The following is a 142,301-nucleotide window of genomic DNA, read 5'->3' as shown; positions in this document are numbered from 1 at the left end:
GTTGGATGGAAGGTACCACATGAACTCCGTCTCGATTTTTGCGTGCGTATAAAAGTGTGATCAAAGGTTATTTGTATGGTTTTCATTCTGTCAAACGCCCCAGTAAGTTTATCAGGAAGTAGAAAGATAAACATAACAATGGACAGCCGTGAAAGTCAAATGTAACACTATACCGTAGTTTTGAGATTTTATTTTACTTTGTTACATTTAATGTTAACGTCAACCCCGACATCATTACCCCCCCCCCCCCCCTTTTTTTTTTGTAGGAATCGGGAACCTTGCCAAGGACAACTGATGCCACTGCGCGGAGCGATTACACTCTAGTGTTTTTCGATTTGGAGACCACAGGACTAGGTATTGTAAAAAGAATAAGCACACATTTATTTGATGTTATGGAAACTGTCGAAGTAAATTGTTTCAAAGTGGTTTCGTGTGTGTTTTACAATTACCTCTGTGAATTGAACTGGTGTAGGCCAACTGAGAAATACGATCATCTGGCGAGTAGAACAGCAGTCTGTTGGTCAGATTCAATCTGATCTGAGTGCGCTTTGCTGTTGAGTAATGAGTTTATCTTAGTATTAACATTTTTAGTTCTAATTAGAGGTGTCCCTCCAAGGTAAGAACAAAACGCACTGTGGTTTGCCGTCCCATTGTAAAAATGTATGTTTCATTACAGAAGATAGACATTTTTCTGTCAGCATAGAGTTGACTTTTAACAGGGGTACTGGACTGATTAAATTCCTTGATTTTGGAACAAGTTTTATGATGCTGAATAGGTCTATTCACCTTAGCAGCACAACAGACAATCACTGGGACTTCCAACAATCCGCACCTCTCACTACTGCATTGCGGAGCTAATCGGGGCTTTCCAGTGCTCTCCAAAGTATTAAAAGCACAATTAATCTCTTCTGCAGATGTTGCGACGTGTGATATCATCCAGCTGTCAGCCATCTCCAAAGAGAGGACCTTCAACGTGCATGTGCTACCGCGCTGCTGCATGACGGATGAAGCCTCTAGGGTGACCGGCTTCACCGTGCGGGACCAGACGCTGCTCCTGCGCGGGAGGCCGGTGGAGACGGTCCCTCTCCGGCAGGCTCTGACCTCCTTTATTGCCTTCCTGTGCTCCGTGCACCGGCCCCTGTTGGCGGCGCACAATGCCAAGCGCTTCGACTGCCCCGTGCTGGCCAGGGTGCTGCGAGAGTTCTCCCTCGAGGAAGAGTTCCAGCAGGCTGTCGACGGCTTCCTGGACACTTTCCTGCTCAGCAAAGATCTCCTGGCTAAGACCACGGTAAGGAGGTACTCTCAGCAGTACCTGGTCAGCCTCTTCCTCAACAAGTCCTACCAGGCACACAATGCGCTCGAGGACGTCAGAGCTCTACAGGATCTGTACCACGCGTGGGCTCCCGACAGGCACCTGGTGCAGAGACACCGATTCACCTTGCAGCAGCTCCACGACCCTCTGGTGGATCTTTTACAAAGCCTGAGAGCATCTCGGAGGGTTTATTTCTGAGTTTTGTCTTATACTCTCCCATACATTTGTACAGCCTTGTCCAAATGCAGGAGGAACATCTTGCACATTTTCATGAAAACTTGTGTAGCTTTTATATACACCGTTTCCCATTTTATGTATATAGGCCTATATACAAGTACAGATAATTAGTATATTTTGTAGGTATGAAATAGTGATTGAAAGATTTTAACAGTTATATTTCCATCAAGCTTGTCTGCTGCAACTAGTTTAATCATATCATTACATTGCTACATCATTTACAATGCCTGCATTTTTACTCATTTCCATGTTTATAGGCATGAACATATTCGATTATGTGTATAGCCAATTATGTTGGCATTTTACCCAATTATAAACCCATTCCCTGAATTTACAAACTATATTTCTGTGTGATGTAATAAAACATATGGTTTTTGTATGAGTGATTGGCTTGAATATTGTGTCCTCAAAGAACCTTTACAAACATGGGCAGTGCTGGTCCAAGGCCTCACAGGGGAGTAGCTTTACTGAATACGAATTGATAAAATAGCTACACGAACATGTCCTTGACTACTATCCTTGGGCACTCCGCTGTCTCATCTATATATTAAAGCGACCTGGTGGCGACGTAATGGTTTGTATTAATGTTGCTGTTATTGTTCAGTAAACGACACCAGATCCAAACCAGTATTTCAATGAAAGCCATTCTCTCCGGCCCCTATTTTGTTATGGGTTAACCGCAGTACATGGTTGTGCGCAATAAGGCCACGTTGCAGTTGTGTTCAGTATTGGTCTGCACGCCCAAACGCGATCACCTGTCTTCACAAGTTTCCGTGGCACGCCCCCTCACACTCACCCGAGATTACTCGAAGGTGACGTCTTGTCCCAAACGCTTGCGTATGAGGCTTGTCTCGAGGAAGTGGGAAGAAAGCCGCAGTTGTAAAAGGGTCGCTACTGTGTACCATTGGGAAGAGAGGACCTCTCGCTGAAAATGTCGGGATTTGACAACAACCCCTTCGCAGACCCCGTGGAGGTTAATCCTTTCCAGGTAAGAGGTTTGCGAGCAAATCTGAACAATTTTCAACACAAAAGGCTTGTCTGCCTTGAACGTTTTGCGTAAAACCTGTTGGGTCGGTTGCTGGGTTGGGCAAACTTAACGTTGTTCCGGAGACGTGCATTATCGACATACTAAGCAGCCATTCATTTGTGACAAGCCGCTTTTTACCCCCAATGGGAAGACAACAGGGGTGGGACTTTATATAAGTCTCAGGTGAGGTGGAGGTGATGGGTTTGTTTATTAGTTCTTGTCTTATTAGATGTAACTTTCTTAATTTACCCTCTGAAACTTTTGTCTTGTTCATGGTGGTAATTGTGTGGCTAGATGGCTAATTATAAAGCTGTTATTTTCTGCACATGCTAATGTATGTAACGCAACAATCATTTCACATTATCTCCCCAACCCTGATGAACTATCTGGGTTATGCGCTGCTAAGACTGAGGGACAACAGCTCTGCTAATGTACTTCTTATCCGCAGCAGTCGCTAAAGAACTCTTCCCTGTCTGTCGACAGAAGCTTTGCTACATGCTTTGGCAAAACAAAACGTAATTAGCAATATTATGGTTAATTAGGCTAAATATTTTCCAGTAAGATAATTCTTTACCGACGTATCACACCAACAGTTAGTATATTAAAGTTGATATCCATCTCCTGACCAATGCATTAATGTTGTAATAATTCTACACATAGAATGTGATTTCTGTGTGTAGAAATGTTTTCTTGTGTGTATGTTTTAATCGTACCCTGCATGTGTATTTTGGTGACAAACTCATTTTCGCCGTTGCAGATCAATAAAGTAGATATCATATATTTTCTTCTGATATGTCATTAAAGCTGTGGTCGCGGCTGTTATAATTCGCTTGTCTGATACTTTATCTAGAATATATTTATCAGAACTGTCTTTGTGGGTCATTTCAACTTGAAACAGTTTCTTTTATTTGTATGGTAGGCCTACTCATATTACTAGAATTGTATGAAAGCTCCCACATGAAAAGTTGTGGGAGAAGCAAGCCGTTGATCATAAGTAGTGCAGAAATCGTTTCCTTTTTCAAAGCGCTGGTGCTCCGTAATCACAAGCAGGCTGCCATTGTCTGGCCAAGCAGATCTTTTATTGTACAAAGATCTGGACTTCAGAACAGATGAAGGCTGTGATTTCAGTTAGCAATATGTATTTTCCCGAAGCACTGCATGAAACTCTAACAGAAGGAGTCCTGTTTCTTTGTGAATAATGACTCAATGCGAGGAGCTCTACTTTCACTCAATCTTTAAGACAGGTAAATTGATAATAATGTTCCCTTATTCTGCACAGGGTTATAAGGCTCTCCAGATTTCCATACTTGTTTTCTTTATGAGAAAGTGTGGTGATACTGGCCCAATAATTAGTGTCATTAAGGGTGTCATATATTTACCTCCCCCTTTTTGTTTACAATAATATTGATTATGACCCTGTCCTGGTGGTAACGGTCATTGTTCGGTCCCTCTTCACCAGGACCCCTCAGTCACACAGGTGACTGCCTCTGGTGTTGAACGAATGGATGACTACAACCCTTTCTCTGAGAGCACCACAGTGGTAAGACTGACCATATGGCACCACTGACATGAAGAGGGGAGACACACCTGCAGAGAAACAACAGTTAACCTTTTGTTGGTTTGTCTTATATAGTTTGATGCTTGTGCACATGCAGAAGTCCTGCTAATAGTCTACATGGAACTATTGATGGAAGTATTTATGCATGAACTGCTGTGTTCAGTATTTATAGTCTTGCTTTTTGGGTGTATGTGCAGGGATCTGTCTGAAGTGAAAGTCAGGTTTAAGTCATGCTGCTCCCCTCAGCGCTGTGTTTAATCACCCTTTACACTTTTTACTCAGTGCAGCCCCTGTCTATCTCAATTAGTCAATTAGTGTGCCAATTAGTGTGAAGCGTGTACATATCTCTGCCAGTCAGAGTAAAGCATGACTCTGTTATAAAAGTGTTGCCTTGTGTCCGACCTTATGTTTTCAGACCACCACCATCCCTGTCCCCACCTCACCCTCCCAGCCAGCTGTGCTGCAAGCCTCAGTGGAACCCAGTCCCCAGGTCAGTACATCAGACATTTCTCCCACAGCATGTTGCTCCCACAGCGTGTGACTCTCACAGGTAGTAACTCCCACAGCATGTGACTCCCACACTGTGTAATTTCCACAGCATATCTCTCCCACCTCGAGTAATTCCCAGTGTGTGCAGAGGTGGTTGTGCGTGGCAGAGGCGTGACCTGCCCCTCTCTGTCCCCAGGTCACAGCGGCTGCAGGTCAGGCAGACCTGATCAGACAGCAGGAAGAACTGGAGAGGAAGGCAGCCGAGCTGGAGCGCAAAGAGAGAGACCTGCAGAACAGAGGGGCCCCTGCAGGTACTGATCTATATTTATATATATATATATATATATATATATATATATATATATATATATATATATATATATATATATATATATGTATGTTTGTGTGTGTGTATATATATGCACGCGCACACACACACCCCTACCCCAACCCCGTTTTGAGTTGACAGAGGTTGAATGTACTTCAGAGTCATGTTTCTTTGGAGACGTAATCACTAAAGAAGGAGGAGTGAGGTAACAGGATCCTGAGCAGAAAGACACAGTCAAGCAGGGCATTGCTGCTCAGTTACAAGCCTTTTACTGACGGACACGTGACACAGCAGTGAGAGAGACTTCCTGCCTGCTCTGTCATTCAAACAGTGCAGTAAGAGCTGCTCTGTCATTCAAACAGTTTAGTAAGAACTGCTTTATCATTCACGCACTTGCAAGCTAACTAATAAACGGTTACACAAAGAACTTCAGTCTGGACCATGGTTGCAGAAGAGGCAAAAGATGTTTATTGATGATGTTCAGTACAGCAAGGCTTCGCAGAGTCTCAGATGTTACACGCACTTTAAGTTTCACACTTAGAGTCTTACGCCAAAACGTTTAATATAAGAAGCAAAGATCTGAGATATCTTGGTTGTGATATATGCATTGATATATCTGATCCACCCAAATGGTTAAATATGAAGTGACTGACCTAGTACTGAACTACAGTTATATGCTCGAAATCATAGGCCTCTCCGTTAGGACGGCCTTGTGCCACGTACACACTTTCAGTGTGCCTGCGTGCATGATTAATTCAACATAGCAGCATCACTTGGAATGTAGGTCACAGGTTGTAAGTCTGTGATCAACCTAAAAACTACACAGAATACAATCATCATTGTCCCGGTGTATACTGATTCTACTAAACTAATCAGTCTATTGATATAATGATCAGTAAATAATCACCACTATTCCTCAGGGGGAAGTAATTGAAAAGCCAGTTTGTCTCGGGCTGATAAAACTGGTTGTTTCTTTCATAGGCAGAGAAAACAATTGGCCACCCCTTCCCAAGATCTGTCCCGTAAAGCCATGCTTCTATCAGGACTTCAATGAAGATATTCCCCTGGAGTACCAGAGAGTGTGCAAGATGATGTATTACCTGTGGATGTGTGAGTACATTTTGTGTGCACACCCATCTGTGTGTGTGTGTTAACAGTGCAATGACCTCACTTGTCTTCTTACACGCTACGTTATTGAATACTGTTTCTTATAGTTTTTGTCTGTCAGCTTCAGTCCTCCCTGTTCTCATGCAGACCTTTGCATAAGGTCCTGCATGGTGCTGAATGATTTTCTGTGGGGGCCAGGCGCCCGTGCTGCTCATCATGCTGTTCACTCACTAGGGTCATTGCAGATGTGCTCACCAACGGTATTATCAGTGGTATGGGGGTCTTTACAAAGGGGGGGGGGCTACTGTGTTCCTCTCTGCAGTTCACTGTGTGACCCTCTTCCTGAACGTGCTGGCATGTCTGGCCTACTTCACTGCGGACTCCAGCTACGGGGTGGACTTTGGTCTGGCCATCCTGTGGTTCATCCTTTTCACCCCCTGCTCTTTCCTCTGCTGGTACCGGCCGATCTACAAAGCCTTCAAGTGAGACCTCTGCTCTTCAAGTTACATTACCATGGTGTGCTTTATGCACGGCCCTAGATGAAAGTAGCTGTTTAGAGTCATAAGTAAACATTGACATGTTTTAAAAATGTTTTTAGCAGGGCAGTCCATATACCTGCTTTGGCTTGTAACCCTTGAGTAAAAATGAAATCAGTCTATACATTTTTTTTCCTCAATTCTTGCACATTGTTTTGATTGTAAGTTAATTTGGTTATCATTCAATATCACAACTCTTGCTTAAATGTGTTACTGAAGGATCAGTCCAAAGTGCTGTAATGATATGACCCCTGGTTTGGCATGTATTCTCACAATAAATGTAGAATTTATGAATTCTAAAATTAATTTAGATTAATAACTTGGATTTTATATTAATTTATTTTTATTCATTTAGTATACATTTAAAATGAGTGTGTGCAAACAGCTAATTTGATTTTGGAGGAATATTTCTATGCAGCTGCCCCAACAGCTTTGCATTACATGGAAAGATTGATCATTTCTTATTGTGTGCAGGTTGATGTGAGTGTGAGCATGGGTCTTTTTCCTCTCTTCCAGGTCTGACAGCTCCTTCAGTTTCTTCTTCTTCTTCTTTGTATTTTTCTTCCAAGTGGCTGTGTATATCATCCAGAGCGTGGGCATCCCCAAATGGGGAAACAGGTGAGTGTGTGTGTGTGTGTGTGTGTGTCTGCATGTCTGTGAGGGCATCTAATGTGTGTGTTTGCTGGTGTGTACATATGTGCATGTGTTTGTGCGCTGACCTGTGGGCTGTCTCCTTTATCCTCTCCCCTGTCTCTCTGACAGGTTTCTCCTTCCTGATTTGCTGGTTTTCTCTGGTTTTACTTCCGGTTCTACTGGTGTCCTCTGATTCTACTTGCTAATTAGTTGGATTTGTTGGTGTCCTCTCATTCTTACTTCCTGATCTGATGGTGATCTCTGGTTGCATTTCTCCTTTTGTAAGTGTATGGCACTCCTTTGCGCTAGAGTCTTCTCTCTGTGTGAATCCCCTCATATGTATGCTGTCCTTCACTTCAGAATCACCTGCCGCATTCACTCTCAACATACCAGCAGTTCTTTTATGCTTTGTGTGTGACTGAGAGCTTCATATATCTGCATTATGAATTTTGATTTGCTGTTTGTTTGAAGATTGTGTGAATCACAATGTGGCAAATGTAAAGCCATCATGTCGTCATTCTGCTGCAGTGGCTGGATTTCATCCATCTCCATGATTGGTAGTAACCTGGCTGTCGCCGTAGTGATGATGGTGGTTGCTGGCTTCTTCACCGTTTGTGCTGTGCTGTCCATCATCTTGCTGAAAATGGTATGGGCTTTACCTTTTTATGTCACAAAATGTATAACACAAAATAGCACATTATTCAGGATGGATGGTATATCCCTTAATCTGCATACTGAATGGTTTTTCTACCAGTTCTGTAAGGTTGTTAAAATACTGCCAGATAAAAGACCTTTTTTCTGGATATTCTTGGACCCCAGTAAGTGTGCTATGGTGTGAGGGTACCCGTGTGTGGTATTGACTGTTAATACAATTAGAGGGCAGATCGAACACTGAGTCCTAATGAAGACAGATATGAACAGTAAGTCTTGCTGTTGAATAACAAGTGCTTTATTCAGCAAATACTCCCACCCCGCAGGTTCACTCGAAGTATCGGCGAACAGGTGCCAGCTTTCAGAAAGCACAGCAGGAGTTCTCTCAGGGTGTCCTCTCCAATGGTACCTTCCAGAACACGGCCGCCAGCGTGGCCTCTACTGCAGCTCGGGGAGCCTTCCAGAGAAGCTAGACCCCCCCCCCATCCTCAAACCACAACGTTCTCTGGGTGTGCTGTTTGGGCTCAGGTTGGGAAAAAGGGGCTGTGCTTAATGAAGGGAATTCTGCACATTGCACAAGTGGACACTGCGGTTGCCATAAGGCATGACACATGAGAGTACCCACAAATCCAAGTGTAACCATCTGTGAAGTTTTCCCCTTTTGTTTGTTTCATTGTGACATTTGGAGAGTGTGAAGGTTTTCTCTTTACTTTTATGTGTTTTTACTTTTTTACTGTTTTTCTGAGGGCCACTTTGGAAGCTGTGCAAGTAGGAGGGAGTCTTTCCTGTTTGTGGAGCTGCTCTGATGCAGAAGACACAAATTGTCATTTAGGAAGTGATACGAGCAATGTGTAGAGAACATTACCTCCTCATTTTCCTGCTGGCTTGTCCTGTAAATCATCAAGCCTCCTCTCAGATGTTTTGTTTGGTTTGGATTTCCTATTTAACAGAAGTATTCATGAGGTAGTATGTAGTTTTAGAGACCATGTGAGACTAATGCACAGCTAATCGACAGGGTGCACGCCTGGTGACCTCTTAACTCTGACCTCAAGTTTCATCATGGAAGAGGAAAACTAAACCAGAACTTAAGCATCTTATGAAGGTTAGGGGAAGTCTGCTCAGAATATTTGCCTCTGTGTAATAGACATGTTAATAAGTTAAAATTATTCCTCAGACCTAACTGTTCAGTTGGCTCCACTTCCCATCGTAAGAGGGGCCTGTTGTAGGGATCTGTTGCATTTTTCTTTCTGTAAGATACCCTGCATTCTATAACTGCCACACCGTGTTGCTGAATGCGGTGTGAGAGGACCACAAATGTGTGGAACATGCCTGCTAGTACTGCATATGCCATTGTTTCATGTTTTCTTCTGTTACAGGGAGTGGATGTCGTTACAGATGATTATATACCATTACAATTTTGTTTAATCCAAATGTGATCATTTTGAACGTAAAAGTATCAGATTACAATCAAAATAATTGTCTGAAGGGAGTATTCTTCTTTGAGGGTTTGCATAAGTATGAACTGTAAATATCCTTAATTAGGTCGAGCATTTAACTGTTTCTTTTTTCAAAGCTCAAGAGAGCAAATTAAATGTTAATAAAACTGGTTTATTATTATTTTGTAGTAATTGCTTATCAATAAGGCAGGTGAACATTCCACAATATGGTTGTGATAGGGCATCCAGGGTTGTGGAACTGAATGGCACTATGTCATGTTGTTTTTCATAGCCATCCTATAGTTCCCCAGTTAGATGAAGCAGTCTTCCTGAAGCTTTGAGAACACATAACTATTATTGTTTAGCAGTGATGAATGAAGCTTTCTGAACCCCATATTTAGTATAATTATCATGTTCCCACAATCACTGTTTTGTTTGGACTAATCAAAATAGTTTGCTTTCCACACCAAAACACTGACATTGGAGTGTCACTGATGTGTCATTTAGGGGTTCATGAAGCCTCATGCTCACATCACTATCACTTTTGCTCTTTATTTATTGTTTCAGTCAACATATTGACTGTTGAATTTTTAGAGGCTCTTTTATAGGCTCCTGATCTGTCCCATACAAGCAAATGACATTTGAAAGAGGGACAGATCATAGATGACAGTCTTAAGATTGTGTCTGGGTTAGGTTTCTATTAGATCAAACGTTTTAGCTGATTTCATATTTAGGCATTGATCCAAAATGAAATTGATCAGACTACTTAGAAGTATCTTTTTGCCATATCTGATTAACTCTGTGGGTCAGGTGGGTCAACTGCAGCATTCAAGAGATTATATCAGACCTAAAATGTTATATTTGATTCCCTTTCAATCTATTTTTGCGTCTTCTTCATTGTTCTGACCACTGAGTTGAAGGTCCATAAAAGTCATTCAATGGGAAATGGAAAGCTATATGTTAAATTGGAGATTGCACACTGCTGGGTCCTCAGAAGGAGAATATTATTAATGAATATTTTCATGATCAAATTTTTATACAATCATATTTTCAGGTATTTTGAGTGATTAAATGGTCTGATAACATGTCGTTGGTGACACTCTGATGTGAGTTTATGATTCTTTTCCCTTCATTCTTTTCTGAACACAGAATATTGTCCCTTGAGACTGATACCGTCCCTTTATTAATACTGTAATCTAGTAGGTCTACTGTAAAGCATTCTCGTTGGAATTGTCTCTGCAGAAATCTTGTACTGGTTTTGCATACATTATTGGGGGGGGGGGGGGGGTCTCATGCTGTCTGACATATTTTACAACACTGTCTGATCTTACTCATATTCATGTGTAAAATGATAAAAAATTCATTTCTATGAAAAACATTTGTGCTGCTAGAAGATCATAAACTGATTCTTGTAATAATGTGTGACAATTTCTCTTATTTTGTGGAATTATGAACAGCTGCTCTCTGGTGTTTTGTATTCACATTCATCAAGTCAGCACCTTAAGAGAATCATCTGCAGTATAACACTTGTACTTTTCTCTCAGGGCCAAACCATCTGTTACCCAGACAATAGAAATAATGTTCCTATCTCTGCAAGTCATCTGGTAGCCATTTAATATAGCACCTTTGCCTTTTCAGTGACTGGGTTTTTTAGCCATTTTGCAGGGAGACATAAATCTTAAAAAGCTTAAGAAACAGACAAATGAACAGCTCTGAATAAAAAATATAAATTGACCTAAATTTACAGAATATGTTCTTTGAATGAGGGATTTAAAGAGGTTACAGAAGCTACCCCCACTCATATCTGAGATAAGCATACAACCTCTCTCACCTTTCCTATGGATGCCAGCTTCATGCAGTTGTACTAAACATTAAACACATGCAGTACATATGTGTGTGACTTCCACATGGGGATGTGATGACAGAAGCTACAGAGTGCCTCTATGTCCAGCAGGTGGCACTGTTTGAGAGGGTTACTTCTGTAAAGCTAGTGGGAGGGAAGAGGATTAGAAGTAGAAATAGACCCACATTAAATGGTGATTCTGTGGAAGGCAAACAGACAGGATGCAGTTCCACACTTTTGCAGTTAGGATGATTTCTTTGTATGGAGGCTCATGGGATTTTGGAGAGAAGGAGCTCAGCCTCGCCCCCTGCTGTGAGAGAGAGGCGCTGCGGCTCAGCAGGGGTGGCAGCAGACAATGCTTTGAGAATAGAGACGCTGCATTTTAAAACTCCTGCAGTGAAAGAGTAGAACATCCTGCCCTCATTTTCACATCCTACAGACACACAGCACAGCTCTACATTCACATGCATTGTACGGCTGGCAAGTTCTATTCAGACCACAGAGCTAAAGCCTTGGTCTGTGAATGTTTATCCCTCAGCCAGCCTCACAGGGTGATTCAGGCTTTCAATGGTTTTTCAGTCTCAGCCAATGGCATTTGCCTTATCTTCAGGTTTGTTTAATTTTCTTTTTTTTTTTTTGTTATTTTATGTTTTTCCCGCAATTACTGACAAATTGATTAATATTTCCATTTCTGGGTCTAGGAGATGATTTAAAGTTCCTCACCTTTCTGTTAAGCAGAAACATGCCACATTATCAACACTAAACGTCCTGTTACATCATCTGAATTTTGAAAAATGTTAAATGACTGCAGCCACGAGAGTCAAAGCTTTTAATGACACCTATAAAAGGTTAAGACTGTAGGCTTTCAGCCAGAGTCACACTAGTGAACTATAATGATAGGTGTAAAAAAATAATGAGAGTTTTAAATCGTTTTATTACGGCCATGTCAAAAAGCTTTTTATGGTTCATCACAGCTGTCACTCAGCTCCTGCGAGATCCACACCACTGTGTAACAAAACTGGCTAGTGAGCTTGCTACATAGCAGCAATAACTGTCTAAATAGCTTACTATGTAGCAGGGACTGTACAGATAAGAAGAGAACCCAGAAGCACACACATACATGCAGCTTTGTGTGTCCCTGGAAGTGTTGCTTTTGGTATATTTTTGCTCTCTCTCATTCCCTCTCTCACCTCCTCTCTCTCTTGCCCCTTCCACACTGATCTTCATTGTAAGCTTCTATTTTTCCATGGGGGAACTCACATTATTTAGTTTGCAGGTCAAGTTCCGCTCTGTCACACAGTCTGTCTGTTGTTTTGCTATAAACACCTCCTTTTTCAGGGTGAAAATATTCGGGGCTAGGCTTAAAATATTCAGGGCTACAGCCCTGAATGATTGGACCTAACGATGCCACTGAGCTTGACCATGCAGGACAACGGCTTGGCAGAGTGAAAGTTGTGTGTGCTGCAATATTATACATACTTATTATTGCCAGTCATAAATGTAACAGTAATGAGCACAGGCAAAGGAAAGGGGAACAAACAAACATAATATAACAGGAGAACACCCACTAGGCATCAGAAAACATGATAAGGAGACTCAGTGGGATTGGACAGGTTGCTCGAAAAGGTCACAAACACAGCATTTATTTTGTAATGTTCTGCCTCTGAAAAATGAATTTCTTGTAACAGACTAAACTCTGCCTTTGCCCTGTTTAAGTAACTGAAGATCTTAGTGCTTTTAGAAGGGCAGTGGATGCTCTGTATATTACAGGAAATTAAATGAATGTACAGTGACATAACCGGGAACCAGGATTTAGCAAGGATAAAACAGAGGGTTGGTATCTGTGTGTTTGCAATGTGGGATACTGTATGTGATTCGCTGTGTGATTGATACTGTATATGATTTAGCTTGTGTTTGATGGATACTGTATGCGACCCGGTCTGTGTGTCACCTACTATCAGCAAAATGCTGTCCACAGGAACTCCAGCAACTGTTGAAGGAAATGAAAAAAATGTTGTTATTTAAAGAAGTCACCAAAGTGTTGCTATGCTTCAGCGTTGCCTCTTTCCTGTGTGCACCTGGGTGGAACTCTCAGGCAAAGGGACAAAACTTAGCAACACACTTTGCCTCACACACTGTAACAATCACAGCACAGCACAGCACAGCACAACAACACACTATGCCTCCCACACTACCAGATATAGCACAGAATGGCACATCAGTGAGTGTGTCAGGGGAAAGCTGATGAACACAATTGAAAGGAGAACATTTTTATTGCACGTTGCTTTCCATTTCTTTTGACTGTGTAGTTTGATGATGGGGGAAGAGACAGGAAGTGACTTCCTCATTTTGCACATGATTAGATCTCATCTGAAGTGTTCAGGCTTTCATTTCCTGCTGCCTTTAACACACTCACTCACGGGCCAGCAAAATTATTCATGACTGCAGGGACGAAGTAAGCATGTGTTTTAACTATGCTGAAGCATTTGTGTTTATTCAAGTCTGTTCCATAATTCATTGCAATGTCTCGTGAAAAGTCTCTGTGTAGATTGTCTGAGTCTGCATCTTTGAGAGTCAGGCACTTGTGCTGCACTCTCTTATGTGATAATGTGATAACAGGAGATCCGAAAGTGTCAGGTAAGCAGTAATCCAAATTAAGACACATTTTTCCCCTGAATCTGCTGCATGCAGATGACCCTGGGGAGTTTCTTCAGTCGCCCGTGCAGATAGAGGCAGTGGGTGGGCCCTGCCTGGAAGAAAGTGGCCCCCAGCTGTGCAGACAGGGCAGCTATGGCCCTGCTGGGCCTACCTGTGGGTAGGTGCTAGGCACTGCTGTGCCACTTTACAGGTGTGAAGAGAAGCGGACTGATTCTGCTCACACACGCATGCTGATAAGGTTTCACATCATTTCTCCTCAGGTGAGAGGGCGTTTTGTGGTCATACCTTCTAGTCCATCACTCTGGGGAAGCAGTGGGCAGCCAGCTTTGATAAAAGGTGTGTTACTGCTGGTAAAAGTGTGTCACTGCTATAAAAGTGCGCTGCTGTTAGAAAGGTTTGTTACTGTTCATGTTTGTTACAGCGATAAATTATAAGTACCATTTCCACAGCCAGGAAGAACATTTTAAGCCGGAATGTCGTTTCATCATGTGCCTTCCAGAGCAACAGTCTGAAATGCTGAGAATGTTAAATAATAAATGTCCTTTTTCTTCATTATTTCCCCACAATAACAGCCCTGGACAGATATAGTCCTGATAAATTTTCAGCACAGGCCAAAGAAACTGTGAGATGGGTCCTGAGTGAGATAGAAATGTATGGAGCCCTTTTATTCAGGCATGGGGCAGGGTGCTGTCATGGCTTTGATTCCCACATGGAGCACTGTGGGTTTTACTTACACAAGGCACTGAGCCTGAATAGCCTCAGTCTGTAGCTGCCACAGCCTCTCCTCCCACTACAGGCTACGCTGTCCTTCCAGTCTGTGCTGAATGGCCCCCCAGGTCCAGCTATAATGGAGTGAGAGAGAATGCCATGGTTTGAGGTGTTTATGTGGAACCTCACTTCTCTCCTGAAGGACAGCGAGACACAGAAGTGAGTCATGCAGGTGAGTCATACAGCACAATTACATCACATTAGCGCATTAGGTACAGTAAGTGTTTGTGGGCTCTGCCTCTGGGCTTGGGTTATAGGACATAAGAGAATTTAAGGGAATTTGATTTGGGAATTGTATTTTTTTTAATTGACTTAAAATCGGAATTGAGAGGAATTGAATTGACTGAATTAAAATAACTGGTCAGGAATTAGAATGTAATTGATGGAATTTACAGGGAGAGGGACCTGCTCCCATATCTTAGGAGCACACCTGCTGCCATATTGAATCTGTCCCAGGTCCGTAGGCACATTTGAGCGAGGGGAGGGGATTCTCACAGCCTAAACTACCGCCTCCAAGTGAGTCAGAGAAATTGTTGGCTTCTCAACACAGGGGTGAAGCTTATGCCCCATACCTCTGTGTGTTATAGGCGGAGACAGCTCGACTGCCTATCTGCAGCCAGGGGCTTAAAAATGCAGAGTAGGCTGAGTACTCGAACACACCTTGCTGAAGCGTGGGCCAGGTGTCTTTATCTTACCTAAAGTTTTGGCTGATCACACTCTGTGCCATGGCAGGCCCTTTGAGTTCCTCTGTTCATTTATACTGTCATGCCAAATACTGTATGTGCTTGTATATGTGTATGTGTGTGCGCATGAGAGCATGCATGTGTGTGTATGGCATGTGTGCTGGTACATGAGTGTGTGAGTGTGTACGCGTGCAGGCATAAGAGTGTGAGTGGATACGTGTGGGTGTGTTTTTGTCACTTTCAGTGAATCAGCACCGAGTAAACGCAGTGCTTTGGGGTGTTGCACTGCCACAGCAAATTTTCTTGTTAATTCTTGATTCCAATTGATTGCCCCTGTTAAAAATGATTCATTGCACAAACCCCTTTTTTATACATTTTCTGGGCTTGGGGCCAGTTCTGTCCGTGTTTACTGCACTTGTAATTCGGTGCAAATTAAAACTGAAATCCTAGAAACAGGCTGCAAAGAGCAGGGAGATATCAGATCCACGCACTGACTGAGCGCCAGACTCGTAACGAGATCGACGACCTCGCCCAAAAAGCACTCTTTCTGCCCTGGTCCAAGAAATAAAGCTGAGCTGATAAGAACACCATCACACCTCTGTTTTCCCCTCAGCGTTTTCTCTCTCTTAATGACCTGATGCTCCGGGAGCAAACAACAGCACTGATGCAAGCAGAATTCATTTAGTCTGGTGAACCGGTGTCTCGTTTATACTTCAGAAGAAATGACTTTGCAGCTCTTAGAGAAACATGAGATCACAGAGAGTGAGTAAACATTATTGATAAAAAAAGAAAGCATTGAGCCCTGTGTATGCTTAGTCACAGTGAGTACTGAGAAAAGAGGGGAAAGAGTCAAATGGAGTGGAAGATTCTGGGAAATTATTCCCCAGCCCCGCCCCACAAAAATCACCACAGGAATAATATCACAACTGTAACAACTCCACTTCCCCATAACCCCCCCCCCCCACTCTCTACCCACCCCAATGCTTGCGTCAGACACGCTAAGACTGCATATCAATCCACAGCTCTGTGTCTCAAAGTGTTTAAATATAGCAGCATAAAACTTTCATTGTGCCTGAGGACCGTTGTGCTATCAGTGACCTGCAGGAGTAGGACTCTACACAGTGCACAGCTCAGCATAACTGTGCAGCAATATCATTTCATAAAGACCTTCAGTGGTTCTTTCTGCACCTCACGCAGTATGGATCTCCTCTGACTCACCAGAATAGGGGAGTCACGGCGCTCATGAATAATGAACCTCTTGTCATGGATGCAGCACAACACTGTATTTGGTTCAAAAAGAACGCCACTAGTACGCAGCTTTGTTCTGTCTAAGCAGATTATCTCAGTGCTGTGGAGGCTGACATGCTCTCTGCACATCTAAGATCCTAAACGTATGCTTCAGGCTTCTCTGGGACTTACTGGTTCAACTGAATGGCATATGTATATTGCTGAACAGTGCCAGGATTAGACTTCTGTTTGTTCAGTGCATCTGTACTGCATCTGACTTTACTGGCAATGACAGAGATGAGGCATGATCCAAAGTCAGGAATTGAGGTTATATTCTTCAGTCCTGTGAAGCACTTTCCTCCTGGTGCCATTCCATATAATGAATAGTTTTATTGTGACTTCAGGTAATTGCATCACATCACAAGTTGCGTTGTCCTAGCAGATGTATAATTTATTGCTTAGGATGTGTAATGATGTACATAAAAATTTGCTGTTCAACATAAAATACACTCTACATACAATAAGTGTCCAGCTCCCCATCAGAGAAGAGAAACACTCAGAGTATATGGCTGTTTCAGATGCAGGTCATCTCTGTATCTGACAGCTCTCAGCTCTCTCCAAAATTCCCTTCCTCAGAGACCCCCTGCTAGCTTCACGTCACAACTCTGCCTTGCATTCCCCTCCCCACACGCACCCCTCCCTCCCCTCTCTCTTCCACACACACACACACACACACACAGTCCTTTTTCCCTTACACTCCATGTTCTGCCTCCCCAGCAGTGAGAAATGCAAACCACACCACATCGCTGACATGAAGAATGCAGCCATCAGGGCTCTCCTGTCAGCTCAGCTCAGCCTCCAGCTGCAGCATCTCCTGCTTTATTCATGTGTCTGTGTGCACGTCCACACAATGAGCCGTGTATGACTTTCCTCAGGGTCACTGCTACAGCACAAACACCACACCTCACACAGGTAGAGATGAGGGCATTCTGTGCCAATTATCTTTGTGAGCTTCACCTGAAATTTTTAATGGTAACATAGGATCAGGATGAAGTAAAGCCAGATCTCTAACCATATCACCAAAATCATTTAATTCAACTCAATACTTCCTTTATAATTAAAGGTAAATGCTGCCATATTAGATAGAATCATATTGAATGAGAGGCATATGCTTATGGATGATGCTCATTTTAGGTCTGTAGAGTTAATGCGTGATGCACTGGGGTATCCAGGACAACAACATCTCAAGAGGCTGGCTGATACTCCTCCTGTAAAAAATGAAGAGAAAGAGCAAACATTATTTTTAGAGGAACATTTCTTTAAGAAATCAACAAAGAACCAAGGAAACCAGCCTGAGCTAAGCCATAAACAGACTACAATAAACTGCCTCTAAAACCACATACCTGTATTTAATGACCTACTTAGACTTCCTGCTTAGACAAGTGAGATGATTTAACCAATGAGTGGTCTACTTCTATTAATCAGACAGACAATGACTCAAGTATAAACACACAATAACAATTAAACAATTACCTGGTTTGCATACATTTGATTGAAAGGAGCTCAGTTATGGACAAAATAACAACTGGAAAGACATATCCATATACACACACTTAACAAATAAACAATGACACATGACAATCATCGTGTAATAGATTTCCATCCATTACTGGCCCCTGGAGGGGACATGTGGTATAGCTCTTGAAGTAGACAGCAATTGCATTGTCATCGTTCCTAACGCTTGACAAGGAAGTATCCATGTTGTGATACTTCCTTATCCTCTCTTATGGTCTCAGATGCAACTGAATATACCAATTTATGTTCTTTTTCATGATGTTTTTAGCATTATCTTTAGATTTCAGCTTTAGTTGGATCACTATAATGCCGCAGCATGATGGCTTAACAGTGGCAGTGTTTTTGGCAGGAATGCCCCTTTTTTTGGGGGGGGGGGGGGGGGGGCAGGTCCTCTTCAGAGTGGACTGTAATTAACTAACCTCACTCTAATGCATAATCTGATACTGAGGCGGCCCAGCCTGACTGGGAGAGGAGATGCATGTTCTTAGATGACGGTCTGAGAGATGTGAACGTGAGAGGATTCCCTGATAGTTGAACTAATACGACATCACAGGGACATCAAAGAGCTGGCAAATCCCCATTGAAACGATTAAGAAGAAAGCCAGGGAGGACACGGAGAGCTTTAATCCATGCCATGTACTCGTGTTAAAAATGGTGTAAAGACTGAAGCATAAGCACTCAATGGAATGTCGTAAAATGCAGAGGGTGCACACTGCACTTCCGCAGTCACATGTTCTGAAGTCACATCACTCTCTCCGGGTCTCTTCCTGGGGAAACAACACTCCTCTGTCCCTGCTGGAGTCCACAGAGAAAGGTTTCCTCCCTTAGTGGTAGTTAATTTCTCAACAATGGTGAAAACTGACAGAGTTTTATCGCCTGTACAGAGGATAAAAATGTGTAAGGACATCAAAATGTAATGAATTTAAAATGTAATCAGGGGTCTCTGTAATGTCATTGGTAAGCAGACTTTTATCTGATAATAATCAAATGATAATAATCATTTCACAATATTATAACATCTTCTCTTCATTAGTTTGGTTACACACTCTCCCTCAGGCTATGGCATATTTAACTGCCAGACACAGTTTTTCCAGCCTCCTCTAAAAGGATGGGGATCTTTTGAGCACTAGTAAGGGCCTAACAACATTACAGTTTCAGTTTTTAGTATATTTGTTTTTCAAATCTAGTTTCATTATTCCAGTTTTTGTTTGTCTGTGGTTTGATTCTGAGGCTCAATAATTTCAGTGTGGATGTTCGGTGGGCCTCAGAGCCAGCTGGCCCAGGGGGTCCTTGTCTTGGGAAAGCTGGTTGTTGAGTAGGGCTTTTGTGTTTTAGTGAGTTCTGGTCTGCCTGGTTTGGCACCAGAACTTGGCTGCTCTTTTTCAATTTTATGCAGAGGGAAGTTCTGCTCTGCAGGCATTATTTGGTGCATTTCTGTGAACCTGCAGGATGTTTTTTTTTGGAGAAAAAAAAAATCTAATGGAAAGATTTTTGTTCGGCTTTTGTTTCAGTGTTTGCAGTTGGGGATGGAAAGGGGGGCTTGTATAATAAAACAAGTGTTATGATTGAGTTATACATTTTGAGCCAATTTTGGGGGTATGTTTATTATTTCATTGCATAGACAAATTCCCCTGACTTTTTCTTTCAATGTGTTTATTGCCTGCTGTGCTGAACAGGAGCCAAAGGCAGGTATAATGACTACAGTGTTCTAGGGTTTTAATAGATTTTTCAAGACTCTGATCATTACTCTGTGGACACAAATCAAGAAAATTTATATGAATCATTTTCCATCATCTCTAACACCTGAAAAAATCATCATGGCAGCCAGTATGCTGCTGTACAGGGAAGAGATATGGCATGGTCCTATGATACATGTTACAGGGTAAGACACATTGATCCAAGATGATTTGGGATGACATCATTGGCTGGGTCCAGATGCACATGTTGATCCATGGTTTAGGCACAGGCTGTGGAAACTGATTTTGATGTGCAGCTGATTCACATGCGTGCCTTCAGCAATCAGCTGCACGGCTGCCAGAATCTAGCAGCCTGTAAAATTAGTATATTACCACCGCTGAGCCTCAAGGACAATTTATGACGGCTGACATCTCTATCTGAGGCCTGACCCGACACATCTATGCTAATTTTCTGCAAATAACTGCTAGAGTGACAGACAACAGCATTATGGGATGTTGGAGCTCCTGCCTGAACCAGACGAACTGTGTTGATGATGCAGAGGTCAGGGCTGTGTGGGTGGATGATGAAGTTGGGGGTTTTTGATAGCATAATTGGGAGGTTGATAAAGTCGGGTTATTTCATGTGCAATTCTGAGAGAGATCCCGCTCTCTGAAAATAAGTGTCTGTGGCCGCAGTGCGTCTCTGCCTGTCACAGATAAGGCTTCCGCCGCGCTTTCATGCTGGCTTTAGTTAAAGAAAATGTCGAGGAGATGGAGGAGGCTTGGGGAGGGTAATAGTGCATCTCACAGTGTGAATTTGAAATGTCAGAAGTGAGAAAAGTGGCACTGCAATTTTTTATAAATGCTTCTCCCCTTTATGCAACCCTATTTCCCTATTTCTACTTGCCAGGTGAACATCAGGCTTACTGAGACAATCTCTGGACTCAATTGTGCAGGAGCACAAATACAGTCCTCCAATATACGTGCATGTAGCCAACAGCTATTTTTTACACTGCAAGTCACACAGGGCACCACAGTGAAGTGGGTACCATCTGTGGACACTAGCCCATGGTGACAGTTGCCTGGGAGAGGGAGAACATGCTGAGATTAGGAGCTTCACCTCCTGGAGATTCCTCCATTAATTGGTTGAGCTGCTTCCCACTTGCAGTCTGATTTGTCAGGTGTGAGAACAAGTGTAGTGTGTTTCAAAGCAACTGGAGGCAGTATTGCATGGAAATAAACTCGCTGTAGCCTGGATTGTCTGTCTGACATGTGGTAATTATGATTATGTGTGATTAATTAATACAATGATATGAAATTAGGTCTGGGGGTTTCACTCTTATCTCTGTTTGATTGAAACACTGGCTCTTATCTCTGATAGGATCAGACATTTGCATGGTGTCATCTCATGGCTCACCAGAAATTGTGCAAACCCTCTGTTAAAACCAGCCACTTCCAACAACCCATATCTGTAACAAAGACTCAACACTAGATAAATTTGAAATGATGTCAAAACTAGGTCAGTATTCAATTAAGAGCTCAGCCAAACCAAACTCATTTCAAGCTCAGCTGGAGTGAAAACCAGCACCATTCCTCTGAAATTCTGTGTGCAGTGTGTATGTGTGTGTGTGTGTGTGTATGTGTGTGCGCATGCATGCGTGCGCGTGCGTGTGTGTGTATGTGTGTGTGTGCGTGTGTGTGCGCGTGTGTGTGTGTGTGTGTGTGTGCGTGTGTGTGTGTGCGTGTGTGTGTGTGTGTGCGTGTGTGTGTTTGTGTGTGTGTGTATGTGTGTATGTTGAAGGTGGGGTAGAGGGGCAGATGTTAAGGGGATTGTTAGTTGACTACACTTCACCTGTCCTTGTGTCAGGCACACAGCCTTACACTGACTGACGTGAGATCCAATTTACCATTAAAATTAATTGTAAAGTTTATATTTAATCCTATTAATTAATTAATAGAATTAAAAACAATTTTCCATTTGGGTTTTGGACCAAACTGAATTATGACTAGCACCTTCACATCCCTTCAATCCATTCTGAAACATCCCCAAGTGGACTGCTGTGTATCTGAACATAGGGCTAAATGGCCAATAGGCTTAGTTTGTCTGGGGCTTTATATCCCTTTGACCTAGTAAACAAAATTCAGCCAAATATTCTCTCAAGACATGCTTCCTTATATTCTAGGCCTGTCGTGTCTGTCATCCAGAGGTAATGGACTTCAAATTGACTGGCTATAGTAATCAATGGCTCACTGTCCATCAAATGATTAACAGACACCTCTGTAAAATGAACCCATGATAGCTGCCCACTCTGAGAAGAGGGAATGAAACTGAATGCTAATGTTGCTTTAACCATCTTTCATACTTATTATGGGGATGTTTAATTATAATCATTAGCAAGCTTGTTAGATGTGTGTATGTGCCTGTGTGTAGTAATGTGTACATAGTGTGTACGTGTGTATACACAGTGTGTGAGTGTGTATTGTGTGTTTGTGTGCGTGTGTGTGTGTTGCTTCTGCCTCTCACTGCTCATGACAAGATGTTTCAGGACTTGGCTCCTCCATTAGCAGTGATGAGGTCGGCTTCACTCTGATGGTAAATAACCTGATTATGAACCATTAAGCACCACCTCAGGTCTCTCTGCACTCACTCAGCAGATCAAAGGTTTAATGTTTTCTGAGAAGTACTCATAGTGGGATTTAAACACATCAGGCTGTTGAAGCTGGCACACAAGGAACTTTGTTTACCTCTAGAGCTGTTATTGCCATGATTGAATTGTGAGTGAGACTCACAGTTTAAAAACATTATGCCATCGTGTTGAACACACTGAGATCACACAGAGAATTGCGCTGAATACTGATGTGCTATCAGTTCTCTGTGTGATCTGATTTTTCTGTGATTCCTGTCCTGGATTTCTCACTGTCATCTATTTTCCTCCTTGATTTCTTTCTGTGATCTCATTCAAGGCCCTGAAGATGAGCCGTGTGATCATTGCATACCTGTTTCTGTGTACATTGGGGTGCAGGACTGAGGAAGTTTCTCCAGGTGTAACAGGATGCGTGTGCTGGGAGAAGTAAGCACATACTCCCACGCTCCTGTACGCTGCCCACACTCCCATAGGCATGTGGCCGGTGAGGAGGCACTCAGCTCTGTGAACCTCCATGCCCTCAGCTGTCAACTCTCTGGTTTAAGCTGCTGCTACCATCATATTTGGCTGGAGGAGATTGTGGACTAAAGGATAAATACGATGAAATGTACATATAGTATGTACATCAAAAGTTGTATGTAGCTGTTGGATCTAGCTGTGCCTTCCACACACCACTCTTACTGCTGAGGCTGCTGGTATATGAAAGATCAGAGGTAAACAGGGATGGCTCATTGTTCCAGACCAAACTGCATTGTTCCTTGGATGGGTTTATAAGAGTTGTTTTTCACATTGGAGTAGAGCATTGTATCCCTGTTGAAAGCTCTCACATGCCATTGATTGAATTTGTCTTTATTTATTTATTTATTTTCAGGCTCCCTTGCCCATGTTACCCATTTATACAGCTTTCTATTTACAGCAGCTGCTCATCTCAAGCACCCTGCTCAAGGGCACAGCAGCAGTGCTCTTCTCTGAATTTGAACCTGTAGCCCTCTGGTGACAAGTGCAGCATCTGAACCACAGTGCGCACAGCCCTGTGGACCCTGTGTTTGTGTATTCATATGTACAGCAGCAGCTCCATCCAAACCTCCAAACCTCCAAACCTCCACATGTCATGTTAAGCAGGAGAGGTGAGAGTCCCAGAGTCCCAAAAGATGTACACATAAGATGCACACATTCACATCAACATACCTCTCAAAATTCAATGAGATAAAATATTTCCCAAGTGCATAGCAAGAGTAAAACCTTCGTCAGTGATTTATCATTTTTTAGAAATGTAGAACTGGAGTAAGTGTTTGTGATGATTAAGTAATTAAGAGCAAAGCTCACATCCAAAGCTAGCACAGGCACTGCCCTGAGTATGGCACCCTCTGCTAAGGCCTGAACTACTCTGGAGGTCTGATCACTCCAGCCATGAGCAAAGTGTAACACTCATGTCCTTGCTTGTGTTTGCATTTAGTGTTAAAAGGGGACAAAGAAGGCACTGGGTAAGGGTAGAGACCAGGGATACCAGTGATTATTCAAATGGGATTCTTAAAATGAATTTAGCATTTCAATAATTCATTCAGGAAGGTCAAAGTAAAAGTTCTTTAACAGTGATAAGGAAACGTTGGGGTTGTGTTGCCAAGCAGATGCAGGAGGGTGATTAGGTAGCTAGATTTGGAGAGCCAGTGTGGAAATTGGGAAGAATGTCAGGGTTAACCTGCTCTACTCTTCTGCGGTGTGCCATGGGATTTCTCCTGGCCACAGTGAATCATGACCTCAGTGTAATGTTACACTGAGAAGATGCCACCGTTTTCTCTTGCACAGTATCCTTATCATTGCTCTTGGGCATTGGATTTTTTTGGTGCAGAGGAAAGGGTTCCCTTCACTGACCCTCCAACACCATCTCCAGCAGCTTCCTGCTTTCCCAGAAGATCTCCTATACAATCAATTGCACTCCTGCTTAGCTTCAGCTGTACCAGGAGAGAGTAGGCTGGCATGTAATGAGTTTCAGAAATATTTCCCTTCATAATTATTTCTTCAAAGTAACCAAATTTTATGGGAATATCAATATTGCAGCAAAAATGCTTTCAAGCCAAAAATCATTTATCCTAAAAAAATGTCTTTGAAAATTGATTGAACATAAATCTGATTGGAGTGGTAGGACTGTGCTAGTGCCTGCCCACCAGCTCTCTGAGGAACCTCTCTGTTAAAATCATCTGAATAAAAACCTGCCCCCTGTGGCAGATAGAAATGTTCCACTTGACCGCCCCATCATACCTGAACTGCGAATGCTCCCTCACCTCTGCTCAGCTTTCTTCTACTCTAATTTACCATCCATCAGCCAGAGAGGATTGTGGGTAATGAGCTGTTGCCATGATTAAAGGCGGGTGCAGCCCAGAGGATGTCAGTGGCGGTCAGATGCTCCTCTCATGTTTGTGCCCCTCTCTGATGGCCGCTGTGTGCTCTGATGAGAGAGGGTGAAAGTGAGAGAGATAGCACAAGAGAGGGAGAGAGAGATCGCTCTGACCTGCGTCCAGCTGCAACCAACAGCTCAAACACAGCAGGCTCCGTGGACCTGGCCCACAGAGAACAGAAACAATGTGTGAGAGCAGAGAGTGAATGAGGGCTGTGTGATTAGCCAGGAAGAACCTCCATGTAATGAGGCATCTATACAAAGTGAGGCAATCAGCACTGAGTGCCCGCAATCCCACATCAAACATCCATATCTGAAGAGTTCAAACTCCGAGATCAAACATCTACATTTGGAGGGTTCAAACTCTCAGATCAAACGTCCATATTTGGAAGGTTCAAACTCAGAGATCAAACAGGCATTTCTGGGTGTTAGAGTGGCACACAGCCTGTAAATAAGCCTTCAGACTATCAATAAGGGCCAAACCCTTTACAGAGATGTTTTTTAACAGTCCAAATTGGTACAGGATTAGACCTCTTTCCTATAGTGATAAGCTTGCTTTCTCCATGGGTATAGTATCCCTCAATAGGATTTCCAGCAGCCACACATTTTGCTAAGGGGTAAGAGTTTTAGAAAATGTTGCATAGTAAACCTTCCATTGCAAGATTAATAAGTGAGCCCAGCTGAGATTCATTATTTATTTACTTATAAATATTTTGCATAAGATATATTTTTCCATTCACATTTATTCATATATTTATTACATTTTTGTGGAGACAGTGGAGCAAATCTGGCCTCAAAGTGCAGAAAGGAAAAGCAGTCGATGTTCACATTATGTGTTTATACTGTTACTGGTACCAGAGTCTCATTCCACTAAATGATTTGAGGAAAGGTCTGCAGATTAGAATTGACTTTTAATACAGAAACTGAACAAAACTGCATGGTTGCATAGCGGTGGGAGGGGCTGGTGAAAACCAGCACTGACAATAGTGGATTTCATTTTTTTACCCAGTGTCAAACCACCTGTTGGGGTGGAAGCCCTGCTAGGGCAGGCCACAGTTAAAGGTCACAGAAGGGTCATTACTCAGGATTAAAGCTGAGGGGTTACACTGCCTCGTAGATTCCTGCTCAGCCCTGTTTCACTGGGAATGAGGCTGCTTTTCAGAGTCAATTGTGGTATTAAATAGATTTTTGAATCATGTTGCATGACATGCTGGCAAGCTGCTCTGAATTCAAAGGGCTTTTCTCTGCATGTCTTTGAATTGAGAGACATTTGCTTATGCCTGTGACTCCACTGCACCCCAGCAGGAGAAAACAGTTGGTCATGATTTCTGTCTCTGCGATACAGACTTATGACCAACATCACATATCTACTTCCTTTGAGTTAAAGCAAACATTTAGAGGTCAGTAGAATGCAGAGGCAGAGGTTAGAATATAGTCTTTCCGTCACTTCAGCACTAGTCTCAGTAAATCCATCACCAGATACCTGACTGAGAGATCCCGTGGGTTGAGCTCACATCAGCACACTGTCTATATTCTGTGAAAAGTAATCAACAGATTGTTGCTCAGAGAATTTTTTTTATTCTTGATACAGTGTCACCATCAGGAACCTCAGGCTCTTGTTTAGAGAAATTCTAAAGTGTTTATTGGCCTCCATACTAGACGTGGCCAGCAAGAACTGTGTAAGCAATAGAGTATAGCTAGCTGTGCTAATTACCTGCTTACACCCATTTAGCCAAATATTTTGGTTGAAAACTTGTAACAATGGTATCATTAGTAGCTTAGCTGTCCAGTTAATTAGACTAATATTGACTATAGACAGATGTGGTGTGCTGTCAGTGAGAGCCAGCACTCCACAAGCACTGGTGCCCCTGGAAAAACTGAGCACCCTCCACCAGAGGCAAGTCAAATACACCACAGATGTTGATAATCCCAACTCATCATCAGTCTATGCCACCGTTCCACTCAGGCAAGATTAAGGACATACTTGGAGGGCTGCCAGCGCAGCCCTCTGATTGGTGGAGAGGAGCATCTTACTCATGTCACGTTTGCATTACCCCTGCTAATGGAGACTAAAACTATAACATCAATCTGGAAATAAAACTCTGGGACATGAAGCATCAGCCTGGCCATCTCAGCCTCTCTCAAAACGGAAAAAGAGCCTTTCATCTATTTTCTATTGATTTCTGTGCTGCCAATATGTATTCCACCCAACACAAATGTATACAACCAAAAGGACAGAAGAGATTAACCTGTACCTCAAAGACTGTATATAGATGCTGAATATGAATATGGGATGTGCTGGCTGTAGCTCATTCATTCTCTCCCCGGTGGGCTGAAATGACAGAGTTAAAAAGGGAAATATCTATTTAAAAAAAGTATTGTGTTACTTCAGTGGCATCTGATTTATGTAGGAAGAGCAAAACTCCACTATTAAATGTTGCTCTGACTGGCATTCATCCAGCGATAGGTTTTCTTTTTCAGAGTCACCCATCTCTGGCATTGACACACGTTCTTTATTTATCTGCAGGGTTATCAAGCCAGGTATTAGAAATATAAAGCTGTTTGTGTCAAAGCTGCTGTTGTAACAGTGATAGAAATGCACTTTCAGGGCGGTTTCCCCCAAGGGTTTCTTGCGAGAGGAAAATGGATCCTGCTGGTGCACATATTGCTGTGCTTTGTGTCATTGTGTGACATCTGCCATATCGTGTGACTGAGTGTCTGAAATCATCAGACTGCAGATGTAACTCATTCACTCCCTTTTTCCTTTGGCTAAGATTCAGCAGCCAATCAGGACAGCGAAGGGTGTGGTGAGGTTATTTATCCCACAGTGCATTGGGCTGCCAGCTCTTGACTTTGTTTTCCAGCCCCAGATTGAGGAAGTCTTTAGCCACAACATCATTCAGATATATTTTTATGGAGGTTGACAAGCTTTGCAGAGGTCCACTAATGCTAACAGCTTAACAGTCCTGCCATGATTCTTTGGCTAGATTGCTGCAGTAAAACATACTCAGCTCAACAAACACATCAGCTGGGCCACTAGCTGCCAATGCAAAGCCACTTTTCACATCATGAATCCTGTGATGGGGCTGCAGTGTTCAGTAATCTGTCTCTGCTTCCTGAGAACCTGGGGTTATAAATCTGAGGCCCCATTGATTGACCCAGTTATCTATACTGTAATTAAAGGTAGCAGTATGTGGCCTAGCAGAGTCCCATTGCTTCATAATGGCACCAGCTGCAAATGTGCCCTTTGACTCCTGACCCCATCTGACCCCATCAGTCTGCTGTTCGCAGCTTCAAAGATCGCTGGAAACTCTCAGCAGCAGCACTGAACTGCAGCAGGACAGAATTGACGTGACTCTGTGACTCGATTCTGTGACATGCACAGTGAGGGCTCAGGGCGGAGTGGCTCACTGTGACATTCTGTCACCAAACGCTCTGAAATGCCTTATTACCACATTAAGCTTCCTCAAAAACATCTTCCACCATACTGTTTTTCTCCTGTCTGAGGAGGAGTTTCTTGTCTCTTTGTTCTTCAGGTGATTTGTTGAGAAGCTTTGAGGCTGCTTTAATGCTCATATTCTTTGTTTGATGGTCGTTTATTTGATGTGCAGTGCTGTCGCTGGAGAGAGGAATGCCAAAGAGTGAGTGTGTTTCCAGTATTATTATTTTTATCAGCTTAACCCAACAGTGTTGCTTTCCAGACAGTGCACAGGGTTGCATATTACATATATATCAATACAAAGTCTTATACATGCATACTTATACATACATGAAAATATAAGACAGCTATGATAAACAAGGTCCTTTCACATTACATTACATGGAGCAGACGCTCTTATCCAGAGTAAGTTCCATCAGCATAGAACATAAGTGTATCCATTCAATTTAAATGCGCAATAGCACCAGACCAGGCTAATAACACTCCCAGACCAGTGAGTGTGAGCATAACACTATTCAACCCCTACCACAAGTTAACTTGTGCAATCTAACAGAAACCGAACAGAAAGTATACTACAACACAACAGTCCCTGGAGCACCGAATAAAAAATACATCACAATACCACACATAAAATAAACATCAAATACTAGAGGTAGCAGGTGGGACCGAGATACAGTCTGAAGAGGCGGGTCTTCAGTCTGCGTCAGAAGATGGCCAGTGATTCTGCTGTCCTAACCTCCGTGGCTAGTTAATCCCACCACTGAGGGACCAACACAGACAGGGATCATGTCTGAAAAGAGCGACCCTGTCAGGTCGAGAAAGCCCTGTAGATGCAGAGCGCAGTGATCTTGAGGGAACCTGAGGGTTTGAAGAGCGGTTGTAGGTATCATGGGGCTGTCCCATTCACTGTCCTGTATGCCAGTACCAAGGTTTTAAACTTGATGCGAGTGATGACGGGAAGACAGCGAAGTGAGGTGAGGAGAGGAGTAACTTGACTGTGTTTAGGGAGATTGTAGCCAAGTTGTGCAGCTGTATTCTGAATTGGTTGTGGAGGTTTGATTGCACAGGCAAGAAGACAAGCAAGGAAGGAGTTACAGTAGTCCAGGTGTGAGAGGACCAGGGCCTGAAGCAGGAGCTGTGGAGAATACGTAGTGAAATAGGGGTGGGTCCTTCAGATGTCATACAAGAAGAAACTGCATGCGCGACTCACGGCTGCCACCTGAGAGGAGAAGGATAGTTGGTTATCAAGCATCACACCAAGGCTTTTGACAGTGCTATTGGAGGTAAGGCTTGTAGAATCTAGGACAGCGTTTCTCAATCCTACTCCTGGAGGCCCACTGTCCTGCATATCTTCTATCTATCCTTGCTCCAAACACACCTGATTAGTGTGATTAACATGATCTTGATTAAATCAGGTGTGCTCAGCTAATCAAAAGTGCCACTGATGAGTTCAGTCAGGTAGGTAGAGTGGGGAGATGGAAAACTTGTGGAGCAGGGGGCCTCCTGGAGCAGGATTAAGAATCAGTGGTCTAGAATGAACTACTTTTTTTACACAGGGTCTCCTGATCACTAAACCAGCATCCATATTTGGTGATATGCTCTGGTCAAGTGGACATTGTGTCAATAGTTTGTGTCTGCTGGTACAATAAAGATGTTAGACACATATGGGCCTGTGTCAGTTTGATTGAAATTTGTAATGCAGCATTGTCGCCATGGGAACACAGAGATAAACTAAGCAAATTATTACTCGTACCCTGAGAATTAATGAGTTTGCATGCAGCCCTAATTACAAACAGAAAACAAACATGTTTTAGACAGTGTATTAGAGTGGCAGACTTGATGGATGAGTGAAGTGCGCTCTGATTTACAGTGTCGAGAGGCGAGGCAGAGCAGCCGAGGAGCGGCCCCTCCTTTCAGTCTGTAAGCCATGGCTGATTGCTCTGGAAACTTTCACTCCTGAAATGTTTGTTCAGTCTTTAGAATCCCTGGAGAATGAACAAGAAAAACAAAGAGATGAGAAACACTCCCTATGAAAACAGTTGTTCCAAGGACCTGCGTGTTTTTCTCACCCGAGAATGCAGTAAAAAAAAAGGATATGTCTCGACTTCCTGAGGCAACAAAATACACAAAATTCCATTGGATCATGCCGATGTCCTCAAGCCCCAAATGGACTCACCCATAAGGCTTTACGCTATCTGATGGGATACATTTTGTTCAGAAATATTATGTATATCAACCTATCAAATACACCTGCCATCCTTGCATAATAGTGACCCTATCTAGCAGTGTTCTGGTATTCTCTAGAAGAGCGAATCCTTGGGGTCCCTGGTGAAAGGGGATATTCAATGAGACCATCTTTGAGACAGGAAGGGAGGAACTTGCTGAGCATGCTGGGAGGTTTGCCCTGGTCACATGTCACGGGCAGTGTTTGTCAGAGAGCCGTGTGCTTTATCACTGGGCACCTGAGGTGAATCTGCTAGGATATCAGTCCTGTTGACTCATCGCTACATTGCAGAGCCAGTAATCCAGGAGAGATTTAGAACTGACCCCACCCTGCAGGAATGGAAATCAAAAGGCTTCCTTCTCTTTGTTGGTGCTAAATTACTATAACATTCTGCCAGGTCCTTGGATAATCTGCACAGGGCTCTCCCTTTCTTGGTGAATGGAGGAAAGGATAGAGTCCTTTGTTGTAGTGGCTGTTGTTCAATTGAAGGAGGATAATTGTCTTATTATTTATTTGCAGACAGGCTCTTTTAGGGCTTCTTAAATTTGACAGATGATCCATTTATACAGCTGGATATTTAGTGGAACAATCTTGTTAATTACTTATTCAAGAATACAACCACAATCTCCAACCTGGGATTCAAATATACAACTGTCTTGTTGCAGCTCAGGTTTCGTAACTGCTACGCTACACTGAACGCCTTCTTTACAGCTTTCAAATGTAAATAGAGATGACACCTGCCCAGCTCATCATTATCTGTGACAGTTGTTGGGTTTAAAGCTCTTTGTGCCTGAGCAGACTCCAGACTCAGCCATACAGTATGATGGCTCCCTCTTCTTAACAGCGCATCCTCTGAATATTCATCCTTGAAACTGGCCTGTGTAATATTTTCTGGTGCCTATTTCAAAGGCATGAGGGTCTTTAGATGTGCTGAGCACTGCCTGTGTGTTCTGAAGATTCTGTGTTTACTCTGCTCGAGCGCCCCGCTGTGAGGTGGGACAGAGCTCCCTGAGATGGGTGGAGGGGGGCAGGCACATGCAGCAGCAGAGACAGGATTACCCCCTGCTCCCCTCCAGAACAACTCTTTGAAATTTTGTTGTGACAAATTATTTGTCTCTTTTCTCTAATTTTCAGTTTTTAATATTCTCTCTGTCCTGTGAATACTGCAGAGTCAAATAAAACCATGTTGTTGAATCAATGGGATCATGTGGGTTCTGAGAAGCAGCAGAAATCAAACACTTTGGGTGTTTTCATTCTCTCACTCACTCACTCACACACACATACACACACACACACAACATGCATAAACCTGTGTATATTCTCCATTTTGAATTTGTGGCTTGGGATTTGTGCAAAAGATTGTGAGAATGTTTGCTTGGGTGCTTTCTTTTTTATCTTATAGAGTGAGTCACTGATTGAGAACAGCATCCCATCCTCTCTGCAGAACCGGTACCATCCTAATTCAAATGCTCCTGCATTGTTGTTATAGTTACATATCCTATATTATGCACTTTCTTTTTATGCTTACTTCTTTTATGCTCCTTTCTTTTTACTTTTTTATAACCGCAAGACAAATACATGTATTCATAATTTATGTAAAATAAAGTCAGAGTGAAATACCAACTGCAGTGAGTCGTGTTGAATCCTGACAGAGTTGCCACTCCCTCTCCCCTGGATGGCACTCTTTAGAAATTGTATAATTATGCAAGGGAGAGAGAGCACATGACATTGCCAGCAAATACAATGTGTGCTGTCTCAGGAGAAAATATAAATTGTCCAGGTCATCTGTAATTTGTCTGAGAGAAAGGAGACTATGGTGTCTCCCACTGATTGCCATACCAGCACCACCCACTAGGTGGCAACATAAACTGAGTGCAAATGGCCAGCAGGGGGCCAGAAGAAACTGAGGGAGTGCTCACCTGGAGACCTGGCTCTTTACCTGGAACAAAACCAAAGACTGTATTTATGGGACTTTATAGAAATTTTTCAGTTATCTTCCATTTCATATCAGCACACTAGTTCAACAGAACTGAACAGATACCAAGCTGGTAGGAAACTCTCAACCGCATGAAGTCATGGACTTTGTTCATCTTTGTTATTTCCTGATATTGATATTAATATTGTATTAACTGTGAAAACTGAGGTGTCACTGGCTCCTACCTGATACTGTGCAATTTAGCTAGCAACTATGTGTCCGTGGTACCAAACACTGCTGTACGTAACCAAAGCCAAAACAAAATGAAAGATATCTTTAATCTATTGAAATTCAATGCCTGCAAAAAACTGCAAATGGAATCAAAGAAGATTTCCATGCATTCTGAGGGGAATTTATGGCCATGTTTTCCAGTGGGCAGATGGGTGATATCACCTGTTTCTCCCCCCTTGTAGGTAGAACAGGGGACAGGGGGAGCCTCTGGGTGAGCCCTGTGCTGAATGGCTCATCAGAGGACATCTTTGCCACGTTCCCAGCAACAGGGGAAAAAACAAGGTCGATCTGACATATGATGAAATAATCCTCCTGCCACTTAATCTTTCTTGAAGTAATAGGTTTTGTTGCTTACTGCGATCATATTAATACCACTAGTGTTTCCCCTGCAGCCATAATCCCTGTAATCCCTGCATTTGGCATCTGAGAGCTTTAATCCTTCAGTCACCGGTGAGAGAGGAGGGGCTGCAAGTTACAGCCCACTGCTCCTTTCTACAGAATAACTTATCTGCATCCAGTCCCGTGATCTACTCTGCACTTAATACCTATCTAAAGCTGAGGCTCTATAATGAGCTGAATCTGAGGCTTTGTAGCAGTCTGAAGAGTCTGAGATAGGCTCCTCAGACTGATGGATAAACAGGAAGGACGGAGATTCAGTGACAAAGCCAATAAATGACCTTTAACCTTCACATGTGGGGCTAAGCATTATAGACTTTCCTGCATTTAACATGCTGTGGGCGGAAACACACAAACAGCAAAAGACGGAGTTTGCCACATCTTCCAAACAGCAGAATTTACTGCAAAATAATAAATAAATAAATATTCAGGAAATAATTACTGGGTTTGACAATTCTTCCCAATAAGAATTAAGAGGACAATTTCTAAAATAAATAAATAAAATTATTGAAAAAAATTACACTTTGACATTGTATTAGACCATATCACCCTTTTAAGTCTGAACACAGTGTAAAACACTTGTCTGTGTGTCTCCGGAGAATGCAGTATTCAGAAACACCTAAAATTTATTCTGAGCCAAACCAGGGCCTGCAGGAAACTGTCAGTTCTGCAGCTTCGTGAAAATGCTTCAGCCAGTGGCTCCCTGGAGTTGCAGCCCATGGCAACACTCAGTTATCCCAGAGCAAAAGGCAGAGAGGGGCAGCAGCGCCACACGCTGCCGCTGCTGTAACACCGTTTAGCGCCATTTTATGCTCACGCTTCGCTCTCCAACATGGACACGGCAAACACTCTGGCTGCATCTCAGGGAGTTTACCGGAGGCAAAAACCCCAAAATCTGTGACTTCATTCAGACACATGAATGGGTAGTTCCTTCTGAATCTTCAATAATAATGTTTTTCTCCCACATGATGTTTAAAGTCAGTTCAGCTAAAGCAGGTTTTAGCCTAGAAGGTTGCTGGTTCAAATCCCAGGAAGAACACTACTATTGTACCTTTGGAAAAAGTGCTTTACTGAAAAAAACATGATCATTCAAAAAATGTAAACTGTGTAAATAACCCTGCATAACAGAGTACATTGGGCCAAAAGACAGTGTAAAACTATACCTGATATTTCACTTTGAAACTGTTTCCCCCTGCACACTCAGCAGTCTGCAGTACATATCGATGGCCCCACAGTGAAGCCACTTTCATTCTGTCTAAACAAATAGACTGTGCTGTAAAGATGACACTGCTTCCTCTTATCCAGGAACACAATAGAGAGGTCCCAATTCAGCAGGAGACTCTTTTTGTGTGCTCTCTGGATGCTGTGTGCCTTCTACCTGCAGGCAGGTAGGCTCACAGTGTTGCTGGCCGTGCCCTCCCTTCTCTGTGACACACACGTGGAGAGGCATACGGGGTCACCGGGGTTCTCACACACACCTGTAAATCGGTGAAATCCTCCCTGCTGGAGCTGGCTAGAGTTGCCTTGCAAAGCTAAAGCAGCTCCTCTGTGCTGATTGGTTGGTGTCATTTTGTCTGTGTGCGTGTGTGTGTGCGTGTGTTTGGGGATAAAGATAATATATATACTGCAACAATATAGCTGCAGTCTCATATTTTGGTCGCGTATGAACTCACATCAAAGTGAGGACCTCCCTTTAAAATAATAAGTTGGTCTCTGATGCTTGAATACATGTTCAGGCAAGTCATTCCCTAACTGAGGGGGTTTCTGAGCTAAAAGATTGCATTTAATATCGAAATCCTGGGGACATTGTGTAATCATGTGGCTGTGAGGGCACAGCAGGGTTATTGGGACTAATGAACTTGTGACTTGCAGGTAAGGAGGAACAGTGACTTGCAGGTAAGGAGGAAGTTAGCTATGGGTTTAAGTGGGCTCAAACAGGTGATACAGTTGTCACATACACAAAGGTTGGTATGTAAAGTTTAACTTTGCTCTTTTAATTCCCGGTATCACACAGAACAATTGTTATCACTTACATCATTCCAGTTGTCATTCAACCCCATAGCTCAAAGCGCAACAGTCCTTAAAGGTATAACACTAAATAAGCATTTACCTGTGAGTGTAATGACTCTGCATGTAAGAATGAATGCAACAACAGTATATGTGCATTTGTGGTTAAAAAAAAAAAAGAAAGACACTGTGTTCTCCCATGTTTGTGTGATCTTTAACCTCTTGCTGTCACCCACGAAAAACCTTTCAAAGATAAAAAGAATAATCTCAGGCTGTGATTTGACTTTTATGTTTACTTATGTATTTTGATTATATGTCAACATAAATGATGAATAATGTTTTCAAATCTTGCGATATTGTCAGTTAATTCAAATAATTTGCTTTCGTGTGTGGGCTCGTTGCATTCAAATATGTACCTTTTTGGATGAAGTGAGCACAAGTTGTAGGTTATTTTAAAGAAGTGAATGGACTACGTTTTTCAGACAATGGGGACGGTTTGTGTCAGAACAACTGCAATTACATTTTTGGAACCAGTTAAGTAGAACCGCGGTATATATGCATGTGGCACAGATGACAAAGGAGTTTTAACTTTAAGTGACGTCACTCATTTGAGGCACCAGTAAAAGTACTGCACTCTAAAGAAATTTGACATCATCGCGGACTAAATGCAACTGGTTCCTCTGTGCTGAAGAGCTGGGCGGTTGGCTCCACAGGGACCCACCTGGAGCTGTGTGTGTGTGTAATTTCTTTCTCACCACAAAGTGACCGTGCCAATTTATTATCAACAATAAATTATCGAAAGAGATGAAAGCACTCCCATGAGTAGCGAATTCCTCCTCCCAACATGAGTGGTTTTCCTAAACCTAGACTCTCCAGACCGTGGTTTTTGGCTCTCCTGCCGCTGCGTCCGCAATCCAGGCTTCGCCGTGACTCCAGGCCTTGTTTTGCACGGATCCGCACCGCATTCCTGTCCCTCCACGCTGCAGGCTCACGCAGTCGGTGCAGCCAGGAACGGCGGTGGTGCTCCGTACGGCGGGTCGGATTTAGTCAACCAATATCACCTCTCCTTGTCCAGGATTCTCTTTTTTCATTACATTTGGGATTATTTCTGCTCTGGTATTTAATCGCCACACGGCATCCAGTCATTGATATAGGCTAATCAGTGTTAGACCACGGCTTCCCCGCGGCTATGGATTGACTTCAAGCCTCCCTCAGCCCTCTAAGTTCATGACAACAATCAGCCGTGGTCTCCGCTTCTCCACACCTCTACAGGCTGACTAGCCTACATGTTCCACAGATCAGTTGCAAAGCCAGCTGTGCCCTAATGTTTATTTAACATTATCATTGTGGAACACTGAACTTTTTTTTACGAGCCCCTGGGTCGGTGGGGGATTACAAACACTGATTTTCCCGGAGGTTTTTTGAAGCTGTAAACATTTATCTTGTGAAAAGTGATGGCGGAGCGGGGACTACGGCTGCTCATCTCTTTCTTCTGTCTCACCTGTCTTTGCTCCACCGCCGTGGCTCGACAAGCCGACAAAGGTAAAGCAGATCTTCTGCGATGGTTATGATACTTTCGGAATGTAGCGAAGGAGGCGTGTGAATCAGCGCTGTGCAGCAAGTTATGGAATGCAGCGGCTAACGAGTGTCCACTTAATAGTTGTATTTATAGAGATGCCCGCATTTGTGTATCTTAGCACGCCCAGTGCGTTTCACTTTAAACGCTAAATGAATAACACCCCGGGTCTTTGTAGCTTACGGTATTGCGAGGTTTTGGAGAGAAGTTTTTGTTCCTAAAGAATGCAACAAGCATAGAAGCCATGGTTAAAAATGTTACTCCTTGATACGAATTTGCCTGGGCAGATCACAGCTATGATCCCATAAAAACTGACGCTGCATTGTAGAAAATGCAGACTAACATGTAGGCTTCAGTTTTGTCGACGTTTTGCTAGCCGTCTATAAGGGAGGTTCATTCTAATTCCAATCTGTTCTGGGGTTTATATTTGAACAAGCGAGTGAAAATTAGGGGGGTTGGGGGCGACGTTCGTATATATAGTCAACGTGTAGCCTAGTCGCCAACGTGGGCTTGGGCTGGGTTCTGATATTATGAACGCGAATCCGTTTTGTTTATTACACTTTTTATTAAACTAAAAGGTATGTTATTTTATGTTTCAAGCTAATAGTTCTTTGAAAGCGAGGGGACAGTAACCAAGAGGACAGACTTCGGGCGGACAGCCAGATTGCTCCACACTGATTAATTTGATTTATTTTGTTAATTATGCAGTAACTTCTACCGCTGACGGCCGCAGCACCCTCTGTATGCTTGTGGTTTGTGATAAAAGTGAGATCGTGAGTCTATGGAAAGTTGTCTTACTTCGAAAACAAACAAATGTCATCAGACAACTTCGGACGAATATCACAGTGGTAAATTCCAATTGGGAATATGATTAGTGCCGGATATTGTTTACATGTTTGAACAAACGAGGGACACGAACGCAAATGATCACCATGGAAAATCGCGTCTTTTTTCCATATCACTCAGAAGCGGCCTTTAGGACTGATCTCTCCCCTGGCAACGATTGTTCCTCGCAAGCAATTGACTGGATGTATTACACATTTCCTCGAGTTAATTAATTTGGATGAATTTAACGTAAAACTATTCTTAAAAATATGTCTATAGACCACAGTCTTGTGTCCAGACCATTTACTTGGAAAGAATGGGACGTGGTAACAAAAGGTACAACCTTATTCTAGAAACCAGACTTCCTACTCGCACCCTCACATCGATCCTCATTCCCTTGTTCAGCTGTTTAATGATGGCCAACTCAAAAACACACATACAATAGTACATAAACAGAAGTATGCAATTATTAAGTAGTACTAAGATGCAGGGTGGAAAGTTGCTGGTTTGATTCCCAGGTGGGCCACTTCTCTTGTACCCCTGGGCAAGGTAGGCCTACTTAAACTGGATTGCCCAGTAAATGTCTAGCTTCATAAATGTATGACATATAAAAAGTGTAGGCCGTATAAGAGTTCTGGATGAGAGTATATAATGTGAAGTGATGTTTACCCTACTGTAAGTTTTAATAGACATACAACTAAAATGTGTAACGTGTTTTAGTCAAAATAAAGTTACTTAGTCGAGTATAACAATAACAGAAACCAAACTACACCATAACTTTACAGCAAAGAGTCGTAAAAAAGGTTTTTCAGAGTCCAGTTTGAATTCCTGCTTGTAAGCGGATTTCAACCTGGCAAGTTTTTCTGCAAAAGATGTTGCTTTAGTGGAAGAATTCTAACAGAGACTTCAGAATTCAGAGAGACTGCCAGTGCTGATAAAGCTCATGCATGCATTTTAAATATTGGTGAACTTGGAATTCTCACTGGCAGTATGTTTGTAGTTAACGCTGGGGTCCTGCCGCAGGGTTTGTGTGAAGTCTTTAACGAAAAACAGCGACGCAAATGTTTCAAATGGTGTTCTGCCAGTGACTGTTTGCTTTGTAATGAAGACGTACACAAACTTAATTCACACTACTGAATCCAGTGTGGAGTTTTTTGTTTCGGTAATTGGCAACTGTTTGAAATCGGTTTCATGCTGACTCGCTCCGCTGGGAGAGTGTGAACTGGTCCTGACAGAATCTTGGTGAGCTCACAGACTCCTGTGTGAGCGCACCGATGAGAGCCTGTCTCCGGCATGAAAGCTGCGAGATACCAAGGGCTTCGCTATGGATCAGTACAAAGGAACGGGTGGGGGCAGGGTGGAATGGGCAGACTGTCGGGAAAGTAATAAAACCAGGAGATTAAGGGGAGCGGAGAGTCCCGGTGGGGTTTGTGAAAGATTTCAGGGTTGGAACGGGCCCTTCACGCCAAGAGCTGGTGTCAGATTACTGATTGTGGGGTCGCGTTCTGAAAATAATGTCTGTTCATTGGAAACACATTTTCTGAGGCATTGAAACTACGCAAATATAACCCAGGCCACTTCCTCTCTCCCAAACGCTGTGTGGAGCCTTGTTTTAACCCCATTGGTGAAGCTCAACCCATGAATTAGGTTCATTTTTGGAAAATGTTTGAGATGCTAATTCTCATGTCATTCATAATGGAAGGTTATGGAATCGTGTCCCTCTCTCTTTATGGCATGTTTGTGCATGCATGTTTGTGTAAGTGGGATATTGTGTGTGTGTGTGTGTGTGTGTGTGTGTGTGTGTGTGTGTGTGTGTGTTTGTGCATGTGTGTTTGTATTGACGTGTATGTGCTTGCACAAATATATGTTTGGACATGTTCATGTGTGTGCATGCATATTTGTGTGTATGCATATACACACAAATTCATATACATACGTGCTTGTGTGTGTGTGTGTGAGAGAGAGAAGCAGGCTCATCTGCTTGTTCTCTTGTGCCTGCACACACACGCTGTGTGATTGGTGCTTCTCTGTGGCAGTTGTTAAGATAGCCAGCATGAAGGCCACTCTCCCCTCCTGCTGGCTATGCTCTGTCATGCTGTTAAAAATGATTTATTTATGTTTTTCACTCACTCATCATTTCGCAGTGAGCTGCTCCAGTCAGAGGGGATGACCGTGTCCCCTCTGCCGTAGCATTTATTCACCAGCTTACCCAATTAGAATGGCCTCGGTAAGAGACACATGTTGCATCCTATAGACTAGGTAGGGGGGCTGGCTGTAGTTATGAGTGAGGTCAGAGGTCAGAGGTGAAAGGTCAGTGAGAGCTGTAGACCACTCCCTGAGCAGCTCTGTTTTTTCTCTACAGCTTCACCAGTGTGTGAGTGTATGACAATCCATATTGTTGCTGTGATTATCATAATTTATCACAGCTGTTATGGTGATTTATAACTCTTCTTAGGGAACTAAAGGAATATTTACATTACATTGTTAGCATTTAGCAGACACTCTTATCCAGAGTTGCCCAATGGTACACCAGCAGTACCCCAGTGGGGAATTGAACCGGCTGTCTTTTGGTTACAAGTCCTACTCTTTACCACTGTGTTACACAGCTACCCCACATTTACCTTTAAACAGATCCTTGCTTTCTTCCTTTGGCTGGTGGGAAATATAGCTCTCTTGCTGTTAACACTGGCTTTGGTGTTGGTTTATTAATTCTAGTATTTTATATATTTTTAATTTTTTTTATCCAGGGCTTTCAGCCTAATGTGGCGTTAGGGCTTTTGGCCTAATGGCCTTATGTACAAATCAAGCCCTATTCATGGAATCTGAACACACCCCTGGATTACAGGATTATTGTTTGGAGCGGTGGAGGTATTTAAACGATCTGCTCCTCAGTGAACAGCATCCCTGCTGAACTGTGATTACATACTTTAACATGCTGTCTGGAATTCCCCTCCTGCAGGTGGCAGGCCAGGGTTTCTCTTCAGCTTCAGGTGGATGTTCTCCAGGTGAGAAAGGTTGCTTAAGGTGGTGAACACCTGCTCTTTACCTTTAGAGTTTAACCTGACAATGAAAGAAAAAAATCTTATATTGAGCTGGAAAAAGCAAATCTATTTTTCTTGCTGGTCAGGGGGTATTACTGACTTCCATCTGGGATTGGGTTTATTTCCCCGTTTCTGAATATGTGTCTGTGATCCACCTGTCTAAGGCAGCGAATGGCAGCTGGCTGTGACAAGTGGGGCCTGTCACCTCCTGTACCCTGTGCTTATACATGGCCATGTCATTGCTTCATGTGCACAAGAGTGTGAGGAGTGATGGGGCAGTGACAGAGAGAGTACTAGGGGGGCTGATTTGCCTCTCTAGTCAGCTGGTATATAGCTTGACCAGCCCTTGACCACACACACACACACACACACACACACACACACACACACACACACACACACACACAGATTTGTCTGGAGTGACCAGTGAGGGCCTTACCTGAACACCTTACCTAGCCTAAGGGGGCCGCTGTAGGCAGGCCTATTTGCAGAGTGAGTAGGGAACTGGACTGGTACCCAAAAGGTCACTGGTTTCACACTGGATCAAAAGTAGAACTGAGATTTTTAGCTCAACTTGGCTGGGACATGGGTACTAAAGCACATAAATAATGTACATAAATAATGTAAATGACTTTTTGGCTATATGATATTATTTCTATATGAAGTGTTTAATGCATGTTGAGGGGGAAGCCAGTAGTTATTGGATCATTGTTTTTATGTGTAGTGAACAAGATTTTCCCTTAATTTAGAAAAAAAAAACAGTAGAACTCACAGCTCCAGATCCCTGTGTTGTAGTTATGTATCAGTCGCAGATCTCTGTGTTGTGATTGTGTATCAGTGACAGATCTCTGTGGTGTTATTATTCTCTGGAATTCCCTTCCACTTGGAATGAGGTGCAGAAAGATATGAAATTGCAGGAGCTTGTCTCTCTGAAGAGCAGAGAAAGAGTGCAAGAAGGTCCACTGCGTCCTCCGCAATATGGCGATGAAACGAGGCTTTTGGTGGCCACCAGATGAATGGCAGTGAGAGGACCCTATGTCCCAATTGCTCCGGAGGACAGGGTTACGATTCAGACTCCCGTAGAATTGATGAGCGTCTTTAAATCAAGGTATGAATTACATGCAGCCATGCACCTTTTACCCCCAGCCCAATTCCACATGATTTCTATGTGACCGATATGAATTTCACTGTTAGGCATGACAGAAGGCCAACATTTTTTCATCTAAAAATTCATTTAGAAAATGGAGTCCTTTCAAAGCCGTGCTTATTCTGATCAGTGATTTACTGATGTTCTGGGCACTCCACTGCTCACACTACAAAATATATGTATATTTTTCTTGCATCCATCTCTGACAGGATTGTTTACATTTCTGAATCAGAGAGAATGCCTTCTTTATTCCTTTTCATCAGTTAGACCTGTGACTCAGAGGTCAGAATGCCTTTATGTGGGCTTTTTTGGGGTGTTTACTTCTGCTAATTACAGATAAAATGCACAAGCATCTAACTTAAGAACAATTGGTATTCATCATCATATGAATGAAGGTAAGAATAAAATTGGGTCTTTATGCTTGTCTCATGAATCTGGCATTTTTTGTACATACTTTTTCCAGGAACAAAACCCGATAGTTTCTACAAACATTTTGATGAATGAGGCCCAGTGAGACTCACCTTGTAAAATGAAGGTTGAAGAAGTAAAATAAAAATAGACCTGTGGTGTAATTGTTTACACTGTTTCAGACTTGTCATGTTTTTTACAGTATACTCTACCATTTAGTACATTTTAACCTGAGTGAGCACAGTTTATTGTTACGCCTATTACCAGTGTGAATATGTCTGTATATGTGGACGTGCATGTGTGTGCGTGTGTGAGCATGCGTGTTCATCTGCGCATGCATATATGTGCCTCTCCCAGCAGGCTGTTGAGTTGTGTGCAGATTGTGACTTCCTGTTGCTCTGGTGGAGAGGGGCTGGTCTTACAAGTAGAAGAGAGAGGGTTAATCAGCTTTACCCTCTGATTGGTCAAGTTTTTATCCTCAAAGGTCACATATATCATTTCTCTGAAGCTGGGGAGTCATTGTGCTAGTATGGCTGTCGATGCAAAAATAGCAGAGAGAGAGACGGCTAATGTAAACGTGTTTCAGGGAAGCCTTTTTTTCATGAACTAATTTCAGGAACTAAGCTGTCGTTTGCTGTGCTGTGTTTTATCCTGTTAATGTGAAGGGCTTCTGCTGTGCTTGCTTGCCTGTGTCCTGCTCCCTTAGAGTCTGTCTGTGTTTAACGTACTGGACTGCTGGTTCCACTGCATCCAGCCTCTGTGCCTCAGAGCAGCTGGGAGGTGGCCTCATGCGCCATGCGGGAGAAGTGCTGTGTGTAAAAACACAACCATCATCAGTCCAACATCTGAGCACTCCCAAACAGGCTCACAGTCAAGGAGAAAAGTCTCCAGTGTGAGAGTGTCCCTGTGTGTGTGTGTGTAGGCATGTGATTGTGAGTGTGACTATATGTGTGTGTGTGTGTGTGTGTGCCTGCCCTGCACCTGCCCCACTCCTGCCCCCACACCTGCGAGAGATGAGAGCGATGTTGCTCTTCATTTGCTGTGGATCAGGAGGGGGGTTTACGCCGGTTTGTCGACTCGCTCATTCCGCTTCTGAGTGAATGAGAAACACAGCACTCTGCTGTACAAAGTGTCAGACTTGGCTGTAAAAAAATCAAGTGAGATTAAAGTTTCAAACCCTGGAGCAGCTCCCTGAGTGGGTACAAAGCAAAGGTTTCCCTTCAAAACCTTCCAGCTTTTTTATCTTAAGAGGATGTGGGTTTGAATAGTAATCCAGGCCCAGGCAGGATTCGCAGCTGGAGAAGTGCTATCTTCGGCACCAGGTCCTGCCTGCACTCTACCTCCAGGGTTACCGGTGCCTCTGTCAAACTCATTATGGACTCTTCCGGCCCTTTCTGTGTTTTTTGGTGAGCACTGCAACAGCCCGTGGTGAGAGGGTTTCCTGTGGGGAAGAGATTGAGTGAAATACAGGAAACCATTAGGAAGCCTGGCCCCCCAGGCCTCTCCTGGCTGAGTAAATATTGCCCATCCCTCATTCAGCGAGTATGAATGAGCAGAGTGATGCTGCTAATACAGTCTGAACTCTGTGCACTGAGAGGAGAAGCGTGTGATGACTGCAGCAGAAGTGGAGGTGGACTTCAGTAACAGGAAGGACTGCCACACTCCTGCTGTCCCCTACACCTGGCCCATAGCTCTCGCATTTTTAGAAATTAGACCCTTCCCTTTGGTTCAGGTTCCATGATTGATTCATTCCTGGTGCTGAGGAGTAACCTTTATGTGGAGTTGCATTCCTTGGAGAGTGGAGCCTGCAAGGAATGGAGCCTATTCATCTGGGTCTTCTGACTGCTGTAGCTCGTACTTGTCTGCACTGTCCTGGCCCTGTGTCTGTGGGATGCCCCCCCCCCCCCGTCTGCAGAAGAGGCTTTGTTGCATCTGCAGACCACACCCACAGTGAACAATGCAAGTCATCAAGTAGGACAAGCTGTGTAACTGGAGATCATTTCTGCGGGTTAGATTAATTTAAATGTCTCAGAGCATTGATTGGTCTATATTCCAGTAAAAGCGTGAAATAGAGAACTGCTGAGACAAATGGATGTCAAGGGATGCTCCACTCAGTGTCCAGGGACTTCCGGTGGGTCCTATTTGCCTAGTTCTGCGTGACCGATGGGTGGCAAGCAGACCCCTGAGACCAGTTTGTGCCCCAGTTGGCACATGTCATTATGTCTTTAATTGCTATCCACCTGCCCTACTCCATACACTCGTCTGTCTGAGATGCATTCATATTTCATCACGAGTTCCTTTGCCAGGGACTCCCAAGTAGCACAGTGGTTAAAGCGCTTGCTTTGAATGCAAGCTGAGCTCTACAGTCTGGGTTCTCTCCAAGCCATGTCATCAGCCAATGTCCAAGTGATTCGTTGGGTGCTTCTGAGTTTTTCAGATGACATCAGCGGAGTAGCAGCGTTCCTCCAATGAGTGCCTACGTAGTGGCACGTAGTGTACCGTCTGACTGAAAAAATAGCTTTTGAGCATGTTAAATCCAGTCACATTAGACCGTTTCTGGGACTCGGGAGTGGAGGAGAGGAGAAAGGGAGGAGAGGGAGGAGAGGGAGGAGAGGAAGGAGAGGAGCTGAATGAGTGCAGCTGACTGGCCATGTGGGAGACTGTGTGACTGAGGTCACAGAAGAAAGCCCGGTTAGTGTTGCCATAGCGAGGAGGCCGCCACTATGGAGGCATTAATAATGGATACTGCTCTCCCCCATCACGGCCCCTTCTTCCCAGCACTAAGACTAATCTCCATACTCTGCTGCAGGATCTGTCCTGTATGCTGTAATGGAGAACGGCTCTCACGCTGGGACTAGCACACACTGACATTCAGGCCACTGTCATGTTCATAGACTAACCGCCATATTTACTGCGAGGGAGAGACTGTGGTGTCTGGAGTATATCACTGATTTCTGGATGTTCTCCACTCAGAATGTTACTGCCCAACAATAAAGGGAGATGTCATAGAGATGACCGATGCAGAGACTGTGAGATGAGTAGGTTTCCTGCATCAGCCCACAGCTTGTGATGGTGAAGAAGCTATTTCAGGGACTTGGCATGGAGGTGTAGATCGATATTCACCATTGACCTATATTTGGTTCTCAAAGAGACCAACCTAGTACCATACCTTACTTAACCTTCATTTTTAATGATAACAGTTTTGCATAAAAGTGAAAGTAACTATTTTTTCCATTAATAAATAGAGTCCCCTAGTGGGCTGCAAACATATTGAATATACTCTGTGCTAATTATTTTTGTGTGCTGTTATTTTGAAAAATCTCCACATTGTTAACAAGGTCCTCAAAGAATAGATTAAAGCACATTTTAGTAAAATAATGAAGAAATAAAACTTCGTGAAATCCCAGATGGAGTATACCTTGTTTCAGCTTATTTATTCTATGGAATGATAATGGGCAAAAAGATTTTGCCTTTCTTTCAGTGTTAGTGAGTTAGTGAGAATAGGGATTTAAGTGTTGACTCAGGCTTTAATAGACTCATATTAACAGACTCTGCTCCATATTAAACTGTCCTCATGTCCCTGTGTGGTTCTGATGGTTCAGTACGTCTCTCTGCCCAGATGAACCTCCGGGTACAACAGGCATAGGACGATAGTAGGTGTGAGAAAAAATATCATAATATCGCATTCTGTGAAATCAGGAAAAAAACAAAATGTTTCATTGCCCAGAGAAATCAAATTACCTTGTAACTTATATAAAAATGGCTAGAGTGCAATATGCATTTTCCCCAAAAAATCATGTCAGTGGAATTTTTACTTGATTTGTTCTGTCCATTACTCCTCTTAAATGCTGTTTGCATTTTTGTAGCTTTATGCCACTGCTTCTTAATAATAACACCACCATGTAATATCATTGTCAAGAAAGACAGCAGAAAGCAAGCCATTCTGACAAGACTTGAGGCAGAAAATTTGTTTTACCAAGCACTGTATTTTGAATACGATTGAATTTGTGCTGCTACTCTTTGTTTAATTTGATATATAAACAAAGGGGAAAAATAAAGAAAATGTGTTCAATCTTCAGTCAGCATTAGTACTTGGGGGAATATCGTTTTGTGATAATTTTGTATTGTGAACTCTCTTTTGTGGAATATGTTATATTGTGAGCTGAGGGTATTGTCTCATGCCTAGAAGGTAGCAGTGCATCGGGGAAGCTGGAAGAGGGGGATGAAGGTTAGAGGATTGAGGCTGGAGGTTTGACAATTAAAGCTGGAGGTTAGAGAATAGAGGTTGGAGGTTAGTGGAAGCAGTGCAGCAGAGAATTGGCCACTTGAGTTTTTTTTCTCCAGCCAGGCAGTTTCCTTGTGTTGTGGAACCTGGGTGCTAACAGTGATGGTAATCTAAATGTCTGACTTGCTCAGTTGCTTATATATTTACATGTGTTCATTTGGCAAGTTGGCAGATCAAGGTGACTTACTTTCCGTGGAACTTTTCTTTTTCTAGTTAGTGCAGCAGTAAGGATGACACCATTTTTTTTTAAAAAAAAAAAGCAACATCAAGCATTTTGTGGGGAGAAGCCATAAATATATTTTTTGTTGTTGTGTTCTTCGACTTTGTGTTTATATTAGGTGTGGGTTTGCACTCTTTGACTGTCTCTCTGCAAGATGAAGTGCTTCCATTTGTTCATGTATTGTCCTTAATGCGCTACAGTATATTCAGTGATGTTGTGACAGTGGCCCAGTTTTTCCACAGAGAGAACATTACCGCTTTAAATTTACCCAGAGACAGTACCCCTGTGCCTTCAGTACTGCTTTAAATTTACCCAGAGACAGTACTCCTGTGCCTTCAGACGGACAGAGAGCAAGCTGGCCCGTAGTCTTCATCTTCTCTGCCTGGCTGGGTCATACTGTCACAGTCTGTCTCAGGAGATAATAAAATCACTGAGGAAAGAGACACCAGGCACACATACAAACATGGATGGACTGCAGACAGAGATAAAGAGAAAAGAAAGCCCAGTTTGTTGATTATATATGTATTTATGTATTTAGTCATTTAATTATTACCGCATTTCTGCCTGAATTAAATGTACGTGTCAGTTGTTCAGATTGTTGTTATTGACCCCTTAGACCTTTAACCCCAGCATTGTGTTGGCCCCCTCCCAGCTCCCGGTCAGGGAGGGAAGGCTCTATCAGGCCTGCAGGGTGGCGATGTTTGCATCTGCCCCAGCAGCCTCGGGGAGGGGGAAGGCTGTTATGAGACGTAGCACTGGGGCACATCGTTAGCGGCTCCCAGCAGAGAATGCTTTCATTTGCAATCCTCTGGAAAGGTGATAGACCATGAAATACTGCTGAGCTTTCTACACCAAGGCCTGGAGAATGCAATGTGTGTGTGTGTCTGTGTGTGTGTCTGTGTCTGTGTCTGTGTGTGTGTCTGTGTCTGTGTGTCTTTGTCTGTGTCTGTGTATGTATGCGTGTGTGTGTGTGTCTGTGTGTGTTGATGTGTGTTGATGTGAGTGTGTGTGTATGTGTTGCTGTGTGTGTATGTACGTGTGTGTTTTAGCGTTATCCTTGATTCCCCTGACTTGCAGAGACAGCCAGCAGCACTCTCCAAAGGATGAAACAGACTCTGACCGTGACAGTTTGCGCCATAACACCCTACTGGAAGGCCATAGTCCATCCAGGGTTGGATGGAGAGGGGTTCCCATGCTGACCACACGGTCAGGGTGTGGTCTGGTGCTCTGTGGGTCTGTGCCACTGATGCCGTGGAAAAGGCTCTCTGACGAGTCCAAACTGGGCAGAACAATTTGGGGGGGGGGGGATTACGAGGGCTTGTGCTTCAAGGTGTTTTGCTTTTTGCTGGTAAGGATGTGGTCAGGGGTGAAACGAGGATGGTGCCCAGGAGAGTGTTTCATCTCAGCAAGACTGCTCTTGTACCTGAAGGTTTCCCTCTTGTAACATGTTTCATTTAGATGTTACGTATCTTAAATTACAGTACATTCTTATTGGGTGCCCTGTTTTCTGACACATGCTGCCTGGTGTAGGGTGATAGGGGCTGTGTTTTGGAGTAGCCGAACTGTGCATCGTGTGTTTGAATTTCATATGAACGCTGCTAACTGAATACGGAGTCATTTCATCCAAAGACTCACTGTGCAGACCTGCTGGCCTTTTCCAGCTCGGTGTTCTGATGGTCAGTAATGACAGAAGGATCTCTGATTGATGAAGACTGTCATAAACTGCAGGAAACTGTTGCGCAGCAGGTCCTGAGCTGGGTTTGGTCTTTAATAGTGTGTATGAAGTGTGTAGAGGAGGATGTATTACCCTGTTGTGATATACAGTGCTGCAGGCTGATTAGAGATGTTATTCACACCTTGCCTCTGCTCAGGGCGTGGTCAGTGGGATTCTGGGTCAGTGGGGTCAGGGTGTGGTCACCTGTAGGAGCAGACCACTGAAAGGAGAGGATTGTTTCTGAGAATCATTAGCACCCCCGCCCCCCTGCTCCCCTCACTTCCTGCATGACTCGCCAGTGAGTCTCCTGTTGCTATGGAAACCCCCACTGATGGAGAGGAGGCAGACATAAACTGCCATCAACAGCTGTTTCTGCTGTAATTAATAACAATCTCGCTGCCGGCTAATGAGGTCGACCCATTACCATTCTCCTGATGAAATTCCTATATGCTGCCTCTGCTTGATTAAGTACAGCTGAAAAATGAACCTGCAGATGAAAAGGTCCCGCTAAAATTGCCATTACTTGCCATAATACATTGGGGTTACGCAGGTTATTTGTCGGGTATCTGCATTAACAAGCTATCAGTCATTCTGTGCGTTGTTACTGTACTCTGATGGATAGGTTTACTAAAGGTGTGCGCTGTGGGTGGTAAGACTCATGAATGTGGAATTTACTAATTCTGTTCGAAATGGGTGAAGTTCACAAGGAAGAGTTCTCTTGTAATGACCTTTGAAAGCAGGCATTTTATATGATTGTTTGAACTGATCATGAAGACACTCAGCAAAGCTTCTTTTTGCAAGAGTAATATTGCGTTCTCGTCCTCTCATTCAACCTTATGTGATCCACCAGATCATATGACAGATCAGCTTATGTGTTACCCATTAGGAAAGGACAGATAACTCTGTCACACTGATTGAAAATATTTCACCTGCATGTGTGTGTATTTGGAGCATCTTTAGGTTTGCTCTGGACAGGACAGTGAAACAGTCTTATTTACAGTATGATGCAGTGTTGTCACTTGAGTCTTAGGCTACAGTAAATTGTGTAACAGAATGAAATTCATTATAACCCATTCCCTCAGATGCTTTGGCAGGTTTCAGGTCACTAATAGGGAAATATATAGCACTTCCTATTTGCTGTGCATGTATCTGTCAGCCTGCTCAAAATATGAGTGCCGTTTCTCCAGGTGCACAGCAGATCAGTACATTTACAGCCTGCAACCATTATGCCAGCTCCATGCCATCTCTGGCATTTCAGCTTTGTCTTGCCTCTGCAAGCTAGCTTGGGTTCCTCTTAAGAAATGTAACCTCTGTCCCTTAGGACAGCTGTAGTTTAGAGCAATGCTGCTACCATAAAAAAAAAAAAAACTACAGCAGGACTGAGTGCAGAGCAGATATACACATTCCACTTGTGTCTGTGTATATTGACATGCTTGTGTGTGTGTGTGTGTGTGTGTGTACGTGCGCATGCGAGTGCATGCACGGTGAAGGCGAAGGAGTCAGGGAGGAGTTGTCCCTCCAATGCCTCCAACTGCCTTACACACACATACACAGACAGACACACACACGCACACATCCCGCAGGGTTTGTTTCTGACTGCTCTGAATAATAATTACATGGCTAATGAAGTTATAAACGGCAGCTGCTTAATAAATGATGAATGTGTCAGAGACGTTATTGGATCTGAGGCCTGCCTTCCCCAGTGGCTTCCCACAATCACTGTGTGCTTGTGAAGAGCTGGAGTGCCAATGATTATCAGTGAGCGCCTCCCCCATCAACCAGCCACACTCTTCCTTCTGTGACCACACCCCCCATCAGTCAGCCACACCCTTCTCTCAGCGATTATCCACCTCACGGTCAGCAAGCCTTGCCTGTCCATACACAAGCCCCTGGGTGGATGTCTTTTTAATGTCAGGTGGTGTCAAATTCAAGGCATGTTCTTCTGTATTTTAACTATAATTACAGACCTATTGCTAGTAACATCAGTTATATTTGGCAGTGCAAGGAGCTAACCAATGCAAAAGCATCTCAGTTGTAAGTTTTCAGAGCAAGTTGCTGTGAGCTTTATCAAGCCGAATGCAGCTTGCACAGATGCTCTGCAGCAGCCACAGAAGAGTGTTGCTCAAATAACACAAACCAAAGAGAGCACATTGTGTTCTTGGCTGCACCTGAAGTCCAGTCGTCCAGTCGAACTACTGCAAGCCGATTTAGTGAGTTAAACCCACTGCTTGTCCTTCATGCACACACTGTCTCAGGTTTGAGCTCAGGTATCTCCAGTTTTGTCAAACCTTACAAGGCAGGTAAGAGGCTATCTGTGGGTTATGCTTGCATAAGGGTGAGAACACGCTGCTGGTTATATGCGGACTGGTTTTGAGACAATGTCTTTCTCCAGGTATGTAATAGGGACAGTAACAGGGAGCTGAGTTCAGCCCTGCCCTAGCAAACCTTCATACATGCAGGAAAGTGGAAAGCTATTGGAGTACAATGAAAATTAAACAAAATGAAACAAACAGTGCCCCGGGCTTTGCCTGATATACAGAGCATTCAACCAGATGTTGTGACTGTGGGGTGTGACTGTCGGCTTTTGGCCTCCGTGTTTCATGTTTTTGTGTGTATTTTAATGTGTTATTATGAGAGCAGCTAGCCATTCTGTGTCCGGTACTCCAGTGCTGGTGCTCACCATCTTTGTGCTGCAGTGTTGAGTTAGAGAGCTAGACTTGGGTGTGAGAGGTTCCTGTCTGCTGTTTATGGAGTGCTGCTCTGTGGTGCTGGCAGATTCTCTGTCCTCGTGGGCTTGGCCTGGCATGGCACAGCACGGTGCAGCACAGCATGGCTCGGATTGGAAGCGGGTGACAGGCTGGCGGCACTGCCGCTCCTTCTGAGTCTGTCACTCCATAAGAATCATTCGCTGACCTGCTGGTCTGGGGGAATTTTTATGAAGGAGATGTTTATAACTAATTTTTGCTGTCCTTTATTTGAGCCCTCGCCAAGTCTACATGGAATCAGAAGCTTCCTTTGTCATTACAGCGCAATACATCATTATTTGTATTGAACACACTACACCTATTACTCTGTGTAGAACACATATCACTCAGTGCAGTTTTGGTAGTATTAAATTTGACATTTTCATTTATTGGAGCAAAATAAATCTGATTTTGCGTGTTTCCCTTATAAATCATCTTAATATTGCGATTTTTGGTCTGAGTATGGACACGTTTGGTGGCCTGTTTGCGCCCTCCTCTCTTTCAAGATGGAACGTCACATCCCTGCCGGCCGGCAGCCCTGTCTGTCACCACAGCCCAGGTTACACCTGTGTTTGCATAAGCCTTTAGCTCCAGGAAGTAATCAGAGGGGACAGTTTCCGCCCCCGCTCTCGGCCTGGGTGATTTTCTGGGATTTACTGATGGCAGCTGGTATTATTAAGGTCACATTAGTGACCTCTCAACGCCTCCAGAGATGAAGTAATAATCACGCGTGTCTGGAAGTGAACTGCTCCAGTGGAAAGTGCTAAATGGCTATCTGGTCCTCAGACACAGAATGTGTCAGAGTGCTAAGCTATCATGCTCTCCCAGTGGAACATGGCTCCTTAACCAAAGCTCGCCTCTGACAACTCATTGCTGATAGCTGTGAATCCTCCCCCCTAACAAAGTGGACCATTTCTGCCCTGGAGATTTGAGCTGGGTCTGTGCTCAGGGACAGATTCATTCTCCGCTCTTTACTGTGGTCAAACAGTTCTGCTCATTTTTTCCCCACTCTGCTCCTAGTTTAAAGAAGCCTGCTCTCGCTGTGAAGCACAATGCGTAGAAATGGTAATCCTGATACTCGCTTCTCCCAGTGCTGCTACACCCCCTTGTGTGCTCTGGCGCCTCAAGCTTACTGTAAGCTCTGCACCATCACTGTAAGCTCTGTCACTGTAAGCTCTGCACCATCACTGTAAGCTCTTCACCATCACTGTGAGCTCTGTCACTGTAAGCTCTGCACCATCACTGTAAGCTCTGCACCATCACTGTAAGCTCTTCACCATCACTGTAGGCTCTGTCACTGTAAGCTCTGCACCATCACTGTAGGCTCTTCACCATCACTGTAAGCTCTGTCACTGTAAGCTCTGCACCATCACTGTAAGCTCTGTCACTGTAAGCTCTGCACCATCACTGTGAGCTCTGTCACTGTAAGCTCTGAACCATCACTGTAAGCTCTGTCACTGTAAGCTCTGCACCATCACTGTGAGCTCTGTCACTGTAAGCTCTGCACCATCACTGTAAGCTCTGTCACTGTAAGCTCTGCACTGTCACTGTAAGCTCTGTCACTGTAAGCTCTTCACTGGTCACTGTAAGCACTGTCTCTGCAAGCTGTGTACTTTCAATATAAACTCTGTCTCTGCACTCTGTGCTGTGACTTTAACATCGGCACTGTAAATGTAAAGTTATGTCACTGTAAACACCATCACTAACATCATCATCTAAGCTTTTTTGACCACAAGCTTTACACTGTCAGGGTAAACTCTGTTACTGTAAGTTTTGTCACTGTGGTAGTTTTAACAACTGAATATTTCAGTGGGAGGAGTGCTGGTATCTTCTTTGCTATCTGTCTTTGCTGAGTGCCAAGGGGAGTCCAGCTTTAAATCTGAATGGTGCTGTGCTAAATGCCATTTATGAAAGTTTCAATCTTTCAGCCACATTCTCAAAGAGCTGGTGTTGATGAGTTTTTTTTTCAGAATGAGTGTTGATTTGAGTCCAGGAATACTGGGCCACTAAGTCAAGTCCCAGTCATTGTTTACTGATCATGTGTTTAACATAACCAAATCTGGCTTCACGCAGCACTCATTAATACATTAGCTGTCCTTGTGGTTGTAGAGTAAATATAGGACATGCTCTGTGCTAGTGAGGTGACCCTGTTTCTATTTTAGACAAAGAAGATTTCACTGGTGTCAGCTCTATCTGATTAAATCTGCTATTATCCTTTCTGCAAGGGAAAGAAAGAAATCAATAAGGGCTTATCTCTGGGGTTCCTGTTAAATCCTCTTTTCATACGAGACAGTGATGTCATCACCACACCCTTCCACAAAGGGCCTCTGATATACAGCACAAGCCAAGGTGCGACTCCTGGTCATTGATATCCCTTGTGTACGTTTCTATGGATACTGCAGGAATGGCAGAAAAATGGAGAAGCTTCAGTTTGATTCTCTGTGCTGGGCTGTGCTGCTCAGATATTGACTTATTTCCCAGGTTTGGAGACATTTTACAAATGCACAGACATGTACACGTACACACACACACAATAACACACACACACGGACATACACACATACTCCCATACACATGCACATTCCTACACACTCTCACACACGCACTCACACTCTCACACACAGAGCTCAAGGGTTGACTCTGGGGTCCAGATTAACTGTGTTGCCTTCTGTTTCAGTCCAGAGCCAACAGGATTGTTCTAAGCCATGGTGAGATAATGTGGCTAGAATGGATTGGATTTGGGCACAATGAAGAGGCGTTATGTGACCCCTGTAAATCTGGGCATTTAAAGGTTTATTGTATTAGAGCTATTAGCCAGGTTGCTTTTGATAGACCGAAGGCTTGATTGGTCTGTGAGTACCGAGTACTCCTTAGTATGGTTCCCATGTATGGAAGCGCTGAGTGACACTGAAGCAGTGGACAATTTGGGCTGTAAATGGATTTCTAAGAAATGACGCATGGCCTTTGATCTGTGTGTTGTTTGACTGTGTTGGTAAACAAGACTCACTAGACTATGAGTGCCAGAACTATAGTTTAGTATTATATATAAATGTACTTAAATGTCTGGCCAGTGGATCTCATTATTTTTAATTTTCTGTGTGACATGTCTTTTTTGTCACTGTAATATTTTTTCCAATCTTTCCTACAGTTGTTAATGTTGTGTATTTGTCATAATTATTTATTTTCGTACTGTAATGTGGTCTCTGAAGCACTCTGTGGCAGTTTCTTTGTTAAAAGCGCTCTACTAAGCAAAATGTGATTGGCTGTCAGCTCACGGCATCTCGTTTATATATACAGGCCAGGATTCTGACACGTGTGTCGTTTATTATAAGTAATTGGTCTCCATGTGTTGGAGCGGAGCTTGTGTTACCTTCCAAGGAGGAGGAACTGGTGTAATAAACAGGAAATATACATGTTTTCAGATGGGATTGGTGGTTAGTTAACGTAGCTAATTGGCTCCTGTGAGCTCAGTGTTTTCCTGTTTCCTGTTCCTTGCGGTGGCTAAGAAGTGTCCCTTGATGCCTTGGGGCACCTTGATTAGGAGCAGAACGTGCCCCTCTCCTGTCTCAAGGGTTTGTTCCCTGCCTGACTGCTGCTAAAATGCCTGACCTTTTCACCTGTGCTGGTAAATGTAAAAAAAAAACAATGAAAGGTGAAAGATAAAATTAAGATAACAATGGTGACGAATTCAAAGGTTAGTGTGAATTTCACTCATGATGCAGCGTTGGGGATTCATCTGGACTTCCTTAGTGGTGTGGGATGAGGATTTGGTGTTGCGCTTTTGAGAGGAAAACTGGCAGCTTTTTAGCTTCACTGCTGCACAAAAGATTGAGGTCCAGTGTTCGGTGCGTGCGTTCTGGGGAGAAGAAATTACAGCAATTCCCTGAATTTTATTCCACTGTTGAGAGCAATAGAATATTGAAACAATTACGTTCACCTTAAAGCGTGTCATATTGGGCTGCATGATTCTCTGTCTCAAACACTTAATAGATGATAAATAGATGGTCAATCATTGCTCCTTCTAGCTCGTCCAGACTGAATCTCTTCCTGTTTACCTTCTGGACTTCACAGATGTTCCTGTGCTACATACAGATCATAAATTTATTTGAAACTTTGTACACATGTGAACTCTGTATAAAACTGATGTGTACTTTTAAACTGCATATAAAGCATTCTATATTTAGATTTTCTCTTCGATGGTTTACCTTTGTGCTGTCGTTGACCCCAGCACTTGTTAGAGCCAGACTGAGACTCCACCACCACAGTTTCTCTCTCATTCTGTCTGAGGCCTCTGAGCAGGTCATTGTATCTCAGTGTTTAATATCCTGTCCCTGTCCCTTTCTCCCTAAATGTCTGTCTCTTTGTCCCTGTCTCTCTATTTTTCTCTCTTTGTGTGTCTGTCCTTCAATGCATGTCTCTCTGTCTGTCTGTCTGTCTGTCTGTCTGTCTGTCTTTCTGTGTGGCTCTGTCTCTGTCCCAGGGTATAAGATTAGCCTTTGTCTCTAAGCGTGTGCCCCACCCAATACACCATGCCCCACTCCAAACAATGCACCCCAAACCAACCTGTCCCTCATATTTCTCAGGAATATTAACTAAGGTTTATTATCAGTTGTAACATGTTTTTCTGTTTAAGGCTTTTGCATTTCATTCCAAAACATAAAAGATTAAAACCAAAAAAAACATAAAAGATTAAACAAATCAAACAGCATAATAGGTGCCTCCTATTTACGAGCACTGTTTTTAAGGAGGTGAATAACAGTGTTTAGATTGCAGCATGCTTTTAGGGAGGATCATAATAGTATTGAGATGGCAGCATGTTTTTAGGGAGGATCATCATAGTATTGAGATGGCAGCATGTTTTCAGGGAGGCACATACCAGTGTTGGAATGGCAGCATATTTTTTGCCTTGATCATGTTACCCAGCTGTTTTATTCACACAGTTAACCACATGTTGCTGTGCCACTCAGCATCAGTGATCTGGGGGGGGGGGGGTTTATTAGTCACTAAGTGTATGTGTAAACCTCCCACCTGCAGAGCTACATTCGCTTGCCTGGAGATTGCTCACAGACCTTTGCAGCAAACGTGGCCCAGCTGTTCCTCTCATTGCCTGGATTTGTGCTCTCTTTGGGATTGGGATCTTATCTCTCTCATATTGATAAAGGGGATAAAATCACAATGCTCTGTGTAAACAGAAGTGAAACGCTGCCTTTGTTAAGGATGCGTGAGCCTATCCTGTTCATTGTTGTATACCCCCCAATCACCCACTGTTCCACCTGGCCTTCCAGGGTCCCTCTTTACCGCGCACAGTCACTCTGGTCTCCCCATGGTCCTCCTGACCACCACGCGGAAGTCTCTCACGCCCCCGGAGCTTGGCCCGATAGCATCGCTGTAAACCATTGGCAGTAATGACGCTCAGCTGTGCTCGGATTCAGGCTCTTATCTCTGCAGCAGAGCTTGACTTCTGTACACTGATCTCCGTGGTTCAGAATTTACTGGAGGGGGGATGGGGGGGGTTCTAAATCTCTGCGAAAACTGTTTGTTGAAAAGGGCATTTGGACATGATTGGTGCCGCCTTAAGTCTGCACGGCTGGCAGTGTGTCATGGGGGGTTGGCCTAACAAAGCAGTTTTGCACTGTACCCAGATCAGTACCAGCGTGGCACTATACTCTGACTCTGCTGTGTAACACATTTTTCTGAAGTACCCAGATCAGCATCAGCCCTTCACTCTACACTGCAACCCTACAGTACAATATCTGCCTTGTTTTAATTTGTGCCTGTGTGCCTGTAAAGTTAGTTTGTTTTTCAGTGATAGAGATCTTTGTACTGAAGGCAGTGTCTTATTTAACTCTGACTTTTAATGGCAATCTTATTAGGATGTTATTAAGAGACGTCTGTTTATGAGCACTGAGTTCGAGTTTTTTTTTCTGATCAAGACTGATGGCACTTCCACTCCATGCTCAACCCTCAAACCCTGGTGTTTATGTGTGTGTATACTGTCACAATATATGTGAGTGGGTGTCTGTGTATGCTGTGTGTGTGTGTGTGTTTGTGTGTGTGTGTACGTGCGCACTTTCATTTAAAGTGGAACATGAACAACAACCATTCAGAGCTGGTACAGCTTGATGTGGTATTAATGGAAATGGTGGTGTTTTGTTTGGTGCAATTATTGGAATTAATACTCTGATATTTATCTGAACAAGTAAAGCAATTAAGGTCATATGGCACATGACTGGTAATTATCATCTCATTCATCAGCTGAATGGAGAGTAATTGCTGTGAAATACTGCAGTATAGACCAGTGCACACATACAGCATTATGCACACACACCCGCAGTCCACATACAGATGTACACACACTTAGCATGTACACATACATGGGAAATGCACACGCAGACTGCTTAAATGCACATGCACACAAACATACGGGCAGACAGCTAAACTAATCCTCCAGTGTGCAGTAAAAGGCTATTGAAGAATCATTTCAGTATATGGATGTTTTAATGAACCTCATGCTTGTACTCTCCATCCCAGGTGGGGGTACAACAGGTGGACCCACCCACCCATGTGGTCAGTGTGGACTCACGGGAGGATAAGACTTCATGAACCCCATAATAGGGTGGAGCTTCCATAGGCTGTCAATAAAAACTTGTTTGAATCAATAAAGAGCTTGATCTGAATGCTATGATGGGTTCCAGTCAGTGAGTCACTCAGAACATGAACCCATTTTGGAGTTCATGAAGCCTCACTTCTCCCATCAGTGCTGATGTCACGCAGCAATATTCCACAGAGGGGGCTGACAGCATCACCTGATCAGTTCCTGTCTGACTGGCAGATTGATCTCAGTCTCTCACTGTGTTTAAAGGGACAGATGGAATATAGAGATTAAGCACTGGGAGACAAGAGCGTGAGCGTGGAGGAAGAGAGAGATGGCAGGTGAGCACTTGAAAGTCAGAGACAGGATCAGACACAGAGAGAGAGGGAGAGAGGAAAGAAATGTCTAATGTTTATCTGGGAAACGAAGTTCCGTGTGACAGTGGTATTTCACATCTGTATTGTGCAGCCAGAGTGTTTGAAGTGGTTTCTCTCAGAGGACATGAATCGGGCAGAAGCGCCTCTGTGCTGGTATGAAGAAACGCCTCGGGGCGCTTCCTCCTCAGACCCAAAAAATTAATTTGTGATCTTGACAAAGCGCCGCAGGCTAGCTTAGCGTTTTCACGCTTGAAGCGCGGCGTGGGCAAAACAGACGGAAGGCGTTGAGCGGTCTCGTCTCCTTCCGCTCCGTGTCTGATCGTCGAGGTGCCATATTTAGGCCAGGAGTGACCGCGAGTGTGCCGCTGAGGCATGTCGAGGCAGGAGGATTCAGCAGAGGCCCGTCTGAGAGAGGTGCCTGATGGGTAAGGGCCTGCACAGCGTGGCTCAGCCCGGCTCAGAATGGCCCAGTCTGTGCGGCCCACCCAGGTCTCCCAGTCAGCTCGTTCTTTGGTGTCAAAACTGGCTTGATACTTTGAGGAGGATGAACTCAGTGCTGCTGGAAATGAACTTAATCAGTTTGAATGCAGAGAAAGACATAGTTACTTCATCCTAAACTTTTTACTGTTCAGATGCTGCACATCTTAATTGCTCACTTAGGAAGCGTGGTGGTACCTTTCGGGCTGTGGCAGTTCATCAGTATGCTAGAGTTTTCTGTGTGACTTTTTAAATGTGAACAATGGACAGCAAAAGACCCCTCATTCAAAGGGCCACTTTAGTCTGGTTGTCCTGTTTCTGTGGAATAGAATGAAACAGAAAATTCTGCTTGCTGTTTCCTGCATTAGTGAGACTTGTAAAGTGTAATTGTTTTTGTTCCTTCCCAGCAGTGCAGATAATTGGCATGATTTTTTCAGATTTGAATGTGGAGAAAGAACTGAATCATGCATGAGCACCAGTGCAGAGCAGTGAGACCTATCTTTCTATTATTAAGTAATAAGATTGAACATCATGCATAGTGTAGTTCCAATCAATCATTCCATCTTAATTCTGCTTTCCTATTTGGAGAATCTAGGCTTCACTCTGTTTTTGTTTTTTTTTTCCCACTTTAAATAAATAGTAGAGGTTCTGCTTCCTTGTCTTCCAGTGTCTGTAGAGTGGCTGATGGGAAGTGTAGTTCTGGTGTTTTTGTGGGCAGAACAGAGAGTGGGGTAGCCCAGCATCAGTTACAGGAAACGGGAAACCAAGGATGCACTGGTGCAGGCTTTTTCACTCGCCAGAGGGAAAGCCAGTCTGTGCTACAAAACTAAAACCCTGTTAGGCATCCTAGCAGAGAAAGTTAAGAGGAGTTCTTGTGGTTCCTAATGATAATCTGTGAATGGTGTCAGGTGTTGCGATACTGAAGCACAGCTTGAAACACCAAATGCAGATGTCTGTGTGGGTGTGTATGACAGTTCAGCGTGGCTTGTCGGACAGTGTGTGATGCGCCTCCTTCATGCTGAAGGTGACCCTCTCCCTCTCGACCTCTCGTAGGCTCCGCCCTCAGGCGCTTTACACCCTTTGGGTTCTGGACAGAGCCAGCCGACACGCTGGCCGTGCGCGGAGCTCCCGCCCTGCTGAACTGCTCGGTGCAGGCCGACGCCCCCGTCCGGCTGCAGTGGAGGAAAGACGGCACCTTCCTCAACCTGGCGTCTGCCGAGCGCCGGCAGCTCCTGCCCGACGGCTCCCTGCTCATCGGCAGCGTGCTCCACTCCAAGCACAACAAGCCGGATGAAGGCCTGTACCAGTGCGTGGCCACCATCGACAGCCTGGGGACCATCGGCAGCCGCTATGCACGCCTCACTGTCGCAAGTAAGGGTGTGTGTGTGTGTGTGTGTGTGTGTGTGTGTGTGCGTTTGTGTGTGAAATGTTGAAATGCTGAGTCATGTCAAGATCTTTAAATCCTAAGCCCTTTAAGTTGTGGTGGGATCTTAAAATAATTTATCTTGATATTCAGCACAATGCAGGGCACTCAATTGATGTTTCATATTACAGTTAAACGATACAGTTCAGATTTTGGCTCGTGAGGGGAAAGTAACATTAGATTTCATGGACAGATGTAGTAAATCTATGTTGTCAATCAGATGTAGTCTGATGTTAACTGCTCAGACAGTGAGAGATTAGTGGTCTGATGTTAACCGCTTAGACAGTGAGAGATTAGTGGGTTGATGTTAACTGCTCAGACAGTGAGAGATTAGCAGCACTGAGAAATGGGAGCGTTGTAGTCACAGCCACTGTGAGGTTGAGTGATTTTAAACCCATTTCTGTCAGCAGCTCCACCCTCCTGATAGTGATTTATGGGATGTGAGTTGCCAGATTGGTCCCAAGTACAAAAGTAGAATGTATCTTGAGGGCTAATGTAATCTGTAACATCAGGTTAATTCATTTGCAGATTTCAAATGAATTCAGGAAAATACAGGTTTTACTGAACTACACTAGGACAAGCACTGAGTAAGGCCTAGTTTAGCACTTTCTGAATTAGCTAGTTAGTTGAATCTTACCTAATAAAGGTACAATAGTGTGAATGTCAAATTGTGACAAGATTGTAAGGCAGGTGAGACATACTGTTAGTTCACTGTGATCACAGATACCCCACACTGCAGGCAAAGATGTGCTGTTAGTTCACTGGAAGTCCTGTCTCATGCTTCCATTTGTTTGATCTCACTGCTGTATTTTTGTCTGAAGTGGATGGGTGATCAGGTGATCAGGTAATGTCTGCATTACCAGGGTTTCTTTCAGAGAGACACATGTAGAATGGCTTCAGTCACTCAGTGCAGAGGACCAGGGGACTAGTTTGATATTTAGAATCTGAAACGAGACGCCCCCACCGCCTCTCGCTGTAGGGATTGGCACAGTAAAGCTGTGCAGACTAGCAGGGGGCCATCCTGAGAGCCCCAGGGGGGGTATGGGAAGGGGGTAGACATGTTTACTGCTTACGGACAGCTGCCTGCCCTCAGGTAGAGTGAGGCGGCGGCTGGCGCAGTGGGGGGGAGACTGTACCGTAAGCGCCGTTTCCACCCACCAGGGAGAGGACAGTCAGGAGGGAGGGGGCTCCACTTTTATTCCAGAAGTTCTGCTTTTCAAAGTCCCAAATGGGCTCTGAAGAGCCTTTTAACTCCAGCTGCTGTGCACGGGTTTGAACTGCGCATCCACCACGGTTTGAAGTTTCCGGGTCCATGAGAAATCCGGCTTCAAACGCAGCGGCGGCGGCGGTTCCCGCGAGGCAGAGTGGATTGGGCTTCGGGGCCCTGAGCGAAATGCTCCTCTTCCTGAGGAACTCACTCCAGCACAAACACTCTGATGTGATTGTTGGGTCAGTGCTTGATATTTGTTCACTGATCCTCCCACAGTAGAGACCGCTCTATTTTTCTGTCTCTTCTCTTCTCTCTTTGTCACCTTCTTATCATAAAAAGACTCTTTGTGCTTCATTGAGCTTTAATTCCCAGAGTGGGTGGTGTTTTTCTGAAGTTGTGTATGTGTTCATGCGAATGTGCAGTTTGGAAAATGAACTTGCTTGTGTCATTAACAATGTCAACTGTCGTTTGAATGGGTTGAAACATGTTTGGGTGTGAATGTGTAAGGTGATACCTGCACTCATTCAAAAGAGCAGTCAGTGATCCCACTAATGTGCAGTAATTCCATTTCTTATCAGATTCTTTGAGAATATGCACTTTATTTCTCAAAGCAGCTTTTACATGTTGTGCTTGATGATTGATTATTAATATCAGTTGTGAATCTGAGCCACTTCTGCACTTCTACAAGTTCTGGAAATCCATGTTTTAAAGGTTCAGGAGGTCTAGGTTCTGAAGGTTCTGGAGGTGCAGGTTTTTAAGGTTCTGCAAGTCAGGGTCCCGAAGGTTCCGGAGGTTTGGGTTCTAAGAGAGATAGAGTATGCCTGACTGTCTCAGCACAGTCCTGTGTAATTTTAGTCTATATATATTGCAGTTTTTTTGTCGATGTGTGTGACATATCTGGTATCACTTGCCCTGTTCATTTTTACATTTACGTTGTGTCTTCTAGCTGATACTCTGATCTAGAGCAACTCACAAATAGCGAGTACAAACCGCATGATGTTCATATGCCAGGATCCTGCAACATTCCCTGCAGTACCCTTTGTTCCTGGTCAGTGAGTTTTAGGCTGAACTGAGTGACAGGCTCTGTCAGCGTGTGGATTCCTGAGTAATGATTGGTCCTCTATTACTATGGGGAAAATCTCTTCACTTTGCTATGTATGGAATGGGCTCCAGAGCAGCGTATTAAGCTTTGGATTAGATGCTGATGGGCTGTGTGGCGGTCGGGTCTGATGTGTCTGTTAGTGAGATTCACTGCCTCTCCCCAGTGGCTCATTGATGCTGGGCTTTTCCTCAGGGAATGAAATTAGCCTCTCTCTTCACGCTGAGAGAGGGAGCTGTCTTTTGGCAGCACAAGAATCGTCTCATGGCTGCTTCTGTGATTAAGTTTCTTTTCCTGTCAGCCCTAAAAAAGATTTTCCCTGCCAGCGTAAGTGTTCCTGCAGACTCCTCCCTGCTCTTGGAGCTGCCTGAGTAGCATGAATGCCCCAGCTCTTCTTACTGCCACTGTGCTTCTGTAAGTGTGTTTCTGTCAATGTGTTACCTTCTATCAGTGCTTTTTTTATTGTGTCTTCCACACATCGCATCAGTATATCAAACTTTGAGACCCTTGTCTACCTGCCCTCCCCCTGTCCCTTACCTGCCCCTCTGATCTTGCTTTCTCAGTTCTAAACTGAGATGCAGCTGCTTGCCGTATCTTATATTGCTGTTACTGGGATTCCGCCTCCACTGCTGAAACCAGGCTGAGGCTGGGTGTGTTTGTCTGGATTTGGTGTATTTGTATTTTGTATGTTTGAATTTTGTGCATTTGTATTTTGTTTGTTTGTATTTGGTAGTTTGTATCCAGTGTTGGTTTGGTTTTTGTGTATTTGTACTATGTACATTTGAGTTTGGTGTGTTTGTATTCTGTGTATTTGTTTTTGGTTCATATCCGGCAATGTTTGTATTGGGTGTGTTTTTTTGTTTTGGTGCATTTGTATTTTGGTTGTTTATATTTAGTGTGTGTGTTTGGTTTTTATGTGTTTGTATTGGGTGAGTGGTGTTGAGTGAGTTCAGTTTAGGTCTCCGATTCAGTTATCTATTAAGAATGAGGAGGGTGACATTAATAGGATTCTGTCTCTTCTCTTAGGCAACAGCAGAAAACGGCAATGGGAATAACACCAGAGGCAGATGTTTCCATATAAACTAAATCCTGTTAAAGAGCTGCTGGAACTTGCGTGGGCTGCTTTACACAGCAGAGACAGAGAGGAGTTACAGGAGGAGTCAAACGTGTGCCCTCGTGTGACTGGGCCGACCTGAACTCTCACTGCAAGGGCCTCTGGGAGGGCTGCCACTGTCTTTGCTAGGATGTTGTTGTGGGTTGCTCTGCCCAGTGCACTGTGGTGAGAGTTTGGGGGTGGCCATGCGTGGTAATTAGAGCAGAAGGGGTCTCAGGTGAAATAAGCGGCTGCAGTAAGAGTCAGGTGAAAAGCCCCCCCCCCCCGCACTCAGGTTATCAGAACAGGGGGGGAGGGTGTTCTTTAATAGGAGTCATTCTGCCCTCTTCTATGCTGACCATTTCCCCCTATCGTTCTGACTGTGAAGTGGTTTACATCTCACATGAGGGTTCAGTGTAGATCTTTCTGACAGGAGAAAGCAATACAAAACAGGCATGTCTGTCTGAGAAATCTTTCACAGTACTTTCTGCATATAGTGAGAAGTGGGTAGAGATGACAGAGTGGATGGAGGAGACTGAGGGCATGGTCCTACTGTCAGAGGAAGTGGTGCGTGTACGTCTGTGGATTTACACTGCAGTGAAATCTGCCGCTTACCTATTGGAACATTGTTTTGTGTCACATACCTCATACCCACTCATCAGAGATGCACTCCATGCATTCTGTTTCTCTGGAGCTGCCAGCATGTTTAAAGCAACAGAGGAACAATGGAAATATTTCTAAATAACTAAGACTAAGGCGTGCTTGTATAAACCGTGATCTCAGGGCCGCGGGCAAAATTACAGTGAACTGCAGTTACTGAGAAGGAAAATGCTGCTGGAGGGGGTGGGGTGGGGGGGTCAGACAGGAGTCAAGGAGACATGGGGGACAGGGGGGACAAGTCATGTGGGCCACTCCATCCTCTGTCAGCCGTACATGACACAAGCTCAGAGAGAGGCCGTTACCTGCTGTGTGCTGCCGTGCCCCTCTCCCTAGAGGGCAAGGTAAATCATGATTAATGGCTCCTCCTGTCTCGTTCCAGAGAAGCACAGCTGCAGCTGCATCTGTGCTGCTGACACTCACACTCGATCCGCTGTCTGCTCTGAAAGTGCACAGATGCAGAAAAGCACACCTTTCTTCAATGGAATTTAAAAACAAACAGTAACGTGAGCAATCAAACATGCACAGAGGGCTACAGAAACAGGTGCATGCTGATAACCAGGCCTGTGTGCACACCACTGATTTGCATGCTGCGTAAAGCATAAGCACCAAGGTTTCTTCCTCTGGAATAGTTTCACCTGGGAGACTGGCTGAGTGGGATTGGCTGATCCGGTCTAGTTGATTCAGGCAGTTAAAATGCAAGCATCCATACTGGGCCTCATTCAAAGGGTACACCTGCTGAGGCGGGTCAGTGGAAACTGGGCTCCTGACCCAAAGAGATGTGCAGCCCCCCATCCGTAACAGTTTCGACAGGACAGCACTTTGGCACAGGCTTTTTTCCACAACCTCCCCATAGAGCCTTTAAACTGTTCCTTACAGTCCGCTACAGTGCCTGTGAAAATGCAGAGATTAAGGTGCTCAATGTGAGAAAGATTTTCATAATCTCATTCAGCACTGATGTCATGGTTATGAATTAGACGTTCATCTTAAAGAAAAGGCAGAGATGGTGATGTATGGAAGCATTTTTCTGGCAGCAGACAGGGCTCTGCATGTGTGCTTTGTGTGAATGTGCAGCAGATTGGCAGCGGTGGCCTGTGGGACGTCAGCTAAAGCGAGGCAGCTGTCATCTTCTCGCTGCTACAAACTTTTTTCATAAAGATTCATGCAGTGTTTGCCTCTGAGGGAGTAGCAGTGAGTACAAACTTTCTCACCCCATCACAGTATATTGTGTATTTAGTTCACAGGGAGTGTAACGTCTTACGGGGAAGAAGGGACATCCAACAATATGAAAAGAGCTCTTCTCCAAGCTGCTGCAGAACATCTCCTTTTTCAGCTCTCACTGTTTAGACCTTATGGGCTGGTGACCCAGCAGTACTATTGACTGCCACCCTGTGGGCTGCCAGTGGTGTCCAGGTAATTATCCATCAGTGAGAAGGCCAATCCAGTCCTGTGCCCTGCTAATGCTGCCTGTCTCTGATCTGGACAAGATCAGATTTAATTATGTTGTCTGAGTGGTGCAGCACCCATCAATATTCTGTATACTTAACAGATATTAATTACTGTGTGCTCAGAAAATTATGAAGATGAAGGAGTCATTATTGGCTGACTGCTTATGGATATTCATAAGGGGTTGAGGTTGCAAACAGGGCATCCACAGAAACACAGAGATGTGGACAGGACCAGTACCAAGGCTTGCTCTAATGGGTTAAGGCAAGGGATCTCTGTAAAGCTACTTTGATGACTGCTGTCTTTTGCAAAACAAATAAAAATGAATTGAACCTCCTTTTACCAACTGGAACCTAGGGATGGGGCATGAAGAATGGAAAGAACAGAGTTCTGTGGGATAAGATCCATTCAGACACAGCTATGTCGTTGTAAAAATCCAGCTATATTAGGTTACATATTGTTATAGTATTATGTTACATGTAAGAATACACAAGTTGTGTAAATTTTATGTATTTAAATATAAAATCAAAATCAACAGTGAGTTGTAAGTAGTAGTTGTTGATGTATTTTCTACATCAGCGTTTCCCAAACCTCTCCTGGAGGACCCCTTGTCCTGCATGTTTTAGATCACTCCCTGCTCCAACACAGCTGATTTAAATGATCAGTTTGTTATTAAGCAGCTTCAGGAGTTCATAATGAGTTGATCATTTGAATCAGCTGTGTTAGAGCAGGGAGAGATCTAAAACATGCAGGACAAGGGGTCCTCCAGGAGAGGTTTGGGAAACGCTGCTCTACATGACAGAGTGCAGTGCCCAGTTGCACCAACAGAGGGTGATGCTACAGCCCCTAAAGATTGATCAGAAGAACAGGTGTTTTGCATTCAGAGCAGTTCACTCCCTGTCATATGACTGTTATTTCAGAGGGATTTTCAGGCCTTTGTACTGAGCTGAGAGTTGGGTGTGTCCTTCCCAGGGCCTCTGCATCACCACAGTAAATAAAATAATCAGCACTCTGAATTCTGTCTGAAACACCCTGAAAACACTAATGCGGTAGAGTGCTCGGAGAGATATGGGGCACTCCCATCCTTCTGCTGTGCTGAAGCTTCATGTGTCTAAAATGCAGCAATGGATTCTGGGAACCCATCCACATGGGCTGCTGGTCTGTAAGGGAGTGGTTCCCTTTCATCTGCTCCTCGTGTCAGTTTGGCTATGGGGCACAGTGTGAGACACATGCAGTCAGAAAGCCTCTCACTGCTCTGTTGAACATTTCTCCCCAACATGTGAAGAGATCCGCGACTGGAATGTTGCACGGAGATGTTTCTAGATGAGATGGAGAGATAATTCTCACCCCTGGTGTACTTTGCAAGGTCAGCTGCTTGTAAGGAAATCTCATATCACCTTTGAACTGTGAAGTTGCCGCCAGGGTGTGAATTCTCCTATTCTTCTGTTCAGAAACACACTGGTTGTTGGACTGGAGCTTGTTGGGTGTTAGGCGTGAGAGTAGAGAGGGTTAAGGGACTGCTCGCATGATAGCTCACTAATCCTACACAAAGACTCTGTGTCCTTGCTAGTATTTTCTGATACTGGGCACAAATGATCAGATTTATGCACCTTTATAACATAAAGTCTCAATGCAGCTCCATCTGTGCACCTATGTCAATGAATGAGCAGGGAGACTATTGATCTCATAGCCTATTATGCTCTGTGTGTACAGCTCAGAGTCAGAATGGAAAACCATCTTTGGAACCAAGGCATGTATCTACTGTGCTAAGTGCATTAAAAATACACATGGGAGCACACTCCTAAGACGTGTCTTGTCCCTAGGTTATATATACATGTATATAGATGGTATGAGCCCTTCCTGTTTCCTCTTGTAGCCCCTCTATGGAAATCCTATGGGAAAGAGCTCTCAACCAATCAAATCCTGTCCTGTTTTGCATCTTGTGAAAGAGAGCTCTCAGCCAATCACATCTTGTCTTGTCTAAGACACTGTGGGTGCTGACAGTGTGTGGTCCTTTGAATGTGCACGCGCATGCAGGCAGACACATACACACACACATACTGCCACAAGTGCACATATACAGTATATATTAGCAAGAAATGCTTATGTTATAAAAAATCCATTCTACATGCAAGATCACAGTTCGGTTACAAGAGCAAACACCATACTTATGAGAAAACCATACCCTCTCATAATGTAGGTAACCTATAGTGCCATGGTTGCGATTGTATAAGTATTATGTAAAGGCCATGTGCTTGGTGCTTATACATGGTATCTATGTACTGCTCTATTTACCATCCAGAGCCTGTGGTATTGCTCATAACAGGGAGTTTAATGATCAGCGCTGTATTAGATTATATTATATTAGATTAGATTAGGTTAGATTAGATTAGAAGGATTTTACTGCCAGAGTGAGCATGCAGTGTGTTCCTACAGCAACCCCAGAGCAGGAATAAACTCCAATCAGGATCTCCTAATCATCCTTGTTAATCAGTCCTACAATGCCTACCTCCTCCTCACATCTCCCCCTTGTGCTGTATTTAATGGCCCCCTGTGGCCCTGGGTAATCTTGCAGTCCTCTGATTGGCAGCAGGATTACTGTTGGCTGGTGGCATGTAGGACCCTCTCAGCGTGAAGCATCACATCTGCACACAGGCTGGCAGGTCAGATGCATAGTGTTTACCAGAGCCCATGCAAGCAGCCGGGGCTCATGCACGTACAGTTACACGCTAACCCTGTCATAACACGCTAACCCTGCTGCTGCTGCCCTGCCGATTCACGCTGCTTTTTGAGTGTCCTCTGACAGGTACATATGCAGAGGGCTTGCTCATTATCCAGGCGTTGTCTGCTGTGGTCCCATGCTGATAGAGTTCTCAGAGGCAGTTGCTTGCCTCCTCTCATTTCTTGTGCAAGCTGGTACAACTCCAGCCCTCAAATCAAGGTGGAAACAAGATGTCCAGTGAAAAGATTGAGAAATCAGGATGGTGTTCTTGTGCTGTCAAATACTCTTGTGCTTTTGAAGTGCTGTTTGTAAATAGCACTTGGTTGTCCTTTTCTAATTGGAGTCACTGTGGATTCATTGTCTTCAAAGCAACTCGCAAACACCAAAAACAATTACTCTGAAAGGAAAGAACATGACCCACTTAGCCTGTGGTTTTAGTTGTAATTAGTGGTCTGCATTTACAGCACAGGCTCACGGTTCAGGGCAAATTGGCCTCAAAGGAGTGGAAGCGCATTCAGTCTCGCCCAGTTAGTGGAGTTCAGGCCCCCTGCATTTAAGCTGTTCCTCACAGGAGCCTGAGGGAAGTGGTGTGGGCTGTGGGTGGGTCTAAGGGTGGGGCTCCTGGGCTCACTTCCTTCCTCTCTGCGTGCCTTCTGCAGGTCTTCCCAGGTTCTCCAGCCAGCCGGAGGCGGCGTCTGTTCGGCAGGGGGACAGCGAGGTCATGAACTGCGAGGTGACCCCTGACCTCGTGACCTTCACCCATTGGGAGCGTAACGGACAGCCTGTGGAGTTGGACGACAGGATCGTGCAGCTGCCCAGCGCCGCCCTGGTGATCAGCAATGCCTCGGAGGCAGACGCAGGCCTGTACCGCTGTGTGGTAGAGAACATGGGACCAGGGAAAACCAGTGACGAGGCCGAACTCAAGGTCCTTCCAGGTACTGAGTGAGGGAGGGAATAAATACAGTATTATTACAGTATGGGTTTTCAGTATTATTATTTACTGAACAGATGTCAGCATTATTTTTGTACATTTATATTATCCTGTTGTACAACTGGATATTTACTGAAGCCACACAGGGTAAGGTCCTTGCTGAAGGGTACACCTGGAATGGAACACTAGGGATATAAAACTGCAGCCCCCCAGTCTCCTTCCTGCTACAGTGGAGCATGCTCCCATGTCACCAATCAGTGTACAGAGAGCAGAGTGGGGGCAGAGCAGAGATGCTGCGAGAAGAGGCAGAGATATGTATACTCTATAAAATGTATGTGACAGAAATGGATAGTAATGTGAAATGTGTACTTAAAAATGTATATAAAATTTGTATGTGTATAGCATATACCCTTGAGAGACCCTTGACCAATTCTGACAGTTCCTGAATTACAAATGATACATGAAATACATATGAGATACATGAAATTTCGTTCTGTGTGATATTTTATTTAGAAACACTGAAACTGAAAATGAATTTTTTGTAGGCGTTTTGTTAGAAAAATGTTTTTAAGAAAAATAAAGCACTACAGTATCTGGTTTGTATATGTATTCACACCCCGCATATGTACTATGTACATATATATAAAATGCACAGAGACTGTATATATGTACTGTATGTGTGTCTGTTCATATGCTGGATATATGATGGTGTTTGGGTTGCCATTGTGACATGCCTTCACTAAGTTGTGTTGTGGTTTTTGACAGAAACGGAAGTGGATAGGAAGCTGGAGTTCCTACGGAAACCGGTTCCCGTGACAAAAGTAGCAGGTGACAATATACTGATTCCCTGCGTGGTAACAGGGTTTCCCGTGCCCAGCGTGCGGTGGATCCTGGGAGACGAGCGCGTTGACGAAAGGTGAGCTAACCCTACCTCCCGCCAGCAGAACATCACACTCACCATAACACTGCCGGTGCAGCCATATGAACTGCTACACTGTGAACTCACAGCATGCACAGTGCACTCATTAGTGAGAGAGCTGAGAATCTGTCGCACACATGCTGGGAGAAGCATCCGTGTCATTCTGTCCATGCAAGGCAAGAGTGTGAGAAAGTCAATGACAGAAAAATCACAGGAAACAAAGGGCTAGCTGTTTGTCCTTTTCCCACAACAGCCCCACCCCCTGTCTCCACAGCCCTGCCTGTCCCTGCCCACAGCCCCACCCCTCCCCATACCCCTGCCTTTCCCTGGTTTTGAGATATTTATATATATGTAAATTATGGTTTTGGCAGGACAGATAATAAAGTAGGTAAATATACTGTATTAAGTATATTACATTAATTACAATATCTACTCTCCATTTCCCCAAAGCCCTGGGGGCTTCAGGAATTATTATTGACTCTCTTCTTTAATTTCTCAGCGTTCTGAAAATACGGGAGGTCTTGCCTTGATGGAGGTTATTTAAACAGAGAATATTCACCACCCTCATTAGAATTCATGATAAAGGAAGTTCCTCTGACAAAGACAGCTAAACCTGCCAGAGTGAACGATAGTCCCTCATTTTAGCATGTTGGCATGTCACCCGGCTCTCCCGCCTAGGCGCGCCTCCGCGGATCGTGGGGGTGAAGACAGCAGTGAAAGCAGGCCTATGGGAGCGCAGTTGCCGTTTATGGGAATTTGTTCAGATCATTTGCGTTCAATATGTAATGAAGAGATTCCACCCTCCCAGCAGGCTTTGCAAAGAGCTGCTGTGTAATTAAAGATGGGTACCCGCAGTCACAAGAGCAGTTCAGGAGGGAACAGACAAAGAAGACTTGAGTGAGAGAGTGGAGAGTGCATTGAGGGGATGCTGCTTCCCATAGAGTTATCCATACGATGAAGATGGCTCTGGAACAGGCTATATTTAACAGAAAGACATTCAATAGACATTCAGCCTAATTATTTCTGCATTGAAGAAGGAGATGTGGGTCTATGTATTGGCTGTTTTGCCTGGTGCTGTTAGCTGTTGGTCTATGCCCCTACACTCTCCATGGCTAGCAGTGGGGGGGGGGGGGGGGGGGGGTAGATGATAAGACTGCTGTAGGGACCACCCCCACTACGCTGCAGGTCTTTATTTTAAATCCAATTTCAGGTCTGACACTTCATTTTACCCTCTGTATGCTTAACAAATGCAATTTAAACAGGCTTGAAAATGGCCTATTTGAATAAAGTCTGGTGGGAGACAGCAATTTTGTGGAATTATTCAGAGAATTCCACCCTGGCCCCTTATCAATGCTAATGGCCTGTGATTTGACTGCTCTTTGTGCAGAGTCAGTATTAACATGAGCACAGAGTTTCTGCTTCGACTGCTCTCCGGTCCCCATGTAAAATTTATCACTGGTGTTGGAGTTCTGCTTAAAGGGACGCCTCAGAGCTCTCTGTAGGAGGTGGTGAAGCGATCTCATCATTTGTTATTTTATGATGAATTATGATTTATTCTAAATCATGCATTCCAAAGCACAGGTTGCGTTTATGTGTAACTAGGACAAGCACGACAATCTCATTCTTTCTCCGGTCGTGAAGCACATGAGTGGCTTTTTCTTCCCCCATAATCTGCTGCCCCCACGGAAGAGAGCTCAACATTCAGGCCTCATACTGAGTTCAAATGGTTACGAGAATGAAATGCTTTGCGCCATGAGGTTTTCCATTCTACAGTGAGTGAGTGGAGCCAGGGCTTGATAACAGTTAAGCTGGAGGTTTCCCGTGTCAGTGTTTGGAGCAGAGACCTCCTCTATGATTCAGTGCACTGAGTCACTGAGGAACTGCCACTGAGCCGCTGTTCTGCGCTGTACGGGGTGGAAGTTCGGAAAGTTCAGAGACCTTCCCTGAGTTTGCAGTGCTGTGTTAATGGCTGAGCTGACCCTTGCAGAGATCATGAGAGGCAGAGTCACCATGCAGGATTCTGGTAAGAGAGAGTGGCCCTGCAGGGCACAGGTGAGGGAGAGCCACCAGGACAATGGTAAGGTAGAGTCACCCTGCAGGTCTCACCGCCCCTCACTGTTTTTGTAGGGGTCAGATGTGCCTGTAAATCACTCCTTCATCTGTTTCTCAGTCTTGCTGGTGAGTGCTTTCACTGCCTCGTTAATGACTGGTCTAATTGTGTCTCCATGTTCTCCTCCGGAGCTGGCCGTGATTCTCATTCATACAGAAAGACTGGGGTCTCACCTCTGATATGACCTTTTTGAAAAACACTTTTGTAGGCGGCTAAAGCATGTGGGTTTGAATTGCCAGCAGCTTAAATATGTTTTGATTTCCTGTGAATAAGGTTTTTCCTGTTTGAGCAAATTCTGCACTAATATTAAAGTTAACTCTTCCTGGCCCTCCTGGCCCTTCTGGGCCTCCTGGCCCTTTTCAGAATATTTTTCTGATGTTTTATGCTCATTTAATTGCATCATCATCTCTCTTCCCCTCTTTTTCTCTCTGTCAAATTCAAATTCAAGTCTGCTTTATTGGCATGAAATAGAATTTTTACTTATTGCTAAAGCTCGTTACATAATACAAAATTAAGAAAAAACAAACAAAACATAAATACCAGCTATAAATGTAAACCAATGATTGTGGATAGCAATTAAATACTTACTCTAAATGATAGACAACAACAATACTCATCAGTTCTATATTCTGTAAGAATACACTATATGTCTAATCTTTTATGTGTTACTTATGTGGTAGCTTGCTGTGCCTCGGGCTATGACAGGCTGAAATGTATTGTGCCGCTAGTGAAGCTGTTGGCCTTCCCTTAACAGGATTTGCAGTTTTTCATTGCTTGACATGAAATTTAAATTATTGCTACTTTGGGAGCGTTTTTTGAAGTATAATTTCCTTATTTTTTAATGTTTTTCACAATGCAGCAGGGGGTGCATCTCTGTCTCTGCTCCTCCTGTCTCACTGAGACTTTAAAAGCCATCTTCTGTTGGTAACAATGACTTTTTATATCTGCCTTTTTCAGTTGCCAGAGTGTGGTCACAGAGCTTATACTTGGCCTATCTCCCTTTCTTTTTCTCTCTCTCTCTTTCTCTCTAAGTGTGGGGCGGTTCAAGGTGGTGGGTGGTGGCAGTCTTCAGATCCTCAATCTGACCGCAGAGGATGCTGGGATATACAGCTGCATGGCGGAGAATGGAAACGAGACCATCGAGGCCCAGGCAGAGTTGACTGTTCAAGGTTTGTATCTCAACCTGACATTTTCACCATCATTCATGACCAGCTGGACCAGGCAGCCAGTGGCCCTCAGCAAAAGCCTGCATTCAGGTCACGTGCTGTACGTGACTGGGTGGGTGGATCGCTGTTGTGTTTGTCTGAAGCCCTGGAGGCTGAGAGATAGCACTCTGCTGCTGCCCAGCTCTGCTCACTGCAGTGGTCCCTCAATGAAATGATCACTGCCAAATATGGCCCTGTCATATATTTCTGCTCATTGAAATGCTTTCTTATTAGGTGATGAGGGATTTATGGGTTGACAAATGGTTGTTTGAGAGAACTGGCTGTAGCGTGTATTTAATCACTGATATTTGCTGCTTCGTGTTGACTGGCCCTACCTGGTCGAGAGCAGAGTGATATATCTGCCCCTGCTGTTAGAAGGATTATCGTCATGGGAACATGTATAATCACTGGCAGTAATTAATGCTGTGCTGGAGCAGAGGTGGCAGCTGGCTCATCTGGCACACCCCCATAACATGTCATGGAAAAGCAGGAGAGATCTGAGAGGCGGGGCTAACTGTGGTCCTCTTGCAAACTGTTGGCTCATACGATGGGACATCAGGACATCAGGAGCATGCGAGAAAGTGCACGGTGCCCTGCGGTGTGTGAAAAGTGAAAACTGAATCTGAAGATGTGGGTATGATAATAGGGAGGGAGGTGGTTTTGTCACCATGGGTGGCCATCCTGGTTCACAGTACAATCTCTATAGTACTGTCCCACAGCCTCTGCACCTACAGCCCAAAGGCCAGTGTTATGAGCCATAGTGATTTCTGTCTGATATTGATTTTATTGTTTAACAAAACACTTTTATTGTGACAGCTTCATTTTTACAGCACACAGGTGTGTAGGTGCGGGACTCACCCCGCACAGTGAACTCCACTCTGCAGCCAGTATAAAGGGCTTGCAGTGGGTGGTCTCAGTGTTTTTACAGTCATTGAGCCGGAGTATGGCACTGACTGTGACATTAACGCACAGTAATGCCATGATTTTATTCTGTCACTTAATGGAATGGAGATGTCATGGCCCATTTAGACCAACTGAAAGGTATTTAATGCGTTTTGGATTTCTGTTTTTTAAAGTGTTGTTAAAAGGCCAGAAATTAGAGTTTTGAGGTGGTGACCATTTTAATTTGGGTGAATTAGAGCAATTGTGTTCTTTGCCAGGAGTTTACGCTCACTTATGTTCTGCTAATTAAAGTGCTTCTGCTTAAGGAAGCGTTCCAGCTGGACCACTACATACCCCTGTGGCAGGGTACCCTGAATAAGACATCACAGCCATTCTGAAGCTTCTGTTCTGCCTCTTCCTGTCATATTTTCAGCCAAGTACAGAGACGAATGGACTCTTCCTATGTTTTTGTTCCAAGCACTTTGGCTCCTGACTGCGAGCTGTCGGTGTGACACAGATTATGATCCCCCTGGCCATTCTGCCTGCTGTCTTTCAGTTCCCCCCCGCTTCCTGAAGAGACCCGCCAACATGTACGCGCACGAGTCCATGGACGTCGTCTTTGAGTGCGAGGTGACGGGCACCCCTCCTCCCACCATTCAGTGGGTGAAGAACGGAGACGCGGTCATCCCCAGTGATTACTTCAGGATCATTGTGAGTCTGGGGAGGGGGGTGGGTGTTCTCTGGTCCTCTTGATGGCATCTGAATGTAAGCTCAGAGCTGAACAACAATGAGCTGCCACCCCTTCATTTGTGAGGGCTGATTCAGATGTGAGGGTGCAGTCAGGTGTGAGGGGCATGTAAGGTATGAAGGCTAAAGAAAGTGAACGCTGCTAGTCACAGAGTGGAACTTATGTTTTGAATTCCAGCTGTACACATGTACTGGAGGCTGCACGTTGTCCTGTAAGTCACAGACAGTTTGGCTGCACCATGCTCCTGGGCTCCATGGATTCTGTGAAGGGCTTTATTATGCAGTTCATCTGTGATCAGCTTGTTTGGTCTTGGATGCAGTCATTGGTATTTCATGTAAGTCTGTATTCTGATCCTGTGTGTGCTGTGTGCTCTGCCTCACAGAGAGAGCAGTACCTGCAGGTCCAAGGTTTGGTAAAGTCGGACGAGGGGTTTTACCAGTGCGTGGCCCAGAATGAGGCGGGCAATGTGCAGGCCAGTGCCCAACTCATCGTCCTGGACCATGGTGAGTCTCATCCTCCCTTGTCCTGGACCCCCAATGTGCCAGCCTGGTTCTAGCACTGTATTATATTATATGACCCTTTTTTGCAGTAATGTTCTGTGTATCCATCTGTGCTTTGAAAGGTTTTTTGGGGGCAAAGGCATGCATATTAAGATTTATTTAGATTCAGTTAAAACCAAGATCTGAATGTAGAATGTCACGCACAGTTGAAAATGGTGGAACTTCTGCTGAAGTCCTATTCAGTGCGGTCACTCTGTATTTGGCAGTATGTTATTACTTGGAGCTTCACTAACAGATTGCACAGGGTAATTGTGTTCCTCAGTCCTTGAAGCAGAGAAATTAAAAGGCTGCACAGCCCTGTGGTGAAATTGGTGTGTGTGCAGTGTGTGCGCAGTTTGTGTGTGTGTGTCTGTGTGTGGGTGGGTGTGTCTGTGAGTATGGGTGTATGTGCATTTGAGCATGGTCTGTTAAAGTAATGTAATAGAGAACGCTGCAGTTCATTGGCCAGATTGTCAGAGAATATCTAATGATTAAGTGTATGAGTGATATCACTAAAGGAGGTTAATAGAGAGACACAGGGTTGATGAAAGATGAAATATTAAAAGCCATCCTTGAGTGATTTGCCCTCATTTGGCTGAAATGTGCTCCTGTTTCCAGGCAGTGCCGTCTGCCTTTATTGGATGTTGGAATCAGAGTGGTTAACCCCTACCCCCAATTACACTGAATGTCAGCTAAGAGACACTCATGGATGGGTTTATCATCTAGTTCCTACTCTTTTCTGCTTCTTTTACTTCTGCATCTTCCTGCCTGTGATATTCACAGCATTTCCAGTCCATCTGCATATTTTCGTGTCTCATACCCAACACAGCTGCCAGGGTTCCTGATTACAGAAAGACCCTGTCTGGACTGTTGCCATGTTTGTTGTGTGGATTGACTGTGGCGATCTTAAATCCATCTCCAGGGAAAGCCTGCATGTTTTTACCGCTGTTAGTGACCAAAAGGAGGCTAATACCAGTCATTTTATTTCTCACCAATTCTGTCCAAGAGCCATTCAAGATGTATCATGCTACCAGCTTTTTGCTCAAGGTCTGTGTTAACTCCAGCAGAGTCAACTCCCTCCCCCTGAATGTGTATAAAATTAGGATACAGTGATATAGTCATGTGTTGGCAGTGCGGAAGGTGTGGGAATGCTCTTGAAGTCATGTTACTTGGTCTGGAAGGCGTATGATTGGTCTAGAAGGCTTGTGAATAGTCTGGAAGGCTTGTGATTGGTCTGGAGGGTATGTGATTTGTCTGGAAGGCATTTATTTATTCTGGACGTTCCCATAGCTCCCTGTCTTACTCTTGATGTAAACACTGTGAAGACCGCTGCTCCTCAGAATATACAAAATCCATCTTTAAACTGAGCCGATTCTGTCTTCTCGCTCTTGTGTTGCTAGTTTGCTTTCCTCTGTTTTTTTTAGACAACATTTTTCTCTCCCCATGTGGTTCAGCCAGTGGAAATCTGATGTTATTTGTGGTTTTGTGGTTTTTGTTTGTCATGATGCCATTTTGTTACGCTGTTTTTCTGTGTTTTGGTGTTCTTTTTTCTTTGTTTTGGACCCCCCCCCCATGGCTCCCCCTTCCTTTTTTTTACCCCTCTGCCCCCCAAACCCCCCCCCCCCCCCACGCACCCAAGATGTTGCCCTCCCTGTTCCCCCTCCCACATCACTGATTGGTGCCACTCCTGACCATGTAATGCCAGGCTCCCATGGCAACGCTGGCCCCACCCCCTCTGCCCCGCGGGATGTTGTGGCCTCACTGGTCTCCACCCGTTTTGTCAAACTGACCTGGCGCCCACCAGCTGAACCCCATGGGGATAACATCACCTACACTGTGTACTACAGCCAGGAGGACACCAACAGGTAAGCCACATCCACATCTATCCTTTCTGTTGTCTCCTTCTTCTATCCTTCGCTTCCTCTCCCTCCCATCTGGGAAGGGAGGTTTGTATCTCATTTCGGTTCATAGCTGTACGAATTTGAAAATAGCTTAGATCTGCCTTGGGAAGAACTTGGGAATGAACCTGAGAAAAAGAGTAACACACAAGATTCAGGGAATGCACACCGTCTTATACACCGCCTGTCTCCTTCTTCTCTCTCTGTCTCCCCCCCCGCCCTTGTCTGGTGACACAGAGAGAGAGTCATGAACACCAGTCGCCCGGGGGAGCTACAGGTTACCATCCAGAACCTGCAACCTGACACCAAGTATTTGTTCCGAGTGGTGGCACTGAACTGGAATGGCCCAGGAGAGAGCTCCGTCACCCTGCCTGTGTCAACCCAAGCTGAGGGTAAGAGCTGTCCCCATGCCTGCACCTTCCAATACCCACACCCTGGGGGGCCCCTGACCCACACCCACGTTGTCTAATACTTATCCGCTGTGGGTTCTGCTTGGAGTGCATTTGACTTTGGATGATGTAATAATACCCCATGTAGATATTTATTAACAGCATATGGGAGCAGTTACTCAGTCTTTGTTGTTGGCAGGCATGTATGTCACAGTTTCTTTCAGCAGTTCAGAACACTGTGAGGACCAGAGAAAGTAGTATGCATAAAGAGGTTGACCCATGTGGCACTAACAGCCGGTTGAAAGTGTCCTCTCTCCTGTTGGTGTTGCAGTTCAGGTACCAGGCCCTGCCCCTCACCTGCAGGCTGTTTCCTCGTCCCCCACCTCCGTTAGCCTGAGCTGGGAAACCCCCCTGACGGGGAACGGAGATATCCTGTCCTACAAGTTGTACTACATGGAGAAAGGCCTGGGCAATGAGCAGGTGAGAGAGCAAGCAGAGCAGAAGGAGATTGGGTATGGCAGAGGGGTGTGGCCTGATGGTATTTGTAGTAGCAGAGGATGGTGTGTTTCTGCAGGCTTAAACACAGGTGTAATGGTCACAGGTTACTGTACACTGCTGGAAGCTTAAACACTGTTCCTCGGATGCCTCTCTCTCCCTCTCAGGATCTGGATGTGGCAGGCCTGTCCTACACACTGACCGGGCTAAAGAAGTTCACAGAATACAGCTTTCGGGTCGTGGCATACAACAAGCACGGCCCTGGGGTGTCCACCGAAGATGTGGGGGTGCGGACGCTGTCCGATGGTGAGGAACCCCACAGGCCTGTTTGGTGCAGCTCTGTTCCGCGTGACTGACAGGGCCTCTGTGTGTTCAGCGGGGGTGGAGACCCTGTGCCACTCTTTTCAATCCACTGATCTAAATATTGTTTCTCAGAACCAGGCTTGTTGCTCATGCTCTTGTGTCTCTGAACCTACAGTTCCAAGTGCAGCCCCTCAGAACCTCACCTTGGAGGTGCAGGACTCAAAGGTAAGACTGCTGAAAATAGACTGTCTTTGTGCATGCTGTGATTGACAGTTCCGGGAGAGTGTTTGTACCAGACGCAGGGCTGACATTAAGCATTCTCTCTCTCTGTCTCTGTCTCTCTCTCTCTCTCCCTTTGTAAAATTCAAATTCAAGTGCTGTATTGGCATGACTGTTTCAGTGATAACAATATTACCAAAGCAATTATTCTTACAATTAGGTGTATAACAAGCATAAACAGATCAGTAATGAATAAGACAGCAAAAACAAATCAAACAAAGAGAAAAAAACATTTTAAAAATACAACAATAATACAAATAACAGTGGCCTTGACGGTATGGAGTTTGGTCACCCGCTGTCCCTCCAGCTATGGCATGCTGACACAAATTATGCACCAAGTGTTGCTGTCTGTCCCTCTTCTAGAATGATTGGTAACCTACCTACACCATCCAGTCATTTAAAATTAAGAATGATTCTCATCAGTCTTTCGAAGTACTGTGTCCTTTTATCCTAGAATTTTTCATATTTCTGTCCCTCTCCCCCCCTCTTTTTCTTCTTCTCTCTTCCTCCATTGTCTTCTCTCTCTCCCTCTCTCTGTCTCTCTCTGTGATGACATGGGTCAGTTCCTCAGGCAGGCGTGGGTTATTCAGCTGTAAATCTTGCTGACCGTGCCTGTGGGTCCAAAGCATCAGGCTGTCAGCACGGCTCTCTTCTCTCCACCACCCTAACTCCACTCAAAATCTCAGCACTCACCCACACCCCACTGACAGCTGGGACACCTGGGAGTCTTGACAGCTGTGAATACTAGTCATGTATGCACCAGGCGAAAGTGCACCAATCCTTTTAGTGACTGTTTGTGCTGTGCCAGATTTTGCTGATGAAAAATGTTTCCTAAGCATTAAAATGTGTTATTTTCTTTTCATATCTGTCAACGCCTCCCAGAGCATCATGGTCCGATGGCTGCCCCCACCCCCTGGGACTCATAATGGCGAGATCATTGGCTACAAGATCCGCTACAGGAGAAGCGTGCGGAAGAGTGAGGTGGCGGAGATCACAGTCGGGCCTCAGCTCTTCCACCTTGTAGATGGTGAGTCTTTGATTGTGCTTGTGTCCACTGATCATCTCAGCAGAGATGAAGGCATTTCCTCTCCTCTCTCCTAATCTGCCCCATCACCTCCTGGCTGTGATCCTGTAATAAGTAACAGACACACTGCAGGCTCTGAGTCACAGACCCACTGCAGGCTCTGAGTCACAGACCCACTGCAGGCTCTGAGTAACAGACCCACTGCAGGCTCTGAGTCACAGACCCACTGCAGGCTCTGAGTCACAGACCCACTGCAGGCTCTGAGTCACAGACACACTGCAGACTATTAGAATGTCACTCAATTTATTGCTGTTTCCTCTGTGTCCTGCTGTGCCAGGCAGCAGAGAAAGTAGCCCCATAAAAGCTGATCTAAGGAGGAAGTGTTGGTGAGTTCAATGCCGTTTAAGCAAAATCTAAACCTTGCAGCGCCGCTGAAAGGAATGCGACAGACAACCTGATGCATGCCGCATACTTATTAACATTTTAAAGCAATTATTGCTGCTCTGCCTCATTTGAAGACATCACATGGCCTCTGGCGGAATCCTAGCTGGAGACACGTTTGATCCACGCTGGACAGTTTTCAGCACTGAGCACTCCAAGCTGGGCTGCAGGGGTGTAAACTCTCTCACTGCCATGGCAAAATCAGTAACAGCGAATTGACTTTTAAAAGTAAATTGTACTGCCGCAGTCTCTCTGAAGATGCTCCTCTTAACAGAATAAATGTTTGTGAATGTGCTGTGAAACGAAGTGTCTCTTTAAGTGGTGTGGTTTGAAATATTGATTGAAACCGCTGGTGCTGATGCTGGTTGATGCTGATTGGAAGATGATGGGGTGTGCTGCCTTTCAACAGAGGAAGCTGGAGAGATTAAAGAGAGTCAGACCCATCTACAGGGAAGTCAGAGAATACCAGCCAGTGTCTCACTAAAGTGTGCAGTTTGAAGAGGGTGACCTGGGCCTGACTGTACCCTCAGACTGTTAGCTGTATCCGGGAGGTTGTGCATAGTGAAGCAAGTTAAAGAACAGGTCTGTTCACTGTGAATGCCGAGGAGTTCTGTGACATCATACAGAGGAGGGGGCCTACATATATTACGTTATTAAATTACTACCTCTCTGTTCCAGAGTCTGCACATCAGATGCCAGGTGCCACCTCTTTAAACTCAAGAACTGCTCATCACAATTCATTACAAGCAGAGAAGGGCCAGGGAATAGTTCATAAATAACTGTAATAAATACTTTAGTCAAAATGGATGAGAGTTTGGATGATAGCGTTGATGACAAGGTTTGTGTGATTGAGTCTGGGTGATGGCGTTCAGATAACAGGGTTTGTGGGTGACAGAATTTGGATGTCTGGGTTCAGATTGTGGGGATTGGGTGACAGTTTGAATGGCTGGACTCAGATGACGGGGTTTGTGGGTGACAGAGTTTGTGTTAAATGAAATCTGCTCCTTTCTGTGGCAGGTTTGGAGCGCGGGGCAGAGTACACCTTCAGAGTGACCGCTGCCACAGTAAACGGAAGTGGGCCAGCAAGTGACTGGGTCACTGCAGAGACCTTTGAGAGTGACCTGGATGGTAAGGCAGTGGGCATGTGGGTGGAGATTGGTGTTAAGCTGATGTCTACTTCAACAGGTGTCCTGCTCACTGGCTCCATACGCTCCAGGTCAAAAGTCACTGCACACTGACCCCCCATATCCCTGATATGTCCATCTGCTCTGGGATCTGACGTGCTGATTCCAAGTGTTACAATCTACTTACAAAAGGGTTATAAAGTGCCAGTCTGGTTCTAGCTGTACAGTGGGAAAGGGCTGTGCTGAGCCAGCCTCGTTCAAGTTCTACAATAGCAAAGGGGTATAATGAGCCAGCCTGGTTCCAGCTCTGCAGTGTAAATAGACCTTAAAATCCCACTTACTTCCTCCAGGTCTTTATCTCGCTGAGTAAAGCAATATTTCTTGTAATGCATTCTGTCACAGTAGCTGGATTTTCTGGCGCAGAGTGTTCACTGCTACTCTGGCCAGAATTCAATCATGAGCCAAACAAGCGACGTTCACGCAGTGCTTTTATTCACAGCGCTGCACAGAACAGAGAGTTTCATTTGTTTGGAGCCTTCTTTTGCAGGAGCCCTTTTCTCAGGCTGTATATTTCCCCAGTAATACATCATTGTTTCCATTCCAAAGATCAAAGAGAAGCAGTGTGATTTATCTTTGTGTCTAATCACTATTTCCACAGCCGCTCCTGGTTGTGGCTCATGGGAATAGCATGCTTTGTGCAGTAAAGAGCAGAATATAATTATGTTTCTGCTGATTACGGTATAGACACTGGGATAAGAAATGCATCCCAGTAGAACCCTGAGCTGAGCTGTAGTGGCTGAAAACGTAGTTAATCACCACAGACAACTTTATCATTCAGGATGCCTGAAACATTTTACACAAAAACACTAATGCTCTTATGTATCTTTTATTCATTCATCAACTGCTGTATAAATTGGACTGTTGTGAAACAACAATTTAAGTACAAATTAAAGATTGCAAATTGAAAGTTCATAGGAAATGGCCAATTTAATGTATTCCATAAGGAACCTCCTAGTAAAACATAACATGGAAGCACTGTATGCCTAATGAAAATACACACATAGAATGATTACCAGTAAATTCTATCAATTCAAAATAATTAACATAAGAGGCACAGATTAAAGCAGAAAAGCCTACAGAAGTTGATTAACTTAGCTGCTTGACATTTCTCTTCCATGGCAGTGCAATGCACTTATTGTCATCTTTGAATTTGTTACTTGGAGAATTTAAAATTCCATTTTCCAAAAACTACTGTTTTTGTATCCCTGATCAAGATACTCTACTTAACCTGAATGGCATCAGTAAATATTCAGTGGTATACATGGATCATATGTGAAATGTAGGCTGTGTTACTGAAAGATCACCTGTGTCTGTCTCCTGTGGAAGGGCTGTGTTTGTGGGCCTGTGCTCTGGCCTGCCTGATTGTGATCCAGGTTTGTCCCGGCTGTGTTCCAGAGACCCGCGTGCCAGACGTGCCGAGCTCACTGCACGTGCGGCCGCTTGTCAACAGCATCGTGGTGAGCTGGACGCCGCCACAGAACCAGGATATCGTGGTGCGCGGCTACACCATCGGATACGGCATTGGAAGCCCCCATGCCCAGACGGTCAAAGTGGACTACAAGCAGCGATACTACAGCATTGACAATCTGGGTACGAGCAAGGGAGGGGCTCACAGTTAGGGCTGGGCTGGGCAGGGAAGGACCCATGCCTGCAGCAGGGCAGGTCAGAGAGAGGCCTTTGCTTGGGTTCAGGCTGAGCAGAGACGGTCGCTGTAGTCTGAAATTATGTCAAACAGATGTACAGCTTTAGGTTAAAGCATCTCTCTGGCCGATATGTGCTGTGGTGGATCATAGATGTTTTTTTTTATCCTGTATAATGATGATGGAGGTTCCTGACTCATATGGAGCTCAGAGGATATCGCCAAAACCAGACCCTCTCCCTCTGAACCACAAGCTGTTGCCAGGACCCCAACCTACCCTCATTCCCACAGACTGACTGTGAATAATTCACAATCCACTTTATTACACAGGAAAAGGATGTCATCTGAAGTGTTTAAGTATGTACCTTTGCTGTTTAAAGAGTGGGCCGGGGCCTGGGTGTTGATCGGTGGTGACGATCTCCTTTTCTTTGTTGTTCTTCCCCAGATCCCAGCTCCCACTATGTGATCACCCTGAAGGCCTTCAACAACATGGGGGAGGGCATCCCGTTGTATGAGAGCGCTGTCACCAGGCCACAGTCAGGTATGACATGCTCGGTCTCGGAGGCAGATCCTGCTGCGTGTTCTCAGACTCACAGCGACAATGGGTTTTTCCCCATTCTTTTTATCTCAGCTTGATTCCAAATCTTCCTCTTTGCAAGAGCCTAGAGCCTAATAGTCTTTCTGCATATTGTATCTGTTTGTTAATACGGTTCCTGCACTTGACTATGCGGTTTAATGTTGTGAGAGAATGCAGTCTTGATGAAGTCTTGATGAATTGAAAGGCTGGGTTTTTGTTTTAAACTGTATAACTTATTTACACATACTTACTTACAGCATACATTACATAGCCTCCATTTTAGTATATGACTCACAGCTGTAGCAAGGGTGTGTAATTTACTCTGGGTGAAATAGCCACACCCCGCAAGGGACTGAAACCTGCAACCTTTGATGTCTAGTTCTGTAGCTGCTACTCTGACCATCGAGCCAGCAGTGCCAGAGTCCGTGAAAGTCAATGAAAGTCCCAGAAAGTCAGCGAAAGTCCCAGGCAGTCAATGAAAGTCCCAGAAAGTCACTGTCCCCAGCACAGTTAAGGAGTCTTTAAGAGAGGGAGGAAGGGAATGAGACGACCCAGCACAGTTCTAGAGTGCTCTAAAGAGTGGCTGTAACTTCAAATCATATGAAGTTCTATATTATGTGAATAATCTGTTATAATAATTTATATGATTTGAGATAGTAGCAAACTTTTTCTATATAATTTATGGTTCGTTTAGTCAAAGCTGTTTGTTCAAAATGTGTTGAGTTGACATAACAAGGATTCTGTTGTAGCAGTGTCATAGTATTGCATCTTGATAAGCTAAAAATATTCATGCAGAACCTTGAGGTTTTTTATGAATTGGGGGAGTGCATTTTGTCATTGTGATGGATGTGTTAGAAACTACCACTCACCTGTCAGAGCCGATTCCATGAGATCTTATTTTTCAGCGTAGTTGAGAAGACAATTTGTTTCTTGTTTAATAAAAATGTAGATGTGCATAGTAAAAAATATGGTTTAAAAATGATGATGCTACTTCTGTAGTATTTTGTAAAGCTTTGCAGCCAGAGGGCATGGTTTTATTTCATATGTATAATTACATGTGTACATACGCACATCTGTTTACATACCATAAGATGAAACTAGTTTTGGAATATTAAACAGCAGCAGCAGGTGGCTTTTTATACAGAATATATAATGTGACAGAAGCTTCTCTGCCAGCGCTGGGACCCAAACCCTACTCCATTACATCCCGTGCCTATGACAGGGTGCGTTGTCTCAACGCCTTGATCAGTGCGTTTTTCTCAGAAACTTCCTCTCAGCACGAGTCGAGTGTGGGGGCGGGGGCGGGGTGGCGGGGAGGGGTAGGGGGGGGTGGGTGCTCCTCGATTTTCCATCACTGAAATCAGAGACGTGCTGAAGGGGCCTTCAGGACTACGCAGCTCCGATACCACCCACTGCGTCAGAATCTTTCTCAAAGCATCCGGGCAGACTTGAGCGAGCAGTGAGATAAAGGTTGGCATTTGAAATGTTTCTCTTTGGATATTCAGTTTTAACAGAGAATAAATAAAAAAAACTTCGGGAGGGAGGTGACCTAGAAAACTGTTCTACTTGTTACTTCTTAATGAGACGCTAAACTTTTACAGCTTATCCAGTATTCTGCAGGAGTCTGAAGAAGGAGTTGAAGGTCTTGTCGTTGTGCCTTTGGAGATGTAGTGGGAAGGTTGATGCCAGAGAGGCCTGTAGGGGCCCTCCTGCAGCTGTGGTGGTTCAGGCTGGCAAACAGAGCATTTAGCATGTTAGTCTTGCACTGCTACATCTGCCTCTGTCCGCAGGCCCTGATCTGGGGTCAGTGGCCTCAGTAAAGGCTGCACATAAGGCCCAGGAGCCTGCGTTTCCTTCCAGAATGCTGCAGAGACAAATTTGTTTTATCTCCCTGATAGTGAAACTTCAAAGATCTGTGCTATAAAATGAGTTTAAAAGATTAGGATGTAAATCAGCTTCAGAAGTAAATGAGAACATTTTGTTTTTGAAGGATTGGTAATTACTTTGATTTTATTGTTTAAGAATACTCAAAATCCCGATTTTATGCATTAGAATTATGCAGACATCATCATTAAAACTGTTCAAAGAGGGACAACGCGTGCACTGCACTGCCTCCTGAGGCTTTTCATAGAGCTTTCCTCATTATCTGCTTCAGATCGAAAAGTTTGTATATGGAGCTCCTGATTTCTGTGTCACGCAGTAGCGGACCATTTTAACACATTTAGCATCTTTCAGTCTTCGTATTTCTGTAGTCTACTGCCCACTGATGTTCTGTACTAACAAAATCTTCTCTCTCTTTCTCACCCCCATAATCACACCCTCCCTCAACCTCCCCATGCATATGAAATCATTAACACCATGTTTCCCCCATAATCTCACTCCCTCCCCCCAAACCCCACTCCCTTCCCGCTCTGTCCCCTGAACCCTGACCTCTAACCTCTGACCCCTGATCCCTCAACCCTGACCTCCGACCCTTCCTGGTTTTATTTTGACTGCTCTGGCTCTGTTTATCCTGTCCTGTTCTTCCCACCTCCCACTGTGTGATGCACTCCCAGACCCCATAGACCCTGATGTTGATTTGTATGAACTGTTCCATGTGCCGTACACCCCAGCCCCCGACCCCTCCCCCATGCTGCCCCCCGTGGGCGTTCAGGCCTCCGTCCTCAGCCATGACACCATCAAGGTCACGTGGGCCGACAACTCGCTGCCCAAAAACCAGAGGATCACAGACACCCGCTACTACACAGTGCGCTGGAAGACCAACATCCCCGCCAACACCAAGGTCAAGGTGGGTAGTTGTGCCTTTGTTCTGCAGGGCACAGGACACAGGGTGCTGCAGCTATTCCACCCCTCAATACGAGAATAATTTTGACAGACTGTTTTCAGAATTTCAGGAATTTGGGCTCCATTAGTGGTGAAGGTCTGAATAGAGGGATCATTTTAAGTGATCAAATTTCATTCCTTTCCAGTAGCTTTGTGTCAGTAAACCTAAAACCTCTCTGTCTCTCTCTCTTTCACATCTGTGTCACTTTCACCTTTGTCTCTCTCACCTTGTGTTATGTTGTGTGTGTCTCACCTGTCTGTCTCACCCCTGTGTGGCTGCTTTTCAGACTGCCAACACCACCAGTCTCAGCCACATGGTGACGGGGCTGAAGCCCAACACGCTGTACGAGTTCTCTGTCATGGTGACCAAGGGCCGGAGGGCCAGCACCTGGAGCATGACTGCCCAGGGGACCACCTTTGAGAGCAGTAAGACTCTGCCCACTTGCCAGCCTTATCATCACAATTATTATTATCTTATAAGCCACCCTGATCCAGCGATTCACAGGTCTCCTACATTATTTGCACAGCTAGATATTTACTGAAGTAGTTTAGATTAAGCTTCAGTACAGCTGCACCCAGGGAAGGCCCAGCACCCCTGTGTGTGCTTAATGTCCTGAGCAGTCAGATAATTCTACATAATTTAATATGATCATGTGCTGCAGTTGTTCTCTCATTGGCTAAACTGAGACATTTCCCCTCCCACAGTTCCCAGCACTGCCCCAAAAGATGTGACGGTGGTGAGCAAGGAGGGGCGGCCTCGGACAATCATTATCAACTGGCAGCCACCATTAGAGGCCAACGGCAAGATCACAGGTGGGGTGTCAGGAGCGGGTCACAGGGGTGCGTGTGTGTGTGTGTGTTAGTTTCAGCATTCCTGTTAAACATAAGCACAAACCAAGCGCTACAGGTCTCTCTGGTCACTTAAAAATGCATAATATGTCAACCCTGACAGGAGGGGTGCCACTCGGAATTAGAGCAGTCACCTTGCAGGCTTTGTGGGAGAATCAGGGAATCATGGGTAACTTGTGTTTCTGGCTCTCTTCCTCTTTCAACGTGTGGCCTCCTGTGGTTGCCAGGGTACATAATCTACTACAGCACAGATGTGAACGCAGAGGTACATGACTGGGTGATCGAGCCTGTTGTGGGGAACCGGCTGACCCACCAGATCCAGGACCTGACCCTGGACACTTCCTACTACTTCAAGATCCAGGCCCGCAACTCCAAGGGCATGGGACCCATGTCTGAGCCTGTGCACTTCCGCACTCCCAAAGGTAACGCTGCCTCCTGCTGGCCCGCAGTGGTCAGGAACCTGGATCTGCAACAGTAGCATTAATTTTATAATTTGCTTTGTTTGGGAAGGGCATTGGAACCACCCCTGCATTTCAAAGAGTTTTATCTCAGTCACAATATTTATGCACAGGGACTTAAACAAAGGAGTGTATCTATGTCCTGTGCAGTCAAGCATATGTTAGATTTGCTTCCTGGAAACCATGAATGCCTGAAACTCCATTCCCACTGAGTGAATCATTTCTCTTTTGGTTCAGAGTTGACAGTCACTCTGTAGTGGCATGTGAACATGCTTTTATCTTTAAACCCTCAGGTTTAATGAAGACTGACTGGGATGCATGCTTATAAGCCCAGCACATGATAAACCAGTCAGAGAAATAGTATTTCCCCTCCTTTATTGTGGCATTAAGCTCTTGCCATTTCCATATCTACCAATGACTGATTTCTGCTGAAACTGGCATTATGACAAGTTGTCATTATCAGTTGGAGCAATGGTATGCATGCTGATGAACTTTAGCATAGCTCCTTGCCAAGAAATTAATCCGCCCATTGTTCACCAGCAGGTGGCACTGTTTGAAGTGTATTGCAATATATAGCGCATACAGATGAATTGCGATCATGCAGTTGGGGCTTTTTGGATCGTCTTTAAATGCTGAGACTCAGAGTGTGATTGTGAAGACTCCGCTTCCACAGCTTGCAGTTCCCACAATGAGAACGCTCCCTGCACCCCTCCGCCTCCCCCCATGTCCCCGCCCCCCTCTAATCGCTTTGTGCTTTGTGTTCTCTCCCCTGCTGTTTGACCTGTCAGCTGAACCCTCTGACAAAATGGCTAATGACCAAGGTAACTGCATCCTTGCTCTCTGTGTGTCTTGTTACACCCCCTGCTTGTGTAAAGGCAGTAGCGTCTCTCTCCCATGTCACCGTCATGGTTGTGAGTTGGGGCAGCGTGTGTGTGGGTGGGTCCTGCCAGCCCGGGTTTGCCTGCTTGTTGTATGTGGTCAGTTTGGACTCATCCCTTTAATGAGGCTTCTATAATGACGTCATGTCTCCGCCCACAGCATCTGGTACCCCAGTGAGGCCAGGTGCCCGCCCCCCTGCTGTGGACCACGGCGTTGGATCCCCCGTTGGTAATACCCCTCTGTCCTCACCACACTTACAGGGAACCTCTGACCCCGTTCACATGATGCAGGTGGTCAGAGATGATACACCTGTGGGGGAAACAGTGGCTATATTTCCATGATTCTAACTGTATATAAAGGCAGAGGTATGAGCCTGAACAAGTCCTCTCTGCAGGTGGAGGTTAGGAGGTCGGTGTTCCCATTGTTACATCAGAATTATGCTTGTTTCCATTGAGCTTGTTGCAGATTGGTTCTGGAGTAGACTCCAGCTTCTCTAAGGGAAATGACTGGTCTGCCCAGCAGTGACTAAGCCATAGATCTGAAATGTGAACTATTCTGACAGTCTTGCACATTGATTAAGGAGCTGGGCTTGTATCCAGAATGTTGCAGGTTTGATCGGTGGGACAGTTGGGGCACTGCAGTTGTACTGGGTTAGGTACTTGATAACAGATGACATGATAACATTCACCCTGGAAATGGTCACTTGCTGGACAAGTGAACGCTAATACAGGGGTTAGAGACTACAGACTCAACGGCTGCAAAGATGCAGTGTAATCAGTGTGTGGGCAGACTAACAAAGTAAGCATTATGTGATGAAGATTTATAGAGTGAAAAGTGCGTTAGTAGTCTGTATCTGGGGACGTGTGCGTGTATCAAGGCACTTTTCAGAGGGTGTGCCTGTGTTCAGATGTGGCCTCATTTTCATGGACTGTGAAGGGGACGCAGATACAAACACAAAGAAGCCGACAGAGGAGGATGAATAAGCTCTCAGCACCGTCGCTCTGCTCAGAATCATTCTGCTCCTCCGCTCCCTTCTCTTTTCCCCAATAACTCACAGAGGAGGAATAAGGAGAAATGATGAGAAGAGACAGAAACAAGGGTCTGCATTTTACTGCATTTCAGAGGCGCTCAGCTTTTGCAGTGTGATTACAAACAGCCCTTGTGTCTGCCATACTTGGGCTCCGCCCTGTAGTGTAACTGATCAGAGGTACTGGTTGAAAACTGACAGACAAGTTTCTGAGTGATGAAAAGTAGTTTGAAAGAATTTTCTGGATTACAGCCATGATTAGTGGAGGATTAACACATTAGTGGGCTTAGGTGTAACTCAGATATTTAAGATATAATTAAGCTGTCTTGAAAAAGCCAGCTTGCTGTTCTTCTTATTATTTCTTCTTATTCCATCTGATTTTCTGTACACAATTACTTCTACAGCTTTTCAACTACACTTATGAAACTTGGCTGATACTTTTAGCTAGTACTCGATTGTGTTGCTTGTGCTTTTTGTGTCAAAACCTAAAATATTTTTTGAGATATTTACAACACCACAGTAAAAATTTTCCTAGTGACTAACATGGATAGAACGTTCAGAATCGGAATATTGTAACACGTGCAGATTATGTCACAATGGGCCTGCTACAGTTGCTGCAGACAGACTGTCTCTAGCAAAGCTTGTAATTTTTAGATACTATCTTGCTTGGCTTTTTTGAGCCAAACTTAGTTTGTCCTCAAACTGTCCTCTCTAGTTTTCATAATAATGTTTGTTTGTAATAAAATGTTCTGATATGTAAAGAGGTGCCATATAGTCTTACTATGGAGAAACTTGAGTCATAGGTGAAATAAACCACTGAGACTGAGAAAGTTGTATTTTTAATCTGAATAATTTTAACCTGAAATTTGACACTCTGGAAACTCCTCAGCCAGGTTATCACTGAGAAAATGTGTATTTCTGTGACCACCCCCTCCATCTCAGGAAAGCCAGGCGTGACGGGCACCAGTGACAGTCACATCCTGATCATCGTCATCATCGTCTCTGTGGGAGTCTTCACCATTGTGGTGCTGGTGCTGGGGGCCTTCCTGTGCACACGCCGCACCTCCTCGCAGCAGAAAAAGTAGGTCAAATTCCCCCCCGCCCAAATAAATCCACCACCAGTTAGACTGTCATCCCTTTACCACCGCCCCCACCATCAAAGCGAAGCCACCATCAACCCTGCCTAACCTAACCCCCCAGCCCCTTCCACAACAAAACCAATATCCCTCCTACAGCATAAAGCCACCCTTCCTCTATCTGCCCCCTCCTGTCCCATCCCCCTCCTCTGCAGAGACAGCGACCTTTGACCTGTCACATGACCAGTGTCTGTCTTTCTCTGGTATGCAGGAAAAGGGCAGCAAGCAAGTCTGCCACAAGCTCCCACAAGTACAAGAGCAGCTGCAAGGATCTGAAGCCCCCAGACCTCTGGATTCACCACGAGAGGATGGAACTCAAGCGCCTGGAGAAATCTCCTGAACCCAACCCCACCGTGACGGACACGCCCATCGCCCACACCTCCCAGGACATTACGCCCATCGACGCCGCTGGGGACAACCCCACCCACCAGAGGCGCAACTCATACCGCGGTGAGATCTCCTGTAAAGACTCCCGCTGTGGTGGCTCACTGTAGAAACTGCAGTTACTTGCTATAGGGGGTCTTACAGAGATCAGACTCCCTCTCCCTCCGGGCTCTCTGTTGAAGGCAGCCCCATCAGATCAGTGTGCACTGAGATACAGTGATAAACAGTTAAACAGATAAGATAATATGGAAACTGTCCCAGTTTCACAACTTTTTAAAAATAAGCAAAAATTTACCCAACAAAATGTGCCCAGCCATACCCAGCTATATGAATCCAGCTCAACCTGGCCAGCTAAATTTGGATTATACTCATTTAGGTGGTGAAAGCCTAATGAGGTGTTTCTTCAGTTTTTCACTCTCAGCAGTCTCTCAGTAGCTTAATTTTCTGACCTCATTGATGGAAAAAAAAGCCTTTGTTTCTGAAGACTTGGGCTCAGCTTTGGGAAGACACACGGCAGTTTACTGCCCCCTGCTGGGGGAATATATGCGTGCTCTTGATTGAAAGCTTGGCCATGGAGTGCTTCTGCCTTTTTCATCTAAACTCCACTGCCATACTAAACTGCCAGGGTTGTAAAGTGGGCAGGTCTCCGTCGCTAGAGTGGTAAAGGGGAGTGGTCTCTGTTGACAGGGTGTTAAAGTAGGTGGATTTCTGTTTGATCTATAGGCCATGAGTCAGAGGACAGCCTGTCTGTGTTAACAGGACGTCAGGGGTCAAGACCCAAAATCACCATGCCATTTGATGCACAGCCCCCTCAACGTAAGTGTACCCCACAATCACCGTGCCCTCCATGCACAGTATAAGTGTACATTGTTACTGAGCCCTCCACAGTGTTTGTTCCTCTCTGATGCCCAGAAACATTGGCGAGAGCTCATCATAAAAGGCCAGATTATATGTTTATCTTAGAACCACTTGGTATTACATGTGTTTGAATGAGCTGTGGTATATTCTTCAGTACATTGACTGTTATAGTGAATTATTGAGCTCTGATTGTGGGTTTTCGTTCAGCATCCTTTGTTTTTATTCATATTCTGATATTTCTATGAGGGTTGATGCAAACTAAAGTTGCAGTCATTTAATGTTAATCAAGATCAAGAGTCTGTGTGTGTGTGTACAGGTACAGGTGTAAACGTGCGCTGTGTTGTCTGTGCTCATTCACAGCTGTGGTTAGTGCTCACCCCATCCATTCTCTCCATAACCATCACCACCAACCACCCCCGGGCAGCCTGGCCCCCCTGACTGGCAGCCTCCATTACCAGCTTCCCCCCCCTGCCCCCCTCCCACACAAACATGACTCCACAGGTAGGACTTCCAATCAAACCACAGGTCAAAATTTAATCTCATTGTTTTTTTTCTCTCCCACCATCACATGCACTGGAACAGAGTCAGTGCACTTCATGTTAACATCTGCATTAGTCCTCATGCTCCAGTTTCCGTCCCTCTATTTATTCCCTTTTACAGTATTTTCCAAGAGGCACTCAACCTCCTTTTTCCTGTGCTCATGCTGGAATCATTTAACTGTGTTTCCCCGATTCTGAGATTTCAAGTTTTCAGCTCCCTTTGAAAAATGTATTATGTCCAGGGCTTTGTGACCAATCACCTGTAAAATCCATTAGAATATAATTTGCTGGGGTATATTGCTGCATAATGCATTTTTCAGTGGTCTGGTCCCAGATAGCAGCAGGAAATCTGCAAGGAATGTTTTATCTAATCTTCAATCTAATTGTTATCAAACTCACAAAGTTAAAAAATTATCCAAAATTTCATTAAAAATCTATTAAATGAGACACATTGTGCTGATCCCCAGTTGAACAAACCCCTCTAAACTTCTTGAAAACCTGAAGGAGTGGACAGAGTATTTGTGCAGTGTTCCACTGGTCTCTTAAAAATGTGGAACAGCTGAGTGAAATGGATGTGGTGTGTAGTGAGCGCTGTACCCATGTGATTACAGAATCAGTGAGGAGCCCCCCCAGCAAAGACCCCCCAGCTGCATCAGCCCCTACCAGCAGCGCAACCGATGGCCCGGAGCCCGAGGGCCACACCCACGGCCCCGCCCCCAGCGAGGAGCCCGGCTACAACCCCCCCACGGCACATGTTCGCCCCACTCACCCGCTCAAGAGCTTTGGCATGCCAGCAACTCCTGCCCATAACCCCGCCTTTGACTCACCAGCCCTGCCCACCACTTCCCTGCTTCCGCAGCCAGGTGAGTCAGAGTCCAAGCCTGAGTCAGTCACCTGAGTCAGTCAAAAGTACAGGACAGAGTCAGACACAGTCTGGGTCAGAGTCCAAACCTGAGTCAGTCAAAAGTACAGGACAGTCAGACACAGTCTGGGTCAGAGTCCAAACCTGAGTCAGTCAAAAGTACAGGACAGAGTCAGGCACAGTCTGGGTCAGAGTCCAAACCTGAGTCAGTCAGAGTACAGGACAGAGGCAGAAAGTATGGGGCACATATTTATGGTAATGAAGGTGTTGCTGAATTTTGGTGTTTTATTAAAAAGCAGCACTGGATCTCCTCTCTGTTGTATCAGCTGATTTTTTTGGCTGAGGTCATTATTTTTGTTCAGCTTGAAAACAAAATGCCATGGTGACTGGCTGCCACACATCCCTTTTTGAATTAATATACCCAGGGCAGAAGGAGTGTCTTTGGGCTTACAGTTGTGGGTGGTGCTTTGTCCACTGTTGTAGATACAGGTGATCTCATAGGTGGTGCTCACACTGATGTAGGAATTGGCCCAGCTCACACTGATGTAGGAATTGGCCCAGCTCACACTGATATAGGAATAGGTCCAGCTCACGCTGATATAGGAATAGGCCTAGCTCACACTGATATAGGAATAGGCCTAGCTCACACTGATGTAGGAATTGGCCCAGCTCACGCTGATGTAGGAATAGGCCTTGCTCATACTGATGTAGGAATAGGTCCAGCTCACACTGATGTAGGAATAGGTCCAGCTCACGCTGATATAGGAATAGGCCTAGCTCACACTGATGTAGGAATAGGCCCAGCTCACACTGATGTAGGTATGGGCCCAGTTCACACTGATGTGGACTTGCTATCGGATTCTGTGGCTGTAGTGAAGTGTCTGTTTGAAGTGCCTGTGATCAGTGTGTGCTGCTGTTCTAGGACCCTCCTCCCAGCTGCATGGGGTGAAGACAGCCCCTGTCAGCACGCTGGCCAGGACACGCGCTCCCATGCCCGTCATAGTGCCCAGCGTGAGTAAACACCAACCCCCTGACCTGCAAGTTACTAGCTCAAACCCCAAGCTGACACCCTGCTGTGCTATATTCTTTCCCTTTCTCAGTTCGTTTGTTGCTTCCTTTTCATTGTTGGTGTGCTTGTCTCATTTGCTGCTTGACCTCCTTTTTATTCATTCAATAATTATTGTCATTATAAAACAACTTCATTGAAATAATTTACTCAAACCCACTGAATGATTTCATTTTAATTTAGTTGTACATTAGCGTTGCTGCCTACTATCCAGTGTCCTGTGAATTCAACTGATTTTGCCTTGTTATCTCTCTTGCTGTCAGAGCTCACGACCGGACGAGCTAACAGAAGAGATGGCTCACCTGGAAGGGTTAATGAAGGATTTGAATGTTATCACTAACTGAACAACACCCTACCCACCTCGGTACAACCTGAACACAGCCCCACCCCCTCATTACAGCCTACCCCAACCCCCTTACTACAACCTCAACATAACCCCACCCCCTTACATCAACCTGAACATGTCCCCCTCCCCTCCCTATGAAAGCCTGAACACGACCCCACCCTCTTGCTGCCCTTCAGTGAGAATGCGTTGGCGTAGTTCTCAAGGCTTCAGTAAAAACTCCTGCCTATTCTCAGGAAGGAGATGGCCATTTTGAACGTAGACAACATTCTGAATTGAAACAACATATACTACAGCTGAAAAAACTTTTTTCCATTTTGGTGACCGTGGTGTTGCAGAGGACCGTATTTTGTAAAAAAAAAAAAAAAAAAAAAAAAACAAAAAACAAAAAAAACGAAACAAAAAAACACACACAAATGAAGTACACTGGTGTTGGTGCTCATAGAAACCACATTAAATCATTAATGTGTGCATTTCTGTACAAAAATCAGCATATTATAGTCTTATTTCCATAACTCAGCCTTTTTGTATGTTTTGTCTCTGTTATATATTGTGCCATATATTGTTTGTATTATTTCATACGCATATACGTATAGATATGTACATAGGCTTCAGACAGTATCAGACTGGCTCTGTCAGGGCAGTGTGTCCAGATGCAAACTCCCTTTGCAGCTCATTGCTTTTCTGGGAGGGAAGGGAGATGCAGCTGGATTTATTGCATTTGGTATGTTTGTTACATTGCAGTGACTTTGTTTTTTTTTTTTATCCTTTTGGCTGTGTTGTGGGAGCTCCATTTTGAAAAGGAGACATGGAAAGGACTATTTTGAAAAGCAAGACATGGAAAAACAGTTGTAAAAAGAGAGATGTGGAAAAGACTATTTTAAAAAAGGAGACATGGAAAAGACAGTCATAACAAGAGGTGGACATGCTGCTGGCGGTCAGGCATTTCAGGAAAGATAACAAACCTCCTGTGATCTCCTGGTCAGCTGACCTGTCTGGCACTGAGGGTGAGATTTCATTGCCTCATGGAGGGGGAGTTGTGGATGTGTTCATGACTCCTGTCCTGATCCCTCTCGCAGGATCACAGGTGCTGCTGGAACAGGTGGAATGAGCTGCTGTTTCTGGATTCTAGACTGGAGACCTGCAGACCATATCATGACCTGACAGAGGCAGCTCTACTATACTAGCACAGAGACACACGCCTCTCTTATTCTGTGAAATCTACTTGCTGTACAACCTCGCCAGCAGTGCTGCACCTCCTCCGCTCTCCTCAGTGGAAAGGACATGCTCTCAGAGGTGTCATCACAGACACAGGTATTAAGTGTTTTGGGGTGAAGTCATGTTTTAGATGGAACTCCCCAATATTTTTTTTACATGTACTTTGATATGAAGAAATGACCGAACCCTGTAAACAATTTCAGTGTAAAAAAAAAAAAAGTCTAATTAAAATATGCTCATGTTGTTTTACCACTTTACCCAAAGAATTATGTAATTGCAATCATAGTTACATGTTTCACTGTTGTGAATAACACATTTATCATTGTCTCTGTCTTCATAAATGTTAATTTATGAAAGAAACTGCTTATGGATATGATGGTAAAAGTCAAATCACCCAACAGAAGTTGAGCTATGAAGTTGTCATTCAAAACTGTGATGCACTTTTTTTTTCTTACAATTTTCAATAATACATTTCTTACATATCCTGTCATTTAAATATAATGTTAGGTGTAATGTCAGTCGGCAGCTGTTTTTTAATGAATAACTCCATTTGTTATTTTAATTCTGTTTCTGAAATGCAGTGGAGCTGCAGGCTTTGTTATCATTGAAAATGAATTTTGTTTCTGTATAAAGATCTTTTCTTTCCATAGAATGTTATATGGCTTCTTAAAAAAGGAACATTCTCACTTTGAATTGGTGCTCCAATACATTTACACCCTAGAGGTATGGGTCCAAAGACAGCTTTACGTGTTAATTTTCAAAGTCACGTTACCTGTCCATTTTGAAAGTCACCTGAGGTTACATGTTATATTTGGCAGATTAAATGCATCTACCTGTCTTCTGCAAAGTGAATGGTTTCCTTTTCTCTATGGAAAATGTATAGAGAAACCATAAATGTAATTGACATACTTTTACGACAGTAAACAGAATTAATCCTGCCTAATTACATTTTTCAAAAACTATGCACATAGTGTACATTTTGACTGAGTTGTGGAGCAGTGTTTCTCAATCCTACTCCTGGAGGCCCACTGTCCTGCATATCTTCTATCCTTGCTCTATCTACCTGACTGAACTCATCAGTGGCACTTTTGATAAGCTAGGCACACCTGATTTAATCAAGCAGCAAGGAGAGATAGAAGATATGCAGGACAGTGGGCCTCCAGGAGTAGGACTGAGAAACACTGAGCTATAGGATTTGTCAAGCTCTGAATCGGCTACAAATCTTGGAATGTTATTTGTTGCATTAATACATCATTGTTTAAGAACTACTTCCTGCTGCCAGTCTGAAACTAATTTCCATCTCTGCCCTCTAGTTTATTTTATTGAGAATATAAAAAGTGCTTAGTCTTTCTCAAGTCCTGAGGCCTGGGTCCAACCTTGTTGCCCTCTGATCTTCTGTAAGCATTTTAGAGTGACAACATTGAGGCATTGCGTAGCACAACCTCCTTTGGAATACTGTATTTTTTGCAGTATAACGTGAATCCTGTTTACTACCCCATTTTTGGTACATTCTTGCTTTGTGCCTCCTTCAGTGCCAATTTGTTAGAAGTTTCCAATTTGTTTGTTTATGGACTAAAAAAAGCAGCAAGTATATCCCTTCCAACACATTATTGGCCTTTACCTTTATAAACTGACAGTAGCATATGAGTCCCCTATAGTATATTAATAAAGATTAACCAGTTTCATTTTTACTCATTCGCGCAGAAAACAACTCCGATACGAGCACTTTAAAAATGGCGGTATAGCGGGAGGGAGAAACCAGAAAAGCTAAATGCCGGAAATGATGTACTGAGCGGACCAATCACAGCCCTTGCGGTCTGCGTCACCTCGACGCGAAGTTACAATTTTTTGGAGGTGCACGTCAGGCGACTGCGGAGGGGTACGTGGCGACGCAGAGGGCTCTGCAGGGGTATGCTGTCGATTCGACACAGAAGCTTCAGAGGTTTTTGCTGCCAAATTAGACAGTGTGCAACCTGCACAATGCTCCTAAAACATTCGCTTCTACAGGCCTTTGCTGAAAATGCAGCAGTGCATGAACCAGTGTGAGGATGCAATGCAAACATTTGGATTTATTGACCCATTTCTACATCTCTTGCAGTTACTGACCTGTCCCTGAGTAAAACAGCTGTAGTTGGCTGGAGTCTTAGTGTCTGAGAAGCTATCTTAATTGCCTGAGCTAGACATTAACATAACATGCTATCTCCACCCACTCTGGGTTCAGAAACCTTCATGCTAATAGTTTTTCCCCCCACACAAACCCGCCATTTGGGAAGTCTCACAGGTAATGAAAAGGTGTCTGAAAGACACAGGGTCCGACAGGGATGGCACACCAAACAAACACGGGAAAGACTTTCAGTTCCATCTACCTGTAGTATCAATGACCTGGCAACCACCATACCATAGTCACTTTCGATACAGGGACACTTCTGATACACCTGGACTCACCGCATATTGTTGCGATGTTGGTAAGCTCCTTTTCAAAGTGAATTCAGAATTATGGGCTCTGCTTTGTCAGAACTGAACCAAACCCAAATCTTTTCAAAATATTTTCATACTGTATATTGAGCCGCTTTGAATGAGTATAGGTACCAAAAAATATTCCTGATGCAATCTTCAAAACCATTTTCTCTCCCAAACACAAGGAAAGCATTCACTGAACAATCCTTCCTCACAAACAAAAGAACTGTAACGATTTCAGTTTTTTGTCATCTTTATTGAGGTGGTAAATTACACGACTAAACTCCTCTTGGTGTTTTGAAGTTCATTCCCACTGTGGGCTGGGTGACCTGGAGGTTGGAGAGACTGCCGAAGTCCTGAGAGACAGAAAGGGGATAGGAGAGGACAGTTAGATACTGAACCTCACCTTAAAAGAACAAAGGCTCCCCACTTTTTAATCATATATGTTATTAGAGGGCACAGTACACAGAATGTCTGAAAGATACAGGGTCTGACAGGGATGGCACACCCAACAAACACGGGAAAGACTTTCAGTTCTCTCTTCCTGTAGTATCAATGACCTGGCAACCACCATACCATAGTCACTTTCGATACAGGGTCTTGTGGCCAGTCTTTATATGTACAGTAATATCCTACAAAGGCATCTGCCGCGATGTTCCATGCCTCTGCACACCATCTACAAACTGCACAGAGCTTTACGTCTGAGGACTTACCAACAGCTTCAGCATCTCCTTGGTGTCGGGATCGACTTCAATGATCTCCTGGTCCAGTGCAGAGACCTGAAAACACCAGATTGCAGGTTCATAGCATGACATTGTTGATATAACAGGTACCAGTGTCTGACACCTCTGGGATTGTTTAAGCGCCATGCACTTTCGTGAACCCGAAAATGGGAGGAGCTATAATGCATAATCAATATCAACTTTCTCCAACCACAGTGTTTTACTGTAAAAGCAAAATCCTCATTGAATAGAGCCAGTGACTGCTAACATATGGTGGCTCCACCTATAGTCAAATTATTTTCCACTGCATCAATATTACTCTCTTCAATAAATGTCACAGGTAATGAAAAGGTGTCTGAAAGATACAGGGTCTGACAGGGATGGCACACCCAACAAACACGGGAAAGACTTTCAGTTCTCTCTTCCTGTAGTATCAATGACCTGGCAACCACCATACCATAGTCACTTTCGATACAGGGACACTTCTGATACACCTGGACTCACCGTGTTCTGTGTTAAAATGCTGGTACACTTCAAATTAAAAGTGAGTTCAGAATTGTATGTTCCTTTTCAATACGTTAAGACTGCATAATATGCTAATCTGAATGAATACAAACATGCTGGTACTATAGGTTGGACTCTGGTCGGGTATTACAAGTTATGTGTTTTCATGAACTAATGTTGGCCTAATTTTGTTGACTTATGTTCTGTTACATTTATGCTACTGTAATGCATATCATTTTGGAGGGGAGAAAAATCAGATACCAAAGCTGAACATTATCATTGAAGCAAAATGCAGTCAAATGAAAGCTCTTAGCTAAATGATTGGAAAACCTGCTTCTTAAAAACTGCACTTCTTGCAACCCATTTTCAATGTTCAGACTTCATTTTAGCTGATTTTATAGATTTTATTCATGCTGTGTAAACAGAAACATCTTTTTCCTGCCGAGGCATATGCTACATTTCAGACAGACATGTAGTGCCACATACCAACCCAGAAGAGCAGCTTTACCTGGCAACTATCAATGACCTGAGTATATTAACTCTATTAGAGAATGAGCAATAAATCTGGGTGATGAGCATAGAACACCCATTATAGCAATACTGTGTGAATTTGTCTATCATTAGTGTCCATCATCAGCTCGTCTAAATGATGTTCAGACCACTGGATGTGTGAAGGTGCAGGGCTCCAGGTTATGGCCTTGGGGCAGTACACTGACCTCAGGGACGTAGTTGTCCCTCCTCTCCCTCTCCTCCTCCTGCAGCTTGATAGAGATGCCTCTGACGGGGCCCCTCTGAATGCGCTTCATCAGGTGGGTCACATACCTGCAGACACATCCCCCACTATCAGCACTCCCAAAACCACTCCAGACCAGGTAACCTAACCACTAGAAGAAAAAAAGCTGAACTGATCCAGGGCCAATGCCTGGAGAAACAACACATGCATGCTCCTTCAACATGCCTGTCTACAGACTTAGGACATCTACCAAACCCAGTCAGTGCATTTACCTAAAGAGAAATATGTAGCCTTGCATTCTACATACCATCCTAAGAGGTAATATTACATGGCCTGAAAACGGGAAGACAAAGCCAAGATTGCAGCAAGATCAATTCTTCCCTTAGGGAAGTCCTAAATGTTTTAAACTGAAGTTAGTTACCTGAATCAGTTTACACTGAAGCCAATTCCCCTGGATGTACAGTGCACAGTTGAGCTCTCGCTATTTTACAGTCTGTAGACAGGCAAAACGGCAGTATATGGCTAGTAATTACTAACAAAATATTTCAAATACCGCAAAACTGAGAAACTGTTAGCGCGAATTGAGACCTACAGCATCGAAGCCGGGGGTTCGGCACTTTTCCCAAACTTACTCACCCAGCGATCTTGTTGCGCAGTTTCTTGCTGGGGATGATGGCGATCTCCTCGCACACCCTCTTGTTGGTGTGGAAGTCGTTGCCCAGCCGGGTGTAGTACTTCTCAATGATGACCCGGGCGGCCTTCTTCACGGTCTTGGTCCTGACGCGTCCCTACAGAACACCCAGCGATTACTTTCCGCACCATCTCAGACCTCAGGCAGCACCGTACTGGACACGTTAATTAGGACGACACTGCAAGGCTTCTTTACCGTTACAAGTAACTTACATTTACTGATTTTCTGCTTGCTACATTTATCTCGCTGCTGTAGCGTGCAGCGTCTTACAGGGAGAGCGCTTCAACGTGAACTCCTTGGGTATCATCAACGAGCCGGCAGCAGCGCTGAGCTCGATCACTGCCATTCAATAAGTGACAGGGAGACCATTTCGAGCAACTGATAGAACACCCGGACTAAACAAGTAGATACCGCCTATAGCAACACCACTTTCAATACATTCAACACCAAACAAGCATGCCCTGTGATTACACAGGAGAAAAGAGCTAATCGCTACCGTAGGTAGCTGACTCAAATTCGCAATTAGCTCATCAGCTAGCAACGCATCTAGTGTATTAGACCACTCATAAATTATTCGCAAGTGAGCTTCGGTTCTGAAATTTAAAACAAACAAACAAAAAATAGTGAAACAGCATTACTGAGCAAGAAGCCAACAAGCTAGTCAGGCACACAACTCCATTCCTTCCGCTGACATAGCGCTCATTTTAAACACATTAAATATCATCTTATTATGTGCATTCTTTTCCGATACTTCATTGTGACAATTCAAGACATTTTAATTTACACAAAAATACTTAAGAAATGTTTATACGATCAACATGAACTAAGGATTGAGATAGATTTTAAAACGAATACGATCTCAGGGCACCCACCATGTTGGATCGGGCTGGTAGAAGAGGGCAGGCAGAGGCGAGAGCGGAAGTTTAACAGGGGAGTCGGAAGTAAAAACAGGAATGATTCACGACTGTTGCCATCTAGAGGTGGAGGTGTGTAATTACATATAGATGTTCAAATGTCACTTGCCCACTAAAGTAAACTTTCAGTTTTATCCGGAAATGTTTCTTTTCGATGATGAACGAAAAAAATTAAAATTAAGATTCTTATGACAAATTTCTAACAGCAACATAAAAAAATCAATGCTGAAAGCTATAAGGGCTGCCCTCAACTACCATACACACCGTTCGCACATGTCCGAACGCAGAATAACATTAAGCATTTTAAGTCACTAGGTAGCGCTGCAACCAAGGTTTTAGTACATTGAAAATGTATTACAACATTGTATATGTGCATTGCCATCTGTTTTATTTGTGACAGTAGCACATTATAGCGCAGGATATAACTATAATTCAGCACAGCTGCTTAATTAGCAGATGTGCCTTGATTTAAAACTAATGTATTTATGAATATTCACATATTTTATACAGTAGAAGTAAGTATAGATGCTCTTTTGTGTGAATTTATTATACGTCTACATTTAAGGGATTTAAATTTAACACATCTAAATTTACAATTTACAATTTGTAAAATCAGATTATTATACTAAACATTTGGGTGTAAATTTGGGAGCTAACTGATCCACTGAGATCCACTGTCAAGGAGGTATACACTCTGAGCCTTGACATGTAGTACATTCTGTGTACAGTTCTCAGCAATGAACAAGGGTGTTTCACTTGGCTGGGAATCTCTTCCATCTGGACTATGCAGGTTTCATACGTAATGAAACAAAAGCTTTGAAATTTTTTGGAGTTTTATTTGTTCATAAAAAGGGTGAACCCCAGGTTTCCTTTTACACAAGGGTTAAAAAATAACCTTTTGAAAGGCGAAAGGTCATTTTTTCACATGAAGCCTTGGGTTTGCAATCACTTTAGACAGAAAAAAGGCATTAGGATCTTAAAATTTCTACAACTTAAAAATAATAAAAACAATTTAAAAACACAAAATGGGTCCTTTACAATTGAAGCCCTTGACCAGTTAACCAATAAAATATATTCTGACGAAGCATTCATATTCCAGCTCTGTATATATATTCAGTAGAGTATATATATTTAAAGTACAATTTGAGTACTTCTTAACCACAGCTTTCATACCACTGTCAGAATAAGAAATAAACCAGTACTGCACATGCCTGCTTTCCCCAGTTCTGAATAAAATAATTCAACAGATACATCTTTTACATAATCCAGCAAACAAACAAAAAACATATTGTAAAATCTACAATTTAAAGAACTTATACTACTGCTGTCATATCTCACAGAGCCTCTCTCCATCTGAAATTGCAACAATTCTATAACAGTGATTTCAGAATTATTATATAACCAAGGAGCACATACTTCTTTCCAGTATACCTGCTGGAAATAATACTTCAACCATTCCAGCCCTCATCATGCCCAATGTTCATTATGTATATTTATTGTAAACTGACCACTACAGATTTCCAGTGTAATAATTACATGTCCAGTTAGTTCTGAGACACCCTGCAAAGAAATCCTTAGGCTCTGCATCTGAGCTGCCCTGGAGGTATGATCACAGGGCAGCCTTCACCTGCTGATCCTGCAGGGCTGTAGGAAGGGACACCCACTCTGTACTGATTATGACTAATAGCTGTGCTTTGTACTCTGTAAACCATGAGATTTTCCAACCAATTCAATTAAAAGCCTACAATGCATGTTAGGACAGAGAGCAAACTGAATAGACAAAATGTGAGCGTCAGTCACTAGAAAACAGACAATCCCCAGCGTCCCTAAGACATTACATCCCAATTACCCAAGAAACTTCATATCGCTAATTAAGGCTTTAGACAGGAGTGTTAGCGTTTGCATTAGCAGGGGCTGTGCGGAGTCGTACTAATAAAGGCTTCACACAGGAGAGTGACTGTTAGCACTAGCAGGAGCTGTGGGGAGTCTTACTAATTAAGGCTTTAGACAGGAATGTCAGCGTTAGCAGGAGCTTGCTTAGTTTCACGTTTCTTTATTCTATGAAATGAAATTATAAAGTTCAAGGCTTGTAGGGTGTAGTGAAATAAACAGAGACCCAGCTGCTGACTCTGTGCTGCACATCATCATTCCCCTTAACCAGAGATGGTTGCCCTTGGCCTTGTGACCCCAGCACATCCTGCTGTTAGGACTCCTGCCATGTATTCCTTCTGAGTCAATTTCATGTACATCTGCAGAGAAGCTGTCATGTCACACTGAGCAGGAGAGCAGAACCACGGCCACGGACAAAACCCCCATATCCCACACCTTCATTTGGCCTCAGAATGGATCACTGCAATAGGCAGATGGTCCAGTAGCACATCCAGTCCTTAGGAGGTCTGGATTTGGATTGAACCACCTGATAAAGGGCCTGGTGTCTAACAGCACAGACATGGTCTGCGTTCATGTTTTCTCTGACAGGGGGGAGGTAAGCATAGGGCTGTGAGACTCTCTGTCAAAGAGGCCAACAGGATAATGAGGCAGAAAATCAGCACAGACAAAGATGCCATCACCTGACAGACAGAGGACCCCCCCCGAACAGGTGAGAGCCATGTCTGACGTCCCTGGGGTGGGAGAGCACGGGGGGGGTGGAAGGGCACGTGGGGGGGGCAGCAGAGGAAGATCTCACAGCTTCCAGCCAACCAGGAAGAAACTAAAAAAAAATCACAAAGACAAGGGCAACTGCAGGGTGGCCAGCACAGGGCCAGACACCATCCTGGTGCCATCTCTTCTCTACTGTGTGCACTGCCTGTGTGGGCACCGCCACTCCTGCAGGTGGCTCCTCATCAGGAAGGGAGACAGAGGAACTGAGGGGTCACTTGTGTCGCGGGGAACTCTTCTGTTTCCGCCTGAAGAAGCAGCAGTACCTGGGCACAGACAGAGACAGATGGACAGGGAGACAGACAGGCTTTTACTGTTCTGGTCTAGTACAGAGGATACGACTTCACAACTTAATATTTGCTCATAGGACGAGTAGAATATCAGAGTATTTTGGGAAAACGAGGAATTTTCATACATACTTTGCCTCCTCAACCACTTCTGCTTCCATCTGCGCTGTGATTGGTGGATTAGTGTGGGCTGGCTGTGGTTCCTCAGCATTCAGCTTCCCATTGGTCAGACTGAGTGCCTGAGACACAGATAGACACCCCATACGCAAGATCTCATGATCAGAGCAAAACCCTAAAATTTCTCATGATCAAAGAGCACAATCCTAAATGAGATCATGAGATCACAGAGCAGATTCTGTTGCTGTACAAGTTTCTGCAGGTCATTCAAGATTCTACAGACTTGCGCTTGTGGTTCTGTGTACCTATGTCAGTAAACCCATCCTTTTGGACTATCCCATGTACCGCTGTCAATATACCTGTCCTACTGTGCAAAGGTGCTTCATTGTCCACTTTCTCTATAGCATCACTTTAAATATAATTATAATGGATATTGTTCTGTAAAGATTGAATAAAGGAAGAAATAAAGGAATGGATAAAGGAAGCACAAACTGCAACTGAGAACCAAAGGACAAGAAATGAAAATGAAGTAGATATTCAGCAACTTTTTGAGAGGCATCTGTTAGACTGGCACAGCTGAGACCACCTGTACATGGACAGTGTGTGGCAAGCTGACCCTGGAGTCAGCTCTGAGGGATGTGACTGGGCCAGAGTGATGAAGAGCGAGGACCACGGGATGCGTCTGTGGTCAAACAGTCCCACCACTCAAGTCCACCCAGCAGTCACCTGACTCAGACTCAGCTGACTGTACCTCTGTATCAAAACATCTACAACTACACTACTGCTCATCTATGAGACACCAAACACTTCCTGTTGCACAACTGCTCAGACCTGATCCTCCTCACACAGGAATCTAAACCTGTCCAACTTCACACACCTGATTTATATGAAATGATAGGGTTACCTGGGTCTGCTGTGGCTGGTGTTGGGCTGGCCGGTCTATAGGGGTGTGGCTCTCTCGCACGGCAGCTGACGCCCCCAAATCCACATGGACGGTCCCTATTGGTGAAGGCTGGGGAGGGAATGGGGGGTCAGAGAGAGAGCAAGAAATTGAGAGTGAGAACAAAGAGGGAGAGCAAGAGAGATCATTTTTTACCCTCTAGGTCTCTGTACTTGGGATCTACACCATTGTGTTGCTTTCTTTTTCATTAAAAGCAGCAAGCACTATGGATGATTATGAGCGTAAGGGAGATCACTTCCCATTAGTTGGTGCCACTGCCAGTCACTTACAATCTGTCGGCCGACCCAGTCGTAGGTGTGGTCAAAGGTGTATCCCTTCCGTTCAAACAGCTCGGTGAAGAGCCTCCTCAGGTACTCGTAATCTGGCTTCTCAAAGAAATCCAGTCGTCTCACATAGCGAAGATACGTGGCCATTTCCTCTGTAGAGTCAACACAGTTCTGGCTCAGAACATACCCACTACAAAGAGCAAGAACACGGACACTCCAAAGTTTAAAACCTAATACCTAACAGCCAGCCTAACTGCAAACCTGACATTACAGATTGCTCTCTGGGTCAGGGGTCAGAGGTCACTGTGGAGAGTACCTGGAAAGTTTTCACAGAGGACCTCAATCGGAGTGTTGCGTTTAGTCTCTCCTATCTTCTGGTATCGCTCTTTCAGGGTGTCGGCCTACAGGTATGAAACAGAGTCACAGTCTCTCTCACAAAGGAAAAGAGTCACAGTCTGTAATAAAGAAGGACTCACAGTCTCTCAGGGGGCACACAAAGTCACAGCCTTTCACAGAGGGAAAGAGTCATCTCTAACAGAGGAAAAGAGTCAGTCTCTCACAGGGTAAAATGAGTCTCAGTCTCTCCTGCTCATGCAGTGGTAACCCACCTTTAGCCCCTGCCAAGGGAGACTCCCCCGCAGGAAGTACATGAACATGTGTCCTAATGCTTCTAGGTCATCTCGCCGACTCTGCTCTGAAATAAGACAAAGCAAATATGCCATCATGCTGTGGAGTTATTATTACATAACTGGGGAGGCAACTATATTAATGACTCCAGACTTTGCTGTGCAAAGCATTACAGTGTGTCTGGCACGGCACGTAATTCCTCCAGTGCAGGAGCTTACTGATGTTGGAGTGCACCAGAAAAACAACAATCAGAGATTTCCCATTATTTACAGTATTTCAGTAAAGTAATTGTTTTATCTATTCAACGTGTGCATGTATGTGTGAGGGAGTATATGTGTGCGTACGTGTGTGTGTGGGCAAGAGAGACAGAGAGAAAGTGTGTGTGTGTGTGTGTGCGCGCGTGTGCGGGCATTTGAGCATGCATGCATGCATGATTTGTGTATTTGTGTGCAATGGAGAGTGCATGTGTATGTAAGATTGTATGTGCAAGAGACAGAGTGTGCGTGCATGCGTGTGTGTGTGTGTGTGTAAGAGATCACATGTACCTTTTCCCAGGTGAGTGTTAACGGACATGTAGCGAGCGGTCCCTGTGAGGCTCTTATGCTCACGGTAGGGGATGTGTTTTTTGGTTTCAGGATCGATGTATTCCTTGGCAAGGCCAAAGTCGATGATATGAATGATGTGCTCCTTTTTGTTTCCTTGGAGACCAATCAGAAAGTTCTCAGGCTTCACGTCCCTGTAGATTAGGTTCCTGGAGTGAACATACTCCATCCGAGAGATCTGCACAGACACAGGATTAAACAGTCACACCCACACGCAGACTACACACAAACACAGACACTCACTCATTCCCCACACATAAACACAGCTTATATGCAGTCTGGACAGGAGTCTGACAAGGTGTTCATACACACCAGCTGAATGGCGATCATCAGGACAGTCTTCAGAGAGAAGCTGCGCTCGCACAGGTCAAACAGGTCCTCCAGACTGGGGCCTAACAGCTCCAACACCAGGGCATTATGCTTTCCACATGGACCAAAGTAAAAGACCTGTGGCAGGCCCTCCACTAGAGAGAGGAAGAGAGAGAGGGGGAGAGTGAGGGGAGGAGAGAGGGAGGGAGAGAGCAAGAGACAGTGATTTATACTTTATTTTCTGGCATGCAGTGTTACATCACCTCCACATTGGCAGCCTGGACATTGTGATTGGTATTCTGGTCTGGTGATGGGTTTGTGTCATGGGACAAATTAAAACTACCCTCATAATCTTTCCAGTCTGGAAATTGCTCTGTATTCCTGTCAATATTACAGCTTCACTCTATGGTCATAAGGCAACCTTTTCTCCCTCGTGATTTTGGTTCTGAAGCACAACATGAAGCATAAAGAATAGATGTAATGTGAAAGACAGACAAGCGTGATTTAGCAATATGTTGCCCACATCACAGTAACTCTGTAACAATGTGTGTGGCATAGTACAGACACCGACTGGCTGAAATCACAGAACACTGTGGTAAAACACACCCAGAATGTTACCAATGACGGCCTCCCCCAAGACTCACCTGTACCTGTGCTTCCCAAGGTTTTATAGAAGCGATACTCCAGATGTAGCTGGGGTGTCCTGGACTTCACTGGCTCCTGGAAGACAGAGGGAAAAACTGTAACCTAAACAATGTTTACTACAACAACCGATGCACACTAATGTCAATATTCAGTGTCAATATTCAACACGCTACTTTACCACGGCATTCCATAGTGAAATATCACATTCAGGCCTGAACATAAGGGTTTCAACATTAAGGGCAGAACATTACGGTCTGTTCAGGGCTTCCTGATATTGATCAAGTAGAGTGCACTACAGACAAGCATTACCCCTCTCCAAACACTCATCTCCTGCTCTCTATTAAGAGACTTACACAGGTTGGTTTTGTTCATTTACGCAATCTCAGGGCTACACCACAAATGCAACTGACGTCAAAAACGCACAAAACAACTCATTGTACAAGAGTAGCACTCTCCCAGTAGATTAGCACATTAGGAGATTAGCGCTCTAATGGAGCCGTCGCTCAAATCCAGAAATCACAAGCAGAAGAGTCAAAGCAGCACTTACCAGTTTGATGGCTACATATTCGTTGGTGTAAAGATTTTTACCTGGAACGAGAGAGAAGAGACATAAAGTACATAGTTGCTTTATTTTGAGGTGCATGATTTGATTAATGTTTCAAAGTAGACTACAAACGGGCAGGTTAATCAGCAAGTCAATTCATTTGGTTAAATGATGTGCATGAACAGTTGTTGCATTTGAAAAATTATATTATCCATAACAATTGCATCACAAAAGCTGTATACTGGGAAAATGCTGCTCTGAATACAATGATCGGCCCTAACAATTAAATTAAGTGCTCATAGTGGATTATGGCATAATTTCACTTTGCTTGGCTGGCCTGTTCCTTCATTATGTAAAAATAGTTTAGGTGTGTCGCATTTTGCTTTTATGTTTTGTTATAAAGTCTAGCTCCAAACAGTGCTTCTGAACAGTATGCAGAGAACAGTTACATACCATCAACTTTGTATCTAGCTGTCAATACCCAATATACAGCAACAACAACATTTCAGTTTGTAGATTCATGCTATGAATATTCCAACTACAAAAAAGTACTAATGTACAGGTCCAAAGAAAAGCCACTATACACTTGCAAATGTTTATTACATTTACATTTATTCATTTAATATTAATACCAGAAAAATTGAAATATAGCATAAAATAAGATATATTTAAGAAATGTCTTAGTAATTTCTGTGCAACTGTACCAAGACGTCTTCCTGTCTCTCTTTTGGCAACCTACCAGGAGGGGTGACAACAGCTCTGTACACTACAAATCTAACATTCTTGTATAACTAAGAACTGCAATGACAGGCTGACGCTAGCCACCATCCCTCTCCACATTTCACCTGCAGTCTAGGTCCACGCAGCTCATAGTCTGTAAATAGTTTCTGCCTTGAAAATGCCACTGTCATAATATCTGACAGAAAGTGATGCTTCTGCAGTGTCAGTTTGAGTTGATTCATCCATAGCAAATATAACTGGCAGCCTGGAGAGAGAAAACAGTCCTGAATTGCCCCCTGTCTTCGCACTGCTGTAGAATCAGACGACACAGCTCTTCACATGATTCAAGATTTCTCCCTGAGCAGAAAACTGAAGAAAACTATTGTGGTCCAATTTAAAATCTTAACATGATTATAAAACTACAAGCCAAATGCTCTAGGAAAGGACACAGGGTGCCAATGTAGTGGGAGCATAAATCTTGGATGATAACATTACATTACCTTCATGATAACATTATATTACTGTCATTTAGCAGACGCTGTTATCCAGAGTGACTCACATAGGTTACAATTCTTACGTTATCCATTTATACAGCTGGATATTTTCTGAGGCAACTGTGGATTAAGTGCCTTCCCCAAGGGTACAACAACAGCGCCCTAGCGAGGAATCGAACCAGCAACTTTTTGGTTGCGTTACATTACATTACATGCGTTTAGCAGGCACTCTTATCCAGACTGAATTCCAGCACAATAGAACATAAGTGTAACCATTCAAGTTAAATGAGCAACAGTGTCAGACCAGGCTAACAACACTCCAAGACCAGTGGGTGTGAGCAAAACATGAACTTTTTGAAAAACAAATTACAAGCCCTGCTCCTTACAACTACACCACACCGCTGCTGATACTTTCACATGCATTAGCATATCATCTTCTCTCTCAGAACTACAAATTAGAGGAGGTCAGCGAGGAGAGCAGTGGAAAGGCTGGGTGTTGAAGCTACTGAACAGGGATAGCCAAAGGAGAGGATGCACAGCATCATCACATCATGTGCACAGGGGGACAGTTAAGGTGAGAGATCAAGAGGTGAGAGACTCAGACCCTGAGGGAAGGGATTCAGTGTTAAGGGGTGGAGACTCTAACCTTGAGGGACAGCAGAGATAGAGATTATAAAAAAGAAAAAGAACCAGATGAAAACAAAATGGCCACTTGTGTTCTGCAAAATTGGTGGGCATCCAAACTGTGTAAGAATCCTGTAAAAGTCATTGGATACATGGGGCAAACATGTTCACAGAAAAAGCAAGTCAGGACAGACTTGAAGTTAGCAAGAATGAGTGTTATGTTGTATGTAGTATGTACAAACAACATCAATATTTCAGCTACAGATGAAGTTGAGAGATTGCTGGGGAAGGAGTGTCTTTTATTACAACACTTCAAGTGCTCTGGCACAGATGTTGTTACTGCATTGCAGACAGTGTATGTACATCATTTAAGCTACCAAACTGCAAAGTCAGTGGGCTACCTGGCAGTGATAACTTGTTAAGAACAGGAGTTGAATTCCAAACAATGAAAGCACTGATTTAAATGGTAAATATATATATACAAATATACAAAGATGTGTATTAGTAACAGGTGTGGGTCAGCAAGTGAGCGAGTTTCGAACCTGGGTTCTCACTGCTCACTGCCAACCCCTTACGGCCAGCGTCGTTGCCAGCTGAGCTAAAGGCAACAGCGCTAGTTACCAGGTCTCAGGGAGTGGTGTGACTGCTGCAACTGCTTGGCTACCTGCTACCCACTACCCCACAGGCTTTATGCAGGGCTCGCACGGGTTACTCACTTCAGCTCTGCCACATAATTAATGAGGAATTTTAGCCCAGGAAAGACCGCCGCATGTCAGTCTGGCACACTGTTTCCTTACCCAGTTTCAGCTCGCCAAAGTTTCCACAGCCAATCTTCTTCCCAACTCGGAAGTTGGGCCCCACCATAAGGACACCACTCCGCCCCTGCCCTGCCTTGCTGCTGCGACCCGCCCTGCTGCTCCGCCCCGGCCGCTCACTCTCCTCCTGCAGGGGGTCCATGGCTGGAGCAGCATAGAGGGTCCCGCCACCCCACCAGCCACACCTGCAGGAGCCACTCAGACCTGCGCTACACCTGTGGCACTGCTGCTGCCATCTTCATCACTTCACAAAATAGGGGTGGGGTTGTAAGGGGAGGGGGGGGGGGGGTCAGCCCACCTAAAGCAAAGGCAAAAGAGCTTGTTACAAACAAACACAAAGTCTTAACAGTCATACACTAACTCTCCTAGCTAGCCAAACTAGCAGACACACACACTCTACCCCCTTCTGCCAAAAACCTACTGATCACTCTAGATTCTTCCTTGCCTTTCTCTCAACATCAATCATCTTGCTCACAGCTTTTCCCTCATGTAATACTTGTACATTAAGTACAAGTAATCTACAAGTACAAGTAAATCTACAAATATTTCCTATACAATCTGTCCATAGGCTGTTAGTTTCGCCCTTTACAGTGGCATATTAACAACAAACCAAATTACAGACCAGCGGGCCGCCTGTCGACACATGCATTAAGTATTAGTAATAGTGATAGCTGATGTTTAAGGCAAATGACGCCCAAAACTGCCGTGCGGTCAGTTCACAGCTGTTAAGCATTCGCATTCTTGACAATGAATGTGAAACAATGTCCACATTCACCTGGTCAAGCATTTTGGCATGTAGTCTTGCTATTGTATCTATGGAGTTACGAAAACAAACCAGGCTAGGCTGTTACAACGTTTAGGACGTCATTTCTTGTAGGTAAAACAGCTACTTATTGTAGCGACAGGAAATCAAGCAACAAAAGCTGAAATACTGCTTCAAACACAATAGCCCTTTAATAACATTAGAATATTCCTTTTAGTACGAAGTGTTCCCCAAAACACTGATATGTCTGAGGTTTCCTCTTGAATAAATATACTCGTATTTGACATCTGATCACTTAAAATACTTGAGACAGAGCGATGCCGACGATGTTATTAGCAAGCTAAGGAAGTAGCAAGCTAAATGAGCTAGCTAGCCACTTAACGTTAAATAACAAGCTAAACATGTAGCAATAAGATATATATTCGAGCGCAGAACTACACACTAATTTGATCACATGGAAGTGTGCAATTGGCAAATATAATAATCTTGTCAAAATATCTCTATTCTTGCTCGCTGTTTGGCCGGCTACAAGCTCTTCCACATTGTGTTTAGGTATTAAAGATATGCTAGTGTGATTAGTTATCACTGGCTTAATATGCTGACATTGTATAAGGATGAAAATAACTATCAGTCTCATTCTTTGATGGTACCAACCGGCAATTTTCGGATAATCTTTCCCGGGCAGCGCGAAAACTAGCTAGCTAGTTTAAATTAGCCAACGTTGCTGAATTTCTCTCTGAATGGGAAGACGAAAATATGAGGCATTTCATGAAAATTAGGTTGATAAAATCGTCACTTACTTTCCGTGTGATGATGTGCTTTAACCTTCAGTTTGTGCTGTGACCGCCCTTCCGTGTCTGCTACAACCAGGGGATTCAGACGCTTGTAACCTCTATTTTGCGAGCTAAAAAGCTATCTCATCTAGAGGAGAATTCTCCCTCTGGTGAGACCTGGGACTGTGAGAGACTAGGCAGACAACTTGGGCATCGTCAGGTGACTAAGGACAAAGCCGTAATCGACGTCACACACAAATCCACCTAGAGTATGGAAAGCTAAGAACAGACCTATATTCAAATATTAGGCAGTATTGGCAAAATCACATGGTTACGGCAGAGTTTTGTGCAGTTCTCCGGCGCTGTGAAGTTCCCTTAAGTACCTGCAGTCTGGAGGTTAATGTATTGACGTATACGATCCTTTAAATCCAGGAAGTAGACGAAGGAAGCCAACACTGCGCATGTCATGCTTCCGTGCACAAAACATTACCTTCCCATGGAAACCAATGTACCATATTGTTCTGATGAAACATTTCAAGCAAAACAGTTTATTACATTCTGTTGCGCTAAATAAAAATGTACCATGGCACGCTGAAGAGCAAAATACATTTCGGAAGACGTTAAATTTGATTCGATGATCACTTTCAAACGTTCGTTTGTGCCGTTGTCTGGTTCTTGTGAAAACTGCAAAGAGCTCAAATGGAACAGCGCTCTCCAGGTTTCTCGCAGCTTTGCACTTTGGTTTGGTGTCAAATTTTGCCATTGATAATACAGCACCACCTGCTGGAACACAATGGAAGTCAACATCGTGGCCTCACAAGACGAGGCCCCCCTTAAAAATTTGCCGTTTTACAGCAGTTCGCAGATATATACTCCGGCTATTGGCGTTTTAGAAATGCAATTTGATTTTTTTTTTTTTTTTACTTTTCATAAAATCAGATCAAAATTTCACCTAGACCAAACCAACTCAACTTACTATTGCAAATAAAAATGCTATTACCCCCAACAGAATAATACTGTGCAGGTACTCAAATGGTCAAATACAGTTGCTGACATACGAGTGATGAAAAAAAAACACACCCATTAGCTGGTAACCTACAAAACCTCCCAATCTGCTTTGCGGAAGTGAGGCAGTGGAAACTGGTTTATACTGGAAAGTGACAAAAACTGGACTACTTTTTCTTCTTGTGTTTTATGCTTCTATGAAGAATCTTGCCGTTTTTCTTGGGTTGATGACATTCGTAAGATTAAAGTGCTTCATACAATGTTCAATGAGGTGGCTATTAGGTGCATGTTGGTTAGGGTTGTTTGAATTATTCTCCAAGGAGTCAATGATGTTAGAAAGAGTTTATTCTGTACAAAAAGTTACCCTGAAAAATATAAATTATATACAAAGTTGTACAATAACACTATCCCTTTTGAGTACCAATTACCATGGCTTTTCATTTCATCCAAGATTACAAATCCAAATTCATTCATCTTCTGCATCATCGTCATCTTCATCTGGCAAAGGCTGAGACCTGAGGGGATGAAATATGGTTAAATTCCTCCATTAGTGAGACAACAAAGGTTTCTGACATGACCTTTGTACACATCTACATCTGCTGCATATGCACCACCCAAAAAAACAGTATGAACACAGAGCTATAACACTTGCCCTTTTTGAAAGGCATTGTCACATGCAATTCAGATGGAAGCGGTTCTACACTTTCACATGTTATACAGCAGCCTTAAATTACATCTGTAACATGGCAGAACATCTATTAGCCTCTAAGCTCACATGCTGTGTATTAGTTACCCGAGATGCCAAGAAATGGTCTTGTCAATCAGTTAATTTCATATGGTTAAGAATCCATTAACCTTTACCTAATTAAACACCTGAAATTACTTCTCTAAACAAGAGAAAAACATAGCTAATTGTTAAATGTTTGGGGGTACAAATTTCATGATTGCTTTGGATTTAACCACATTACTCTGCCCGTCTCTGAGAAGAGCAGCTTGGCCTTCAAACCTGTGTGCACCATGCAGAGTTATGTCCTAAAACCATCCCATGGTGGCAGTACATAATCCCCATTATATTTACTTCACTTCATCTTTCATCATCACATGACCTTTTGGTTCATGAATTCAGCAACCCTGCTGCTCATTCCCTGTCAAAGTCTTTCTGAGAGACGAACTATGCAAAGTACAGTACTGGCTGTTCCTGTTCAATCATTTAAGATGTAGTGTTGTCCATCCTCACAAAGCACAGCAGAAGAGCCGTTTCCTTCATTCATAAGAGGGATGTTATCATTATTACCACAGGCACACACTTTCACAGTAACACAGTTTAACTTACAGTGAATGACAGCATTTCAATATTTAGAAGCTTGTTTTTCAAAAGGAAGCATTTAAGCTCCTTTCACTGCCTCCCTAGTACTAGCTATGCTAAACCACTACAATCTTATAGTGGAGCAAACATAAAAAGAACAAAATATAATTGCAGCCACCTATTTAACCTATAGCACTTATAATAAACAATCAACAGAAGCCACCAGTTGTTCTGGATGCATATAACTGATATTAAGCAAATATCCATACTTCCTGGGTGCTTTGGACACCCCACTGCCACCCGCCTCCTCCTCATCTGACAAAGGAAGCTGGTTCTCCTTCTCAGGTTTTCGGCTGGGTCCCCCAAAGAAATCCCCAATGCCCTTCTGCCAGGTTGGGGTGGGTCGAGGGCACACTGGGTTTCCGCCAGCATACTTATTTTTCGCTGCAAAGAAAACACCCTAATGCAACTGTCCTGATAATTATCAATTACCACAACTTCTCATGTACTTAAACAAGCATGCCTTTGCCTTTCCAGACTTCACAAGCCAACAACTGTACTGCACCACACATCACTGGGGTTATATTTAATATAAACCAAGCAGAAAAATCAAAGGCAATTGCATAAATACTAAACTTCATACAGTTACACTATGACATTCACATACGGAGGCAAAAAACTACTCACCAGGCGTGCCTGATTGAGAGCTACCGGCCGTGTTTGCAGAACTAGACGCGCCAAGTGACTTCCTTGGTGCTGATGCAGCTACGGCTGAAAACGTTCAAACACAATTTAATAATAAAACGCGTGCTATACAACAGCTTCATTAACAAGCTATAGGTGAATTATGGTAGATAAACATTTGTGGCACTATTGACAGCCAAGGCAACACTATGCCGTTGTTACGATGGGTCACTGTGTTGATGCTAAGACCAGGTCACCGCCAACTATTATGTTAAGAGGGCCCGAGTAAAAAAAAAAAATTAGAATAAATAAACTTTGAGGTATGTGAGAATAACAGTATATAGCTGTGAGCTAGTTACTGGTTATACTAGTTAATTTAGACTAAATTGGGATCTGGGTAAGTGATTTACTTCACTAGCTTGCAAGCTGTTTACAGGATCACTGGCGCCCTTGTTCTGACACTGGCGCCAAATAACATTCGCAGTTTGAACTGGAGGAAACTGGCGCCAGTTTGACAAGAGCAAGCAGTGTACAGTAAGGCAGTGTACCGCTGACGAAAACGCTAAAGTTCATTCTAACGTTAACTAATTACCCTGTTAAAAAGGAATTTGGGATAGTAGCTAGCTAGATTGTTAAATTTCTGCACACTGTTAGTTCAAAGTTGACATTCCCAGCCAGCAAGTCAATCAATGAGCCTTCGTTTAAAATATTACATACAATCTAAAATTTGGCTAAACTTTCCACTTAAATATCTATAACTGAAAAATGACAATTGGAAAAACGAAATGCAGGCGGCTAGGAACGTGATTAATCCGACAGAGAGGCATCAGAGAAAAGCCTCTCTGGAAAAATCATTTTCGCTATTTTTACTTCCCGATCGGCACTAAATTATCAACCAGCCACCTAGCTGACCACACTCGGTTAATATGTGCACCTCACCTTTTCTGTAAGTCCCAGGAACGCTATCTGCTTTCGTCCTGACCATGTTCTTCTTTTTCCAATGTTAAATACCTCTGAAAATTCACCTTGAGGGACAATTGCGAATGAGAGAAACACTTCCCGCCGGAGTTTAAATTTCGACCGGGTTCCGATGACGTCGTTTGGTTACGTCATGGCAGTCCACCGCCTACTTCAGCAAGCCAGAGAACGGGAGCTCTGAAAAACTTTAAATTCCAGTATCTGTGGCCTTTAAATCATAAGGGAACTGCCATTACAAAGACAGGCTAAAAACCCAAGCCTAATATCGAGTCTGTAAAATGAAACAGCGAACAATGAAACAATGAACTGAAACAAAAATGAGTGATTCCGTTTTGTAGTGTATCAGAGTAGTAGACTGTTGTACCCTTAGGGGTACCTTGAATTGCCCTAGTAAATAGACAGCTGTATAAATGGGAAAATAATCTGTGCTGCACAAGGCACTTTTCGATAGCATGTAAGTCAAATGTAAATGCTGATGTAATGTAAGTGCCACAATGATCTGTGGGACACTTTACCCCCCATGAACACAGAATGGTCTTAGGACCAAAGACATGTGCTGCACTTATGCCTCCACTTCTACACATATATAATGGCTGTCAGTTCACAGGGTCTTGTGCAAAGTCACATTTTTATTGCACATGTCCTGTACAACTATGCCTGTGAAGGAAAGCTTTCACCGACCTCTCCCTAGAGCCTAATTGTTAATTGTGTCAATAATTTGTTAATTGTGCGCATCTGTTTTGATTTGTTTGGGGAACCAGCTATTCTCTACAATGCCCAAAACGATCTCTAATAAATGAGTTCTATTCACTTATTTTGAAGTTATATAAAGATTTTCAACAAGATGCTGTAAAGTATATTATGATGAATTATAACACATTTACTTTCACTTGTTGTACTAATTTACCAATTTAATTTAACATTTAAATTCATTATATGATGTTAAGGACAAAGTGCAAGGTCAACTCAAACCCATATCTCAGATTCCTCACATAGGGACTAGATAGTGCATAGGTATGACTCAATGCAGTCTACATTGAAAATTCTGAGTGGAATCATGATAGAACATTACATTACATTACATTATTGTCACTTAGCAGACAATCTTATCCAGAGTGACTTACATAGCTTGCAATTTGACACGTTATCCATTTATACACCTGGATATTTAGTGAGGCAACTCTGGGTTAAGTACCTTGCCCAAGGGTACAGCAACAGTGACCCAGCAGGGAATCCAATAAGCAACCTTTTGGATATGAGCAATCCTCCTTACCACCGTGCTACACAGCAGCCCCCAGAATTACATGATTGTCATTTAGCATATGCTTTTATCCAGAGCAACTTACAATTTTTTTCCCTTTATACAGCTGGAAGTTTACTGAGCCAATTGTGAATTATATACCTTGCTCAAGCAGTGCCTCAGTGTAGAACTGAACCAGCTTCCTTTTACTATTATTTATTAATTATTATTATTATTAGTAGTAGTAGTAGTAGTGATTGTGGTGGTGGTAGTAGTAGTAGTAGGTGTAGGAGCCTCATTAACTTTAGCCAGGACATCAGAAAAACCCTACTGTTTACAAGAGATAGCATGGGATCTATAATGATGACAGACGGGTTGGGACCTCAGTTCAACATTTCATCTGAGAGATGGTGTCCCCTATAGCATCTCAACACTACACTAGAGCATTGGCCTCCTGTGAGGTCCAGAGGGAAGAATACTACTAGCCCACCAACACCACTTCCAGCAGCAACCTGGTTTTTCCAGGAGCTCTCATATCCAAGTATTAACTAAGCCCAACCGTGCCTAGCTTAAGCCATCAGGCAGGAAAGTTGCTGGATGGTACAGCAATTCATCCATTGTTCTTGTAACTGCATGCCTTTTATTTTCACTGTGGATACAGATCAAGAACATGACTTTTTTTTCTCCCAGTCTTGTGCTCTGCTCTGTGTCTTGAGGTTTTATATACATGTAATAAGATGCTGTGCATAAGTAAGATGAATGTTCTGTATGGTATGGGTGAGGAGGCACCCCATACTGCCTCCTACACCCTCATTCACCAACCCTGACCTTAAATCCACTTTCCCTTCCACGGGAGTGTGTTGGCTGCCATACTGAGTCTGTGCAAACGCAGCAGAGCTCCCTCTGATGGGGCCTGTGAAATTGCAGGCTTCCTAGCATGGAGCTGATGACACACAACTGTTTACGTTATAGACAGAGACAGCTTGAACTTTGTGCCCTGAGGCTTTGCACTCAGTCAAAGACATGATTGGCACACATGGGCAAAATCCACAGACCTACATTATAAGGAGCTAGCTATAATAACTAACTACTTAACACGCCAATTCGCTGTATACGTTTACTTCCTAGCTGGTAACCAGGTGATAGATTGCAGGCTAATGACACACCATTATTAACTGAGTTTCTTAAAAGTCTTAAAATGTTTGCAGGGACTGAATGTGGACCAAACGCATAAACCTAAGTGAGCAGCGCCCTACAATCGAACGATTCTGTCACAGAACGCTACTGTTGCTACTTGCTGAGTACAGCGTCAGGGTGTTCCAGCGAGAACACTTTAAACTTCCCGCCTTCTCTCTTCTCTGATTTCAGACAACACGTTGAGTGGTCCTCCAGTTGAGAGGATAGGAAAGAGAGGGCAATTTAGGACGCATCATCCATCCTCTCAGTCCCTGAGTGCGAGGGAAGTACGGGTTCATCGAGTACTTCACAAAACGTCACATGATGGGCACATTCTGCGGTGTAATTGGGTGGCTTGATATCCAATGGCGTAACGGGATGTGTCAGGGTTGCCTTGACGTGGCAAACGGTAATTCATGGCTGGGGAATGAAAGGAGAGAGGAAGGCAGCATCCCGAACTGGTTCAGTGATGTTATTGCTTGGCCGTAAATCAGTGCATGTACAGCCGCGATGGATTGTGCTTTGTTTGCATATCTCAGTTGACAACTGACAAATGCACATATTCCTTGTTCGCCAGCAATAACTTTATGTGTAACAAGCAGCATGTTGACTAAGTGGCTGGATTCAAAAAGTTAGCTAGCTGATTTAGCTCTTTAGCTGAAGAATAACAACGTATCAAATTTATATCTTTAATTTTTGTGGGAAAGATAGCTACTTACCAAGTTTACCCTATTTACCCATATGTATTAACCGAAGAATGGTTTTAGAAAACAGACATGTCAATACTCTTCATTAAGTAATTTCATGAACTATTTAGCTTGGTAGTTGATGTAGCTAAAGAAGCCACCTCTAGTCTATGCAAATACACTGATTTCTCCCCGGCTCATCTGTTTAAATGCGGGATATGGGCAGGGCTTAGACGAGGTGGGTGTGATCCAGGCCTGCGGTGGCTTGCTCTCCCCTCCCCGGATACTCTTTTTTCCCCCCTCCTGGTTTACTGCACCATATATCACAGCCACGGCTAGACTTCACCCCGTTTCATGGTTCGGAGCTTAGAGAGAAGGATGAAGTTGCTGTTTGCAGTTGCGATCATCGCTGGTTCTGTGATATTTCTTCTGTTCCCCAGTGGATCTCAGGCTGACGAGAAAAAGAAAGGGCCTAAAGTTACAGCCAAGGTGAGACAACGTCCTGCGAGATAAAATGGATGCTAGCTGCACGGGCAGTTTGTATACATGTAGTTGCTACTGTTAGCAAGCTAGTTACGGTATTCAGAATTTGGGAGGGGTGGACGTGCTGGTGGAGACAGTTGCAGGCTAATCTTTAACTAGAGTGTATTTGCTACGTAACATAACTCGTTACTTATACAGAAATTCCAAAAGCACCGAGCAGTGCCGACATTCAGTTTTTAGCATGGCATCAGCCAGCAACCACATACATCACTGTATCAATTAAAAAACGCTGCAAATTTGCATGTACATTGCGTTTCAGACAAAGCATTTTCCAATTGGGAGTCAGAACGCTTTGTCTGACCATGTGACCAACAGAGGGCTGCACTGTTTACAATATCGCAATAAGGTTTTTAACATTAAAAGCGCAAACCTGAAATCTGTCACCATTAGCTGCAAGATTTGTTGTAAGCTGCCTCCATTTACGATGGTCAGCTTAAGAGCTAACGGGCTTTTGAGTCGTAACACAAAGATACTGCTAGCCTCTCAGTTTACGCCTGATAACAGTGTATCCTTTCATTTTAATACTATCAGAGACGGCCCACTGGTTTTCGGTAAATTTGTAGTCAAGATCATGTGCGGCGACCGGCTTAATACGCCACGTCTACTTTTCAACTCACGTTTTTTTCTTTGAAATGCGGGGTGACGTGCCAGTACGTGAGACGTCCGCCGTAGTCGGCAGTAGATAATTCGCCAGAACGGTCAGAAATCACTTTCGCATTGCTCCCGGCGCAATGACTGGAATTATGGCATATTAAAAGCTCCAAACAAGTTCTACTTCTCCGCTCTGTGGGAATGAGGGTATGCCCTGCCATACCTGTCATCCCGATGTTTGATTTATGATTTACGCCTATAAACTGCGCCTTTCATTCCGTCATGTTTTACATGTTGGGTTTCTGCCTGTTCCAGGTTTATTTTGATATTAGAATCGGGGATGAAGACGCTGGAAGAATTGTGATCGGAGTATTTGGCAAAACTGTTCCCAAAACAGTTGAAAATTTCATTACATTAGCAACGGGAGAAGTAAGTACAAATAGACTGCTGCTGTGTCATGTTATTGCATGGATATGTGTTAACCTGGCAACATTTTATTTGCAGATCAATATGAATAGTGACACACTAAAATAGGACTTGTTCTTTCCCTACAGAAAGGATTTGGGTACAAAGGCAGCAAGTTCCACCGTGTGATCAAAGACTTCATGATTCAGGGTGGAGATTTTACCAGAGGCGATGGCACTGGAGGTGAGCTAAAATGACTCCTGATACCATACTCTAATGTAATATGTAATATAATGCCCACTGCTCTGAAAAGGCTGCTTTTTTCCATTGGGTGCTGAAGCCTTATGTTGAAAGCCCTCTTTCCTGTCACCATGAAGGGAAGAGCATCTATGGAGACCGCTTTCCAGATGAGAACTTCAAGCTGAAGCACTATGGTCCAGGCTGGCTGAGCATGGCTAATGCCGGGAAGGACACTAACGGCTCTCAGTTCTTCATCACCACGGTGCAGACGCCCTGGCTGGATGGGAAGCACGTGGTCTTCGGAAAGATCCTGGAGGGCATGGTACGGCCGGTGTTGTACTGTGCAGAGAGGAAGCACGTGAGGTGCTAATGCAAGGTTGCAGCTGTTTGTCCTGTGGTGCAGTGGGGCTGATTTGTTTGTCTTCATTTTATCTGCAGGACGTTGTGAGAAAAATTGAGAGCACCAAGACTGATGGTAGGGACAAGCCCCTGAAAGACGTCAGCATCCACGAGTGTGGCAAAATCGAAGTGGAAAAACCATTTGCTGTCGCAAAGGAATAAAATGGGGTGATAACAAGGAAGGGAACGGAGTTAAGAGTGTGGGGTTGGGAGGGTTTGATGCATTCCATGCAGACATTTCTCAGAGGGCCTGTTCTGTTCACCCTTTGGTTCTGCAACGGGTTTCTGTGACCTGTCTGCCCCAGCCTGATGGCACCACTCGCCTTCCGAGAGCCCGAAGAACAAGCAGCGCATCAGGTCACATTCCTAACAGGCATTCCGAGCAGCTGCTGTCCCAGCGCCACCTGTTTTTTTTTAAAGAATAAATCTGTAATAAAGATCCAGATTCTTTTCCAGATACCTCTGGTCCCATTTCTCTTTCAAAACTCTACTCAAGTGTCTATATACATGAAGTCAAACTTGACCTTTTAATGATTACTAACTAAGATAACCTTTTGACAGATTTTTCGGAGATAAACACATTTAATCTAGTGAAACAATTTTATATTTATCAGAAAACCAACATGATGCAGTGTAAGGTATGCTTGTGGTTTCTTCTTATGGTGAATAAGGGATGATAATAGGAGATAAATGACAGATGAGGCCTGCTTGAAGAACCAGAGATTGCCTCTGCTTTCTGTGCGGAGACTGCAAATATTTGTGACATTTTCAGATTGCACTTCCCCCATTAAATAGTTTATCACTCTAAAGACACAAGGCAGTTATGAAATGAGTCAGACAGGTTTTCATGCCTGAGGTACCAGGCATATGGGAGTGTTCATATGGTGAATACACAGCTGCATAAAGGTATCATTCATGCCCTGTAGTGTGGATTTTAGGCGCTTTGACTTATGTCTCAATTTAACTGAGAAGTTCTTAAGTTTCTTCCTTATCACAAGTTTTATTTTGTATTTTCCTTAAGGAGTCATAATTTTTAAAGCAAGATAACAGCAACAATCACCTCAATTCCAAACATAAAGACAAATAAACTTTCGAGTGTGGGAATAGAAGTGCAAATTATATGACTGACTTTTGACAAAAGAATGACATGACCAGTGCTGGCTAGAAGCAGATTGGGTCCCCCTCTGGAGCCGAGTTCTGCTCAAGGTTTCTTCATGTTAATTAGAGTGTTTTTCCTTGCCACTGTTGCCTTAGGCTTGCTCTCAGGGGGTCTTAGGCCTGGGAACAATGTAAAGCTGCTTTATGACAACTTGTGTTGTAAAAAGCACTATACAAATAAAATTGAATTGAATGACCAAATTTCATATGACAACAAGCAAGAGTGAGAAAGAGAATGGTTGCTAGATTTTAAATAAATTTATTTTAGAATTATATGTAGGATGCATATGAATGCTGACAAACTGCTGTCCGTGTCAAAATGAAACTAATGTTTACCTTCTGTATTAGTTACATGAACTACACAAAGAATCAAGGATTCAGTATTTCAGTGGAAAGATTAATGATCAGAGGTGAAAAAAAAACAGGTCACTCAAAGTTCCCCAGTTTTATTTTCAATATTTTTTGGCAAATAATTATCTTTGAGTTAACATTTTTGGACTACTAATATCTAAAGATCAAAAACAGAAGTGTTGTGAAGTGTAGTCACTGAGGTCAACAGGTTAAAGGAACAAAAGTTAAAAGAACAAAATATATGGAGCTGTGGGTTAAGGCATCTAAATGGGCTTGACAGGTTTGGATTGCAACACTTTAAAAATGCTTGACTAAAACAGGAAGAATGATGAAGGAAGAAGATGGGCAACAAAAAATACGCTTTCAGCCTCAAATACTACTCACATGCATGTCAAATGTGTTATTCAAAACAAAGTAAAGTGTGAAATCTCAAAACATGCATCAAAATAAAATTATATATGCCTTGAAAAAATGTGAACATGTGGAATAAGAAAAAGAACACATGAAGTACACACATAAACCCCTGCATGTTTTTACGTCCACCTGCAGACACTCATGAGGGGACAAATATTCTCGTTAGAAGTAAATGAACTGACAGGTGATATGTGACTGGCAATAGATATGTGTGACTGACAGGTGATGTGTGTGAATGATGGGTGTGTGATCGTAGGGTGAGATGGATGTGTGGCTGGACACAAAGACATGGCTTTTCACCGTATCAAGACAGAAAAGAAGGGTGCAGCTGAGTCTGTGCTCAGTCCACAGCAGTGAAAGGTCCAGTTCAGCAAAAAGGAGCAACATTTAACATGGAAGCTTTTTGGCACTGATACAGTTGAGAAGATGCGAAGAGAAAAGAGTTTGCATTTGGTCTTCTGCAAAGCAGCGGGTCTGCAAAGACAGACAAACTGGCTCCCAGTAAGTCATCGTGTAACATCACCTGCCCACCATGCAAAGGTCTATAAATTCAATGAGCCATTAGTAGTATGTGCACTCCTCAGTACACTTTTCAGTGCACATATATATTTCAAACAAACTGTCTTGAGTCCCTGACACCTGCAGTTAGACCTGAACTACTGAATACAGGATTATTAATATACTGTGATTAATAATAACAACAACACTGATTATATCTCTGTAATTTCAACCCTCCATTATTATAGCATAGACGTCCTCTTCACGAATCCATGAGGTCCAGCAATTTAGTATTTAATTAAGTCATCATTCAAAATCACCTATTTAAAAAAGGGAACCAGCCACAATAAAACCAAGTTCAGTCTCTTCCTCTGTCTAAATGTTAGCATGACCATGACACAGAAATGTGTGAAATGGCTCTGAGGAAATATTTTCTTTTACAAGATCAATGTGGTCCCTACACACATTACTCCCCACTGTTGGATTAATGCTTGCTCGCATTAACATTCACATTATTCCTTGCACTTCTGACACTAATGCTATATTCAACGAACAGTGGAGTGGCTGTAAATTCATATCACTGAGGAGCGCCCTCTACTATTAGTGTGCTGCATCATTGGTCTGTTTAAAATCTGCTCAGCCAGTCACATTGCTGCTGCTGTAGTTTCAAAGCCCAAGGCCAGTTTCCTTAAAGGCACTGTCAGTGTTTATTTTGTAATGGCACTACCATTCTTTTCCCTAATAAAAACATTCTCATACATAAAAAAGGACAGACTCTGTCACCGTCTTTCATTTCTGTTATAGAGATAGTTTGTCATCATTAGGAATATATATGTAGAAGTTAAAAGAAAAAACATACAATTACTAAAACAATAGTAAAGTTGAAAAGCTACATGTTTATCACAATTAAAAAATTCAATTTGTTTCCTTTCCCTTTACATATCATCTTGGTTTAATATCGAGAGGTAAAATGGATAATGAGGGATTAGCCTTTCGCAGCTGGTGCCATTCATTAGGCAATGGCTTTTGCTTCAGGCAAGAAGGCCTCCCAGTACTTAATCAGCTAGAAAAAGAGAGATCCAATATTAGAAATGTCATCTACAGCATTAAATATTCATATTCTCTTTAATTCAGCCATTCATTCAAACTACAACCCACACTAATTTAATACAACATTTTTGATTCAAAACATTCACCTGTTGCTGTGAATTCAGAAGGGATTCCAAATATTTCAGTATCTGGTTCTTGAAGTCCCTGGCCTTCTCCTTCTGTTCAAAATAAAGCAAAATAAAAGTTCAGATGGGCCTCCTCTAAACCTTTCACAAAACACTGTACTATGAATTTATCTGACCTTCATCCATGAAGACTACCTATGCAAAATCAAATACCAAGGGTGTACTGATCAGGAGTCTCAGTACCTCAAACCGGAGAAACTCCTTCCGAATGGTTGCAGAAATTCTCTCGAAGTCTCGCTCATACTGAGTGACTTTGGCCTCCCACTACGGGGGGAACAAGCAGAAAGCCCCTGAGTACAGGGTCACACAGAATGGAGGTCGCTGTTCTGGGTACAGGTTCATTCAGAAGATACTGATCTGGGTACAGGTTCAGACAGAGATGGAAAAGGTGGAGCATTTAATTGACTCCATCACATCACATCACATCACAATAACTCACAATGTCACAAACACTGACAGAGACATTCTTCTGACACACAGCCTAAAATGTTGCTTCTGTCTCTACATGTGCAGCATTATGAGCGGGAACCATGAATTTGTTGATCATTCACTGGTTGTAATGAATGCAGTTGAAACTCACTATGACATCTACTGTAAAATCATAGTGCCTCTGACCTCAGTTGTACCTTCTGCTATCACATTGCATCATGTGAAGCATATTGTACTGTACGACACGTGAAGAAGTGTACGGTTTTGCAAAGTATTTTGCAGGTTGGTACCTTGGTAATCTCATCCTTGGCCTGGTAACGTGTGTGGGCTTGTGCAGTCAGTGACCTCGGAGATCTCGTCCTGGGCCTGCTGCAGTTTCATATAGAGTTTGCGGTATTGTGTGTGGGTTTGTGTGGTCAGGTACCTCAGCAATCTTGTCCTTGGCCTGCTGCAGTTTCATATAGAGTGTGAGGTAACGTGTGTGGGTTTGTGTGGTCAGGTACCTCGGCGATCTCGTCCTTGGCCTGCTGGAGTTTCTCAGGCTTGTTGGCCCACAGCAGTTTGGCCTCAATTTCCCGTTTCTTCTGCAGGGTGTTCTGAGCATCCTGCCAACGCTGCCATGTCTTCATCCGCTGATCAAAGCAGCCCTATGAAACCACACACACACACACACATAAAATATTTACACTCAAACACAGAGTACTTAAACATACACATATATACACACAGTCAGACAGCACTAAACTATATAAGATACTGCCAGATGGTGTAGTACATAGCACTACTATTCACTGTACTGTCAGTGCAAGGAAGACATTTGTCTTCTACTGTCACTATCTGATCCATCAGTGTGTACTATATGGTTTGAGCGGGTAGTGTGCGACTTGTCAGTATGTCCTGTACGATGCAAGCATCTTGTGTGCTATCGATGAGCGTGTGACTGTATGATCCTCAATGCACTCAGGGCCTCGTACCCGGACAACCCCCAGCAGACGGATGTAGTCAGCCAGCAGTTCGGCGAAGATAAAGAAATCGCTTCCAGCCTGCTCTTGGTGCAGCTGCTCGATGCGCTCCTCCACCTCAGCCAGCTGGGACAGTGCCCGCGACAGCGCCGTGTTGTCCTCAGAGTTCCCCAGCATCGCCACGCTCTTTGCAAAGAGTGCCGTGTTCGCTGACAGTTCTGCCAAAGAGGACACACAACAGGGCCACGTAACACCGTCATCACTAAGCCAACACAGGGCTGACACTGAACCAACATGGAGCTGAAGCTGGTCCGACCACATGCTAAATACACTGCACATTATATGGAAACGGGGGAGAGGGGACTCCTCTTGTCTGAGTTCTTATCTGAGTTCCAGGATTTAACTCTAACAAGTGTCCAACCCCACTGCGAAGACATTCCAACTACATGCTGAAGCACATGCTTTACAGTTCGGTCTCACCCTTTCTGTGGTTGACCAGGGATTCTACCATAGCATGCAGTTTTCTCAACTGCAGGTCCTCAGATTCAACCTGCTGGATCTTCTCCTCAAACCACTGGGAGAGAGACAGGGAGAGAAGGGAAGAGAGAGAGAGTGAGTGGGTGAGAGAGAGAGAAAGAGAGAAGTTTGGTATGAGCACCCCCTACAGGGACATGCACTCTCTACAGCTCCGTCTCCTTTCTGCCCAATCCTGCATGCCAGCTACACCTGGTTTAATTTCCTATAACACTGTAATTGTAATGATTTACAGGACATATTTTCATGCACATAATTTATCCTTATTGTTTTGGAGACTGAGGATAAAAAAATATTTTCGGCGGGAGTAACAGGGCAACTCATATTAAATTATGTCATATTTATCTTTCAAATACGAGGTTACTGAATATCTGCTGGTCAAAATGGTTACCACTTACGACATCTGTCTCATTCATCTTAATGGTCATCTTGCTGACTGCCTCTGTGGCCCGGGATATCATCTTCAGGAACCCGGCACCACTCAGAGTATGAGTGCTCACTGCCCGTGGCAACTGAGACGCATGAAAAAACACACGTGAAAAGACCTGCACGCAGGCACGCACACACTCATATATATGCAGACATATGTACAAGCATGCACACATGTGCATCCACACAGAGATACACATACAAACAAGCTGAACTGGTCACATCATCACAGAGAACCTCAGGGCGGGCTCAGTTCAAGGCCCAGGAAGTGCACCAACACCCTCCTAAAATAACCCATATTTGGCCTTACTATCATCACTTAACATAAAGGTCTTATTGAAATATGGTTCTTAGGAAATAATTCTCAGCAAAAAGATGATAAATATGTCAAAGTGGACGCTTGACTGGACATACCAAGCACACTGATAGTGTCCCTGACAGACTGATTGAAATGACAGACTAATTGGTACATCATTGGATATCCCCAGGTTTAGCTTTTAGAAAAAAACTCTGGCAGCACACAACATGATACATCATGATACACCAACACTAACCGTGAAACATGTGGTATAAAATACACTGGTCACTCAAGTCCTTTGAACCCTGCACCACTTAGACCATATCAGCTACTTTCATGAAGGATAACCCGAGGGCCTACTACAACAGCCACAGTGGGACCCTCCTACCTCATCCTTTTCAAGGAACTCCCGGACATCAGGGTCTTGTATGAGTGAGGGGTGACTGACCACTCTCTGGAGGAACCTGAGAGAACAGAAGAGTCTGGATCACATGTCACCCCGACCAAAACATATATCTCAATATCTCAATATCTGGGAAATGCAGTGTTATCAATTTATTATGCCTCTAAAAAAGCTTTGAATATCAAAAATAAAACTGAAGGGAGACCTCTTGAAAAGAATGATCCTGGATGGCCGACATGAACAATGTTAACAGAGGTATATGTGCAGATATTTTAATTGTTGGAGGAAAAGTAATGCTTGTCCTGAATTATGACATCTGTGGTGAATTGTGATGTCTATGGTATTTTTTGACATCTGTGATAAAGGGCTCTATTGCCCACTCACCTCTCCAGGGCAGCCCTCCTCCTCTCTACAAACTCTGCTGAAGAGGAATCCTCCTTGCCTACTTTCACCTTGGTCATCCCTGTAGAACCACGACACACACAGCAATTACCACCATGCAAAGCACACGCCAGCCATGCAAAGATGCCACACTTCAATCCAGATGGCCTGCTTGCTAAATCGACTGAATAAGGTTGGGAGATTCTACACTCGGGTAAGAACAGTTTTCCAACAGAAGCCTCCTCTTGACTGTTCCTGTAGGAGACCCAGGGACAGGAGCCTGCTGTGGCTTCTGAGCTGCACTGAGACAGACCCGTTTTGTGTATATATATATTGACACGCTGTCAGAGTGCTTTTGCATCTGTGAGAAATTAGCAGGGCCTAATAGCTAACAGAGGTGCTAGGAAGGAAGTGGTAGACCTAAAGAACAACTAATTTTGTGGGGGCCAGTATGTGGCTCCCCTTCCGTTCAAGATATTGCTTAAATCTGCGAGCAGCCTGAGCACAGCCCTGTACCAGTTAGTATCTGTTATGCAATATGGAAGGAAACAGAATTTTGAACAAAAATGAACATGTACACTTACTCACCATAAACCAAAAGGAAATAATGCCTGACAACAAACTTAAGACATAAAATTAACTTATCTATGTGATGTGTAGACATTAGTATTAAAAACAAGTTCAAAAGTGTATTATTTATTTTCAGGTGTTTCCAGTGTGGTGATCATCCAGTGCATGATTTCACTGATGCAGACATTAGTTAACTGCTAAGGTAAACGTCATGGGTCCATGGTGCAACAGCTTCAATTCTCCTCTCCTCCACCATGACCTGGTCAGCCTGCTGTCTCTTTCCCTCAAAATTGAAACAAAGCTAAAAACGTATTTTGGGGATGCAAAAATCCTCCAAGGGCTTTGGACTAGCACCAGTACAAACTTCAGAGGGACTTAAGTGACTATTCATTTGGACTCAAAAACCACACCCCATGAAGACAGACAGTTAGCCTTCAGAATTCCATCTGCCACCAACAAGAACAGAAATACTAAACTGATGGGGCAATCCCTCCTGTAAATGAGAGACTGATATGAGATTGTTGGTGACAACTTTTGTCTGATAGTCTGGTGTTCTTAAAGGGCTTTAGGAGGTTTAGAGGACACCTAAGATTGTTGATCATCCCCCTTGCCAGGTACTTACCAAGAATGCTCTTCTCTGGAGGCGGGGGCACAATGTAGCCATTCTGACAGTGCTTATCATTGAGCTTCTCATGCAATCCCAGGAAGTCACTGAACCTCCTCCTCACTGTAAATGTCTTACTCTTGAACATGGGCATTGTGGTCTGGGGGAAACAGCCATGCCATTATTCAACAGGAATTAAAGACTGGGAGACACCACCAAAGTCACAGAAAAAAACAATGTCAATCAAAGAAAAGAAATGTATAAACAATGCCAAAGCTATGAACAATCCTGAATGCTTTATGGGGTGTTTTTTAATTAAACATATGGTTAAGGCAACAGTGCAACTTGGTTTTGAGGAAATTTTGATTCTGAGCACAGACATACCTGTGTGGAGACCTTGTAGGCCATATAAGCATTCATGCCATCCCCTGCAAGCACAGAAAATGTCTCTTAATTTTAGTCTCCCTTTTAATTTAAGTAATTTCAGTTGTCCTAAAATGCCACCAATGAAATGGGTGTTTTCTGAGTGACAGGGGAAAATCACTGGCAATGAAACACAGTTTATGGAACTAGCAGACTTCAGACTGAAATGATGAAAAGAACTTCACCTTGTGAAATTCTATGTTCATAGGGAGGAGTTCATGCAGAGGAAAACACACAGCCAATTTTAGGGAATTACATGGATCTTGGTAATTTGTTTTTAACAAGACACTGGTGAGAAAGCACAGACAAGCTCACCGACTTTCTCAGGGTTGGTGACAGAAATATTCAGCTCAAATTTGTCCTCGCTTTCCTCCTCTTCCATCTACATTAAGTCAAGACAATCTTCATTAAACATGAAAACCAATAATGGCACTTATTAAGATTAGGCTTCGAAATACTCAGTCATATACTGTTATATTATTTCTTGCAATCCAATTTTAATTGAAATTACCATTACACATTCTTGCAATTCAATTTTACTGTCTGCAACAGCTTTACACCATGTTGTATCTCATTATTTTTGACTGTGATTTTTGTACATGAGCTTGGCAAGAAAGTTGCCTGACCTGCAGAAATGTTACATTTGTAGGATTTAATGACAAACACACCTCCTCCAGGGTCTTGGGCTCCTTTTTGGCTGCTGTGGGCGGGGCAGAGACAGCCTCTGCCATCACAGGGGGCTTGGAGGATTCTTGCTTCTTCCGGTCATTATGCGGGCTGTCCAGGGACAACTCTACTGTGGCCTCTATTACACAGAAAAACAGAGCAGCCGATCAAAGATCAGACCTAAACAGATCTATTACACAGACACAAAGAAACCAATTGGAGTTCAGCTCTCCAACCTGACAGAGAAGTACATGTGACAAACATGGCCTGCATCATTCAACTCAGTCTGACAGTGTCAGATATGGATTTAAGGGGACATTGAACCAAAAACTGAACTTCACACTTCATCCCATGTAGGACTATCTGAGTATAACACTTCCTGCTAGTAATTAACCATCTTCTGAAGAACAAGGACAAGAAAATGAAACAACACATACCTGCAAATAAATCCTGCTCTTCATCCTCAGATTGTACACCATTTGTCTTGGAATTGACACTGGGTACACAGCTGGTGGTGATAGTCCCCTCTTCTGTGAATATATCAGCTGGCTGTTCACTGAAAATATCACCTGGTGGTACACTAAGGATATCAGCAGGTGTTTGGCTGAGAATATCAGATCCTGGTTTGTTGGGGGTATCTGCAGCTGGTTGGTTGGGGATATCTGCAAGCTTCTCACTGAAAATATCACCAGCTAATGGATCACTAAAAATGTCAGCTGGTGGTTTGCTGGGAGCATCAGTCAACGGATCACTAAAGATGTCAGCTTGTGGTTCACTGGGGACATCAGCTGTTGGATCACTGAGCGTTTCAGCCACTGATTCACTGAGGATATCAGCCAATGGATCACTAAAGATTTCAGCTGGTGGTTCACTGGGGACATCAGCTGTTGGATCGCTGCGTGTATCAGCCACTGATTCACTGAAGATATCAGCCAATGGATCACTAAAGATGTCAGCTGGTGGCTCTCTGGAGATATCAGCTGGTTTGCTGAGGATATCACTTAATGGTTCACTGAAGGTGTCAGCTGGTGGTTCATTGGTGGTATCAGCTGGTGATTCACTGGAGGCATCATCCACCAATTCATTGGTGATATCAGCTAATGGATCACTAAAAATGTCTGTTGGAGGTTCACATGGGATATCAGACACTGAATCATTAGGGATATCATCCAATGGTTTGCTAAAGACATCATCTTGAGGCTTGGTGAAGATATCAACTGATGGTTCACTGGTAATACCCGCAGGTGCTTCACTGGAGATATCAGCAAGTGTCTCGTTTGTGATATCAGCTGATGGTTCGCTAGAAACAACAACAAATTCTTCACTAGATGTATCGGGCAAGGGTTCACTGACAATCTCAGCCAGTGGCTCATCAATGATCTCTGCTAATGAGTCACTTGCAATCTCGCTGGCGATCTCAGCCAATGGCTCGCTGGCGATCTCGGCCAATGGCTCGCTGGCGATCTCGGCCAATGGCTCGCTGGCGATCTCGGCCAATGGCTCGCTGGCGATCTCGGCCAATGGCTCGCTGGCGATCTCGGCCAATGGCTCGCTGGCGTTCTCGGCCAATGGCTCGCTGGCGATCTCGGCCAATGGCTCGCTGGCGATCTCGGCCAATGGCTCGCTGGCGATCTCGGCCAATGGCTCATTGGCGATCTCTGCCAATGGCTCATCAATGATCTCTGCCAATGTTTTGGCGGCAACATCAGCCAATGGCTTGCTGGCAATCTCGGTCAATGGCTCGCTGGCGATCTCAGCCAATGGCTCACTGATGATGTCAGCCAGCATGTTGCTGGTGACAACAGGCAATTGTTCAGTGCTGAGATCAGCTGATGCTTCGTTGCCAACATCAGCCACTGGTTCACTGCTGATATCAGCTAATGGTTCAGCTGTAATATCAGCCAATGGATCGCTTGAGATATCAACCAATGGATCGCTTGATACATCAGCCAATGGTTCTCTGGAGTCATCAGATGGTGTTTTACTAGAGAGATCAGCTAATGGGTTGCTGGGGATGTCAAGCAATGGTTCACTGAAGATATCAGTTGGTGGTTCGCTGGAAATATCAATCAATGGTTCAGATGGCGGTCCAGTTAAAATAGTAGCTGGTGGCATCTGGGCCTCTGTCTTGGTTTCTACCGGATCACTCTGGAGAAAATGAAGAAGACAAGAGAAGACAAGAGTGTGAATACACAGAAATATTTGTTAAGGTGTACGCATTTTGATGCATTTGAGAGTTGAATATTCTGTCTCCTGAGATTTGTTTTCTGTGATGCCTCTCTGCAAAGATCTGCTTTCTCACACTAGAAGGAAAATGAATATCAATGATAGGTCTTATTTCTGCAGGGTTCTTCAGCTGAATGAAAAAACTAAAACTTTGACTTTTTTTCTGGTTGAGGTAATCAATGTGTGATCTCAAGGCCAAATATTCAAAAACTGAATACTCAAGCAAATCCTTTATCACCAAAGATTCCTCTGATTGGGGCTTTGGCAATGCAAAAGTGATCTCTTTCACTATTTCAACCTTTTGTAAATGACAACAAATGATCCTTTTTCAGACTAAACACATTTAAATAGGGAGGAGCATATTATATATATATATATATATATATTTCCAACAAAAATGTTAGCAGAACTTTAACTTCCTTTACTTCTGCTGTCCATTACTCCTCAACAGTGCTATGATGAAAACTACTTCAACATTCAGTCAAATCCATTTTTGCTATTTGTCAGCTTGCACTGCAGTTGACAACATTCACCAACAGACCACAGGTAAACAGAATTTTCATACACCGTTTTAATTACACTGACAAACATAAATACTGTAACTATTTCATTCCACAAGAGCTCAGTTACCGAAGATCGAAACGTTTACCATCTCTTTCCAGAGATAGGTAGATATTGCAGTAAGACAGCAACTGAACTCTACTGCACAACAGTAATATGACATGAACAAAGATGTCTGAACAGCCTCCTTGTTAGCTGATTCTTCAGTGACTAACTAGCAAATCCAGCAGCACCATTTAAGTATTTTTTGGAGTGTTACTATAGCAACATTACTGTAATGAGCTTTCTTTGTCAGTTTTATGTGATCAATATAATTTGTTAATTTCAGTCTCTCTTCTTACTTTATGCACCCAGGTATCTAACATTAAGTTCAGCAGTTATGGGTCCATTTTATAAAAGCGATATGGCATTCAAACCAATGATATAGCAGAACTGCTGGCACATCCATGGGTTTGATCTAAGGGCGGGGGGGGGGGGGGGGGGGGGGGGGAGAAAACTTGTTCAATCATGTTATTTTCCTATCAGCATTGCTTGGTCCAAAATATTCCTGAATCATACCATATTGTGACCCGAAGGTATGGTCTTATGCCTATTTATATATATGACCACCTGCTACGGGAATTTATCTAACACCAAGCCTCTGCTAAATATAAACATTAACATTTCTTGCTAATGTCTTTAAAAACATTGTGTCTAAAGTAAGTTATCAAAGGGACCTAATGCCTCCCCACTGCCCAGCTTGCAGGTTGTCAGGGTGTGATCAGGGCTGCTGTGGGCTGTGTGTGTTCTGAGGAAACGTGCCATGGCACAGAGCCAGACAAAGTCCTGCTGCCGCTGACTCAGACTGCTAGTCTGTGAAAAACAGGCTGATTATGTAATGGAGGTAATGACCATATGGTTACGCTCGGTGAATCTGATGAGTGCAGACAGAGCACATTTCCTCAGGGCAGGGAAGGGTGAGTCCGAAAGGGAGGGGCGTGCTCACAGGGTGGGGCAGATGCAGGAGGCGGGGCATGCCTGAGGGTGGGTGCTGGATGGAATGGGGGGGGGGGGGGGGGGGGGGGAGTGAGGGGGGAGAACTGGCAGATGTAGAGGATGGTGCAGACACAGTGAGTGGGTAAGGCCATGTAGAAGGCAGGGCAGTGTATCTGAAGGATACAAATACAGATATTCACTTTTACAATATACATGACAGCTACCTTCACAGAATATAGGTAAATAAATAAAATGTAAACACATAATTAAAGCATTACATCAACATTACCGGGATGCTAATTTTGATGTTTGAAGAGGTTAACCTCTGTATTAGAATAGAACAGAATAGAATAGAATGATCTTTATTGTCATTATACTCAGATACAATGAAATTTCGCATGGCTTCTCCCGATGTAGTAAAACACAATATACAGTACAATACAATATTACAAACGTTACCTTTTTAAAACCCTTCCTGAATGGAAGAAATGGGCGATATTTACATTTCTCTACATAAAGGGTTATTTTGTAAATAATATCTGAACCGAGAGGAGAGTGTTGCTGTCGCGAACTACAAGCATGGACAGGGTTAACGGAAACTGTAGACCAGCAGTATTGCACATGACAAGTCTAACATAGGCATTTCCGGTCATATACCCACTAATACCTTATAAATGTCTAATTATGAGGATTTGTTTGAATCGTCAATTTATGATCATTACAGGTATAATTTAAAAAAAAAGTAAAAAAAAAAAAAAGTTAAAAAGCATAGCTGACATCCAAAAAAACGGTGTACAAACAGAATAGCGTCAACTGTGTGAATGCAAAGGGATCGCTGAAATTAAATTAGAAATCTGAGACAATAAGGCATTGTACAATTAATATTTGCAGGAACTTCGAAGTGCAATATTCTGCAAGTAACCTTTTTTCTTGCAAAATGTTACATAAATGCTACATACAACCGCTGGCTATTGTTTTGCAAAGAAAGTAAACAGAAGTAGTAATCTTAAACTGACATTTAGCTGCTAAACATGCCTTAAAGCATTCCCTTGCTCTTTCCTTGTCTCATACACTCCGACTATCGTATCTGAAACTAACTGTTCAAACAATTAAGTTAAAACGATTTATAAGATTCGCTCGCGAGCGCACACCTGGAATAACTACTGTGGTGTGTCTGTTGTCCATAACAGGTAAAAACCAATCACAGTACTATCTGGTGCAGCTTCACCTTACAGTACGCTTTTGAGCCGACAAAAACAACTTCTGCAGCTTCTCACAACCTGGATGGGAAATCACACTAATTTAAACGACCTATACTTTCAAATAGCTATCTATGGACAGCCAGTTATGAAATGTTAGCAAACAGTTTACACGACGCAGTACTTCACGCCCATTTTACGCTGTGCCCACAGGCAGAGATGGTAGTTGAGTTTTCCATATATACAGAAGTAAGGACGCAATGCCTTACTCACACTGCCGTTGAAGATATCCTCTTCATCGCTTTCTTCGTCTTCACCCCCGGCGTTCGGCTCGTGGGCTACGGATTCGGGGAAAGGAGGGGGACTACGGTCTGAGCTGTCCGCCATCTTTACTCAATGTTAGCAAGCTGTACAAAACTTTAGTGGAAACAGAGGACAGAACAACTTAAAGGGAAAAATAAGGATAACGCATGACACCTGCTGGTGACAGCGCACGGACCCTACGTACCATACTGTACAAACATACTCTGGATAAATTCTCAGAAATGTAGCGTTAATGTCACGAATCGTCGATACCGAACATAAAACAATTCCGGGAGTAAAATGAGCCCCCCCTACAAGCCCCCACCTACTCCTCTTGCATTGGTTTGCAGTTGTTCCAGTTATTCCGTTCTGGTGTTGTTTGTTTCACATGACTTGCTTTTGAACAGCACTGATCACGTCTCGTGCCCAGTCTTGCACTTGTACGGTGTGGTTTTGTTTACACTATAGTGCTTACTCTTTATAAATAGTAAACGCTCTTAAAACACAGCCCGGAGAGTCGAATATATGTATGTTTAAAGACCTCTGGACTTGAATCACAATAAGCGCCTGTTTTCAACTTTTTGTGGAAGAGCGCATAAAGACGACATAACTGAAAAAGGTGCGTCGGTCTGATGTATGATCTATTTTCCCTTTATTATTTTTTATTGCGTATGATCTTTATAGTTAATCTAATTGTGTGGGGACACCCCCACCCCAAGCAATCCATTGAGTAGGCTATACAGAGCAGTGAATCTGCGCAGTAACTGTGCAAGTCTATTGGTCACGGACACGCTCGAATATCTCTGCGAGCAGCCTTGCTGCTCTCAGCATTCAAAGAACGGTAAACACTGCTTGGTAGTCTGTAATGAGCGCAGCGGACTTGGGTGAAGCAACACTTTGGTGTTACGCGTCAGCTCACACACGCGCCATACTGTGTACTTGCTGATATCCTCCATGCTGCATGCACCAAGTATCAGAGTGTTGGACACACCCTGCACGGGTCTGTACTGATCACAGAAATAGTTTATTACCAAAGCGTTTTCATCATCTGAATATTTTTTCTCAATTGCAGGGTAGTGCAACAGAATATATTTTTATTGCAAACCAGCATAGTTGAAAAACAACACATATCAATGTAATCTCTGCGTTCAGAAAATACTAAAATTTCATGTTCATTTTTTTCTGTAGGTCGTTTGCATCCTTGCCATTTTCAATTTCATTTCACATATTACACTACATTGTAGAGTTTTCTGTTCTCTAACCCTATTCATTTGTGAAGAGTAAATTTGTATTTATTACTTGCTTATGTTGCTCATAAAATCCCAGCACAACCAAGGTAAAAGATGTTATCATAGCTAGTTCTTAAAAGACAGTATGTAGTTGCTGGTGATGTAATGTAGTGTACTTTACATTAGTTTGAAAATGAACTTTAAACAGTGCACGTTATATTGTATTATAGTTTGAACTGTGTGTATCTTTTGAAATAAAAGTGGGTTTTAACTCATGAAATAAATGAAAAAGTCACATGCCCCTGAAAAAAAATGCCACGGCGACTGTGAAGCATATGCAGCAATTGTGATTTTAAGCCACCTTTGAAAAATTGTCAGCCTGCAGTTTTGTCTGAAGAATTGAGATGTCAGCATCAGCCTCTTCCTGCTGGCCTGCTTCCTGGCTGAGGAGTTGTGGAAGTGCTGTAGAGAGGCTGTCGGCTTAATCTTAGCAGCGGTTCCATCCATCCTGACAAATCACCTCTACGCTCTGCTCTTCCTGTTGTTGTATTAAGCTGACACAATGATTCACTGGCAGACTCCCTAACATGAATGCGCAAATCCTGTTCTTGACAGTAATGCATTTAAGTCAAATTAGCAATTTTCCTTGGCAGATTCTCTCACCCATGGTGGCTGACATCTCTTCTATTTATACCTGCATCCATTTAAAGGGATAAATATGTTGTGACAAAGGTTAGGTAACATAGCACAGACTCTTCCATTGGGGATCAAGTCTTTAGCTCTCCTGTTATAAGCCTTAGCCCTTCACTACTGCTTTACACTACCACAATCACGTTTCTTACTTAGCACACCTATGGCTGCCTGATCAATCATGTCCATCCCTAATCCTGTGCTGCACAGGCATAGGCTCACTGTGCCCCTCACTCTTGCCCTCTCCTCATTTTGAGTGTTCCTTCTCGACTCTGATACCTGCTGCTAAGTGCCCCCCATTCCTGTGTTCAGTCATACGACACCGTTAACATTTGGAAGGCTTCATCTGATTATTTCTCCACCCGAGGGATATGGCTCTTTTTCTTTAGTCCTTGTGCATGGGAAATTTCCTATGTCTGGAATGCTGCGTGGCAGGAATTCTTTTAGCAGATCTGTTGGAGCTTACATAACTACAGTCACCCAGAACAATGTGTTCCTGCCCGGTCCATTCAGAGAGGATGTTGTTCTTTTGCCCCAGAGAGTTTCAGACAGTGGGGTAATGCTGATGGACTGAGGATGAAATGAGAATCAGACGGTCCAGGTATTCAAAGAAAAGGTGCACAGATGCAGTTCAAATGAAATGAAGTCAGATTTTACTGAGTTCCATTAAATGGATGTGATCCATTTAGAATACACCTCTGGCCACTTGTAGATGTCTCATCACCAAATATAATGTTTTTTGGGGGAAGGGGAAGCCACTATACAATATGGATAGTCAAAAGAAACAATGATATGATATTAAAATGTCTTAGTGTTAAAAATCATAATAAAAAACAGTTACCAGTTGCCTGTAACAGGAGTCACAATTCAGTAAAAAAAACCTGTTAAAGCCCTCAGTATATTCAAATTTGAATCAGAACTGAAAATGTGATATGCCACCACCAAAATATTTATGTGGAATTTTATAAACTGGTACATAATATCAACAAAATATTTATATGAAAACACAAATACAGTGTATTGTCAGGCTTTATTGATTTTCAGCGATAATAAATTGTTTCATACTCAGACAACACACTTTATTTTCACAAACACACAGGCAAAAAAGGGTAGAATGACACAAGCCATAAAAGATAGTGCTTTAGTGCAAAATATTACCACTTCCAGTTTACTTAAAGGTGTAACCAGGTGAGGAATAAGTACACCTGCAGGCTGTCTGTAAACAGTCAGTCCCATTCCCACATCTTCTGCAGAATTTAAAACATTAAACTTTAAAACTTTGAACACACTGACATTCAAACAAGAATAAGAGGTTTTGCACTCATAGTCACAATAAATGTTTGGAAGAAACAAATGTATTCACAAAGTCCATTTCCAACACATCATCCCTGGACATCTCAAATTCATACTTAAGTCCTTTTTCTAAAACAAGGCATTTGACAGTACAATATTTGTTGCAGTTTTATACAAATCATCTTCTTCCTATGCAAGACTTTTTTTTGCAAAGTTTTGCAAACACAGCAGAAAATGAGCCCCAACAAGTCCCAACATGAAAGGGCCTCCATAAAGCCAGAACCAGAAGGATCTGGTGTCATTACATCATCTTTACTGTACTTGTCTGCAAACAATAAAAACTCATACCCTGGACAACACTCTCTCCTTCACACAGATAGCAATAGTATCTTAGATTAAATGAATTACAGTAGTTTAATGTAATTATAGTAGTTTAATGTTTAAGTCAGGAATTAGAGTAACTACCAATGCTAAATTAATGATATGAGTGAGACAGTCAGCTGTACACCCTAAAACATTTCCCCTTCTTATTAGTATGCATTTGAAGGTTGACTGGAAGACAGCATTGAGTATTATATTGATTTCAGTGTGTCGCCGCGGAGGTGAAAACAGACACAGAGAAAGATTTAGTGCTGACGTTCTTTCTTCTTTCCCTCTGCCAAAAGCAGAAGCAGCAGAGACAGTGATTATGTCCTCATTAACTAATAAATAAATACATTGCTAAATTAAAAAATAAATCATATCTACACGGGTCCATTCTGTGTCTGTTTATAGCTACAGCACCAGCGTAACCAGGCAACACAATTTCAGTTTGTACTACAACGAGCGAAACACTGGAATTGCCCACAGAGCAGATCTCTACCAGCCTTTACAGGAGAAGCTCTAAAACCTTCTAATGTCTTCCTCAATCACTTCAACGGGGTTCATCCAAATCCACCCAAAGATGTTTCACTTACTTTATCTTGTTCACTGGCATACAAACAGACACACAGAATCAAAGCACCTGCTCCACATACCAGTGGCGTAGGTAACATACCAAAGCAATGTAAGTGAGAAATTGAAGTCATGCTAAGTGAGTGTGACATCAGACAGCATATGTGCCATTTAGTGGAGACTACACTGCCATGACTGCAGGGAAATAAGACAAAACCAGTTTGCAGGGAACAAGAACTCTTACAAATAACATGATCCAGGAGAATGTTTACTGCTGCAGTGAACAGAACTTTAGTCACACTATTATACTGAAGATCAAGGCTACCTCCACCACGATGACAAACTCTTACTCTAATCTTAGCAAGACAGAGCAGCAAAAAAAAAAAAAAAATTAAATTAATTTTGTATTATATTATTCTGTGTAATTTCCCAAACCTCAACTGTTGTAATATATATGCATTTATAATACAATGTAAAATTGTATTGAATGTATATGATTTGTAATTGTTTCTGTGTTACACGGCTTAAATGTTCTTGGACAGGCAAGTGCTGAAGTGTTTCTCACATGAGTAGATACTGCATTTAAATCCATCCCTGTGGCATCACATGCCACTGCATGAATCTAAGGGAAATAGCACAGTGTATCTGGAACATGGAGGGAGGCTTGGATTGTCTGAAGAACAGCAGCCATGTTTACTGTAAACCTGCTTCCATCCTCAGGGAATATGTAAAAAACAGTAAATGGTTAATCACATTATGTTTCTGATCTTAAAAAGGCAGTTTAGAAATTCCAGTAAATGCCTCATTAAGTACACTAGAATCCACACACTACATTCACACCAGCTAGAGAGGATGAGATTACAGTGAACGAATCAATCACAGCACATAACCTCTGCTAATCCCCTACAGCACACTGTCTCTATTAAGAATATATTAAGCAT

General features: G+C 43.7%; 8 protein-coding genes and 3 non-coding genes across 14 annotated transcripts; 4 read left to right on the top strand and 7 right to left on the bottom strand.

Moving 5' to 3' along the window:
- The first annotated feature begins 561 nt into the window (after positions 1 to 561).
- Positions 562 to 1,644, top strand: LOC118788306 (protein PML-like). Its single transcript, XM_036544265.1, has 2 exons — positions 562 to 565; positions 915 to 1,644. Exons 1-2 carry the CDS (start codon positions 562 to 564, stop codon positions 1,508 to 1,510), a joined length of 600 nt encoding a protein of 199 aa, XP_036400158.1. The 3' UTR covers positions 1,511 to 1,644.
- A 756-nt stretch (positions 1,645 to 2,400) lies between these two features.
- Positions 2,401 to 9,421, top strand: LOC118787997 (secretory carrier-associated membrane protein 2-like). Its single transcript, XM_036543810.1, has 9 exons — positions 2,401 to 2,537; positions 4,036 to 4,116; positions 4,550 to 4,624; positions 4,820 to 4,934; positions 5,933 to 6,061; positions 6,381 to 6,540; positions 7,111 to 7,212; positions 7,756 to 7,873; positions 8,205 to 9,421. The coding sequence occupies exons 1-9, from the start codon at positions 2,481 to 2,483 to the stop codon at positions 8,349 to 8,351; spliced, it is 984 nt and encodes a 327-aa protein (XP_036399703.1). The 5' UTR covers positions 2,401 to 2,480; the 3' UTR covers positions 8,352 to 9,421.
- Positions 9,422 to 36,054: 26,633 nt separating this feature from the next.
- On the top strand, positions 36,055 to 94,900 carry LOC118787865 (neogenin-like). The gene is made up of 29 exons (XM_036543599.1): positions 36,055 to 36,598; positions 59,516 to 59,833; positions 68,772 to 69,047; positions 69,809 to 69,959; positions 73,105 to 73,241; positions 74,716 to 74,870; positions 75,290 to 75,410; positions 77,152 to 77,311; positions 77,582 to 77,736; positions 78,065 to 78,213; positions 78,396 to 78,534; positions 78,707 to 78,756; positions 79,693 to 79,837; positions 81,293 to 81,403; positions 82,855 to 83,049; positions 83,544 to 83,639; positions 86,231 to 86,463; positions 86,786 to 86,924; positions 87,204 to 87,311; positions 87,575 to 87,769; positions 88,594 to 88,626; positions 88,844 to 88,912; positions 90,654 to 90,792; positions 91,059 to 91,297; positions 91,955 to 92,047; positions 92,450 to 92,590; positions 93,240 to 93,491; positions 94,413 to 94,501; positions 94,820 to 94,900. Exons 1-29 carry the CDS (start codon positions 36,511 to 36,513, stop codon positions 94,898 to 94,900), a joined length of 4,257 nt encoding a protein of 1,418 aa, XP_036399492.1. The 5' UTR covers positions 36,055 to 36,510.
- A 3,510-nt stretch (positions 94,901 to 98,410) lies between these two features.
- On the bottom strand, positions 98,411 to 98,537 carry LOC118788593. The gene has a single exon (XR_005005418.1). It is a non-coding gene; the product is annotated as a small nucleolar RNA SNORA71 (small nucleolar RNA).
- A 272-nt stretch (positions 98,538 to 98,809) lies between these two features.
- On the bottom strand, positions 98,810 to 102,176 carry LOC118788026 (40S ribosomal protein S17). Its single transcript, XM_036543852.1, has 5 exons — positions 102,097 to 102,176; positions 101,170 to 101,321; positions 100,517 to 100,622; positions 99,288 to 99,353; positions 98,810 to 98,930 (listed from the first exon to the last, which is right to left on the bottom strand). The coding sequence occupies exons 1-5, from the start codon at positions 102,097 to 102,099 to the stop codon at positions 98,853 to 98,855; spliced, it is 405 nt and encodes a 134-aa protein (XP_036399745.1). The 5' UTR covers positions 102,100 to 102,176; the 3' UTR covers positions 98,810 to 98,852.
- On the bottom strand, positions 99,046 to 99,172 carry LOC118788592. The gene has a single exon (XR_005005417.1). It is a non-coding gene; the product is annotated as a small nucleolar RNA SNORA71 (small nucleolar RNA).
- On the bottom strand, positions 99,649 to 99,775 carry LOC118788591. The gene has a single exon (XR_005005416.1). It is a non-coding gene; the product is annotated as a small nucleolar RNA SNORA71 (small nucleolar RNA).
- Positions 102,177 to 104,786: 2,610 nt separating the features above from the next.
- Positions 104,787 to 112,099, bottom strand: LOC118788039 (casein kinase I-like). The gene is made up of 11 exons (XM_036543872.1): positions 111,790 to 112,099; positions 109,158 to 109,198; positions 108,610 to 108,685; positions 107,969 to 108,120; positions 107,600 to 107,834; positions 107,036 to 107,121; positions 106,744 to 106,828; positions 106,431 to 106,579; positions 106,105 to 106,212; positions 105,216 to 105,322; positions 104,787 to 105,062 (listed from the first exon to the last, which is right to left on the bottom strand). The coding sequence occupies exons 1-11, from the start codon at positions 111,947 to 111,949 to the stop codon at positions 105,011 to 105,013; spliced, it is 1,251 nt and encodes a 416-aa protein (XP_036399765.1). The 5' UTR covers positions 111,950 to 112,099; the 3' UTR covers positions 104,787 to 105,010.
- A 2,622-nt stretch (positions 112,100 to 114,721) lies between these two features.
- Positions 114,722 to 117,363, bottom strand: LOC118788545 (PCNA-associated factor-like). The gene is made up of 4 exons (XM_036544573.1): positions 117,278 to 117,363; positions 116,342 to 116,425; positions 115,924 to 116,098; positions 114,722 to 114,863 (listed from the first exon to the last, which is right to left on the bottom strand). The coding sequence occupies exons 1-4, from the start codon at positions 117,321 to 117,323 to the stop codon at positions 114,815 to 114,817; spliced, it is 354 nt and encodes a 117-aa protein (XP_036400466.1). The 5' UTR covers positions 117,324 to 117,363; the 3' UTR covers positions 114,722 to 114,814.
- Positions 117,364 to 120,654: 3,291 nt separating this feature from the next.
- Positions 120,655 to 122,997, top strand: LOC118787785 (peptidyl-prolyl cis-trans isomerase B). Of its 2 annotated transcripts, none has more exons than XM_036543466.1 (5): positions 120,655 to 120,907; positions 121,868 to 121,981; positions 122,107 to 122,200; positions 122,335 to 122,519; positions 122,636 to 122,997. In XM_036543466.1, the coding sequence occupies exons 1-5, from the start codon at positions 120,773 to 120,775 to the stop codon at positions 122,756 to 122,758; spliced, it is 651 nt and encodes a 216-aa protein (XP_036399359.1). In that variant the 5' UTR covers positions 120,655 to 120,772; the 3' UTR covers positions 122,759 to 122,997. The 2 variants fall into 2 exon arrangements, with proteins under 2 accessions (XP_036399359.1, XP_036399360.1); XM_036543467.1 differs by lacking the exon at positions 120,655 to 120,907 and adding an exon at positions 121,621 to 121,759.
- A 1,364-nt stretch (positions 122,998 to 124,361) lies between these two features.
- LOC118787914 (sorting nexin-1-like) lies at positions 124,362 to 137,498 on the bottom strand. 3 transcript variants are annotated; one of them, XM_036543677.1, is made up of 15 exons: positions 137,186 to 137,498; positions 132,389 to 134,099; positions 131,954 to 132,090; positions 131,601 to 131,667; positions 131,247 to 131,290; positions 130,881 to 131,022; positions 129,692 to 129,770; positions 129,293 to 129,368; positions 128,576 to 128,689; positions 128,124 to 128,217; positions 127,656 to 127,861; positions 127,185 to 127,328; positions 126,436 to 126,516; positions 126,214 to 126,285; positions 124,362 to 126,080 (listed from the first exon to the last, which is right to left on the bottom strand). In XM_036543677.1, exons 1-15 carry the CDS (start codon positions 137,297 to 137,299, stop codon positions 126,030 to 126,032), a joined length of 3,132 nt encoding a protein of 1,043 aa, XP_036399570.1. In that variant the 5' UTR covers positions 137,300 to 137,498; the 3' UTR covers positions 124,362 to 126,029. The 3 variants fall into 3 exon arrangements, with proteins under 3 accessions (XP_036399570.1, XP_036399571.1, XP_036399573.1); XM_036543678.1 differs by having other exon boundaries at positions 137,182 to 137,252; XM_036543680.1 differs by lacking the exons at positions 124,362 to 126,080; positions 126,214 to 126,285; positions 126,436 to 126,516 and adding an exon at positions 126,531 to 126,609.
- Between the last annotated feature and the right edge of the window lie 4,803 nt (positions 137,499 to 142,301).

This window comes from Megalops cyprinoides, chromosome 13 (genome assembly GCF_013368585.1).
Source record: "Megalops cyprinoides isolate fMegCyp1 chromosome 13, fMegCyp1.pri, whole genome shotgun sequence".
NCBI lineage: Eukaryota > Metazoa > Chordata > Actinopteri > Elopiformes > Megalopidae > Megalops > Megalops cyprinoides.
Note: the sequence above shows the minus strand (reverse complement) of the source record. Positions and strands in the feature narration are given on the sequence as shown.

Coding starts and splice junctions, on each gene's coding strand:
- LOC118787865 (XM_036543599.1), top strand. CDS start 36,511: ATGGCGGAGCGGGGACTACGGCTGCTCATCTCTTTCTTCTGTCTCACC. Junction 59,834..68,771: donor TGCACGCCTCACTGTCGCAA/GTAAGGGTGTGT, acceptor TGCCTTCTGCAG/GTCTTCCCAGGTTCTCCAGC. Junction 94,502..94,819: donor TGCCCGTCATAGTGCCCAGC/GTGAGTAAACAC, acceptor TCTTGCTGTCAG/AGCTCACGACCGGACGAGCT.
- LOC118787997 (XM_036543810.1), top strand. CDS start 2,481: ATGTCGGGATTTGACAACAACCCCTTCGCAGACCCCGTGGAGGTTAAT. Junction 4,117..4,549: donor TCTCTGAGAGCACCACAGTG/GTAAGACTGACC, acceptor TTATGTTTTCAG/ACCACCACCATCCCTGTCCC. Junction 4,935..5,932: donor GAACAGAGGGGCCCCTGCAG/GTACTGATCTAT, acceptor TTTCTTTCATAG/GCAGAGAAAACAATTGGCCA.
- LOC118788026 (XM_036543852.1), bottom strand. Junction 99,354..100,516: donor GGGACAACTACGTCCCTGAG/GTCAGTGTACTG, acceptor TGGTGTTTTCAG/GTCTCTGCACTGGACCAGGA. Junction 98,931..99,287: donor AGGAGATGCTGAAGCTGTTG/GTAAGTCCTCAG, acceptor TCTGTCTCTCAG/GACTTCGGCAGTCTCTCCAA.
- LOC118787914 (XM_036543677.1), bottom strand. CDS start 137,299: ATGGCGGACAGCTCAGACCGTAGTCCCCCTCCTTTCCCCGAATCCGTA. Junction 129,369..129,691: donor AGGAGGGCTGCCCTGGAGAG/GTGAGTGGGCAA, acceptor CTGTTCTCTCAG/GTTCCTCCAGAGAGTGGTCA. Junction 126,286..126,435: donor AGGAGTTTCTCCGGTTTGAG/GTACTGAGACTC, acceptor TATTTTGAACAG/AAGGAGAAGGCCAGGGACTT.
- LOC118787785 (XM_036543466.1), top strand. CDS start 120,773: ATGGTTCGGAGCTTAGAGAGAAGGATGAAGTTGCTGTTTGCAGTTGCG. Junction 120,908..121,867: donor GGCCTAAAGTTACAGCCAAG/GTGAGACAACGT, acceptor TGCCTGTTCCAG/GTTTATTTTGATATTAGAAT. Junction 122,201..122,334: donor CAGAGGCGATGGCACTGGAG/GTGAGCTAAAAT, acceptor GTCACCATGAAG/GGAAGAGCATCTATGGAGAC.
- LOC118788039 (XM_036543872.1), bottom strand. CDS start 111,949: ATGGACCCCCTGCAGGAGGAGAGTGAGCGGCCGGGGCGGAGCAGCAGG. Junction 108,686..109,157: donor AATATGTAGCCATCAAACTG/GTAAGTGCTGCT, acceptor TCTGTCTTCCAG/GAGCCAGTGAAGTCCAGGAC. Junction 106,580..106,743: donor CCTCTGTGAAAACTTTCCAG/GTACTCTCCACA, acceptor TTGACTCTACAG/AGGAAATGGCCACGTATCTT.
- LOC118788545 (XM_036544573.1), bottom strand. CDS start 117,323: ATGGTCAGGACGAAAGCAGATAGCGTTCCTGGGACTTACAGAAAAG. Junction 116,099..116,341: donor CTCTCAATCAGGCACGCCTG/GTGAGTAGTTTT, acceptor TTTTCTTTGCAG/CGAAAAATAAGTATGCTGGC. Junction 114,864..115,923: donor GTGTCCAAAGCACCCAGGAA/GTATGGATATTT, acceptor TCATCCCCTCAG/GTCTCAGCCTTTGCCAGATG.